The sequence below is a fragment of the Etheostoma spectabile genome, unplaced genomic scaffold (assembly GCF_008692095.1).
Source record: "Etheostoma spectabile isolate EspeVRDwgs_2016 unplaced genomic scaffold, UIUC_Espe_1.0 scaffold00018484, whole genome shotgun sequence".
Lineage (NCBI taxonomy): Eukaryota > Metazoa > Chordata > Actinopteri > Perciformes > Percidae > Etheostoma > Etheostoma spectabile.
The window spans coordinates 188,536-317,967 of NW_022604281.1; the positions used below are offsets into that span (position 1 = coordinate 188,536).

General features: G+C 41.7%; 40 non-coding genes across 40 annotated transcripts; 18 read left to right on the top strand and 22 right to left on the bottom strand.

Moving 5' to 3' along the window:
• Positions 1-11,023: 11,023 nt before the first annotated feature.
• On the bottom strand, positions 11,024-11,095 carry trnae-cuc (transfer RNA glutamic acid (anticodon CUC)). Its single transcript has one exon. It is a non-coding gene; the product is annotated as a tRNA-Glu (tRNA).
• A 4,950-nt stretch (positions 11,096-16,045) lies between these two features.
• Positions 16,046-16,119, bottom strand: trnan-guu (transfer RNA asparagine (anticodon GUU)). The gene has a single exon. It is a non-coding gene; the product is annotated as a tRNA-Asn (tRNA).
• A 382-nt stretch (positions 16,120-16,501) lies between these two features.
• trnav-cac (transfer RNA valine (anticodon CAC)) lies at positions 16,502-16,574 on the bottom strand. Its single transcript has one exon. It is a non-coding gene; the product is annotated as a tRNA-Val (tRNA).
• Positions 16,575-22,253: 5,679 nt separating this feature from the next.
• trnaa-agc (transfer RNA alanine (anticodon AGC)) lies at positions 22,254-22,326 on the bottom strand. The gene has a single exon. It is a non-coding gene; the product is annotated as a tRNA-Ala (tRNA).
• A 2,453-nt stretch (positions 22,327-24,779) lies between these two features.
• Positions 24,780-24,861, top strand: trnas-uga (transfer RNA serine (anticodon UGA)). The gene has a single exon. It is a non-coding gene; the product is annotated as a tRNA-Ser (tRNA).
• A 1,579-nt stretch (positions 24,862-26,440) lies between these two features.
• On the top strand, positions 26,441-26,512 carry trnac-gca (transfer RNA cysteine (anticodon GCA)). Its single transcript has one exon. It is a non-coding gene; the product is annotated as a tRNA-Cys (tRNA).
• A 4,256-nt stretch (positions 26,513-30,768) lies between these two features.
• trnaa-agc (transfer RNA alanine (anticodon AGC)) lies at positions 30,769-30,850 on the bottom strand. Its single transcript has one exon. It is a non-coding gene; the product is annotated as a tRNA-Ala (tRNA).
• An 825-nt stretch (positions 30,851-31,675) lies between these two features.
• Positions 31,676-31,747, bottom strand: trnat-cgu (transfer RNA threonine (anticodon CGU)). The gene has a single exon. It is a non-coding gene; the product is annotated as a tRNA-Thr (tRNA).
• A 6,019-nt stretch (positions 31,748-37,766) lies between these two features.
• On the bottom strand, positions 37,767-37,838 carry trnag-ucc (transfer RNA glycine (anticodon UCC)). Its single transcript has one exon. It is a non-coding gene; the product is annotated as a tRNA-Gly (tRNA).
• A 4,251-nt stretch (positions 37,839-42,089) lies between these two features.
• On the bottom strand, positions 42,090-42,161 carry trnaa-ugc (transfer RNA alanine (anticodon UGC)). The gene has a single exon. It is a non-coding gene; the product is annotated as a tRNA-Ala (tRNA).
• A 7,008-nt stretch (positions 42,162-49,169) lies between these two features.
• Positions 49,170-49,242, top strand: trnaa-agc (transfer RNA alanine (anticodon AGC)). Its single transcript has one exon. It is a non-coding gene; the product is annotated as a tRNA-Ala (tRNA).
• An 18,830-nt stretch (positions 49,243-68,072) lies between these two features.
• Positions 68,073-68,146, bottom strand: trnan-guu (transfer RNA asparagine (anticodon GUU)). Its single transcript has one exon. It is a non-coding gene; the product is annotated as a tRNA-Asn (tRNA).
• Positions 68,147-69,237: 1,091 nt separating this feature from the next.
• trnak-uuu (transfer RNA lysine (anticodon UUU)) lies at positions 69,238-69,310 on the bottom strand. The gene has a single exon. It is a non-coding gene; the product is annotated as a tRNA-Lys (tRNA).
• Positions 69,311-70,252: 942 nt separating this feature from the next.
• Positions 70,253-70,325, top strand: trnav-aac (transfer RNA valine (anticodon AAC)). The gene has a single exon. It is a non-coding gene; the product is annotated as a tRNA-Val (tRNA).
• Positions 70,326-72,263: 1,938 nt separating this feature from the next.
• On the bottom strand, positions 72,264-72,335 carry trnad-guc (transfer RNA aspartic acid (anticodon GUC)). Its single transcript has one exon. It is a non-coding gene; the product is annotated as a tRNA-Asp (tRNA).
• A 241-nt stretch (positions 72,336-72,576) lies between these two features.
• Positions 72,577-72,649, top strand: trnav-aac (transfer RNA valine (anticodon AAC)). Its single transcript has one exon. It is a non-coding gene; the product is annotated as a tRNA-Val (tRNA).
• A 1,938-nt stretch (positions 72,650-74,587) lies between these two features.
• trnad-guc (transfer RNA aspartic acid (anticodon GUC)) lies at positions 74,588-74,659 on the bottom strand. The gene has a single exon. It is a non-coding gene; the product is annotated as a tRNA-Asp (tRNA).
• A 241-nt stretch (positions 74,660-74,900) lies between these two features.
• On the top strand, positions 74,901-74,973 carry trnav-aac (transfer RNA valine (anticodon AAC)). Its single transcript has one exon. It is a non-coding gene; the product is annotated as a tRNA-Val (tRNA).
• Positions 74,974-76,911: 1,938 nt separating this feature from the next.
• Positions 76,912-76,983, bottom strand: trnad-guc (transfer RNA aspartic acid (anticodon GUC)). The gene has a single exon. It is a non-coding gene; the product is annotated as a tRNA-Asp (tRNA).
• Positions 76,984-77,224: 241 nt separating this feature from the next.
• Positions 77,225-77,297, top strand: trnav-aac (transfer RNA valine (anticodon AAC)). The gene has a single exon. It is a non-coding gene; the product is annotated as a tRNA-Val (tRNA).
• Positions 77,298-79,235: 1,938 nt separating this feature from the next.
• Positions 79,236-79,307, bottom strand: trnad-guc (transfer RNA aspartic acid (anticodon GUC)). The gene has a single exon. It is a non-coding gene; the product is annotated as a tRNA-Asp (tRNA).
• A 241-nt stretch (positions 79,308-79,548) lies between these two features.
• trnav-aac (transfer RNA valine (anticodon AAC)) lies at positions 79,549-79,621 on the top strand. The gene has a single exon. It is a non-coding gene; the product is annotated as a tRNA-Val (tRNA).
• A 1,938-nt stretch (positions 79,622-81,559) lies between these two features.
• Positions 81,560-81,631, bottom strand: trnad-guc (transfer RNA aspartic acid (anticodon GUC)). Its single transcript has one exon. It is a non-coding gene; the product is annotated as a tRNA-Asp (tRNA).
• A 241-nt stretch (positions 81,632-81,872) lies between these two features.
• trnav-aac (transfer RNA valine (anticodon AAC)) lies at positions 81,873-81,945 on the top strand. The gene has a single exon. It is a non-coding gene; the product is annotated as a tRNA-Val (tRNA).
• A 1,938-nt stretch (positions 81,946-83,883) lies between these two features.
• On the bottom strand, positions 83,884-83,955 carry trnad-guc (transfer RNA aspartic acid (anticodon GUC)). The gene has a single exon. It is a non-coding gene; the product is annotated as a tRNA-Asp (tRNA).
• Positions 83,956-84,196: 241 nt separating this feature from the next.
• Positions 84,197-84,269, top strand: trnav-aac (transfer RNA valine (anticodon AAC)). Its single transcript has one exon. It is a non-coding gene; the product is annotated as a tRNA-Val (tRNA).
• Positions 84,270-86,521: 2,252 nt separating this feature from the next.
• Positions 86,522-86,594, top strand: trnav-aac (transfer RNA valine (anticodon AAC)). Its single transcript has one exon. It is a non-coding gene; the product is annotated as a tRNA-Val (tRNA).
• Positions 86,595-89,283: 2,689 nt separating this feature from the next.
• On the top strand, positions 89,284-89,355 carry trnaw-cca (transfer RNA tryptophan (anticodon CCA)). The gene has a single exon. It is a non-coding gene; the product is annotated as a tRNA-Trp (tRNA).
• Positions 89,356-91,226: 1,871 nt separating this feature from the next.
• On the top strand, positions 91,227-91,298 carry trnae-uuc (transfer RNA glutamic acid (anticodon UUC)). The gene has a single exon. It is a non-coding gene; the product is annotated as a tRNA-Glu (tRNA).
• A 1,975-nt stretch (positions 91,299-93,273) lies between these two features.
• trnam-cau (transfer RNA methionine (anticodon CAU)) lies at positions 93,274-93,346 on the top strand. Its single transcript has one exon. It is a non-coding gene; the product is annotated as a tRNA-Met (tRNA).
• Positions 93,347-97,038: 3,692 nt separating this feature from the next.
• Positions 97,039-97,121, bottom strand: trnal-cag (transfer RNA leucine (anticodon CAG)). Its single transcript has one exon. It is a non-coding gene; the product is annotated as a tRNA-Leu (tRNA).
• Positions 97,122-98,610: 1,489 nt separating this feature from the next.
• Positions 98,611-98,693, bottom strand: trnal-cag (transfer RNA leucine (anticodon CAG)). The gene has a single exon. It is a non-coding gene; the product is annotated as a tRNA-Leu (tRNA).
• Positions 98,694-102,121: 3,428 nt separating this feature from the next.
• Positions 102,122-102,203, bottom strand: trnas-uga (transfer RNA serine (anticodon UGA)). Its single transcript has one exon. It is a non-coding gene; the product is annotated as a tRNA-Ser (tRNA).
• A 364-nt stretch (positions 102,204-102,567) lies between these two features.
• On the top strand, positions 102,568-102,639 carry trnaq-cug (transfer RNA glutamine (anticodon CUG)). Its single transcript has one exon. It is a non-coding gene; the product is annotated as a tRNA-Gln (tRNA).
• Positions 102,640-104,134: 1,495 nt separating this feature from the next.
• On the top strand, positions 104,135-104,206 carry trnaq-uug (transfer RNA glutamine (anticodon UUG)). The gene has a single exon. It is a non-coding gene; the product is annotated as a tRNA-Gln (tRNA).
• Positions 104,207-106,877: 2,671 nt separating this feature from the next.
• On the bottom strand, positions 106,878-106,949 carry trnaw-cca (transfer RNA tryptophan (anticodon CCA)). The gene has a single exon. It is a non-coding gene; the product is annotated as a tRNA-Trp (tRNA).
• An 8,552-nt stretch (positions 106,950-115,501) lies between these two features.
• Positions 115,502-115,573, top strand: trnaa-ugc (transfer RNA alanine (anticodon UGC)). Its single transcript has one exon. It is a non-coding gene; the product is annotated as a tRNA-Ala (tRNA).
• A 1,032-nt stretch (positions 115,574-116,605) lies between these two features.
• trnam-cau (transfer RNA methionine (anticodon CAU)) lies at positions 116,606-116,677 on the bottom strand. Its single transcript has one exon. It is a non-coding gene; the product is annotated as a tRNA-Met (tRNA).
• A 3,115-nt stretch (positions 116,678-119,792) lies between these two features.
• trnag-ucc (transfer RNA glycine (anticodon UCC)) lies at positions 119,793-119,864 on the top strand. The gene has a single exon. It is a non-coding gene; the product is annotated as a tRNA-Gly (tRNA).
• Positions 119,865-120,998: 1,134 nt separating this feature from the next.
• On the bottom strand, positions 120,999-121,072 carry trnan-guu (transfer RNA asparagine (anticodon GUU)). Its single transcript has one exon. It is a non-coding gene; the product is annotated as a tRNA-Asn (tRNA).
• Between the last annotated feature and the right edge of the window lie 8,360 nt (positions 121,073-129,432).

Below are 129,432 nucleotides of genomic sequence, written 5' to 3' on the forward strand. Positions count from 1 at the left end.
ACCTCAGTCATTGTATTATTTTCCCACAAATTCCCCCTTTTCGCACCTACTAGGTGCGAACACTTTTTACACTAACTGCAGTGCCTCAACGTCCTCCCCGTCCTCAGGCATGGTGAGTAATGGCAGCATCCCAGCGGAATAGGGAGGCGGCGCTTTTTCTTTGGACAAGGCAGTGGTGATGAGCCGGGATATCATGGTCCGCAGGCAGGGCACACAGCAACACCCACAGGTAACTAGAATAGCGAGAAAAACAGCAATAGATGTCAAACAAGCAGTGATAAGATTCTTCCATTTGCCAAAAAAGGTTGTCATCCACCCCTCCAATGGATTTGATACACCTGAGGCGTCATGCATCTCCTGGGAAAGGGCTCGAAGTTGGTTCAAAGCCCTGGTGACCTTCCCATCCGGGGCAGTGTTGTTAGGGATGACCGTACAGCACATCTCTCCGAACATGGAACAGACTCCTCCTTTTTCAGCCAACAGCATGTCCAGCGCCATCCTATTCTGGAGCGCCATGAGGGACGTTGGGGCCATCTGCTCGGCCAGGCCTTCGATGGCATCCCTAGTTGCATTGCTCAAGCGTAAAACATTATAATGCACAAAATTTATCCTATCTACATTTTTGCTGGGAGTGACGGGGAAGATGGCTGAAAGCAGTGGTATACTCTCAAATCCTGCGGCTATTTGATCTGCCAATTTGTATTCATTCGGGACACCCCTAGGAACTCCTATGCTGTCTATATAGGTTGGGGTTCCCGCCCATGGATCAAAAGCCGGGCCTTGCATACTACGGGCCCTGCGCCTTCTCTTTACGGTCAGTTGCACAGCCTTATGGTGGGTATAGTGGACTCTACTCCCCACCAAAGATATGGGCATAGCTAATCTAACCATAGCACAAACTCCTGACGTTTGATTTGGGAACTTTATCTGGGAGTACAACCTAAGACCACCACAATAGTAGAATAGTCCTATTCTAGCCACTGGGCCTAGGGCTGTTTTGTTTTGTACAGTTGTATTACACCAGTCTGGGGGTATATCACCTAGTTTGATTGTGGGCTTGCTTGATCCGGTGAGATTGAAACAGTGATATCTTGCACCCTCCCCCTTTATGGCGGTAAAATACCCTGGTTTTTCAAAGCCTGGGGGAAAGAGGGATGCTAGGGTAGTACAATTGCGGGAAGCTGTCTTAGAGTGTGTGAAGTTCAACATGCATGCATATCCTGCTGGGTCCTCATTAGGAAACAACGGGGCCGGGTTAGTGAACATGACTGGTCTAGCTGTGGCACAGGCCACGCACCCTTCCATGTGTTGTTCTTTGGCATTCTGTATTAGCCACCTGATCCATAAATTGTCCTGGCCTGCACCTGCTGATAACTCTAACACATCTTCCACCCTCATTTTAGAGAAGTCCTGCACTATTACGTCTTCCTCCTTCGGGGGGGGGGTTTACTGTAGTCTCTGCCATGTCAGTGTCATTCTGTGTGTGCGTGAGGGGATCCAAAATATTTATCTGCAGGGGGGTTATCTGGTCACTTCCTGCTATCCATACACCTATGGCTAACATCCACACATCCTGACCGTTCCTGCTCCCAATTGCTCTATTTACTGACAGGGTTATGGGATTTTTCGTGGGGTCTGAACTATAGTCCCGCTGTATAGATAATATCTCCCATTCATCTTGTTGTACCCACCAATCTCTTTTGTCTGTCAACCTCGCCCATGGTTTCCACCCTCCTGTTGTCCAACCCGCGTCATACCAGCTGTTACAGAGACTACCTTTCACCTGTCCGGAAGCGCTCCTTTCACAGTCCTCTACCTTTTGATAGTCGTCACAGATGTACACATCTGTGTTTTTTTGTAGAAACTATTATACCCCCCGCAGTCTATAGCCTGACACAAATCAAAGGTAAATGACGTGGTTGAGTCTCTCACATAGGGGAGAGTCAATCTGGCACCGCACCTTGGGGATGGGCCCTTAGTGTGTTGCTTCACTACTGCCCAAACTGCTCTTCTTTTCTCTCGTCTAGTTTCATTTCCTTTGTTACTGAGAGGTGGTTGGACACTACCGGGTGATTGTTCTTTGTGGTCTCGGTCCCCATACGCATGTTCCAACCCCAGAATTAATGCTGCAACTCCCACTACTACTACTACTGCTAGGACAACTGTTGTCTTTTTCCCAAACCCCATTGCCTTCCAAGTTATGGGTGTACTACGCGGGGGCTGTTCCCCGCCAAAACATCTCTTCCATCTATACATTTTGGATTGCTTTTCTAATTTCTGCCAATGGGCGGCTAGGAGGTGCGGCTGGGGCACAATGTGTCAGGTGGTGCCAAGGTGCTCCTTTTTTACCTTTAACCTGGACCGAGTGTGAAGTAACCTCCCTCACTTCATACGGCCCGGACCACCTGGGGTCAGTCCACTTCCTCTTGTGAACTTTGACCCTGACCCAGTCGCCTACCTTGACAGGTAGTGTTGCTTCCTCCTGCGGTTTCCTGTTCGCCAACTGGATCTGCGTAGAAAGGGCTGAAACCAGAGATGTTAGCTTTTTCATATAGTCTGTCATTTCTATTTGCTGAACATCTAACATTGGCATGTGGCCTCCATCTAGTGGAGGTCCTGGCATTTTTCTCCCTGTCATTATTTCGTGTGGGGTCAAATGTGTTTCTCGTCCTTCTGAGGACCTCATAGCCATGAGGGCCAATGGGAGCGCTTCTACCCATGTTAACTTGCTTCCTGCACATGCCTTGGCTATCTTAGCCTTCAATGTCTGGTTTGCTCTTTCCACCATTCCCTGTGACTGTGGATGATAAACTGATCCGAAGGCATGAGTGATTCCCAGGGCCTGTTCTACTTCTCTTAGTAGTTTGTTGTTAAAATGTGTGCCATTATCTGACCTTATTTGCCTGGGGACCCCATACCTCGGGATGAGTTCAGTTTTGAGCCATTTCACCACTGTTTTTGCGTCCTCTTTTCTGGTGGGAATGGCTTCTACCCACCTAGAGAACCTGTCTACCATCACCAGAAGATACCTTTTTCCCCCTACCACATTTTCTGCGCCCATATCAGTATAATCTATACTGATATCTTGAAAACAAGCTGTGGGGACTGGGTACGCTCCTTTTAGTGTGGTGTATGGTTTCTGAACATTATGCTCTCCACACACCCTGCATTCCTGACAAAAATGTGTCACCATGTCCCTCAAATTGGGGTGCCACCACAGCTCAGACAGATTCAGGAGAGTCTGTTTTCTTCCTTCATGTGTTGGTCTGTGTGCCTCAGGTAGCAACATTCTGCACATCTCGGCTGATGCTGCTATCTTTCCTTGATGAGACCTCCATATCCCATCTTTGTCTTTTGTGGCGCCGCTCCGCTGCCACTGATTCCATTCATAGGCTCCTGCCTTTTTCTGCATTTCTAGAATGTCTTTAGGCTCCAGTGCCATTGGTTGTGATTCTATCTCTTTCGATAGTACCATCTGTTTTGGGGAGTATCCTCCCGCTCTTTTGGCTGCAGAATCTGCTGCCTCGTTTCCTGCACTTACTCTTCCTTGCCCTGCGTCATGTCCTTTGCATTTCATTATGGACACCTTTAGTGGAGCGGCAATAGCCTCCACTAGCTCCATTATCTCCTTCTGATGTTTTATGGGCATTCCTGCAGAGGTGACGTATCCTCGCCTTTTCCACATGATCGCGTCCAAGTGTGCTGTTCCATGAGCATAAGCAGAGTCTGTAAAAATGTTCACTGTTCTTCCTTTGGCTAGCAGAAGGGCTGCGATCAGAGCTTTTATTTCTGCTTTCTGTGCTGACGCTGGTTGGTTTATTATTCCTGCTTCCAATGTCTGATGTGTTCCATCTGGGTGTTGTTGGACTACTGCATATGATGCTTTGTTAGTCCCATCCTTTGTTTTGTAGCAACATCCGTCTGTGTAGAGCCACATGTCAGCCGACATGTCTGGTACGTTTTCCAGATCTGACCTTATTCTGCTTTCTTGGGCTGCTTCTTCCTCGCAAACATGTGGCACTCCCTGTCTACTCATACTGTTGGCCATGTTTATTCCTTCTGATGAGTAGGTGATGTGCGGTTGGGTACAGGCAGTCTGCAGTTTTGTTCTCCTTGTGGCACTGTATGCAAATTCCATGCTGGCCAAAAAAGCTGTGACACCATGTGTGGTGTGGATTGTTATTGGATGGCACATTACAATATGTGCTGTTTTGTCAATGGATTTTGCCAGCGCCGCTACATAGCGGGCACAGGTTGTCTGTCCTTTTTCCACTGTATCCAGCCTTGATGAGTGGTACATCAGTACATGTCTGTCTCCCCCTTTTTTCTGAAATAAAATGGCATTGAGAAAGCCATTGTTTTCAGAAACATCCATATGAAATGGGAGTGAGTAGTCTGGGGAGGTGAGTGTCTCTGCCCTTGCTAGGGCACTTTTGAGGTCAGAGAAGGCGGCCTCGGCCTCTGTTGTCCATAGGAGGGGGGCGGTGAGACAGCGATGACCAGCAGCAGCCACCAGTTCCCTGAGCGATGTAGTTCTGTTGGTATAGTCAGGGATATGTGAGCGGCTGTATCCTGTGAGGCCCAGAAAAGACAGCATGTCTGCAACTGTGAGGGGAAGCGGGTGATGCAGAATAGCCTGTCTATGGCTGGGAGACACCCCAAGGCCTGCTGATGAAATTTGTCTGCCCAGAAAGAGGACTTGTCTCCTAGCAACTTGTACTTTGTCCCTTTTGACCTTGTAGCCTTTTGAGGCTAGGAATGTCAGCAGTGCCATTGTCTGTTCCACACAGGTGAGGGGATCTGTAGCAGCCAGCAGAAGGTCGTCCACATACTGTATGAGGACCACAGTTGTGGGGAGTTGCAGCTGCAGAAGATGAGATTTGAGGATCCTGTTGAACAGTCCAGGTGAGTCTCTGTATCCCTGTGGCAATCTGGAATACGTGTATTGTTGACCATTGAAAGTGAATGCAAAGTACTCCTGTGAGTCTTGGTGTAGGGGCACAGAGAAGAAAGCATTGGCCAGGTCAACCACTGTGAAGTGGGTGAAGGAGGGGTTAAGTGATGTCAAAGAGACATGTGGGTCTGGGACAGGATGCACAGCTGGGACAGTAATGTCATTAATGGGTCTGAAGTCCTGCACCATGCGCCATCCTTTTCCTCCAGCTTTGGGGACAGGTAAAATGGGAGTGTTCCAGGGAGAACGAGTGGGATATATGACACCAGCTTCTAAGAGTCCCTGAATGGTTGGAGCTATGCCTTGGACCTGGTCAGGGGTGAGTCTATACTGTGGTCTGTGAATGACTGTGTGGTGCTGCGGTCTGATTGTAACAGTCACAGGATGTGTTTCTAAGAGTCCAGTGTCATATGGGCCGGTGGTGAACAGATGCTGGGGAAGAGTTAGTAGGGCGGTAGCTGCGCTGGGATGGTCAGTGCAGGGGAGTCCATGTTCTCTGGGGAGTGGGAGAACTTCAGGCAATGTTTTCTCTGTTGTGTGAGGCCCTTTAAAGCACCACATGTCTTCAGCGTCAGTGTCAGCTTTTAGAAGGCCAGGTGTGGAGGTGGGGAGCCATTTAAATGTTAGTGCACGTTTTATCATAGGGCCCAGGGATCTGGCCTGCTGGCCAAATCCTACTGCGAGTGTGACATGCGGGGAAGAAGATTCCCAGAGTGTGTACCAGTCTTCAGAGGAGTGCGTTAAGACCACAGAAGCAGCCACCCCTTCTTTACCACAATATATGCCTCTGCATAAGAGAAGTGGGTGCTGTCCTTGCATGTTTGTCTCCCAGTCATCTTGATATGGGGTGTCCAGGTCGTCAGCTACATGTAGAGTACAGTGTACTTGTGGGAGTGGGGACATGTAGGGGTGCAGTCTGTATATGGCTGGTTTCAGGATGTTGAATGCATGTTGAATGGAGGGTGTGTCAGGGCCTGTGGGAAGCAGGCGTAACCAATATACATATTGGTGTAGTTCTGACACTGGGGTTGGTGTGAGGGAGAGAATGGTGACTGGGGAATCAGGAGTGGATACTGGAGGAACAGGAGTGACATGAATGCCATCCACATTCATCCATATGCACAGATTCAATTTACACATAAGATCTCTTCCTAATAAATTTACTGGGCATGCAGGGGAAAGCAAAAAAGAATGTGTGTGTGTTTGTGAGTTAAATTCGGTTAACAATGGCTGTGTGAAGTGCTGTAAGATAGGGGTCCCACTGACTCCCATAACTGACTGAGTTTGAGCTGAAGGAGGGAAGTAGGTGGAATTTAGACAGGAGAACGTTGCTCCTGTGTCTGCCAGCATTACATGTGGTTTACCTTGAATAGTGAGGGTAATGAGGGGTTCTGTGGTCAGACCAAAATGAAAATCAGTGGGAGGACACCTTCATTGTGGACCCTGTTGGTCATACCATTGCTGTTGTAGGGCCTGATTAGCGGGGGACAGTGGCCATGGCTCACCGGGGTATGGTTGGGGTGAGGGATTTCTCCCTGGCCCTCTAGGGGGCTGTGGTGGGGGCTCTTGGCATTCTCTTGCATAGTGGCCTTGCTGACCACAGTTGTAGCAAAGGAAGTAGGGCTGAGAGGTCCTTCCTCCAGGCCTGGACCTAGTCATTCCTCCTCCTCTCTGAAAACCTCGCCCTCTTCCTCTTGTGGGCCAATTTTGCTGGCTCGTGTTCGCTGGCCATGGTGGTTGTGGGGGTGGTGGCCAGGAAGCTTGTGCTCTCTGTAAGAGTTGAGTGACTGCTTCCAACACTGGGGCTTCTGACTGTTGGGGGTTCTGTGAGACTGTCATTTGTTTAGCTTTGCTGGGCTTGGGCTTGTTTAATTCTTCCAGTTGTTTCTTCAACAATTGAGTTTGTAGTCTTTTTAATTCATCTTCTTGTTGCTCTGCTCCTTTTTGGTGTTTTGACAGGAAATGACGCACATTCTCGCCCCATGTTGCATCGGTCATTGTTTGCAGGCCTACTACTCCTCCTAACTGTGTCTGAACTGCTGTGGGTAATCCCCCTAGTACCCCATGGCGGAACAGCGCCACTGTGGCGGCGGACTGGTCCCACTGTTCCCTCATAGCACGCTGCCAAATCTTTTTTGCTCTATCTGCATAGGCATCAAAATTTCGTTCACTTAGTCTTTTTAAATCATGCCATGCTGCATGATCCCCAACTGTGGGATACATGCGGTGCAGCTCAGCCCAAATGCCAGGGGTTACTGCTGATGCAGGCACTGATGCGGGAACAGTGGGTCCAGCTCCCCCTCTGGTGAGGGCAGCACTAGCTTCATCTGCTCCCATTACTCTACCCAATACTGCTCTGAGATCTCCCAAACACAGCTGCACTCCTGCTGTAAGACTATTGAAAGCTGTGAGGAAATGCTCAGCCCCTCCTGTCAGGGAGGGGAGTTTTGCACACAGAGCATCTAAGTCACCAAAACTGTAAGGGGTGTACATCAACAGTCCTCCTCCTCCTCCTACTGGGCGGAGTGGGCATTGTAGCCCCGCCTCTGGTGTGTGGCGCGTCTGCTCTTCCTCACTGAGCTCATTCACTGTTCGACGCAGCTGCTCTTGCTGCTCTTTTATCTCTCTGAACTCTTTGTTAAGTCTTTCCCTTATTCTAGTTGATCTTCGCAGCATAACTTCGTCAGGGTCCTCGTTGGTAAATTTACCTTTAAATGTGCCTGCTACAAAAACGTCTTGAGGACTTTGTGATCTAGATCTGGGCCTGCGTTTATGTCGTTTTTTAGTCATTTCCATAGAGCTAGAGCTTCTGTCTGTTTGCTCACTTTCCCTGCTGCTGTCTGACTGTTCGCTATCTTCCTTACTTCCTGAGTCTTGTGGGGTACTATGGTGAGGTGGACTGGGTCCTTTTACTGACATGTGAAAATGCTCTGGATTTTGTTGGCAAAAAGACGCTGAATATGGGGTACTAGCTTTGCTTGGGCCGGCTGGGACTGTGGCCGCTGGTTGTGGTGGAGCCGCTGCTGCTCCCCCTGACGCTGACTGTACCATTAAATTTAGATAACATTCTAAATCCTGTACGCGGCCCTCTAATGCCGGTATCAATGGGTCCTGTGGTACGTCTATTTGTAATGCATTTGGCTGTAAATGGGCAGTTACCACTGGGGCTTGGACTGTGGGTTTTGATGCCGTTGGACCTGTATACGGCGGCGGTGGAGCGGAAATTCTTAGGTTTCTTATGTCTGGATAAAAAGGGTTTGTTGGCGGGGGCGCCTCAGTGGGCAGCGGGGTTTTCTCTGCGCTAGCGGTTTTATTCTGTTCAGCTTCTGTCTCAGTTTTTGGTGAACTTTTGTCATCTTGTTTTGTCAATCCCAATTGTTTCTGTATTGCATTTGTCATTTTCAACCCCACCCCATATTTCTCTTTCTGCGCTTCATACTCCTTCTGCTTTGGTTTAGTCAATTTAAACCATTTTCTTTTCTTTTCCTCCTCTGCCTGCCTTTCCGCATACTCCAACTTACTTTTTTCATACTTCACTATTTCATTCACTTTCTCCGGGGACGGCGCCCCTTCTCCCTCAATCCATCCTCCTCTCTCCCATTCTTTCACAATCTCTTTTGCTACTTTCTCCTCTCCTTTATTGCCATACTTTTTCACTGCCCCTACTAACACTTTACCATAAGGGGTCGTCATTTTACAACAAATAAGCAGTGAGAAAAAATCCAACAAGCCAAACCACAACAAAAATCACACATGCAACAACAAACAACTTTTTCATTAAGACTCCATCTAGAGCCTTTTTATGTACATCTCTATAATCTTTACAACTTAAAAAGTGACCTCTCACTCCTTTGCACAAATACACTCGCGGTGGACTCGTAATATTACAATGACAATCTGTTAACTGCAATTCTTTTCAGGTTGTTCACACAGAACCAAGGGTGGCAATTCACAATCACTCATCTGAACTATCTGTCCTTAGCAGTCTCCTACCTCGTCAACCATCTGGACGTATTTTCCTCTGACTATTTGTCCCTTTTCCTCTCCTACCGCCACCCGTATTATTCAACAATTCTCTCACAACTCTCTAGTTGTTTTTCTCTGTTTAATCACATCACATGCCCCAACATTTCATCTGTTTATATCCCTTTAATTACAGCACATTCAATCAATACTTTTCGCTTAAAACAACACTTACGACAGTTGAAATGTGATCACATCAATTTAGTTTTCAGCCAATAACAGAATTTTGATTTTAAACAGGCTTCTGCTTACCTTTTTTGTTGAGAGCTCTCAGTGATCACACCAACGAATCGCAGTATCGCCGCTCAGTCCCCTTCACGGGCTGCGGGATGTCAGTCCGGTGGCTGAGCTGAACCGGACCGTGGACACAATGCCAAGGTCCAGTTGGATTCTCCTGTCCAATTACGTTATCACGTCAGGGTCACCAAATTTGTTGGAGAAATCCTTCTATAAACTGACAACTGACTCCATGATGAATTAACACAGCGTTTATTCTTGTGGTCAACAGATGAAATGCGTTTCCGGGCAGTTTACGTGCACGGACCTGATGGAAACTTGTCTAGTACAGAGGTTCCCCAAAAAGGCACTTTAACAATAGCGTGCTCAGGGTTATATTGGTTCCCCTTGTGGGGCCTGATTGGTCAGCTATACTGTTGCTGGGGCACACTCCCTGCTCTGCCTCTTCCCTCTTCCTTCTTGCCTGTCTATTATTTTCAGTTATCATTTACTTCACAAGACAGCTATGTTCACTCCCTTCTTAGTTTGTACGTCCTGTTCTCTGAGTTATCAGACCGTCCTCGAACTTCAGTGTCCTTGGCCTCACCATCTCCTCTTCTCGTGCTCACTGTAGCTTATCTGACTAAGATAGCCCTCCTGTTCTCTCCCTCCTAGCTGTACCCCAGCTGCAAAGCATAATGTATAATATGTCACACATACACACACTCTTATTTAGTCTTTGGTTAATTCAGTATATACTTTAAGCCAGCTTTTACGTGGCCGTTCCTGAGTGCCCTGTTCATCACCACCTCAGTCATTGTATTATTTTCCCACAGAACATACACAGACTTCTCACAAAATCACACTTGAATTCATATCTTGCTACTCGGTCAGAATCTTATTAACCTGGAGTCCCAGTCTCTGTCAATATAAATAGGCTATATGTTTATATATGTTTTAGGCCTATTGGCAGACGGCCATTTAAAATGTAGGCAATGGCATATAAAGAATAAAGAATAAAGAGTCTTTTCTCCATGTCCACTGTAGTTTCTCAGTGTGCTCTCTAGTAACATCTGTCTGGTCCAGGTAGCTTTGTCATTCATAAGGCTACTTTTACTTTTATATTTTAAGTATATTGCTAAGCCTGTACAGATGAAAGGAGAGATGAAATGTGTCAGTAATATAGGAGATTGTTGGCTGGAAGTATGGAGATACTAATATGCATTACTTAAAAGGAGAAAACTAAAAATATTCTATGGTCATGTAAGTATGTGTTTTCCAATAAAAAGATTGACTTGAGAATAATTACTTGGTCTATAAATGATGCTCAGAGGCCCCACATGGCCCTCACCTTGTTCGCAATGGGTCAGCGCAGTCGGCTGTTAACCGAAAGGATGGTGGTTCAAGTCCACCCAGGGACGTTTGTTGCTTAAATAATCTGGAGTAAGCTAACTCTAGGGTTTATCATTCTGCAGGTAAATATAGAGCAGCCCAAAGATAACCCAAGTGGCCTTACCTTTATCTGAAGGTACAGTTCTGAAAACCATGTACTGTACGTATTAATCTTTACGGTCATTGGTATGCAGGTCACGTGATGTAATACAAGCAAATACATGAGGCCAGACAGAGACAAAAAGTGAGAGAAAAGAAAAAGAGACTAGCTGTCTGGAGAATAATCAGCTGAGGTCGTGTGCGTCTTTGAGAACTGTAAGTCATATAACTGATGTTGTCAGTTCATTTAAACTAATGAGGAAGAATTTGACAAATCAAAATCAAGTCCAGGAACTTATTCTTTCAAACATCACACCTGAGTCTCTCAAGTCCTGATCATTCCCTGACCGGGAATTGAACCCGGGCCTCGGCGGTGAGAGCGCCGAATCCTAGCCACTAGACCATCAGGGAGTCACAGCTTTCAAATTTATCTTTGTAGATGTGAGTTTTCTTTTCACTTACTGGAATGACTCATATTGTTTTAGGCGAGGAGTGGCGCCTGGCTAGAGCTTCAGAAGGCAGGACATGACAGATTACACATCTGTCACATAGTCAGTTTGTAGTCTTAAATACCAAGTCTCTTGCTGTTCCTTGACTAGTCGGCCACCCCTGCTTTGCATCGCTCCCGGTATGTAGAAAAAAAATCTGTTATGCACCTTTGCATTGCACTAAAATGTCAAAATTTGGACCTGAATCCAACAATAACATTACTTGACACTCCCATACATTGGTTTTCAGTTAAAAATGTTGGTTAGGGGTTTAGTTACTGCTTGAATTGTTATTGAGATGGAGGCAGATGAAGTGTTTATGACCCATCAATGATGACAAAAGGACACATCCTCTGTCGAGGGTCTGCTTTAAAGGAAATGGTCCTCTTTAAAACGTTAAACTAATGAGGAAGAATTTGACAAATCAACCAAAAACTTACTCTTTTAAATCTGTATCTGTCAAGTCCTGACCATTCCCTGACCGGGAATTGAACCCCGGCCGCGGCGGTGAGGGCGCCAAATCCTAGCCATTAGACCATCAGGGAGTTACATCTATCAAATTTAATTTAACATATTGTTGGTTATATTGTTTTAGGCAAGAAATGGCGCATGGTTAGAGATTTAGAAGGCAGTGGTGCAAAATGCAAAACTGCCTGTTTCGATTTAATTACATGGTAATAATACAAAAACAGAGGTGTAGTGATTACTTGGAAATGCTTCCGGTAGTTTCTGAAATAAAAACCATGAATCAGTGGTGGAAAATGCAAAACTACCTGTTTCTATTTTATGACGTAGTAAGACAGAGGTGTAGTGATTACCTGGAAATGCTTCTGGTAGTTACTGTCAAACAACCATGAATCAGTGGTGGAAAATGCAAAACTGCCTGTTTCAATTTTATTACATGGTAATATTAGAATAACAGAGGTGCAGAGATTAGAGGTGCAGAGATTACCTGGAAATACTTACCATGAAATATGTCTTGTCCTTCACGTAGGTAACGCTGTGCAATCTGACCAGCAGCTAAACACCTTCCACCATCAAGCACTGGCGACCGGGATCCTTGTAACACGTTTATTTGAGTAACAAAGGGTGAAACTGGGAGAAAACACAATGACCAGTTACTTAGATAGTAATGAGTCATAGATATTAAACAAAGATAATTGTAAAAACAATATAACTACACAACAGGCTAGCAAAAATGTAAGATGAAATAAAGAAACACGTAATGTATTGTTATACTGTGTACGTAGTATAACCTATGTTGGGATTCTAAATAAACTAAGATATACTTACATGTGGCATTACCCAAGATAAAAGTGGCAAACTAGCTTACTGAAGTATATCGTCAGTTAGGGCTGAACAATTTTGTGTTTTAACATTGACATCGCGATGTGCGCATGCGCGAAAGTCACATTGCAGGACGTTACGATGTTGATGTTAATACTTTTTTGCTGCTTGATAGAAAAGTAACCTTTCACCGTTTCTCCTTTACATGATTATTACCATCCGACCGTTCCCCTTTAAGACAGGTAGCCATGTGGGCAACGTGTGTATGTGACGTTAGTCCGACGGGGTTTGGTATGGGAAGTGAGGCTCTCCGTGTGTAGTTGGGGTTTTATGTTCTCCTCAAATACAAACTAAACCCCCTGATTAATGCAACATAATCACAACGTCTCCCGGCCATCTCCCACCGCAGAAAGCTGCAACCAGTCAGGCTAAAGCTAATATAGTTAGCTTAAAGAAACAAGCAGAAAGGCGCTACCAGCCAGGCTAAAGCTAAAATAGTTAGCTTAAAGAAACAAGCAGAAAGCTGCTACCAGCCAGGCTAAAGCTAATATAGTTAGCCTAAAGAAACAAGCAGAAAGGCGCTACCAGCCAGGCTAAAGCTAATATAGTTAGCTTAAAGAAACATGCAGAAAGCTGCTACCAGCCAGGCTAAAGCTAAAATAATTAGCTTAAAGAAACAAGCAGAAAGCTGCTACCAGCCAGGCTAAAGCTAATACAACTAGCCCAAAGAAACAAGGGGTCCGTCTGTCCCAACTAACGTTACGGTTTGGAGCCGCGACACTGGAAACGTAACACTAATCTACTATAGAAGTCTGTGTCTGATCTACAGTGGGTACGGAAAGTATTCAGACCCCTTTAAATTTTTCACTCTTTGTTTCATTGCAGCCATTTTCCAAAAATCAAAAAAGTTCATTTTATTTCTCAGTAATGTACACTCAGCACCCCATCTTGGACAGAAAAAAACAGAAATGTAGAAATTTTTGCAAATTTATTAAAAAAGAAAAACTGAAATATCACATGGTCATAAGTATTCAGACCCTTTGCCGTGACCCTCATATGTAACTCAGGTGCTGTCTATTTCTTCTGATCATCCTTGAGATGGTTCTACACCTTCATTGGAGTCCAGCTGTGTTTGATTATACTGATTGGACTTGATTAGGAAAGCCACACACCTGTCTATATAAGACCTTACAGCTCACAGTGCATGTCAGAGCAAATGACAATCATGAGGTCAAAGGAACTGCCTGAAGAGCTCAGAGACAGAATTGTGGCAAGGCACAGATCTGGTCAAGGTTACAAAAAAATTTCTGCTGCACTTAAGGTTCCTAAGAGCACAGTGGCCTCCATAATCCTCAAATGGAAGACGTTTGGGACGACCAGAACCCTTCCTAGAGCTGGCCGTCCGGCCAAACTGAGCTATCGGGGGAGAAGAGCCTTGGTGAGAGAGGCAAAGAAGAACCCAATGGTCACTGTGGCTGAGCTCCAGAGATGCAGTCGGGAGATGGGAGAAAGTTGTAGTAAGTCAACCATCACTGCAGCAATCCACCAGTCGGGGCTTTATGGCAGAGTGGCCCGACGGAAGCCTCTCCTCAGTGCAAGACACATGAAAGCCCGCATGGAGTTTGCTAAAAAACACCTGAAGGACTCCAAGATGGTGATAAATAAAATCCTCTGGTCTGATGAGACCAAGATAGAACTTTTTGGCCTTAATTCTAAGCGGTATGTGTGGAGAAAACCAGGCACTGCTCATCACCTGTCCAATACAGTCTCAACAGTGAAGCATGGTGGTGGCAGCATCATGCTGTGGGGGTGTTTTTCAGCTGCAGGGACAGGACGACTGGTTGCAATCGAGGGAAAGATGAATGCGGCCAAGTACAGGGATATCCTGGACGAAAACCTTTTCCAGAGTGCTCTGGACCTCAGACTGGGCCGAAGGTTTACCTTCCAACAAGACAATGACCCTAAGCACACCGCTAAAATAACGAAGGAGTGGCTTCACAACAACTCCGTGGCTGTTCTTGAATGGCCCAGCCAGAGCCCTGACTTAAACCCAATTGAGCATCTCTGGAGAGACCTGAAAATGACTGTCCACCAACGTTTACCATCCAACCTGACAGAACTGGAGAGGATCTGCAAGGAGGAATGGCAGAGGATACCCAAATCCAGATGTGAAAAACTTGTTGCATCTTTCCCAAAACGACTCATGGCTGTATTAGATCAAAAGGGTGCTTCTACTAAATACTGAACAAAGGGTCTGAATACTTATGACCATGTGATATTTCAGTTTTTGTTTTTTAATAAATATGCAAAAATTTCTAAATTTCTGTTTTTTTCTGTCAAGATGGGTTGCTGAGTGTACATTACTGAGAAATAAAATGAACTTTTTTGATTTTTGGAAAAAGGCTGCAATGAAACAAAGAGTGAAAAATTTAAAGGGGTCTGAATACTTTCCGTACCCACTGTAACGTCATTTCCACTGACTGAACTGTTCTTGGAGACACAGAGTTTGTTTTTAGTGCGCTTGACGTGCAGGTCTGGTCAGTTTATCAAACTAACGAGTTGAGTCAAAACAGTTTGTCAAAATGGGAAAGGTCATGTTTTTTATTGCAAATTACAGTTCTAAAATTATTCTTTAAAATATGTCCATTTAACATTAAAAAACAATCATGAAACACATACTACTTAGATAGAACAAACCTGTTCAGGTGGCAATGAAATGATTCCAGAGACGTGGACCCTCTGGCACAGCGATACTTGGTCAGGACAACACCCCCCTTCTTGGTGGTACCCATCTCTGTATAAAGCTGCACACCAGGCAGGTCCTGGATGCACTTGACGTGTTGTTGCTGCACACGCCAGATGTGCTCCATGCGCACCTGGTCCAGCAGTGGCAACCCCATGAGGTCTTCCTGTTTGCCCCTCCCAGTTCCTGCCACTCAATGAGGCTGTTGGTGGCCTCCTCAACGCGTGTCCTCCTGAGACAGTACTGACTCAGCTCCTTCTTACTAATCTTTGCATCCACCACACGATCAGTCATGGCCCACCACAACAGAGAGAGGTCTCCTGCATCCCACTCAAATGTGCAGGCAGAGAGACAGCTCATGAAGGTGGGGTAGAGGGAATGAGCGTCAGTGGTACACTCGACAGCCAGCCTTCGCATGAAGTACCAGATGTCCAGCCGTATGTGGAGGTCTGGCCACTCTCCAAACCTTGTCTGCAGCTTGCTGGACCGCTCACCAACGCAGCAACCATAGTCCACATACAGCAGCAGTGGGGGTGCAATAGCTGACTGATGATGTATCAGTCATTTTGTTGGTGGTTTCTTGGTCACAGCAACAAGCTTGATCATTGACATACAGTTGCACGCTACGAATCACAAAACTGTCGGGTGGGGCCTTATGTATTTGCTTGTATTACATAAAGGGACTTGCATACCAATGGCTGCAAAGATTAATATGTACATGGTTTGCAGAATTGCATCTTCTGATAGACATAAGTTCACTTGGGTTATCTTTGGGCTGCTCTATGGTCTTCTGCAGAACAATAATCACAGAGTTAGCTCACTCCAGGTTATTTAAGCAACGAATGTCCCTGGGTGGACTTGAACCACCATCCTTTCGGATAACAGCCGACTGCGCTGACCTATTGCGCCACAGAGACTGTGCATGTCCAATATTTTATGAGCGTAAGCTCAATCTTTCAAGTATTTGCTTTATGGCTTTTTGAGGTTGAGCTGCACATGTATGCTTAATCAAAGAAGAAAGTCTTAAGCCTACTCTTACATGTGGAGATGGTGTCTGCCTCCTGAACCCAAACTGGAACCTGGTTCCACAGTAGAGGAGCTTGATAGCTGAACGCTCTGGCTCCCATTCTACTTTTGGAGACTCTAGGAACCACAAGGAACCCTGCATTCTGGGAGCGCAGTGCTCTGGTGGGGTAATAAGGTACTATGAGCTCTTTAAGATAAGATGGTGCCTGAACATGAAGAGCTTTGTAGGTGAGAAGAAGGATTTTAAATTAAAATAAAATGAACAAAGAAATGTGTTTCTGCCCTGTTTCGAACAGGGGACCTTTCGCGTGTGAGGCAAACATGATAACCATTACACTACAGAAACTCATGAACTTTATCTTTTGCATGTTTGTTGGGAAATGCACCATTCATATTTTACTGTAAATGTTTGAAATGCTTTTAGACATGTTAATTTTTGACACAAAGAGATTTTAAACTGGATTCAGTCACAGATTCTTTGTCATGAATTTGAGTGAGAGCAAATATGTAGTAAACTTAAATACATCTACATGTATTAACTGTGGCATAAAGGCTAGAATAGCGCCACCTATCAATTGATGTGCCAAAATTAGAACTTGCGCATTCCTCGTTAGTATAATGGACAGTATCTCCGCCTGTCACGTGGTAGCTCGTGGTTCGATTCCCCGACGGGGAGATTTTTCTACCAGCTTAGGCCTCGAGGAAGTCCCAGCAAATGCGTTGGACTGTTCATGAGGGGAAAGCGGGCCTTGGCTCAGGCTGTGTTCAGCATGGGAGTAGAACCCCTAACCCCTGTATGGGAATATTGTCAAGCCATGGAAAGAGCACAACTCCTGGACATGAACAACACGTCTCAAGGCGCAGCAGGAGGTGGAAGAAAGTCTGGGCACCTTAGAATTCCTCTTATGCTCTTTGCAGATGATGTGGTTCTGTTGACTTCATCAGGCAGTGATCTGAAGCGCCCACTGGGGCAGATTAAAGTCCAGTGCCAAGCAGTCGGGATCTGAAGCTCTAGCCAGGCGCCATTCCTCGCCTGAAACAATATGAGGCATTCCAGTAAGTGAAAAAGAAACTCACATCTACAAAGATAAATGTGACAGATGTGACTCCCTGATGGTCTAGTGGCTAGGATTCAGCGCTTTCACCGCAGCGGCCCACACTCAATACCCGGTCAGGGGATGGTCAGCACTCATACCCACCGTAACACCCATAAAGTGCTTGTTGTGCTGTCTGATAGTCTGAGGTATGAAAGAGAGAGCATACTTCTTAGTTTGTGTCCCAGGAGGTCTTAGTCTACCACTACGTTCTATAACCCTACCAGTCAGATTACCACAGGAGGTAATATCTTTTGCAGCTCTTTTAAAGACTCTACCATCTAAAAAAACGTGCATAGAAGGTTTCTAAGTAGACGCAAAAGGCAACGCTAGATTGGCTTAATTAGTGTGAAGATGAGTCCAAGGAGACAAAAGGTAACGTCTCTAAAAATAGAGTCGTGAAGGGTAGTGACACTGACGGTGATCACGAAAGGTTGCACTAACATTGACTAATTAGTGTGAAGGTAGTATCAAATTTATAGAATGAATTTTGTTACTTAATGTTTTTATTTTTAACTGTTTAGACTTGTGTTTTATCTGTTTGTTTTGTTAACTGATTTTGTGTAAAGCACTTTGAATTGCCCTGTTACTGAAATGTGCTATTCAAATAAAACCGCCTTGCCTTACCAAAATACCTGCTGAAGATTCCAGGTCCTCATACATGTAAAGCATGCGCTCTACCACTGAGCTACGTCCCCTGAAGATTTTCAGATTTTTTGACTGTTTTCTGAGAATAGACTTAGACTCATCTTTATTAATCCTTTTGGGATGACTCCCACAAGGATATTGAAATATCTCTGAATAAAAGAAGAAACTGTGGAAAAACGTAAGGTTAATGTGAATATGGCTTCAAACCTTTAAATGCATTTACGGTGGCTGGAAATCAAACCTGGGCAAAATGATTGCACTTCTATGGTATAAATCATAGTCGAAAAGTAACACATCTGTTGCCTTTCTGCTGGACAATACAACGTTCACTGCAAATCTTGTAGCACATCTGGGCATTGAGACTGAAAATAAATGCTCAGAGATGCATTGGTGGAGACAGGTGGCTTCTAGTACCTATAAGATAATACAAAATTGTTCATGAAGGCACATCTGCGATTTGGTATAATGTGAGGTGTCATTGCTATGCTACCCCCGTTATGGGATGCCTTTTGTTTTGGACGAAGAAGGATTTGGACCTTTGCCGGGATAACCCAATGGATTTCTAGTCCATCGCCTTAAACACACTGTGCATGAGTGAAGACAATGAAACCTGTACTATTTTTCTGTCTATGTTGTTTCTTCTTGCTGACATAGTGCCAAATGTTGTCTGGCTCACTGATGACTTGACTGAACCATTTAATTGTATAACTCAGTGTTAAAAATAAAAATAAAAAACAAACATGTTTTCTGCCCGGTTTCCAATCCGTGACCAGTTTCAGCGGAGTCTGATTTAAAGGAAACTATACTGTTTAAAAGTGTTGGGGTTCCAGCGTTAAACTAATGAGGAAGAATCTGACAAATCTAAATCAACCAAAAACAAGTCCAGGAACTTACTCTTTCAAGTGTTACGCCTGTATCTGTCAAGTCCTGACCATTCCCTGACCGAGAATTGAACCCAGGCCGCGGCGGTGAGAGCGCCGAATCCTAGCCACTAGACCATCAGGGAATCACATCAATCCAATTCATCTTTGTAGATGTGAGTTTCCTTGTGAAAATGTGAAAAGTGACGTGTAAAAAAATAAAGGCTTTAAAAATGTTGGGAAAAACCCACGAAGATTTAAGAAGGAAAATCAGAGGGAGAAGACGGGGACAGATCTGTGGGGGAAAACGGGGACAGATCTGTGGGAGAAGACGGGGACAGATCCGAGGGAGAAGACTGGGACAGATCCGCGGGAAAAGACGGGGACAGATCTGTGGGAGAAGACAGGGACAGATCAGAGGGAGAAGACGGGGACAGATCAGAGGGAAAAGACGGGGACATATCAGAGGGAAAAGACATAAGGGGGAGAAAACAGGGACAGATCTGTGGGAGAAGACAGGGACATATCGGGGACATATAAGGGGGAGAAAACGGGGACAGATCTGTGGGAGAAGACAGGGACATATCAGAGGGAGAAAACGGGGACAGATCTGTGGTAGAAGACGGGGACAGATCCGTGGGAAAATACGGGGACAGATCCGTGGGAGAAGACAAGGACAGATCCGTCTGGAGAAGACGGGGACAGATCAGAGGACCAACCCAACATCATGAAGACAGAGACAGATCCTTTTATTCGTCCTTATTTCTTGTTGGAGAACAGAAGAACTCGGCGGTGAGAGCACCGAATCCTAGCCACTAGACCATCAGGGAATCACATCTATCACGTTTATCTTTGTAGATGTGAGTTTCCTTGTGCAAATGTGAAAAGTGACGTGTAAAAAAAAAAAAGCTTTCCAAATTTTGGGAAAAACCCACGAAGATTTAAGAAGGAAAATCAGAGGGAGAAGACAAGGACAGATCGGTGGCAGAAGACGGGGACAGATCAGAGGGAGAAGATGGCGACAGATCAGAGGGAAAAGACGGGGACAGATTAGAGGGAAAAGACGGGGACATATCAGAGGGAGAAGACTGGGACAGATCCGTGGGAGAAGATGGGGACATATCAGAGGGAATAGACGGGGACATATCAGAGGGAGAAGACGGGGACATATCAGAGGGAAAAGACGGGGACATATAAGGGAGAGAAAACGGGGACAGATCTGTGGGAGAAGACGGGGACATATCAGAGGGAGAAAACTGGGACATATAAGATAAGATAATTTGTTTTTATTAGTCCCCAATGGGGAAATTACTGCACCACACTCTGTGTACACACTTTTTTGTTAGTACTCACACAAAGGCCTGAAATACACACACATGCACTATACATGGAGAGATGTCAGAGTGAGTGGGCTGCCAGCTGAACCAGCGCACTGAGCGGTACGGTGCCTTGCTCAAGGGCACCTGGCAGTGCCCAGGAGGTGAACTGGCATCTCTCCAGCCACCAATTCACGCTCCCAACTTTTTGGGTCCATACGGGGATTTGAACCAGTAACCCTCCGTTTCCCAACCCAACTCCCTATGGACTGAGCTACTGCCACCCAATCAGCCATATCAGAGGGAGAGGACGGGGACAGATCAGAGGGAGAAGACGGGGACAGATCAGAGGGAGGAGACAGGGACAGATCAGAGGGAGAATACGGGGACAGACCAAAGGACCAACACACGGAAACTTTGATTCCTAATAATTAAACAGAAATAATAAATCTGTCTGCCAGGAGAAGATGGGGACAGATCCGTCTGGGGAAGACGGGGACAGATCAGAGGACCAACCCAAAATCACGAAGACAGAGACAGATCCTTTTATTCGTCCTTATTTCTTGTTGGAGAACAGAATAACTCAGTTTTGTTTTTATTTTTCTGTTTGCGTCCGTTTTAAAACCCGAGCACCTTATTTAAGTTTTGTTGCATGAATATTTTATTTTGAAAGAGTGTAAAACCACTTCCTAATAAAAACAGGTTGTACTATCTGAGGTTTATTCATAAAGTGTGTGTGCGTGTGCGTGTGCGTGTGTGTGTGTGTCCAAAAAAACAATGATTCAGTTTGAAATATATTTTCATCCACAAATTAATTTTAGTCTTCAAAGCCTCGTAGTAACTCATAGTATAGTACAATATACCCTAGTATATAGTAAAATATTCAGAAAAAGTCATAGGATAGCGTGTCGAAAATTCATAAAAGTCATAGTTTAGTATGTCAAAAAATTCATAAAAGTCATAGTATAGTTCCTAAATTCCTAAAAAGTCATACTATAGTTTGTCGAAATATTTATAAAATGTCATAGTATATTATGTCAAAAATTCATAAAAAGTCATAAACAGTCATAGTATAGTATGTCAAAAATTCATTAAAAGTCAAAAAAATCATAAACAGTCACAGTATAGTAAGTCAAAATATTTATAAAAAGTCACAGTATAGTATTTCAAAAACTTCATGAAAGTCATAGTATAGTATGTCAAAAAATTCACAAAGTCATAGAATAACATGTCAACAAATTCATAAAAAGTCATAAAAAGTCATAAAAAGTTATAAAAAGTCATAGTATAACATGTTGAAAATTCATAAAAGTCATAGTTTAGTATGACAAAAAAATCATAAAAAGTCATAGTATAGTATGTCAAAAAATTCATAGTATAGTATGTATAAAAAAACATAAAAATTCATAAAAAGTCATAGTATAACATGTATAAAATTCATAAAAGTCATAATTAAGTGTGTCAAAAAATTCATAAAAAGTCAGTATAATATGTTGAAAATTCGTAAAAGTCATAGTTTAGTATGTCAAAATCTTCATAAAAGTCATAGTATAGTATGATGAAAAATGTATAAAAAGTCATAGTATGTTGAAATATTCATAAAAGTAATTGTTTAGTATGTCAAAAAAACACAAAAAGTCATACTGTAGTATGTTGAAATATTTATAAAAATTCATAGTATAGTTGTCAAAAAATTCATAAGTCATAGTATAGTATGTCAAGAAAATCATAAAACTCATAGTATACTATGTCAAAAATTCATAAAAAGTCATACTATGTCAAAAAATTCTTAAAAAGTCGTGAAAAGTCATAGTATGTTGAAATATTCATAAAAGTAATTGTTTAGTATGTCAAAAAAACACAAAACGTCATACTGTAGTATGTTGAAATATTTATAAAAATTCATAGTATAGTTGTCAAAAAACATAAAAAGTCATACTGTAGTATGTCGAAATATTTATAAAAATTCATAGTATAGTTGTCAAAAAATTCATAAAAAGTCATAGTATAGTATGTCGAAATATTCGTAAAAAGTCGTAGTATAGTATGTTGTAACAAGTCCAGATTTTTAGTTCTTGTTGTAAACCAAGAAGAATCTAAAGTCCTCTGGAGAATGCGGGCATTGATCCCGCTACCTCTCGCATGCTAAGCAAGCGCTCTACCATTTGAGCTAATTCCCCTTTTAAAAACTTGTCATAGTATAGTACGTCAAAAATTCATAAAAAGTCATGGTATAGTCTTTCAAAAAATTAACAAAAGTCATAGTATAGTATGACAAAAATTCATAAAAAGTCAAAAAAAAGCATAAACAGTCATAGTATAGTATTTCAAGAAATTCATAAAAGTCATATTATAATATGTCAAAAAATGCATAAAAAGTCATAAAAAGTCATAGTATAGTATGTCAAAAAATTCACAAAGTCATAGTATAGTATGTCAGAAAATGCATAAAAAGTCATAAAAAGTCATAGTATAGTATGTCAAAAAATTCATAAAAGTCATTGTATAGTATTTCAAAAAAATCATAAAAGTCATAGTATAGCATGACAAAAAAATCATAAAAAGTCATAGTATAGTATGTCAAAAATTTCATAAGTCATAGGATAGTATGTCGAAAAAATCATAAGTCTTAAAAAAAAAGTCATGGTATAACATGTATAACATTCATAAAAGTCATAGTTTAGTATGACAAAAAAATCATGAAAGTCATACATAAAGTCAAATATGTCAAAAATTTGTAAAAGTCATAGTATACTAAGACTAAATAGTCATAAAATGTCATAAAAAGTCATAGTACAGTATGTCGAAAAATTCATAAAAAGTCATAAAAAGTTAGAAAAATAAATGTTGGTTATGCCGAAATAATGTTGGTTGTCTGTTAAAGAATACCTTTCGTTGTCAGCAGGACTCAAACCTGCGCCGGGAGACCCCAATGGATTTCTGTACCATAACAATTCACTTCAATTCAATTCAATTTTATTTATAGTATCAATTCATAACAAGAGTTATCTCGAGACACTTTACAGATAGAGCAGGTCTAGACCACACTCCAAAATTTACAAGGACCCAACAGTTCTAGTAGTTTCCTCCAGAGCAAGCAACAGTGCGACAGTGGTGAGGAAAAACTTCCTTTTAGGCAGAAACCTGGGACAGACCCAGGCTCTTGGTAGGCGGTGTCTGACGGGTAGCAGTTCTTTGTAGTAGTTCAAGGCATAGCAGGGCACTGTGCGGCATTACAAGGCACAGCGGGACGTAGCTGGGAACCGCAGAGTGTAGCAGATGAACATGGAGCGGGACCATGGCGACAGCTGCTACCATGATTTTGGAGCCTCCCTGATCCGAGGGAACATGCTGGGGAAAAAGAACATAAGGACTCCGGGGAATGACTCCCCAGAGCTAGGTTGGTATATCACGTATTTCTGGGACATGGATGCACATAAATGAAAAGATAAAAAGCAAGAGGAGAGAGGAGCTAAGTGTATCAAGGAAGTCCCCAGCTGTCTAAAACTATTACAGCATAACTAAGAGAGACAGGGTAAAGAGAGGAGCCTGGTCGGGCTAGAACTCTCCCCAACCGGATCGGGCTGTTTTCAGGAGTTATTACGCTGCAAAAGCGAGCCAGAACCAGAGACGGACAACATGTGTCCCAACCATAGACTGTGGTCCCAAAAGTTGACATCAGCGCGGACAGCAGCGTGCAAACTGATTATCAGTGCAACAAAGTTACCAGTTGCCGAATTTTCCAGAGCACTAACATAGCACTGTTGCTTAGTTGGTTAAAGTGCCTGTCTAGTAAACCGGATATCCTGGGTTCAAATCCCTGCAGCTCCTTCTTGTTGCAGTCATTACCTCTGTTTGCATCCCATCATCATGTCTACCCAATCCCCATGCTACTCATTAAGCCCTGGTAGCAAATAAAAAAAAGGCATGTTACATTTACACAGAAACACTACATCAACACAGACTTAAGATGATACATAAAACACACATGAAATTCAGAGCAATGCAAGTTTAAGCTAGTTCATTCATCAGGTTTTGTGGTTCTGTTTATAGAAACTACATCCTGTTATAACGCGTGATCATACATGAATTTCCGAGATCCTGTGGGTCCTTGTGACTTCAGTGGCCCGTCAGGTGGGTGTTGATGGACTGCGGATCACAGAGCAGACACGAAGCGGAGTGGATCCGCAGTTGGTGGAAGTCAGGGGTAAGGCCTCCTGCACACTGCCTGTGTGGTGTGAGCATGGTATTTCTGTTGCGTGGCATTTTCTTGGTCTTTGCACACCAGAAACATTTCTGACATGGCGATGTTGCTGCTAGCCTTGTCTGTCCACATGTGTGTTTCTCATTGACATGTGATTCAATAACTTGTTAATTATTAATCTGGACTGGTTCGGAAATGAATTAGATCAACTAAAGGGGGTGGATTAACTACCCACATCACACCTGAAATACCCTCAAGATTTGAATGATCCTTTGGAACTGAAGTGCTTGGGAATCCCTATCAGTCATTCAGAACTGCCCAAGGTACTTGTGAGATAGGCTCTATCTTTGTCTGATTGATGGTACCAACTGTAATGGAGTCTGTCAGGCCTCAGGGGTTCTCCACTGTAAAAACAGGAAAAGTTTTACAGCTGTGATGGCCGAGTGGTTAAGGCGTTGGACTTGAAACCCAATGGGGTCTCCCTGCGAAGGTTCAAACCCTGCTCACAGTGATTTCAAACTACAGAATAAATAAGAATTCAGTGACATGAAGGGGAGGTTGATATTTTGAGAAATGACAGTTTATTGGCGGTGCAGATCCTTCCGAGTTGGCTCCCTCTTCTTAGATCCATGATGACACGGTGATTCTTCCTTCACCACGTCCCAAGGGAGGCCCCCCTCTGTTTGCATCCCATCATCATGTAGGCTTAAGACTTTCCTTTTTGATTAAGCTTATAATTAGGGCATAGAATTGAATATTGTTAGGGAGTGAGTAGTTGCAGCATACGCCTAACCCGGCCCACCTGCTTCTCGCCATAGTTGTCAGATCTATCTATCATATAATCAAGAATATTATAAAACTAGAGGGAGACTTGGCATACAGCCCAATTGGGTGGGGAGAGTTCTAGCCCGACCAGGCTCCTCTCTTTACCCTGTCTCTCTTAGTTATGCTGTAATAATTTTAGACAGCTGGGGATTTCCTTGAACACACTGAGCTCCTCTCTCCTCTATCTTTCTATTTTTCCATTTGTGTGCATCCATGTCCCAGAAATGCTTGTTACTAACCTAGCTCTGGGGAGTCACTCCCCGGTGTCCTTATGTTTTTTTTCCCCAGCATGTTTCCTCGGGTCAGGGAGGCTCCAAAATCATGGTAGCAGCTGTCGCCATGGTCCCACTACACGTTCTGCGATGCCATGTCCATCCTGCTACGTCCTGCTGTGCCTTGTAATGCTGCACAGTGCCCTGCTATGCCATGAACTACTACAAAGAACTGCTACAAACTATTTTTTCTATTTTTGTTATTTCCACATTCTAACTCCAACCGGCCCGTCAGACACCGCCTACCAAGAGCCTGGGTCTGACCGAGGTTTCTCCCTAAAAGGAAGTTTTTCCTCGCCACTGTTGCACTGTTCCTTGCTCTGTAGGAAACTACTAGAACTGTTGGGTCCTTGTAAATTCTGGAGTGTGGTCTAGACTTACTCTATCTGTAAAGTGTCTCGAGATAACTCTTGTTTTGAATTAATACTATAAATAAAATTGAATTGAATTGAGTTGAAAATGCATGTTCAAAACATATTCTATGATCAATACAATATACTGTCTATTGTATAAGGGCATACCTGACACATCTAAAATAATGAAGTTTTTGTAATGTCAACTGATGAGAGTGTTTTTTTTTGTCATTGTGTTATGATTGACTAAATGTTCCTGTTGGAAGAGAACGTGTGTTAGTGTTTGGAATAATTATTTGATTTTGAAACAAGTTTGCAGTGTTTTGTTAGACATAGTGTGTAGTGTTAGTGTATTATTGTATTGTGAAAAATAGTTTTGGAGTTTAGTTTACAATGTGTGATTTTGAGCATGAAATTAACTGTTTTGCCAGTTGTGTGTTTTGTGTGTGTTGGTGTGTTAAGAGTTTAGGAAACTTGTTAAATGTATTGAAAAATCTGTCATAGAAATTGTAAAAAACTGTAACTCCCTTTCATACAGTAGATGAGATTTGGATACTTTCTCAGACTGTGAAGGTAACCACATGGTGGAGGCCCAGCCATTGTTTTGCTGCACCATAAGCATATCCAACATAGAGTGTGTGGGGGTATAGCTCAGTGGTAGAGCATTTGACTGCAGATCAAGAGGTCCCCAGTTCAAATCTGGGTGCCTTTATGATTGCAGTTGATACTTGAAAAAAGCATGCATGTAACTAATGTTGCTTCTTTCCAGAAGCCCTTGTGCTTTCTCCCCTCTCAGATTTCCTTGGATTGTGGTGGCACCTGAGTAGTGGATGCAGCTGCTGCCGTGGTCCTGCTGGACGCCCTGCACTACTACTGCTACTATTATTAGTAATAGTTCTATTACCTTTACTGCTGCCATAATTACCACTGGTCATCTTTTCATTCCATTCTCTCTCTCTCTCTCTCTCTCTCTCTCTCTCTCTCTCACCCTCTCCCCCAACTGGTTGTGTCCGATGACTGCCCACCATGAGTCAGTTTTAGTCTGAGGTTTCTGCCTGTTAAAAAGAGATTTTTCCTCATACAGTGAGAAAAATAAGTATTTGAACACCCTGCTATTTTGCAAGTTCTCCCACTTCTCAAATAAATAGTTTAAAAACCATACATTGTGATTTCTGGATATTTCTTTTTAGATTATGTCCCTCACAGTGGACATGCACCTACAATGAGAATTTCAGACCCCTCCATGATTTCTAAGTTGGAGAACTTGCAAAATAGTAAGGTGTTCAAATACTTATTTTCCTCACTGTACTAGGTAGACAGTTATTATTACATTAGCATACCAGTGTATTTGGAGGGTGGCCTGAAGTTTGACATAAATGGCCGGCCAAACACCTTTAAGCTGCTGGTGTTGACACACTGGGTCACATGCCCGGCGTAGGTGAGTAGAGGCGATGGCCTACTGGTCACCGCTGCAGTCCCCTGATCCTGGTTCCACCTGTTCAGGCCTTCCAGGAGGTAAAGTTGAAAATTCAGCGCATTTGCACTGGTTCCTGACAAAACAATAAAATATTAATAGTCCATTAAAAAGGTCTAGCTTTCCAGTCTAATGATTTTTTTAATAAAAGACCATACTGAGTGTTTATGATATATTGTAAGGGACACACCAACCTGGAATGAACCTCTTCAGATGGCAACGAAATGATTCCAGAGACGTGGACCCTCTGGCACAGCGATACTTGGTCAGGACAACACCCCCCTTCTTGGTGGTACCCGTCTCTGTATAAAGCTGCACACCAGGCAGGTCCTGGACTTGATGTGGCGTTGCTGCGCTGACCTATTGCGCCACAGAGACTGCGCCTGTCTGATATTTTATGAGCGGGAGCTCAATCTTTTAAGCCACAAGCATTTGCTTTATGGCTTTTTGAGGTTAAGCTGCACGTGTATGCTTAATCAAAGAGGAAAGTCTTAAGTCTACTCTTACATGTGGAGATGGTGTCTGCCTCCTGAACCCAAACTGAAACCTGGTTCCACAGGAGAGGAGCTTGATAGCTGAACGCTCTAGCTCCCATTCTACTTTTGGAGGCTCTAGGAACCACAAGTAACCCTGCATTCTGGGGGCGCAGTGCTCTGGTGGGGTAGTAAGGTACTATGAGCTCTATAAGATAAGATGGTGCTTGAACATGAAGAGCTTTGCAGATGAGAAGAAGAATTTTAAATTCTAATCTGGATTTTACAGGAAGCCAGTGCAGAGAAGCTAAAACAGGAGAAATGTGATCTCTTTTCCTGGTTCCTGTCAGAACACGTGCTGCAGCCTTCTGGATCAGCTGAAGAGTCTTTATGGACTTTTTTGAGCAGCCTGACAATAAAGAATTGCAGTAATCCATCTTAAAGTAACAAATGCATGGACTAGTTTTTCGGCATCAATTTCAGACAGGATTTTCCTGAATTCCTGAATGTGATGACTACTGCACTATGGAAACTGCGGTAGGCCTTGCCGCGATTTCACGTCAGGAATATTTTTCCGTGTAGGTTATTTAGAGTTCAACTCAGCATAGTTTAAATGTGCAAAGTCAACATGAACAATGAAATTAGTTTCTGCCCTGTATCGAATGGGGGACCTTTCACGTGTGAGGCAAACCTGATAACCACTACACTACAGAAACTGATGAGAAATGGTGTTTTGCATGTTCGTGGGGAAATACACCATTCATATTTTACCATAAATGTTTAAAATGCTGTTAGACATGTTAATTTTTGACACCTAGAGATTTTAAACTGGATTCAGTCACAGATGCTTTGTCATGGACTTGAGTGATAGCGAATATGTAGTAAACCTAAATCTATCTACATGTATGTACTGTGGCATAAATGCTTGAATAGCGCCACCTATCGATTGAGGTGCCAAAAATAGAGCTTGGGAATTCCTCGTTAGTATAATGGACAGTATCTCCGCCTGTCACGCGGAAGATCGTGGTTCAATTCCCAAACGTTGAGATTTTTCTACCAGCTTAGGCCTCAAGGAAGTCCCAGAAAACGCGTTGGACTATTCATGAGGGGAAAGCGGGCCTTGACAAAGGCTGTGTTCCGCATGGGAGGAGAACTCCTGACCCTAAATGTGAGCATTGTCAAGCGGTGGAAAGAGCACAACTCCTGGTCATGAACAACATGTCTCAAGGCGCAGCAGGAGGTGGGAAAGTGTCAAGTCTCTTGTCACCTCAGAATTCCTTTTATGCTCTTTGCAGATGATGTGGTTCTGTTGGCTTCATCAGGCAGTGATCTACAGCGCCCACTGGGGCAGATTAAAGTCCAGTGCCAAGCTGTTGGGATGAAAGTCAGCCCCTCCAAGTCTCATACATTTACATACACCAATAAATTACAAAAATAAACTGTGAATTTAAGGGACAACTAGCATGTGTGAAACCACCTGTGGGAGTGGAACATGGATGTGTAGAGATGGGATTTCAAACAATGCACCTTTTGACATTTTGACATGTCACAGTAGGAAAAGCAAAGGTATAAATAAAAATTAATTATGGCTCAACTCAATTTACATTTTTACAGTAGACATAAGGCATTACAAAGTCAAGAAACTAGGTGCTGATTGTGAATGGCAAATGAAGCTTTGGTGAAGCACTGAACCACTTAGAGGAATTGGTTTGAAAATGGGTTCCTTACTAGAAGCCATATTTATGGTCTCAGGTTAATATAATTTAAATTATGCTACAGACTCTTGCTTCTTTGCTCTAATTACACATTCAACTTAACTTCATTTTTAACGTCACTTACACCGCAATATTGTTTCTCTTATCATGGCAACCGCACTTTAAAATTCCTTTTGTTTGACGGCATTTTACTTACTCAGTCTACCATATTTTCATTGTCTATTTCTTGCCTGTATTTCTTGCCTGTATTTCTTGCCTTGTATTTCTTGCCTTCCAAGCAGTTGATCTGGGTTAGATTCCCAGCCATCGCAGTAGCTTTCTTTGAGTGATGTTACTTGCTTCTTTTACAAGAAGTCAGCAGAAAGGTTACTTGCCCAACCTGGTTTGATAAAACATTAGATCTCTTTTGGCTACAGGATTATGGCCAGAATTGCTTGATTTGATATTGATCAATATAGAGATTATCACAATTATTTGTTTATTTTCTACTCCAAAGTGCTGGAAAGGAAGTTTTCAGCAATCATTGAACCTCAATAGGTTAACATGGAACAATCTCAGCAAGGTGACTAATGGATGATTCTAGTTACTTCACCAATTTCAGCCCAAATGATACAGCTTTAAGAAATCACATTGGTTGGCTTCCATCTATGTTATACATGCAAATGGCAGTGGTGGGATTTGAATCCACGCCTCCAGAGAGACTGGAGCCTTAATCCAGCGCCTTAGACCACTCGGCCACAATACCTACAAACATCAGCTCTTCACATTGTGACAAACTCAGGCACTGTAACTAATGGTATGCTTGTTAATGTTATTGGAAAAAAAAACCTTCGCAAGGAAAAAGCCAATAGCAACCACTGAGCTACATCCCCTGAAGATTTTCCGTTTTTTTTTTCTGAGATAGACTTAGACTTATCTTTATTAATCCTTTTGGGAAGACTCCCGCAAGGAAAATATCACTGAATAAAAGAAGAAACCTGGGTAAAACATGTAATGTTAATGTTGTATATGGCTTCAAAACCTGTAAATACAACTGTGGTGGCTGGAAGTCAAACCTGGGCAAAATGATTGCACTGCTACGGTATAAATCATAGTCAAAAAGTAACACATTTGTTGCCTTTCTGGTGGACAATACAACTGCAAATCTGGTAACAAAGACTGAAAACAAATGCTAAGAATTACATTGGTGGGGAATGGTGGCTTCCAGTACCAATGAGATAACACAATATTGTTCATGAAGGGACATCTGTGGTTTGGTATACTGTGATGTGTTTCGGGTTTGCTACAACTCTTAAAGAAAGTCTCTCGTTGTCGGCAGGATTCAAACCTGCGCAGGGAGACCCCAATGGATTGCTAGTCCATCAACTTAACCCCTTGGCCACGACAACCTGAAAAGCCAAAAGTTCAAAAACTTTCAATTGGTTAGTAGTAGTTACAAGACACGGGTGAAGTGCAAATCGAAGTGCACTGCCTGTGTCTGAGGATCCGCGTGGAGGCAGCTTGATTGGATGATATTCTCCCTTATTTGTACCATAACAGAGATCTAATGTTTTATCAAATCGGGTTTGGCAAGTAACCTTTCTGGTTACTTCTTGACAAATAAAGCAAGTAACCACACAACAAAAACTACTGCAACGGCAGGGAATCGGACCCAGGTCAACTGCTTGGAAGGCAGCTATGCTCACCACTATACCACCATCACTGGACAACACAATATTCACTGAAAATCTTGTAACACATCTGGGCATTGAGACGCAAAATGTGCTCTATCACTGAGCTGCAGCCCCTAAAGATTTTCAGATTCTCTTGACTTTTTGGTGAGATCACTGAATGAGAGAAGAAACCTGGGTGGAATATGTCATGTTAATGTTGTATATTGCTTCAAAACCTGGTGGTGGTTGGAAATCAAACCATGGCAAAATGTTTGCACTGCTATGGTATAAATCATAGTTAAAAACTGACATCACTAAAAGAAAGCAACTGCGATGGCTGAGACTCCAACATTGGTTAACTGCTTGGAAGGTAGCTACGCTGACAACTAAACCACCATCACTGGGCAACGTACTGCTCACTGCAAATCTTGCAACACATGTGGACATTAAGACTGACTTTTGCATTAATCACCATGAACACAAGGATATCGCCTTTTAATACTTTTCTCTTTCAGAATAATTTTTATCAAAGAATTTTTTAGACTGGATAATAACACTTGATGGAGATGCCAGGGATTGAACCCAGGGCCTCATACACACGAAGCATGCGCTCTACCACTGAGCTACATCCCCTGCTCAGGTCAACTGCTTGGAAGGCAGCTATGCTCACCACTATACCATCAACACTGGACAATGCAGCTTGTGTCCATTTTTACAGTTCATTGTCCGTCTGGATTTATTTGATAAAAAAAGCTTGTAAAACATCAACCCTGTGGTCTACAGTCAAGATATGAACATCATTTTTTTAGGACAAACTGGGTTATTAGAAGATTTGGGTTGCAGTGAGGTCACTTGCATGTTAAAAATGGTTGTAGGACCTTAAAGACAAATAAATAAAACGGAACATGAATCTCACAGACATGTATTGATATCACAGACAGAACAGTAAAACCTAAGCCATTTTCCTCTCTAAAACACTTCTCATATGTCTTGGGAGTCACACTGAGAATAAATAATCATTATAACTTATACAGTTGACAAAATACATACAATTTTTTTCAAAGAAAGTCCAGACACTTTTGCCCTCATGACATTTACTTATGCCATTTACTTATAACAATGACATATGTATTGATATTACACACACAGCAATGCTACACAAACATTTGTGTGTCTAAAACAGTTCTTCTATATGCAAAAATAAACATAATAAACAATATAACTCATATAAAGCACATACTATTTACAATTCTTCAAATAAGGCCCAAATATATCCCAAATCTCAAACCAGTGGGGCCATGTTCCTCTATAAAACGGTAGATATCTATTTTGTTCCACTATAGCATCTTATATCGCATACTAGACTAGTGTGACCATAGTGTGACTAGGAAGATTGATCTCTTTAGGACTCCATACTCATTGTGTGACGTTGTCTCCCATATATGGGCATATTACTTCCTTCTCTTCCGTAAACAGAGGGCAGACACGGAGCCCGAAGTGGCATAAATAAGCAAAAACGCGATGAATTATAGACATAAAGTGGATAAATCGTGGATGTGACGATATGGATTTAATGCTCAATGACCCCGAAAAAGGCACAGGTTCCAGGCTGGATAAAAATCACCTGTAGAGGCTAGAAAGACCCAGAAGAGACCTCCGTAAACGCTAACTTGTTAGCTTTTAGCTGCAATTTTTGGTAAGTCTATCATTTATGGTTATTAAATGATTAAACTATGAATCAGAGGTGCTGTTTTTGCTCGTGCACGAGTCTCTCGGGTTCAGAGGGTGAAGAATACAAACTGACTATGTGACAGATGTGTAATCTGTCATGTCCTGCCTTCTGAAGCTCTAGCCAGGAGCCATTCCTCGCCTAAAACAATATGAATCATTCCAGGAAATGAAAAGAAAACTCACATCTACAAAGATAAATTTGATAGATGTGGCTCCCTGATGGTCTAGTGGCTAGGATTTGGTGCTCTCACAGCTACGGTACGGGTTCAATTCTCGGTCAGGGAATGGTCAGGACTTGACAGATACACGTGTAATATTTGAAAGAGCAAGTTCTTAGACTTTCCTCATTAGTTTAACGCTAATGTAATGTTATTTTGGATTTAAGTCCAAATTTTGACATTTTAGTGCAATGCAAAGGTGCATAACAGATTGCTTTCTACTTACCTGGAGCGATGCAAAGCAGGGGTGGCCAACTAGTCAAGGAACAGCAAGAGACTTCGTATTTAAATGTACATGTTTTACAGTCTCTATTTTACTGTATTTATTTACTTGTATTGTAGTATATTTATTTTATTATGCTCCAGTTTTATGGGTGTTACGGCGGGTATGGGCCATGTAGTTTCCATTTTTATAGATGAAATAAACTTGACATGAAATTAAGTTTACTCTTCAGCAGGTGGAGACATTTCACTTCAGACACTTGCAGCAACAGATGCTTTGTCAAACATCAACTGACTTAATGCTTATTCCACTTATGACAAGGTAAAATCGTTTTTGCATTCTATCACCCCTTTAAGATCACTTTCCAAAAGATGATTTTTTCAATTCCTCTTTTTAGTCAACTTCAGCAAGACAGGTGCTTTAACCACTAAGCTACAGTGCCTCCTACAGGTTTGCCTGTCATGCAAGATTACAATGAGCTAGTGACCAGGGTTCCAACCATCCATCCATCTTTGTCAAGCAGCTCCAGCAGGGGACCCTAAACTTCCCTTTTCCGAGCAACTGGGGGATCCTGAGGCGTTCCCAGGCCAGGTTAGACATATAATCCCTCCACCTAGTCCTGGGTCTTCCCCGAGACCTCCTCCCAGCTGGACGTGCCTGGACCACCTCCCTAGGGAGGCCCCCAGGAGGCATCTAGACCTGGTCACCAGCTCATTTTTGTATTGCAGCACATCCAGCTGCTAGAGCTTCTCAACGATCTGGAAGAGCTCCATGTTGGAGGGAACAGTGGACGTCAGAAGGCATTGTTGTGGTCGTAGTTGTTGCTCCACAATTCATGTTAGGCCCTGAAGCGTCCTCCCCAGTCTGGTTCAAACGGTGTTAAAACAAAAAGGAATACATTACTTTGTTTGCGTTACTTTTGTAACACGTTACTCCCAATACTAACAGTCGGTATACTTTATGTTTAGCTTATTTAAGGTAAAAGAGAAATTAAGACTTAACATTTCACCTACTAATGGAGGTGCTGTGGCTTAGTTGGTTAAAGTTCCTGGGAAACCGCTGATCCTGGGTTCAATTCCCCATCATCATGTCCACCCAATCCCCCTGCTACCCATTAAAAGGATCACTTTGCATTCAGTCTTGTAATCACCATAAGAATTAGGTATCACTGAAATTTGAACATGTGCATTAGAACTGCTTGTTGAATGGTCTATCATGGCGGTTTTTCCACTGCGTGGTATCGACTCGACTCGACTCTACTCGCCTTTTGGGGTTTTCCATTATGAAAAAAAGTCCCTGGGACCTGCGACCAGGTACTTTTTTTAGTACTACCTCAGTCGAGGTTCCAAGCGAGCTAAGGCGATACCAAAAGGTGACGTGAAAACCTGGAGACTGCTGGTTGGTCGGATCACTGCGTTTTTAGCAAACAAGAGTGCAGAGTGTGTGTCCAGAACAAACGGGACATTTCAAAAAAAAAATCTAGCCAGACACCGACAGATTATCTACTCTCTGCACTATTCTCACTTTTCAACTGTTCACTATTAGGGGCTTTTAGGGGCTTTATGTCGTTTCCAATATTGTACACCGTTACTTTAAAAAAAACAAGAAAATAAATCAAAGAATTTTTTTTATTTTATTCTCTCTGTATCTCTTACTTACTCACTCACAGACACACAGACACACACGCTCACACATACCTGGTGTGAAAATAAAAAAGAACAAAAAAAAAAAATTTATCACACTGATCATAGAAAAATTTAAAGTTAAAAAAAGAAAGTTATAATGAGTATGAAAACTTTTTTTCATTACATTTTACTTAAAAATTGCAAACGCATTGTTGTATTTATTGTTGCAGAACTTTTTCTGTATATAGTTCGTTTGTTACCATGACAACACCACTGATCTGAAGCTCAATGCTGATGATCAATCAATTGCATGCTTAAAATAACATAATAATTTAAGCCCCGCCCATTTCAAGACAACCCGTCCCACTTCTGGGTTAAATTTGCCCACTTCCGGGATAGGCCCCGCCCAGTCCGAGTACAGATACGGATACAGATAATTCATGTGGTAAACCGATACAGATACAGATAATGCTGTACTCGCTTATCCCTAGTTGACAATAATGATGCTCACAAAACACTGTACTTGCAATTGCGTTTCATGTCCTCTTAAATACAAAGAACTGCTATGTTCAGACATTAGTTCCAAATGAAAACAGTTGTTGTCAGAAGTGGGATTTGAACCCACGCCTCCAGTGGAGACTGCGACCTGAACGCAGCGCCTTGGACCGCTCGGTCATCCTGACTGATCCAACAAATGCAGTAGGACCTGTCTCAAAAATTATAATTTAATATAGTAAATTAAAGATGTCATGATATAGTAGGTTCTCAGTCATCCATGTCATAGTTAACAAGGGAAGGTTTCTCAACTGTCGGTCCAAATATATGGGCGTTCATGGAGACATGGAAGAAAGTCACCAGGGTGGCAATGTGCTTGACAAAGGCAATACATTGCGCGGGATGTGAAGGCAATGTGCAATACAGACCAAATCCTATGGTGGGAATCAATATCCACTAATGTTTCTGTCAACAATGTCCACCTGAATCCAGAAATGTCCCTGCCAGATGGGAAATAGACTGACAATTGGGTCAACATTGTGCAATTATCTTCAAAATGTCCAACTGAGTCCACAGATATACCTGCCAGATGGGAAATAAACTGATAACTGTCTTTATGGTCTAAATATGTCAAATATTGCCGTACAATGCCCACATTGAGTCCAGATGTGTCCGTTTTGGTTCCTGATCCATGCTGTTACCCCAAAAGATCCCAACTAGGCCAAGGGCAACTGGACTTGGTAAAAGGTTCTCCGCAGAAGTTTTGTCTCTCATCCAAGAGACTTCTTTAGTTATTTTTTTACACAGAAAGGGGTGGACACAGTGCCCACTCCCCCACCCATATCTGATAATTGAAAGCTGTGGGGAAAGGGGGGTTCCAAAGCTAATAGACCATTCAACAAGCAATTCTGATGCACTATACTGGCCCATTCAGGATGAGCACTGTATACTCTGACTGCAGCAACACAAGTTCAAATTTCAGTGATACCTAATTTTTTATGGTGATTACATACATGTAATGTATGGTGATAAGCATACATGTGCAGCTCAACCTCAAAAAGCCATAAAGCAAATGTTTGTGGCTTAAAGATCGAGCTCTCGCTCATAAAATGTCTAACAAGCGAAGTCTCTGTGGCGCAATAGGTCAGCGCAGTCGGCTGTTAACCGAAAGGATGGTGGTTCCAGTCCACTCAGGGAAGTTTGTAGCCAACAAAGAAGTCAAAGGAGAAAAGAGTGAAAGGAGTGCCGGATCTGTTATTGTTTTTAGGGAGCAGATTTACAGCTATACACTTTGTGGCTCACACAGTGGCTAACCTTTGTTGCCATCAAAGATGCTATTTGGACCTCCAGAAACTTGCTGGTAAGAAAGCCCATGCAGACCCCCCCCCCCCGTGCCTGTGATCAGGATGGCTGCAGTATCTAAGTAGTATGTGTTTTATGATTGTACTTTTGTTTTTGAATGGTACATGAACATATTTTAAAGAGTGGTTTTATATCTGTGCTGCGAATTTTGGCAAACTGTTTTGATCACTTGAGGTATTTCAGTGTAGTCTTTGGTCTTGGACAGTTACCTTGCAATCTAAAACTGTATATCCTATTGTCTCTGGAACAATAGTTGGCAGTTGGAGGAGTAATGGCTCTTTACAGTGAATATGCAAAAGAAGATGTTCACAAGTTCAGCCCAGGAAAATGCTCAGCCCATATTCACACAGACCTAAACATACTCACTTAATGCTGGTTACAATATTCTAATCAACAATGCCAGAGAAAAATGAAAAAGTGTGATAATTTTTTTTAATAAAGTATTAGCATTTTTTAATAAAGTTATGGCTTTTTACTTGCAAAGGTTTTTTTTCCATAACAATAACAAGCATACCGTTAGTTACGGCCCCTGTGTCTGTCACGATGTGGAGTATTGGTACTTGCAGGTAGTGTGGCCGAGTGGTCTAAGGTGCTGGATTAAGGCTCACTCTCCACTCTCTGGAGGCGTGGGTTCAAATCCCACCACTGCCATTGGCATATATTACATAGCTGGAAGCCAACCAATGTGGTCTCTTACAGGTCTCTTTGGCCTGAACTGGGTGAAGTAACTAGAATCATCCATCAATCACCTTGCTGGGATTGTTCCTTGTTAACCTGAGGTTCAACCTGAAACCTTCCTTTCCAGCACTTTGGAGTAGAAAATCAACAAATAATTGTGATAATTAATCGTGATCTCCATATTGATCAAAGTAATTGTCGTTATCATTTTTGCCATAATCATGCAGCTCAAAGAGATTTTATCAAACCAGGTTGGGCAAGTAACCTTTCCGTTGACTTCTTGTAAAAAAAAGCAATTAACACAACTCAAAGAAAGCTACTGCGATGGCTGGGAATCGAACCCATGTCAACTGCTTGGAAGGCAGCTATGCTCACCACTATACCACCATCGCTGGACAATACACTGTTCACTTCAAATCTTGTAATACATCTGGGCATTGAGACTCAAAGTGTGCTCTATCACTGAGCTACAGCCCCTGATGAGTCAGAAATTCCCTCCAGGGGGTCCTGTGTTTCCACATTCACAAGAATGGGAAGTGCATAAGTATGTGCTAACTCCCTTCAATGGCTCAGTTGGTAGAACGGAGGACTGTAGACGCATAAAGCTGAAATCCTTAGGTCGGTGGTTCAAATCCGGCTTGAAGGGTCTTGTTTTTCCAAAGTTTCCTTTCGTGGATCAATAAAGTATTTCTGATTCTGATGTAGAGATGGACAGACAACCCAAAAGAATAATATTTCTTGCCGGGACATAACAAGAAACAAAAAAAAGAGTTGCGGTAGACAGAGTTAAGCCCTGACAAAATAGAGAACTACAGACAAAAGTTGTGGAATAGTGCCAAGTGTGACCAGAAGAATTGAAAAAAACAACCATTTACTTTAAGGTTTGTACTATAAAGTACAAAAGTGGATGTGGCCTATATGCTGGAATAGCGCCACCTATCGAATGATGTGCAAAATTTTAAACTTGGCCATTCCTCGTTAGTATAATGGACAGTATCTCCGCCTGTCACAATACTACAAGGACTCAAGGAAGTCCCGGAGAACGCGTTGGACTACTCATGAGGGGAAAGTGGCCCTTGGCTCAGCCTGTGTTCAGCGTGGGAGAAGAACTCTTGATCCTAAAAGGGAATATTGTCAAGCGATGGAAAGAGAACAACTCCTGGACATGAACAACACTTCTCAAGGCGCAGCAGTGTGTCAAGTCTGGGCACCTTAGAATTCCTTTTATTGTCTTTGCAGATAATGTGGTTCTGTTGGCCTTATCAGGCAGTGATCTACAGCGCCCACTGGGGTGACTCATGAGGGGAAAGCGGGCCTTGGCTCAGGCTGTGTTCAGCATGGGAGGAGAACACCTGACCCTAAATGGGAAGGCTAAGACCCTAAATCAGGCTTTCAGTACCTATGGGATAATACAATATTGTTCACGAAGGCACAACTGAGATTTTTTATAATGTGATATGTCATTGGTTTGCTACCAACGCTAAGGATGCCTTTCATTGTCGGCAAGATTTGGACCTTCGTGGGGAGACCCCAATGGATTTCTAGTCCAGTGCCTTAAACACTCGACCACGACAACTCAAAAAGTGGTGATAAACCAACTGCTTGGAAGGTAGCTATGCTCACTACTACACCACCATCACTAGACAATGTGATATTCACTGCAAATCTTGCAACCCATCTGGGCATTGAGACTGATTTTTGCATTAATTAACATAAATGCAAGGAGGTCACGACATCCCACAACACTGTGCTATACAAATTTGCACAAATCCTTTTCAACTGCTGAGTAAAGCAGGACATGGGTAAAGTGCACAGAGTTGTTAGACACTAGAGATGAGCCGGATACTCGGCAGAAACGAGTATCTGGTATGGATAAAGCACTTTTGCCAAATACAAGAATAATACGAGTAATACAAGTCCATATCTGTGCTCGGATTGTTAGAAAATCTGACTGACGTGTAGCTGACTGTGTCTGCGTTCTGTGATAGGCTAGTCACAGCACCCCTCCCCTACACTATTCTGTGATAGGCTAGTCACAGCACCCCTCCCCTACACTATTCTGTGATAGGCTAGTCACAGTACCCCTCCCCATCACACAAAAAGATTCCTTGTGTTGTCATGGAAATACTTTTCTAATCAGCAATAAATACAACAATTTCTGTTCAAACTGTATCTATTGCATGCTTAAAATAACATACTGGTTAAAGCCCCGCCGATTTCCAGACAACCCAACCCACTTCCGGGTTAAACCCTGTCCACTTCCGGGTTAGGCCCCAGTCCGAGTACAAATACAGATACAGATAATGCTGTACTCGCTCACTACCAGGTACTTTAAGATCAAAGGGTAAGATCTGTAAATGTCTCTGATAAATTGCAATTCTATTCTCCTACACAGTATTATATTTTTTATGTTAACAATACATTGCAGTTCTAGTGTTATTTGTGGTCGGTTCTGCTTTTATTTTGAAAAGCGCCATTTTCTTCTTCTTGTATTTTGTTTGACGCTACACTTCCGGTCATACTCTCTTTACAATGTGTTGCTCACGCATCGTCAGAGTGGTAAAAACTTGTAAGTTATTAATCATTCATCCGTTTGAATTTTGTAAAGAAAAGGTTTGCATTGTGATTTACTTTATTATTCTTGTTGTTCGCACATGGTATTTCTAAGAGCTCCAACTGTGAGAATGTGTCAAGCTAGAGAGCATGCAAGTTAATGGAGGGAAACTTGATGATTAGCGCCCTCGGAGAGCGGAATAAGGTACGATTAATATGTGAATATGATTAATATTTTAATTGTTTGTGAATCAACATTGAAACATTTTGTACTTGTGTTTTCTGTAGTTTTTACGGTGTTCATGATACAAATGGTGCCTGGTGCTCCTTAAGAAGAAGAATTAAAGTGACACCCGTTTGAAACTCTCTGCGTCTGAGTCCATAAATCCGAGGGGCCGCTACAAGATCTTCAATCTTCTGAGGTATGATCCCATCCGGAACCGTGCCATAACTGCAGTCTTAGGATTTCTGGATGGGGCCGTGGCTGCTGTTATGTGTATAGCTGTAAATCTGCTCCCCTTTCCCTCCTTTCTCCTTTGGCTTCTTTGTCACTCTTCTTTGCACTCGGTCCCTTGGACCCCCACAGGAAATAAAAAATTGCTCGTTCCAGGTGTAAAATCCCTTTTTTGAGTGGGATTCTTGTCAGTTGATCTGCGAGTTTATGTGAATGTTTTGCAAAATCTAAAGAAATACCCTCCAGGGGGTCCTGTGTTATCATATAAATATAAATGGAAAGTGCGTACATATGTATTAGGTCCCTTCGATAGCTCAGTTGGTAGAGCGGAGCCCTTGTTTTAAAACACCAGCCAATCACAAGCGTTACATGTGACTAATCAATGTGTGAGTAATCAGGAAGCTCACATAAAAGATAGTGGCAAGGAGCAACCACATCTACCAAATGTTTAACTTTACAACCCATGAGCTGTTGGTACCTTGGTGGCCGCGGGTTCCCAAACCTTCCCTCAAAATGTCAATCACACATCTTCCTGCCCCTGAGTATTAATGGTAGAGCAGAGTGGTGCAGCGGAAGCGTGCTGGGCCCATAACCCAGAAGTCGATGGATCGAAACCATCCTCTGCTAATTGTATCAGCATTACTTCTATTTCCTGTGTGTTAATGTTTAACGAAGCATCTGTTGCTGCATCTGTCTGAAGTGAAATGTCTCCACTTGCTGAAAAATAAACTTAATTGCATGTCAATTATATTTCATCCACGAATATGCAAACTACAGTGCTCATACCTGCTGTAACACCCATAAAAACTGTAGCGTAATACAATAAATAAACTACGTTTAAAGTGCTTGTAGTGCTATCTGATAGTCTGAGGTATAAAAGGGACACCGTTTAGTTTGTGTCAAATGCGCTCTACCACTGAACAACATCCCCTGAAGATTTTCAGATTTTTTTTACTTTTTTCCAAGATACTAAGACTTATCTTTATTAATCCTTTTGGGATGACTCACCGCGAAGAAATTGAAATATTACGGAATAAAAGAAGAAACCTGGGTAAAACATGTAATGGTATTGTTGTATATGGCTTCAAAACCTGTAAATGCAACTGCGGTGGCTGGAAATCAAACCTGGGCAAAATACTTGCACTGCTACGATATAAATCATAGTTTAAAAGTAAAACACCTGTTGCCTTTCTGCTGCTTTCTGCTCTGTTGATAAACTTTTCAATTGGTTAGTAGTAGTAACCAGACACGGGCAAAGTGCAAACCGTAGTGCGCTCCCTGTGTCTGTGGATCCTTGTGGAGGCAGCTTGATTGATTGATAAAGTCCCTTATTTGTACCATAAAAGAGATCTAATATTTTATCAAATCAGTGGGGCAAGTAACCTTTCTGGCTAATCTTGACAAATAAAGCAAGTAACCACACAATGAAAGCTACTGCGATGGCTGGGAATCAAACCCAGGTTAACTACTTGGAAGGTAGCTATGCTCACCACTATACCATCACTGGACAATGCAAATCTTGGCCAGTGAGACTGATTTTTGCATTAATTACCATGAACACAAGGAGATTGCCTTTAATACTTTTCTCTTTCAGAATAAGAGCTTTTTGCAGCTCTTTGACAGACTGGAGACTTGTTGGAGATGCCGGGGATTGAACCCGGGGCCTCATACATGCAAAGCATGCGCTCTACCACTGAGCTACATCCCCTGAATGTTTTTGGCTTTTTTTTTACTTTTTGTGAGATCATTGAAGAAGAGAAGACACCTGGGTGAAATATGTAATATTTATGTTGTATATGGTTTCAAAACATGGCGGTGGCTGAAAAGTGAGCCTTGGGAAAATGCTTGCACTGCTATGGTGTAAATCTAGTCGAAAAGTAACACATCTGTTGCCTTTCTGCTGGACAACACAACACTCACTGCAAATCTTGTAACACATCTGGGCATTGAGAAATGCACTGGTGGAGACGGGTGGCTTCCAGTAGCTATGAGATAACACAATATTGTTCATGAAGCCACAAACTATGTAGGGTGTTGTTTTAATGCCCCGGATCCCTAACAGGAAGTATACCTCCTTCAATGTTCAGTTAGTTTTCTGATCGGTTAAGATTTCTATGGGGACCCCTACCCGGGAAAAATGTTGAAGTAAACTATTGGCCACTTGTCTAGCCTTGGTGTTTCTGAGGGAGAAAGCCTCTGGGTAACATGTCACAAATCACAAATCACTACGATTCACTCCTACTCCTACACTCGAAATCACTCCTACTGTTAAGGAGTTTAGATCGGTGGTTCAACCACCTGAAAGTTGCTGTATTTCCAGTATCAGTTGTGTTTTTTTGTTTTTAAAACACCTGCCCCGTGTGAGGGTTGAACTCACGACCTTCAGATTATGAGACTGACGCCCTGCCTACTGCGCCAACGAGGCACTCTCAATGGTTGGGAAAATTTCGTAAAATTTGGTCTTCAATCTTAATAAAAACAATGTATGTGGAGACCTAAGCACTCCACATACTTTGCCAAACTTTGCGTAGGAATCGGCGTACGCCCGTCCTACGCCGGTTTTAGGTCGTATGCACGTCACATAAATGAGGGCCAATGTGAGCACAATAAAAAGTTCTTGAAGAAAGGTTTGTACTTGTGGACGTTCTAGTTTTTTTCCCAATTCTTCTGGTCACACTTGGCACTATTTCACATCTTTTGTCTGTAGTTCTCTATTCTGTCAGGGCTTAACTCTGTCTCCCCCGCCTCTTTTTTTTGTTTCTTGTTATGTCTTGGCAAGAAGTATTATGCTTTTGGGTCGTCTGTCCATCCGTCAGGCCAAAGAAACAGATACCAGCATGTAACTTTGCAAATCAGTGGCTCACCCTGGCCGCCATCAAAGATGCCATTTGGACTTCCAGAAACTTTCTGGTAAGAAAGCACATGCAGCTCCCATTCCCTCAAAACGTGAATCACAGATTTTCCAGCACCTGGACTTGATCAGACTGGGAATATGCCAAAGAGATGTTCACAAGTTCAGCCGAGGTAAATACTCGGCCCACATTCACACAGACCTAAAACTACTCATTTAATGCTGGTTACAATTTTCTAAAATAAACAATGTCAGAGAAAAATTGCAAAGAGTGAAGGGTGTTGATAACATTTTTTAACAAGGTATTGGCTCATTATTGCTTCAGTAGACTGCTTCAAGATTCTTCGAGGTAAGCAGGAAGCTCACATAAATGATAGTTGCAAGGTCTACCAAATGTTTAACTTTGCAACCCAAAAGCTGTTGGAACCTTGGTTGCCACTTTCCCTCAAAATGTAAATCCCAGAATTTTCCTTCCCCTGAGTATAGACAGCAGAGCAAAGTGGCGCAGCGGAAGCGTGCTTGGGTCGTAACCCAGAGGTTGATGGATCAAAACCATCCTCTGCTGATGCAGGTCCCTGGATGTTATACAGGCTAATACTTAAGACCCTGACAGATTGTAGCTGAATTTCCTTGATGGAAAATTGCTAGAACTCTGTGTTTCATGGCTTGTTGGTCTGTGGGTATGATTCTAGCGTTGGGTCCAGTAGATCGCTGATGAGACCACTTTGCATGAATTAAATAATCTGGTTTATTTGTTGAGTGTGATGGAAAAGAGTGTCATCGGCGTGGCAAATTCATCACGATTTTACTATCACTTTTTACTGACAAAATCAAGTCTGTGTTTTGGTAAAAATATTTTGTATCAAATGAGATCAGGAAACTGACTCATTCAGTGGAGCCGTGAAAAGACCCCATGACAATCTACCTGACCATAGTCTTTCAAGTCAGTGACAAATCCAAGCTGCATTTCCTTTTTCCCAAAATTCAAGTTCCAATGTTGGTGAAATGTTTTGCTTCTAAAGTAGTCTTTCGTCCAATGTAATCAGAAAGCTCAATCTGGCAGTGGAGCCATAAAAACACCAAACTACTTAACGTTTGCCTTTCTAGTCACTGACTGATCACACGTACTTGATGGAAAATTGGTAATTGCTAATTGCTGAAAGTGGTTTTACGTGGCTCGTTGGACTAGGGCAGGGGTCAGCAACCTTTACCACTCAAAGAGCCATTTGGACACGTTTCACACAGAAAAGAAAGCACTGGGAGCCACAAAACCCTTTTGAAATTTTAAATTAAATAACACTGTATATAACTTTTTTTTGCCTTTGTGCTATGTATAAACAAACTATACTGTGTTACAATTATGAAATCAATGAACAACTGCAGGGAAAATGAATTTCTGCATACAACAAAACATTTTTAACTCCAAAAAAAAGACGTTGTGTTGAACGTTAAATAAAACACTCAATGTCTATTTGAGTCCTTGTAGTAATGAAACAAAACACCGAACTTAAATTATCCACTGGCAGTAAACAAAAATGCCGTCCTCTCTCTGCGTGCCGTCATCCTTTTACCGGCGCCGTGCAGTCAGCCGTCAACCTGAACAATAAAATGTCTATTTCACTGAACAATGAAAAAATGTGAATATTTGCAAAATAATAGGCAATTAAAATACTGATCATACTTGGTCAATGTGATTTCTGCTCCTGAACCTCAGCGCACAGCATCTGCACATCGGGGCTGTACGCGGTCACCTTCATCTTCACACAGGACTGTAAGCTGTCATCTGTGAGGCGTGGGCGGTGTTTGTTTTTAATAAAGTTCATGTTGGAGAACACCTGCTCGCATACATATGTGGATCCAAAGATCGACAGGACTCCAAGTGCATACTTTTTCATGTTGACATAAATGTCGGGGATTGCATTCCAGGTTTCAAACACAAGTTGGTCTGGTTTGGGGAGGTTTTCAATATCACGCCATTTGTGATTCTGAGCAAGAACAGCCTTCTGACGTGAAACATCTTCAAGGTCCGCAGTCAAGCGCTTGAACTTAGACACCCACATTTCTTTGTCGGCTATGTCTGCCAGTTCCATCTCAAGATCAGGTGGACTCACCCCTGGAAATGCTGTCATATTCAACAAGGATAGATCGAGGCTTAGGGGAGTGACAGGGAAGGATAATGTGGGTTTTTCCTCTCTGAACTCACTGAATCGTTTCCCGAACGATGTTTGCATTGCGATGACTGCAGAATGTAAAAATTCTAAATTGATCATGTGAGCTTCTCTGAACTCTCTCAAACTGGGGAAGTGTGACAGTGTGCCTTTCTGTATATCTCTGGCAAGCACCGTCAACTTGCGCTCGAATGCCAAAACCTCCTCCAACATGTGCCGGGCTGTGCGTCCTTTACCCTGAAGAGCTGTGTTCAGGTGCGATGTCATGTCTACCAAGAAGTGAAGCTTTTCGAGCCACTCTGGCTGTTCTAGCTCAGGAAATGTGAGCCCTTTGCTGCCCAGGAAGGTTTTCACTTCCTCCAGACATGCCACAAAGCGTTTCAGCGCCTCGCCTGTGGGCAGCCACCGGACTTTGTTGTGCAGCAGGAGATCAGAATACGTGCTTTCCAGCTCGTCCAGTAACGAACGGAACTGACGGGGATTTACACCTTTCGCCATTATTTTGCTCACAATCTGAATGACAACATTCATGACTTCTGTGCATTCCGGAAGAAATGTTTGAGCACACAGTGCTTCTTGGTGCAGGAGGCAATGAAAAGTCAGCAACTTTCTGTCCAGCGACCTCTGCAGGAAAGCCACAAAGCCGTCATGCGCTCCAGTCATACTCTGTGCTCCGTCTGCACCACTGACACCAGGTGGGTGGTATTGATTCCTTTTGATCTTAAACAATTCAAGACAGCCTCACAAACGTCCTTCCCCCCCGTGTTTGGCCTTTTAGTGGTATCAAGTTTACATACCGGCAGAACAGCGCTATATCACCTTCGTCTTTAGATTCATCACAAGCAATTGATTGAATTGAAATTGAATTGAAATTGAGTAGGCCACAGCTGAATTGACGTCTTTAATTTGCTGTCTGGTGATGTCTTCTGCCATTTTTATGGTTCTGTCTTTGACAGTCTTTGCAGAGAGGGACATATCCCTGATTTTCTGCACAATTTCACTCTTGTTTTTAAAGTCCTTGAACAGTACATTCTGAAATCTTAATGAAAGATTCTTTTTCTATATTCTCCATCTGTAAACGGCTTCCCGTGCCTCACTAGTTCCTGAGCGGCAACAAAACTAGCATATGTACTTGAACTTCATCCACTTCTTGAAGTGATTTTTGCTCTGATCAGTCCTCTGTGTCAGTTCCAAAACAGCTTTTTTTCTCTCATCTCCAACCGGATATTTCTGAGCAAAGGCTGCGTGTTTATTCTGGAAATGTCTTGTGACATTTGACTTTTTGTTGTTAGCTAGTTTGTCATTACATTTTAGGCACACTGGTAAACCAGTCTCGTCAGCAGTGAAAGCAAATGAATCTGCCCACGTAGCATTGAACGTCCTGTTTTCATCACATTCTTTTCTTTTCTTTGAATTCTCCATAGTTGGCCTACCTGGGGTCAAAAAGTTTTTAAAAAAAACACTCACTGGCGGGTGTCGCACATTGTGACGTGTATTAAGAGCGACAACAACAACAACAAAATAATAATATTTAAATATTTAACTATTTTAGAAGTTACAAGATCGCCATAATCTTCCTAGAATTACATTTTGAACATGAACAAACTAAAATAAAATACATTTTAATTAAATACTCATTAATTATTTTCAAAAGCTGAGGAGGAGCATCAAAGAGCCGCATGCGGTTCCTGAGCCGCGGGTTGCCGACCCTTGGTCTATGGGTATGATTCTCCCTTAGGGTGCGATAGGTCCTGGATGAGACCACTTTGCATAGAAGTGGAAGCATGGATTGAATAATCTGGTTTATTTATTGAGTGTGATGGAAAAGAGTGTCATTGCCCCCGCAAATTCATCACGATTTTACTATCACTTTTTACTGACAAAATCAAGTGTGTGTTTTGGTAAAAAAAATTGTATCAAATGTTTCCTGTTGTCAAATGATATTGGAAAGCTGAATCGGGCAGTGGAGCCATGAAAAGACCCCATGCCAATCTACCTGACCATAGTCTTTCAAGTCAGTGACAAATCCAAGCTGCATTTCCTTTTTCAAGCTGCATTTCCTTTTTACCAATATTCAATTTCCAATTATGGCAAAAGTAGTCTGTCGTCCAATAGATGGTGGAAACTAGGCTTTTCTGCTGTCACTTCTGACCGAAAAATTCAAGTTCAAATGTTGGTAAAATGTTTTGCTTCTAAAGTAGTCTTTCGTCCAATATAATCAGAAAGCTCAATCTGGCCGTGGAGCCATAAAAACACTACATGCCAAACAAACTACTTAACGATTGCCTTTTGAGTCACTGACTGGTCATATTTACTTGATGGAAAATTGCTGATAGAATAATTTTATGTGTCTCGTTGGTCTAGGGCTATGATTCTCACTTTGAGTGTGAGAGGTCGCGGGTTCAACTCCCGGACGAGCCTTGAAGCAGGGCACTGTTCCAACCATAATCTGTACTTTAAAATCCAGTTTATGTTAAATTAACCCAGATTAGGAGCCAACACAATTGTAGTACAGCATGTTGGCAATTTTTCTTATCCTGCTTCAACTACATGCTACAAAAACAACTGAGAAAAAATATAAGGAACAAACAAGCAGGACATGACTCTCCTTGTTCATTGGTCTAGGTTTATGATTCTCGCTTATGGTGTGATAGGTCCTGGATGAGACTACTTTGCATAGAAGGGGAGGCATGGATTGAATAATCTTGTTTATTTATTGAATGTGATGGAAAAGAGAGTGTCATACGTGACGCAAATTCATCAAAATACTACTATCACTTCTTAGCTTTCCAGCCGCTGCATTTATCAATGCACGATCATTCTTACGCTCTGATTGGCGTGATACGAACGTTTCATGAATATCACGTAAAGCCTGTCGTAAGAGGATTTCTGGGCTCATATCTAGCCCACCTCTTTTTTTTGTTTCATGTTATGTCTTGGCAAGAAGTATTATGCTTTTGGGTCGTCCGTCCAGCTCTACATCAGAATCAGAAATTCTTGATTGATCCCTGAAGGGAAACTCTGGAAAAAAACTTCTCCTTCGAGCCAGATTCGAACCAGCGACCTAAGGATTTCAGCTACATGCCTCTACAGTCCTCCGTTCTACCAACTGAGCTATCGAAGGGAGCTAGGACGTACACACACACTTCCTATTCTTGTGAATGTGATAACACAGGACCCCCTGGAGGGACTTTCAGTGATAGAGAGCGTTTTCAGTCTCAATGCCCAGATGTATTACAAGATTTGAAGTAAACATTGTATTGCCAAGTGATGGTGGTATAGTGGTGAGCATAGCTGCCTTCCAAGCAGTTGACCTGGTTTCCATTCCCAGCCATCGCAGTAGCTTTATTTGAGCTGAGTTACTTTTTTTACAAGAAGTCAGCTGAAAGGTTACTTGCCCAACCTGGTTTGATAAAATCTCTTTTAGTAGCATGGTTATGGCCAAAATGATAATGACAAATACTTTGATCAATATGGAGATCACAATTACTTGTGGATTTTCTTCTCCAAAGTGCTGGAAAGGAAGTTTTCACCAATTGTTGAACCTCAGGTTAAAAAGGAACAATCCCAGCAAGGTATTTGTCATACTAAACTATGACTGTCATGATTTTTTGTCATACTATACTATAACTTTTATGAATTTGTTTACATACTATACTATGACTTTTTTCAACATTCTACGATATTTTTTGAAAAAGGGGAATTAGCTCAAATGGTAGAGCGCTTGCTTAGCATGCAAGAGGTAGCGGGATCAACGCCCGCATTCTCCAGAAGACTTTAGATTCTTCTTGTTTTACAACAAGAACTATAAATCTGGACTTTTTATGACATACTACACTACGACTTTTTATGAATATTTAGACATACTATACTATGACTTTTTATGACATTTTATGAATATTTTGTCATACTATACTATGGCTTATATGAATTTTTGACATATACTATAACTTTTTATGAATATTTCGACATCCTATACTATGAATTTTTTCAACATACTATGCTATGAATTTTTTTGACATACTATACTATGAATTTTTATGATTTTTTATGAATTTTTGACATACTATACTATAACTTTTTATGACTTTTTACGAATTTTCGACATACTATACTATAACTTTTTATGACTTTTTATGAATTTTTGACATACTATGGCTTTTTTTGAAAAGCGGAATTAGCTCAAATGTTAGAGCACTTGCTTAGCATGCGAGAGGTAGCGGGATCAACGCCCGCATTCTCCAGAGGACTTTAGATTCTTCTTGTTTTACAACAACAACTACAAATTTGGACTTTACGACATACTACACTTTACGACATACTACACTACGACTTTTTAGGAATATTTTTGACATACTATACTATAACTTTTTATGACTTTATGAATTTTTGACATACTATGGCTTTTTTTTAAAAGGGGAATTAGCTCAAATGGTCGAGCACTTGCTTAGCATGCGAGAGGTAGCGGGATCAATGCCTGCATTCTCCAGAGGAGGTTAGCTTCTTCTTGTTTTAAAACAAGAACTACAAATTTGGACTTTTTATGACATACTACACTATGACTTTCTATGAATATTTAGACATACTATACTATGACTTTTTATGACATTTTATGAATATTTTGTCATACTATACTATGGCTTATATGAATTTTTGACATATTATACTATAACTTTTTATGACTATTTCGACATCCTATACTATAAATTTTTTCAACATACTATGCTATGAATTTTTTTGACATACTATAATATGACTTTTTATGAATTTTTATGAATTTTTGACATACTATACTATGACTTTTTATGAATTTTTACGAATTTTCGACATACTATACTATAACTTTTTATGACTTTATGAATTTTTGACATACTATGGCTTTTTTTTAAAAGGGGAATTAGCTCAAATGGTCGAGCACTTGCTTAGCATAAGAGAGGTAGCGGGATCAACGCCCGCATTCTCCAGAGGACTTTAGATTCTTCTTGTTTCACAACAAGAACCATAAATTTGGACTTTACGACATACTACACTTTACGACATACTACACTACAACTTTTTAGGAATATTTTGACATACTATACAAAGACTTTTTATGACTTTCTATGAATTTTTTGACAACTATACTATACATTTAAAAACAATATTTTGACATACTACAGTATGACATTTTATGTTTTTTTCGACATACTAAACAATGACTTTATGAATATTTCAACATACTATGACTTTTTAAGACTTTTTAAGAATTCTTTGACATAGTATGACTTTTTATGAATTTTTGACAAAGTATACTATGACTTTTATGATTTTTTTGACATATTATACTATGACTTTTTATGAACTTTCATGAATTTTTGTCATACTATACTATGACTTTTATGAATTTTTTGACATACCATACTAAGAATTTTTTTGACATGCTATACCATGACTTTTCAAGAATTTTTGACATACTATACCATGACTCTTTCTGAAAAGGGGAATTAGCTCAAATGGTAGAGCGCTTGCTTAGCATGCGAGAGGTAGCATGTATGAGCGAGTACAGCATTATCTGTATCTGTATCTGTATCTGTTTACCACATGAATTATCTGTATCAGTATACGTACTCGGACTGGGCGGGGCCTAACCCGGAAGTGGTCAGATTTAACCCGGAAGTGGGTCGGGTTGGCTTTAACTGGTATGTTATTTTAAGCATGCAATTGATATGGGTTGATCACAAATTGTTATATTTATTGCTGATTAGAAAACTATTTCCATGACAGCATCAGCATTGAGCTTCAGATCAGTGGTGTTGTCATGGTAACAAACAAACTATATAGGCCTACAGTATATAACAAGTTTTGCAACAATAAATACAACAATGTGGTTGCAATTATTAAGTAAAATGTAATGAACAAGAGTTTTCATACTCAAAAATATAACTTTCTTTTTCTAACTTTTAATCTTTTTTTTTTTCACACCAGGTTTGTGTGAGTGTGTGTGTGTCTGTGAGTGAGTAAGAGATACAGAGAGAGAGAGAGACAGGGGGACGGGGGGGGGGGGGGGGTTGGAATGTGTTTGAGTGTGTATCTTAATTTGTAATATTATTTATTTATACCGCAACTGCCTTTTATTTTTTTTATAAAACACAGTAAGAAAGTTTCAGACACTCAAAAACACTGGTTAGAGCCAGCAGGCGGTATAAAAAAAAAAAAAAAAAAAAGACTGCAGAGATGCAACGCGAGTCCCATTCTACCAAGCACTATGTCTGAACAATCCCCACGGTTACCAGAAATCTCCTGGTTACTAGGTACTAGTTTGAACCGAAGTATAAAACAAACCTGAAGCTGAAGAAACCCTAAATGTTAACAGAAAAAGCCCCGCGGACCAGGAGGGGAGAGACGTTCACTTCTCCGTGTCCTGAGCGTGTGTGAGCAGGGCCGGGGGGTAGTGATGGCCAAATGAAGCTTCATGAACCAGTGTCTTTACTTTCTGAGCCCACTAGATGGCGCTCTCTTTTCAACAAAGGGTTGAGAATACACTGAATTGCAATGCCTTAGGTCTTTCTTTTAAAACCAAGAGCGCCATCTAGTGGGCTCAGAAAATAAAGACACTGGTTCATGAAGCTTCATTTGGCCATCACTACCGGGGGGACACAACAACAGGAGGAATCTTTGTGTGTAAGGAGGGGTGCTGGGACTAGCCTATCACAGAATAGTGTAGGGGAGGGGCGCTGGGACTAGCCTATCACAGAATAGTGTAGGGGAGGGGCGCTGGGACTAGCCTATCACAGAATAGTGTAGGGGAGGGACGCTGGGACTAGCCTATCACAGAATAGTGTAGGGGAGAGGCGCTGTGACTAGCACTTTGACTAGCCTATCACAGAACGGAGACACAGTCAGTGGAGACTTATTCAATCCAAGTACGGATATTGACTCGTATTACTCGTATTATACTTGTACTCGGCAAAAGTGCTTTATCCGTACCGGATACTCGTTTCAGCCGAGTATTCGGCTCATCCCTACCCAACAAGTAGCACTTACTGAATTCAACAGTCAAGTCAATACTAAAGTTAGGGTAATAGTACTAACTAGGGATGAGCGAGTACAGCATTATCTGTATCTGTATCTGTATCTGTTTACCACATGTATTATCTGTATCCGTATACGTACTCGGACTGGGCGGGGCCTAACCCGGAAGTGGTCAGATTTAACCCGGAAGTGGGTCGGGTTGTCTTGAAATGGGGGGGTTATCAGATATTAAAATAGTTATGGGTTGATCAGAAATTGTTATATTTATTGCTGATTAGAAAACTATTTCCATGACAGCATCAGCATTGAGTGTCATTGGATTTGTCATGGTAACAAACAAACTATATAGGCCTACAATATATAACAAGTTTTGCAACAATAAATACAACAATGTGCTTGCAATTATTATGTAAAATGTAATGAACAAGAGTTTTTATACTCAATAATATAACTTTATTTTTTAACTTTTAATTTTTCTATGATCAGTTTGATCATTTATTTATTTTTGGTTCTTTTTTATTTTCAAACTTTTTTTCACACTCACAGACACACACAGTAAAAGATACAGAGAGAGAGAGAGAGAGAAACAAAGAGAGAGAGAGAGAGAGACAGAGAAACAAAGAGAGACAGGGGGGTGGGGGGGGGGGGGTTGGAATGTGTTTGTGTGTGTAACTTAATTTGTAATATTATTCATTTAATCCTGCAACTGCCTTTTATTTTTTTTTTATAAAACACAGCAAGAAAGTTTCAGACACTCAAAAAAAATGGTTGGAGCCAGCAGGCGGTATAAAAAAAAAAAACTTTGACGGCAGAGATGCAACACGAGTCCCATTCTGCCGAGCACTATGTCTAAACAAACCCCATTACCAGAAGTCTCCTGGTTGCTAGGTACTAGTTCAAACCGAAGTATAAAACAAACCTGAAGCTTGAAGAAACCCTAAATGTTGACAGAAAAAGCCTGCGGACCTGAGAAGAGACGGAGTGAGCTGTTCACTTCTCCGTGTCCTGAGTGTGTGTGAGCGGAGTTGCACACAGCAACAGAAAACTTTGTTAGTAGGGAGGGGCGCTGGGACTAGCCTATCACAGAATAGTGTAGGGGAGGGGTGCTGGGACTAGCCTATCACAGAATAGTGTAGGGGAGGGGCGCTGGGACTAGCCTATCACAGAATAGTGTAAGGGAGAGGCGCTGTGTCTGGCACTGTGACTAGCCTATCACAGAACGGAGACACAGTCAGTGGAGACTTTCACTAAATCCGATAACGGATATTGACTCACATTACTCGGATAATACTTGTACTCGGCAAAAGTGCTTTATCCATACCGGATACTTGTTTCAGCCGAGTATTCGGCTCATCCCTAGTACTAACATTTTAGCATTGTTCAACCAGTAACCAGGAAGAATATCCTTTTAAACATTTCTTCATGGAGGAAATCCTGGACTTCAGAGGTCAGCAAAACTACCCCAACAAGTAGCACTTACTGCATACATGACTCAAGTCAGTGCTTGTGTTTGGGTAGTTCTGGTGCCAGATGATTTCAGTTTACTAGTGTTGGGAAGTAAATTGTGAAATAGACTGTCTCTGCATTTGTTCAGTGATATGTCTGATGATGAACTCACTACCAAGACAACCCCAAAGAGAAGCACTTATGAACACAATAATCATCAGTGTCTCCATTTGAGATGATCTGAATATGATTACAATGACATCCATCTTCAGTTAGTCTGTAGCATTGTCATGTTCAACTACCCCAACAAGTAGCACTTACTGAATTCAACAGTCAAGTCAATGCTAAAGTTAGAGTAATAGGAATGACTTAGAAAAAATGTCAGCATTGTTTAACCAGTAACCAAGGAGAATATCCCATTTAAACATTTCTTTGTGGAGGAAATCCTGGACTTTAGAGGTCAGCAAAACTACCCCAACAAGTAGCACTTACTGCATACATAACTCAAGTCAGTGCTTGTGTTTGGGTAGTTCTGGTGCCAGATGAATGCATTTTACTAGTGTTGGGAAGAATTGTGAATTGGCCTGTCTCTGCATTTGTTCAGAGATATGTCTGATGATGAACTCACTACAAAGACAACCCCAAAGAGAAGCACTTATAAACACAATAATCATCAGTGTCTCCATTTGAGGTGATCTAAATGTGATTACAATGACATCCATCTTCATTTACAGTCTGTAGCATTGTCATGTTCAACTGCCCCAACAAGTAGCACTTACTGAATTCAACAGTCAAGTCAATGCTAAAGGTAGAGTAATAAGAATGACTTACCAAAACAATCATTTACCCAGAGACACAATCTAGAATGAATTATATCACATTTTAGCATTGTCAAACTAGTAATACAACGTAAAATAGGTGTTACTGTTAAGTCTTTCGATAAAATACTGGGAATCAGTTGTCAGAAAAACAACCCCATAGATTAGCACTAACTAAAATCAATCCAATGCCAATGCTTGAGTTAGACCAACGTCAAAGTCTTACAGTAAGCAACCTTCTTTGCCCATGATCTTCTCCATAGTCCCAATGTTTCTTCTGGCATCTTCTGTGTTGTGGAAGTGGTTCCTTACACAGATGTGCCATCTTAAATACTGAATGCAGCCATTTTCACTCAACCACACCTTCTTTTTGATCAAGTTTCAGTGGTCTTGTCTATTGTAAGTAAGGAATGGCTTCATGAATAGACAACCATCATCCCAACGTATGCCATTAACAGTCTATGAGTGGTCAATTAGAGTCCAATAACTTTCTTTGGGGCAACTCCTTTTTCCTCCAGATAGAGCTCATTCAGCATTAGAAAGTACCAGTTAGTGCTGAATATCTATTCCAAAACCCCCATTCTTTTATTTATTTAGCTAGCGGTGGGACAACTGGTGAAATGTACTTGTTCTGCATGTGTTAGTGTCTGATGATGAACTCACTACCAAGACAACCCCAAAGAGAAGCACTTATGAACCCATTAATCATCAGTGTCTCCATTTGAGATGATCTGAATGTGATTACAATGACATCCATCTTCATTTACAGTCTGTAGCATTGTCATGTTCAACTGCCCCAACAAGTAGCACTTACTGAATTCAACAGTCAAGTCAATACTAAAGTTAGGGTAATAGTAATAACATTTTAACATTGTTCAACCATTAACCAGGAAGAATATCCTTTTAAACATTTCTTCATGGAGGAAATCCTGGACTTCAGAGGTCAGCAAAACTACCCCAACAAGTAGCACTTACTGCATACATGACTCAAGTCAGTGCTTGTGTTTGGGTAGTTTTGCTGTCTGATGATTTCATTTTACTAGTGTTGGGAAAAATTGTGAAATAGACTGTCTCTGCATTTGTTCAGTGATATGTCTGATGATGAACTCACTACCAAGACAACCCCAAAGAGAAGCACTTATGAACACAACAATCATCAGTGTCTCCATTTGAGATGATCTGAATATGATTACAATGACATCCATCTTCAGTTAGTCTGTAGCATTGTCATGTTCAACTGCCCCAACAAGTAGCACTTACTGAATTCAACAGTCAAGTCAATGCTAAAGTTAGAGTAATAGGAATGACTTAGAAAACATTTCAGCATTGTTCAACCAGTAAACAAGGAGAATATCCCTTTTAAACATTTCTTTATGGAGGAAATCCTGGACTTTAGAGGTCAGCAAAACTACCCCAACAAGTAGCACTTACTGCATACATGACTCAAGTCAGTGCTTGTGTTTGGGTAGTTCTGGTGCCAGATGAATGCATGTTACGAGTGTTGGGAAGTATTGTGAAATAGCCTGTCTCTGCATTTGTTCAGATATATGACAGGTGATGAACTCACTACCAAGACAACCCCAAAGAGAAGCACTTATGAACCCATTAATCAATGGTGTCTCCATTTGAGATGATCTGAATGTGATTACAATGACATCCATCTTCATTTACAGTCTGAAGCATTGTCATGTTCAACTGCCCCAACAAGTAGCACTTACTGAATTCAACAGTCAAGTCAATGCTAAAGTTAGAGTAATAAGAATGACTTACCAAAACAAGCATTTATCCAGAGACACAATCTAGAATGAATTATAACACATTTTAGCATTGTCCAACTAGTAATACATCGTAAAATAGCTGTTACTGTTAAGTCTTTAGATAAAATACTGGGAATAAGTTGTCAGAAAAACAACCCCATAGATTAGCACTAACTAAAATCAATCCAATGCCAAAACTCGAGTTAGACCAAAGTCAAAGTCTTACAGTAAGCAACCTTTGTTGCTCATGATCTTCTCCATAGTCCCGATGTTTCTTCTGGCATCTTCTCTGTAGTGACATAGAAGCAGTGGAAGTGGTTCCTTACACAGATTTGCCATCTTAAATACTGAATGCAGTCATTTCCACTCAACTCCACCTTCTTTTTGATCAAGTTTCAGTGGTGTTGTCTATTGTAAGGAAGGAATGGCTTCATGAATTGACAACCATCATCCCAATGTATGCCATTACCAGTCTATGAGTGGTCCAATAACTTTCTTTGGGGCAACTCCTTTTTCCTCCAGATAGAGCTCATTCAGCAATAGAAAGTACCACTTAGTGCTGAATATCTATTCCAAAACTCCCATTCTTTTATTTATTTAGCTAGCGGTGGGACAACTGGTGAAATGTACTTGTTCTGCATGTGTTAGTGTCTGGTGATGAACTCACTACCAAGACAACCCCAAAGAGAAGCACTTATGAACCCATTAATCATCAGTGTCTCCATTTGAGATGATCTGAAAGTGAAGACAATGACATCCATCTTCATTTACACTCTGTAGCATTGTCATGTTCAACTGCCCCAACAAGTAGCACTTACTGAATTCAACAGTCAAGTCAATACTAAAGTTAGGGTAATAGTACTAACATTTTAGCATTGTTCAACCAGTAACCAGGAAGAATATCCTTTTACAACTTTCTTCTTGGAGGAAATCCTGGACTTCAGAGGTCAGCAAAACTACCCCAACAAGTAGCACTTACTGCATACATAACTCAAGTCAGTGCTTGTGTTTGGGTAGTTCTGGTGCCAGATGAATGCATTTTACTAGTGTTGGGAAGAATTGTGAAATAGCCTGTCTCTGCATTTGTTCAGAGATATGTCTGATGATGAACTCACAACCAAGACAACCCCAAAGAGAAGCACTTATGAACACAATAATCATCAGTGTATCCATTTGAGGTGATCTGAATGTGATTACAATGACATCCATCTAAAGTTAGTATTTAGCATTGTCATTTTCAACTGCCCCAACAAGTAGCACTTACTGAATTCAACAGTCAAGTCAATACTAAAGTTAGGGTAATAGTAATAACATTTTAGCATTGTTCAACCAGTAACCAGGAAGAATATCCTTTTACAACTTTCTTCTTGGAGGCAATCCTAGAATTCAGAGGTCAGCAAAACTACCCCAACAAGTAGCACTTATTGCATACATGACTCAAGTCAGTGCTTGTGTTTGGGTAGTTTTTCTGTCAGATGATTTCATTTTACTAGTGTTGGGAAGAATTGTGAAATAGACTGTCTCTGCATTTTTTCAGTGATATGTCTGATGATGAACTCACAACCAAGACAACCCCAAAGAGAAGCACTTATGAACACAATAATCATCAGTGTCTCCATTTGAGGTGATCTGAATGTAATTACAATGACATCCATCTTCAGTTAGTCTGTAGCATTGTCATGTTCAACTACCCCAACAAGTAGCACTTACTGAATTAAACAGTCAAGTCAATGCTAAAGTTAGAGTAATAGGAATGACTTAGAAAAAATGTCAGCATTGTTTAACCAGTAACCAGGGAGAATATCCCTTTTAAACATTTATTTATGGAGGAAATCCTGGACTTCAGAGGTCAGCAAAACTACCCCAACAAGTAGCACTTACTGCATACACAACTCAAGTCAGTGCTTGTGTTTGGGTAGTTCTGGTGCCAGATAAATGCATGTTACGAGTGTTGGGAAGAATTGTGAAATAGCCTGTCTTTGCATTTTTTAAGAGATATGTCTGATGATGAGCTCACTACCAAGACAACCCCAAAGAGAAGCACTTATGAACACATTAATCATCAGTGTCTCCATTTGAGATGATCTGAATGTGATTACAATGACATCCATCTTCAGTTAGTCTGTAGCATTGTCATGTTCAACTACCCCAACATGTAGCACTTACTGAATTCAACAGTCAAGTCAATGCTAAAGTTAGGGTAATAGGAATGACTTACCAAAACAATCATTTACCCAGAGACACAATCTAGAATGAATTATAACAGATTTAAGCATTGTCCAACTAGTAATACAACGTAAAATAGCTGTTACTGTTAAGTCTTTAGATAAAATACTGGGAATCAGTTCTCAGAAAAACAACCCCATAGATTAGCACTAACTAAAATCAATCCAATGCCAATGCTTGAGTTAGACCAACGTCAAAGTCTTACAGTAAGCAACCTTCTTTGCTCATGATCTTCTCCATAGTCCCGGTGTTTCTTCTGGCATCTTCTGTGCTGTGGAAGTGGTTCCTTACACAGATGTGGCATCTTAAATACTGAATGCAGCCATTTCCACTCAACCCCACCTTCTTTTTGATCAAGTTTCAGTGGTCTTGTCTATTGTAAGTAATAAATGGCTTCATGAATAGACAACCATCATCCCAATGTATGCCATTAACAGTCTATGAGTGGTCAATTAGAGTCCAATAACTTTCTTTGGGGCAACTCCTTTTTCCTCCAGATAGAGCTCATTCAGCATTAGAAAGTACCAGTTAGTGCTGAATATCTATTCCAAAACTCCCATTCTTTTATTTATTTAGCTAGCGGTGGACAACAGCTGAAATGTACTTGCTCTGCATTTGTTAGTGTCTGATGATGAACTCACTACCAAAAGACAACCCCAAAGAGAAGCACTTATGAACCCATTAATCATCAGTGTCTCCATTTGAGATGATCTGAATGTGATTACAATGACATCCATCTTCAGTTAGTCTGTAGCATTGTCATGTTCAACTGCCCCAACAAGTAGCACTTACTGAATTCAACAGTCAAGTCAATGCTAAAGTTAGGGTAATAGGAATGACTTAGAAAACATTTCAGCATTGTTCAACCAGTAACCAAGGAGAATATCCCTTTTAAACATTTATTTATGGAGGAAATCCTGGACTTCAGAGGTCAGCAAAACTACCCCAACAAGTAGCACTTACTGCATACACAACTCAAGTCAGTGCTTGTGTTTGGGTAGTTCTGGTGCCAGATGAATGCATTTTACTAGTGTTGGGAAGAATTGTGAATTGGCCTGTCTCTGCATTTGTTCAGAGATATGTCTGATGATAAACTACCTACAAAGACAACCCAAAGAGAAGCACTTATGAACACAATAATCATCAGTGTCTCCATTTGAGGTGATCTGAATGTGATTACAATGACATTGATCTTCATTTACAGTCTGTAGCATTGTCATGTTCAACTGCCCCAACAAGTAGCACTTACTGAATTCAACAGTCAAGTCAATACTAAAGTTAGGGTAATAGTAATAACATTTTAGCATTGTCCAACCAGTAACCAGGAAGAATATCCTTTTAAAACTTTCTTCTTGGAGGAAATCCTGGACTTTAGAGGTCAGCAAAACTACCCCAACAAGTAGCACTTATTGCATACATGACTCAAGTCAGTGCTTGTGTTTGGGTAGTTTTGCTGTCAGATGATTTCATTTTACTAGTGTTGGGAAGAATTGCGAAATAGACTGTCTCTGCATTTGTTCAGTGATATATCTGATGATGAACTCACAACCAAGACAACCCCAAAGAGTAGCACTTATGAACACAACAATCATCAGTGTCTCCATTTGAGGTGATCTGAATGTGATTACAATGACATCCATCTTCAGTTAGTCTGTAGCATTGTCATGTTCAACTGCCCCAACAAGTAGCACTTACTGAATTCAACAGTAAAGTCAATGCTAAAGTTAGGGTTATAGGAATGACTTAGAAAACATTTCAGCATTGTTCAACCAGTAACCAGGGAGAATATCCCTTTTAAACATTTATTTATGGAGGAAATCCTGGACTTTAGAGGTCAGCAAAACTACCCCAACAAGTAGCACTTACTGCATACATAACTCAAGTCAGTGCTTGTGTTTGGGTAGTTCTGGTGCCAGATGAATGCATTTTACTAGTGTTGGGAAGAATTGTGAAATAGCCTGTCTCTGCATTTGTTCAGAGATATGTCTGATGATGAACTCACTACCAAGACAACCCCAAAGAGTAGCACTTATGAACACAATAATCATTAGTGTCTCCATTTGAGGTGATCTGAATGTAATTACAATGACATCCATCTTCAGTTAGTCTGTAGCATTGTCATGTTCAACTACCCCAACAAGTAGCACTTACTGAATTAAACAGTCAAGTCAATGCTAAAGTTAGAGTAATAGGAATGACTTAGAAAAAATGTCAGCATTGTTTAACCAGTAACCAGGGAGAATATCCCTTTTAAACATTTATTTATGGAGGAAATCCTGGACTTCAGAGGTCAGCAAAACTACCCCAACAAGTAGCACTTACTGCATACACAACTCAAGTCAGTGCTTGTGTTTGGGTAGTTCTGGTGCCAGATAAATGCATGTTACGAGTGTTGGGAAGAATTGTGAAATAGCCTGTCTTTGCATTTTTAAGAGATATGTCTGATGATGAGCTCACTACCAAGACAACCCCAAAGAGAAGCACTTATGAACACATTAATCATCAGTGTCTCCATTTGAGATGATCTGAATGTGATTACAATGACATCCATCTTCAGTTAGTCTGTAGCATTGTCATGTTCAACTACCCCAACATGTAGCACTTACTGAATTCAACAGTCAAGTCAATGCTAAAGTTAGGGTAATAGGAATGACTTACCAAAACAATCATTTACCCAGAGACACAATCTAGAATGAATTATAACAGATTTAAGCATTGTCCAACTAGTAATACAACGTAAAATAGCTGTTACTGTTAAGTCTTTAGATAAAATACTGGGAATCAGTTCTCAGAAAAACAACCCCATAGATTAGCACTAACTAAAATCAATCCAATGCCAATGCTTGAGTTAGACCAACGTCAAAGTCTTACAGTAAGCAACCTTCTTTGCTCATGATCTTCTCCATAGTCCCGATGTTTCTTCTGGCATCTTCTGTGCTGTGGAAGTGGTTCCTTACACAGATGTGGCATCTTAAATACTGAATGCAGCCATTTCCACTCAACCCCACCTTCTTTTTGATCAAGTTTCAGTGGTCTTGTCTATTGTAAGTAATAAATGGCTTCATGAATAGACAACCATCATCCCAATGTATGCCATTAACAGTCTATGAGTGGTCAATTAGAGTCCAATAACTTTCTTTGGGGCAACTCCTTTTTCCTCCAGATAGAGCTCATTCAGCATTAGAAAGTACCAGTTAGTGCTGAATATCTATTCCAAAACTCCCATTCTTTTATTTATTTAGCTAGCGGTGGACAACAGCTGAAATGTACTTGCTCTGCATTTGTTAGTGTCTGATGATGAACTCACTACCAAAAGACAACCCCAAAGAGAAGCATTTATGAACCAAATAATCATCAGTGTCTCCATTTGAGATGATCTGAATGTGATTACAATGACATCCATCTTCAGTTAGTCTGTAGCATTGTCATGTTCAACTGCCCCAACAAGTAGCACTTACTGAATTCAATAGTCAAGTCAATGCTAAAGGTAGAGTAATAAGAATGACTTACCAAACAATCATTTACCCAGAGACACAATCTAGAATGAATTATAACAGATTTTAGCATTGTCCAACTAGTAATACAACGTAAAATAGCTGTTACTGTTAAGTCTTTAGATAAAATACTGGGATTCAGTTTTCAGAAAAACAACCCCATAGATTAGCACTAACTAAAATCAATCCAATGCCAATGCTTGAGTTAGACCAATGTCAAAGTCTTACAGTAAGCAACCTTCTTTGCCCATGATCTTCTCCATAGTCCCAATGTTTCTTCTGGCATCTTCTGTGTTGTGGAAGTGGTTCCTTACACAGATGTGCCATCTTAAATACTGAATGAAGCCATTTTCACTCAACCCCACCTTCTTTTTGATCAAGTTTCAGTGGTCTTGTCTATTGTAAGTAAGGAATGGCTTCATGAATTGACAACCATCATCCCAATGTATGCCACTAACAGTCTATGAGTGGTCAATTAGAGTCCAATAACTTTCTTTGGGGCAACTCCTTTTTCCACCAGATAGAGCTCATTCAGTATTAGAAAGTACCAGTTAGTGCTAAGTATCTATTCCAAAACCCCCATTGTTTTATTTATTTAGCTAGCGGTGGGACAACTGGTGAAATGTACTTGCTCTGCATGTGTTTGTGTCTGATGATGAACTCACTACCAAGACAACCCCAAAGAGAAGCACTTATGACCTAAATAATCATCCGTGTCTCCATTTGAGATGATCTGAAAGTGATTACAATGACATCCATCTTCAGTTAGTCTGTAGCATTGTCATGTTCAACTGCCCCAACAATAGGGATGAGCGAGTACAGCATTATCTGTATCTGTATCTGTATCTGTTTACCATATGAATTATCTGTATCCGTATCCGTACTTGGACTGGGCGGGGCCTAACCCGGAAGTGGTCAGATTCAACCCGGAAGTAGGTCGGGTTGTCTTGAAATGGGCGGGGCTTTAACCGGTTTGTTATTTTAAGCATGCAATTGATATGGGTTGATCAGAAATTGTTATATTTTTTGCTGATTTTAAAACTATTTCCGTGACAGCATCAGCATTGAGCTTCAGACCAGTGGTGTTGTCATGGTAACAAACGAACTATATAGGCCCACAGTATATAACAAGTTTTGCAACAATAAATACAACAATGTGGTTGCAATTATAAAGTAAATTGTAATGAACAAGAGTTTTCATACTCAATAATATAACTTTCTTTTTTTAACTCTTAATCATTTTTTTGGGGGGGGTTCTTTTTCATTTTCACAGGTTTGTGTGAGTGTGTGTGTCTATGAGTGAGTAAGAGATACAGAGAGAGAGAGAGAGAGAGAGAGAGAGAGAGAGAGAGAGAGAGAGAGAGGGGGGGGTTTGAATGTGTTTGTGTGTTATCTATAATTATAATATTATTCATTTATACCGCAACTGCCTTTTATTTTTTTTAAAAACACAGCAAGAAAGTTTCAGACACTCAAAAAAACTGGTTAGAGCCAGCAGGCAGTTTAAAAAAAAAAAAAAAAAAAAACTCCGACGGCAGAGATGCATTCTACCAAGCACTATGTCTGAACAAACCCTACGTTTACCAGAAATCTCCTGGTTGCTAGGTACTAGTTTGAACCGAAGTATAAAACAAACCTGAAGCTGAAGAAACCCTAAATGTTAACAGAAAAGCGCGCGGACCTGAGAAGAGTGACGTTCACTTCTCCGTGTCCTGAGCGTGTGTGAGCAGGGCCGGTGGGACACAACAACAGGAGGAATCTTTGTGTGTAGGGTGGGACGCTGGGACTAGCCTATCACAGAATAGTGTAGGGGAGGGACGCTGGGACTAGCCTATCACAGAATAGTGTAGGGGAGGGGCGCTGGGACTAGCCTATCACAGAATAGTGTAGGGGAGAGGCGCTGTGACTAGCAGTTTGACTAGCCTATCACAGAATGGAGACACAGTCAGTGGAGACTTATTCAATCCGAGCACGGATATTGACTCGTATTACTCGTATTATACTTCTACTCGGCAAAAGTGCTTTATCCGTACCGGATACTCGTTTCAGCCGAGTATTCGGCTCATCCCTAATATACACATCAACTTTCTTTAAGATTTATGGATATACACATCAAATTACTTTTAGATTTATGCATATACACATCACCTTTCTTTTTGATTTATGCATATACACATCAACTTTCTTTTCATTATATAATCCCCATTCCTTCTATCATCATCAAAATTCATCTCATTCAGCCTCTCCGGGAACCATTACCTTATCGTGCTGGAGAGGTTTGTGTGTCCCTATGAACCTGAGGGCTGTGTTGTCTGGAGCTTTGTGCTCCTGGTAGGGTCTCCCATGGCAAAGTGGTCTCAGGGGAGGGGCCAGACAAAGAATGGTTCAAAAACCTATTGGTCCGGTGGAAGCCCGGGGACCCCGTCTGGAGCCAGGCCTAGACGGCGGGCTCGTAAGCGAGCACCTGGTGGCCGGGTTTGCCACGGAGCCCGGCCGGGCACAGTCCGAAAAAGCTACGTGGCACCTCTCCCTCCAGCCCATGGGCCCACCACCTGTGGGAGGAACCAATGGGGTCGGATGCGTTGCCGTAAGGGTGGCAGCGAAGGTCAGGGGCTTCGAAAGACCAGACCCGGGCGGCAGAGGCTGGCTCTGGGGACGTGGAATGTCACCTCTCTGTGGGGGAAGGAGCCGGAACTTGTGCGGGAGGTTGAGCGCTACCAGTTAGATCTGGTGGGGCTCACCTCTACGCACAGTCTCGGTTCTGGAACCGTACTCCTGGATAGGGGTTGGACTCTGTCCTACTCCGGAGTTGCCCATGGTGTGAGGCGCCGGGCGGGTGTGGGGATACTCACAAGCCCCCGGCTGAGCGCCGCTACGTTGGAGTTTACCCCGGTGGACGAGAGGGTCGCCTCCCTACACCTTCGGGTGATGGGGGGGAAAACTCTGACTGTTGTTTGTGCATTCCTGCATGCATGCCTTCTTGGAGACCTTGAATGGGGTCCTGTATGGGGCTCCAGTAGGGGACTCCATAGTTCTGCTGGGGGACTTCAACGCACACGTGGGTGATGATGGAGATACTTGGAGAGGCGTGATTGGGAGAAACGGCCTCCCTGATCTAAATTAGAGTGGTTGTCTGTTGTTGGACTTCTGTGCTAGTCATGGACTTTCTTAGGTGCCTCAAGGGGCGGTAACCCACGAACACCCTGGTGGACACCGGTGGTCAGGGAAGCCGTCCGACTGAAGAAGGAGTCTTTCCGGGATATGCTAACCCGGAGGACTCCGGAGGCAGTTGCAAGGTAACTTTCTTTTAGATCAATGCAAATACAAATCAACTTTCTTTTTAATTATTGCATGTACACAACTTCCTTTTAGATTAATGCATATACACATCAACTGCAACTAGACCTCTGCAAACATGCCTAAGATTCACCCTGAGACTAAAGTTTGGATTATCAAGAGGCTGAAGACCAGATCCACTGCTGATGTGGCAGACACCTTCAATGTGTCTCAGCGTCAAGTACAGAGGATTAAAAAAAACATTTGAAGACACTGGAGATGTTTTTGACAAGCCCAGGTCAGGCAGACCCCGCAAGACAACTGCTCGAGAGGACCGTTTGTTGGCTCGAAAATCCAAGGCCAGCCCGTTTTCCACTGCAGCAGAGCTCCACAAGACCTGGTCCCCGGAAGTCCCTGTGTCAACCAGAACAGTTTGTTGGATTCTGTCTCGAAATGGCCTCCTTGGTCGAATCAGTGCCCAGAAGCCAGCACTAAACAAAAGACAATTGAAAAACCGTGTGCTATTTGCCAAGGCCCACAGCCTGCTAAAAGGATGGACGCTGGAGAAGTGGAAGAAAGTGGATTTTTCAGATGAATCTTCTGTTGAATTACACCACAGTTGTCGCAAATATTGCAGGAGACCTACTGGAGCCCGCATGGATCCAAGACTCACCCAGAAAACAGTGAAGTTTGCTGGCGGAAAAATCATGGTCTGGGGTTACATCCAGTATGGGGGTGTGCGAGAGATCTGCAGGGTGAAAGGCAACATCAATAGTCTCAAATACCAAGAAATCTTAGCTACCTCTTATATTCCCAACCATAAAAGAGGCCAAATTCTCCAGCAGGATGGTGCTCCATCGCATACTTCCATCTCCACTTCAAAGTTCCTCAAGGCGAAGAAGATCAAGATATGATCCATCCAGATCATCTCTCACCAGTCATGAACATCATGGAGCATATGTGGGGTAGGATGAAAGAGGAAGCATGGAAGACCAAACCAAAGAATATTGATGAACTTTGGGAGGCATGCAAGACTGCTTTCCTAGCTATTCCTGATGACTTCATCAATACATTGTATGAATCCTTGCCAAACCGCATGGATGCAGTCCTTCAAGCTCATGGAAGTCATACAAGATATTAAATTTGAATCTCACAGCACCACTATTTAATTTGCTGACATATTTTAGTATTTGCAGTAAATTTGTTCAATTTCTGTATAGGCGACAAAACTTTTGTCTTGCCAAAATTTGACCTTTCTGTCTTGTTTAAATAATAAAGCTTGTTTCAGTGAAACTAATTTATTTCAGTGCATTGAACATCATTTGGGAGGGTTTTAGCTTTTCATATGAGCTATTTCTTACACCAACTGATTAATTAAAAGTCAGGTTAATAGCAGGTGTTTCTACAAAATAGATAAGCGACAAGACTTTTGTCAGGGACTGTATATAAACATATAGCCTATTTATATTGACAGAGACTGGGACTCCAGGTTAATAAGATTCTGACCGAGTAGCAAGATATGAATTCAAGTGTGATTTTGTGAGAAGTCTGTGTATGTTCCAATTTAATTAGATTACATTTTTTTTTAAATAATGGTAACTCCAGGGAAATTATTTGAAATTTAGTGAGGACTAGATTAGAACTGGATTTAAAGCTAATTGTGGTTTCCAACTTCGGCCCAGGTGTGTCTGTTAAAACACAGACGGAGACAACTTCTCTCTGTTGATTTATTACAATCAATCACCAGTATAAACATGGGGGGGGGGCAGCTCTGCTATGAATGTGTGTGTGGTAATAAATGAAATAAACAACATTGTAAAGGCTACCATACACAATGTATAGGAATCATATATGCTAGTAAATAATAACAATAAACCAACTACTAATTACATTATCTTAATGAGCAAGGATGTTCAACAATCGCCATTATATCGAATCAACAGCCAGGTGTAACCTAGCCAACAGTAGAAGAACGTAAACAAGGTAACTTTTAAATGTACCAGAACTACAGACCAATACAACAACAGGCTTACATGAACTGACAACATCAGTTCTATGACTTACAGTTCTCAAAGACACACACACGATCTCAACTGGTTATCCTCCAGACAGCTAGTCTCTTTTTCTTTTCTCTCACTTTTGTCTCCGTGTGCCGTGCGCGCCTGCTCGTGGTGTGAGGCGCGTGTCCGCGCTATTCTCCGACATGGACTCACAATCACACCTGATAGACAACCTTTAGTACAAAACTAAAGTAACAAGCCAATTTTGTAAAATGTAGGGAGTAGAAAGTACCGATATTGTGGTAAAATGTAAGGAGTAAAAGTAAAAATATCCGCAAAATCTACTTGAGTACAGTAATGAAGTGTTTGTACTTCGTTATTTTGTTAACGAAGTATTTGTACTTCGTTACTTCCCATCTCTGATGACTGTAAAGATAAATATGTACATGGTTTCCAGAACTGTATCTTCTGATAGACATAAGGCCACTTGGGTTATCTTTGGGCTGCTCTATGGTCTCCTGAAGAAGGATAAATCCCAGAGTTGGCTCACTCCAGATTATTTAAGCAACAAACGTCCCTGGGTGGACTTGAACCACCATCCTTTCGGTTAACAGCCGACTGCGCTGACCTATTGCGCCACAGAGACTGCATATGTCTGATGTTTTTTTTATTTCTGATTCTGATGTAGAGATGGACAAACGACTCAAAATCATAATACTTCTTGCCGTGACATAACAAGAAACAGTAAAAAAAAGAGGTCGGCGAGATAGAGTTCAAGACTCTTTTTTCAGGACACCCAAACTTTGTCGCTCAATATGGCAGGAATTCTATGCATCCAGGGCCAAATGTTTTACCATTTCATCCACTACGGGCCCCTAAGGAACTTAACATGTGTTGACAATAAAGATGCTCACAAAACGCTGCACTTGGAATTGCGTTTCTCATGCACATTCATGTCCTCTTAAATACAAAAAACTAAGTTATTTATTCCCCATATCAACTCTTAGACATTAGTTCCAAATGAAAATACTAGTTGTCAGAAGTGGGATTTGAACCCACGCCTCCAGTGGAGACTGCGACCTGAACGCAGCGCCTTGGACCGCTCGGCCATCCTGCCTGATCCAACAGATCTTCAGTAGGACCTGTCTCAAAAATGATTATATAGTAAATTAAATGACATGTCTGACGGGGCGCTACCTATACCATCCAAAGACTGAGACCAACCATTGCAATGTCTTTTGTTGCCTTGTTGGCGCAGTAGGCAGCGCGTCAGTCTCATAATCTGAAGGTCGTGAGCTCAACCCTCACACGGGGCAGGTGTTTTAAAAAATCTAAAAAACACTACTGCTGCTAAAAATACAGTGACAGGTGGTTGAACACAAGCACATGAATAATCTTTGGTTATTTCTGAGATTGATACAATGAAAGGAATTATTTAAGAGTGGTAGCAAACCAATGAAAAGGGTTATAGACCATAAATGGTATGTCCTTGGACATACTATCCAAGCAGGGAGATGAGTACAGAGATGTGGGTGCTAGCAAGATGGATGTAGGTTGCCCATTGTTCATTTAGACTTACCAACAACATTGTTATGATACAAACCTGCTTGAAAAACAGTCAAAATTCTTTTTAAAGACTTGCGGATGGAACACACATGATATGATAGTGTCTGAATTTGTCCATGTCCATACAAGCATGTCAAATGGACAACTCATCTAGCAGAACGTGCAACTCTACGCCTGAACAGGGACTTGAACCCTGGACCCTCAGATTAAAAGTCTGATGCTCTACCGACTGAGCTACACAGGCTTCAAAAGCAAGTGACTGTGAAATCAAGTGTCGACCTAAATGTAAAACTCGACCTGTTAACACATGAAATTGCTGTTGGTGTTGAGGCCTGAGGTCAGTTAGGAGTCAGTCAGTCGGTCAGTTAGTCAGTAAATCCTGACTGATAATTTAAATTTAGCAGCTGAACCAATCTGGAAAATAACATGAGATCAATACAGTTGCTCTTCCACCGTCTGCTGCGCCTTGTGAGGTGCTGTTCATGTCCAGTAGATATGCTTTTTCCATCGCTTGACAATATTCCCATTTAGGGTCAGGAGTTCTCCTCCCATGCTGAACACAGCCTGAGCCAAGGCACGCTTTCCCCCTCATGATTCACCCCAGTGGAAGCTGTAGATCAATGCCTGATAAAGCCAAATGAACCACATCGTCTGCAAAGAGCATAAATGGAATTCCAAGGTGGCTAGACTTGACACTCTTCAAACTCCTGCTTCGCCTTGTGACGTTTCGTTCATTCCATCGCTTGAAAATATTCCCATTTAGGGTCAGGAGTTCTCCTCCCATGCTGAACACAGCTTGAGCCAAGGTCCACTTTCCCGAGTAGTCCCACGCTTCCTCGAGGCCTTGTAGCATTGGTTAGCTGGTAGAAAAATCTCCCCGTCGGGGAATCGAACCCCGATCTTCCGCGTGATAGGCGGAGATACTGTCCAGTATACTAATGAGGAATGCCCAAGCCTAATATTTGGCACATCAAGAAATAGGTGGCGCTATTCCAACATTCAGACCACAGTCAATGCATGTAGAAATATTTAGGTTTACTACATATTTGCTATCATTCAAATCCATGACAAAGCATCTGTGACTGAATCTAGTTTAAAATCTCTATTTTGTAGCTTTTTGAACATTTGCAGTAAAAGAAAAATGGTGCATTTTCCCACAAATATGCAAAATAAATGCTTTTCGTCAGTTTCCGTAGTGTAGTGGTTATCACGTTCGCCTAACACGCGAAAGGTCCCCTGTTCGAAACAGGGCGGAAACACATTTCTTTGTTTGTATTGACTTTGCACAATCAAACTCTGCGAAGTTAAACTCTCCATAACCTTCACGGAAAAATCTCCCTGACGTGAAATCGTGGCCAGGCCTACCGAAGTTTCCCCAGTGCAGTAGTCATCACATTCAGAGATTCAGGAATATCCTGTCAAAAATTGATGCAGAAAAACTAGTCTACGCATTTGTTACTTCTAAGCTGGATTACTCCAGTTCTTTATTATCAGGTTGCTTAAAAGAGTCCATAAAGATTCTTCAGCTGATCCAGAATGCTGCAGCACGTGTTCTGATAGGAACCAGAAAAAGAGATCACATCTCTCCTGGTTTGGCTTCTCTGCATTGGCTTCCTGTAAAATCCAGAATAGAATTTAAAATCCTTCTTCTCACCTACAAAGCTCTTCATGTTCAAGCACCATCTTGTCTTAAAGAGCTCATTGTACCTTATTACCCCACCAGAGCACTGCGCTCCAAGAATGCAGGGTTCCTTGTTGTTCCTAAAATCTCCAAAAGAAGAATGGGAGCCAGAGTGTTCAGCTATCAAGCTCCTCACCAGGTTCCCGTTTGGGTTCAGGAGGCAGACACCATCTCCACATTTAAGAGTAGGCTTGAGACTTTCCTCTTTGATGAAGCTTAAAGGTAGTTCTGGCTCAGTTTTTCCTTGCCTCTTTCGCCTAGTGCTTGCTCTTGGTGGGAATTTTCCGGTTTCTGTAAATAACATCACAGAAGATGGTCTGGACCTGCTCTTTTATGAAAAGCCCAATGAGATAAGTGTTGTTGTGATTTGGCGCTATATAAATTAAATTGAATTGAATTAAATTACCTGAACCTCAACTTCCTAGCCTCATAGTTGATGTTTTACATTCTTGGATCCGTCTTAGGTTCCTGCTGTCTGCCTACGTTCCTGGATCCTGAAGTAGGCGATCATATCGTCACTGAAAACATATCTTTGATAGCAGGATCATTCTCAATCCTTTTGTAAAACCTTTGTCTTTCTTGGAGTATATCCACTATAATACATTCTTAAAAAATGTCATATCTTTTGCTATGGTTGGGCCTTGTATCCAAACTACTCTGACAGATGATAATAGTGTCGATTTAGCCTTGGGAAATAATTAGCAGCTGGTAGACAGATCTCCCCATCGGGAAATAAAACCCCAGTCTTCCGTGTGAGAGGCGGAGGCGACCATCCAAAGTTTCAGTAGTATTGTGGTTTTTGTGTTGGAACAAGTTGCACTGTTTGAAATAAGCTTTTGAGATACAAGAACGTCTTCACTTGGGACAGCAATTGACTCCCAACCCGATGGGAGAAATCCTGAGCTTTGAGATTTGGAGGGGCTGACTTTGATTACGAATGCTTGACACTGGACTTCAATCTGCCCCAGTGGGTGCTGTAGATCACTGTTTGATGAAGCCCACAGAACAACATAATCTGGAAAGAGCAGAAGAGGAATTATAAGGTGCCCAGACTTGACACTCTCCCACCTTCTGCTGCGCCTTGTGAGGTGCTGTTCATGTCCAGTAGATATGCTTTTTCCATCGCTTGACGATATTCCCATTTAGGGTCAGGAGTTCTCCTCCCATGCTGAACACAGCCTGAGCCAAGGCACGCTTTCCCCCTCATGATTCACCCCAGTGGAAGCTGTAGATCAATGCCTGATAAAGCCAAATGAACCACATAGTCTGCAAAGAGCATAAATGGAATTCCAAGGTGGCTAGACTTGACACTCTCCCAACTCCTGCGGCACCTTGTGACGTTTTGTTCACGTCCAGGAGTTGTGCTCTTTCAATCGCTTGAAAACATTCCCATTTAGGATCAGGAGTTCTCCTTCCATGCTGAACACAGCTTGAGCCAAGGCCCACTTTCCCGAGTAGTCCCACGCGTTCGCCGGGACTTCCTCGAGGCCTTGCATTGGTTAGCTGGTAGAAAAATCTCCCCGTCGGGGAATCGAACCCCGATCTTCCGCGTGACAGGCGGAGATACTGTCCATTATACTAACGAGGAATGCCCAAGCTTAATATTTGGCACATCAAGAAATAGGTGGCGCTATTCCAACATTCAGACCACAGTCAATGCATGTAGAAATATTTAGGTTTACTACATATTTGCTATCATTCAAATCCATGACAAAGCATCTGTGACTGAATCTAGTTTAAAATCTCTATTTTGTAGCTTTTTGAACATTTGCAGTAAAATAAAAATGGTGCATTTTCCCACAAATATGCAAAATAAATGAATTTCGTCAGTTTCCGTAGTGTAGTGGTTATCACGTTCGCCTAACACGCGAAAGGTCCCCTGTTCGAAACAGGGCGGAAACACATTTCTTTGTTTGTATTGACTTCGCACAATCAAACTCTGCGAAGTTAAACTCTCCATGACATTCACGGAAAAATCTCCCTGACGTGAAATCGTGGCCAGGCCTGCCGAAGTTTCCCCAGTGCAGTAGTCATCACATTCAGAGATTCAGGAGTATCCTGTCGAAAATTGATGCAGAAAAACTAGTCCACGCATTTGTTACTTCTAAGCTGGATTACTCCAGTTCTTTATTATCAGGTTGCTTAAAAGAGTCCATAAAGATTCTTCAGCTGATCCAGAATGCTGCAGCACGTGTTCTGATAGGAACCAGAAAAAGAGATCACATCTCTCCTGGTTTGGCTTCTCTGCATTGGCTTCCTGTAAAATCCAGAATAGAATTTAAAATCCTTCTTCTCACCTACAAAGCTCTTCATGTTCAAGCACCATCTTATCTTAAAGAGCTCATTGTACCTTATTACCCCACCAGAGCACTGCTCTCCCAGAATGCAGGGTTCCTTGTGGTTCCTAAAGTCTCCAAAAGTCGAATGGGAGCCAGAGTGTTCAGCTATCAAGCTCCTCACCGGGTTCCCGTTTGGGTTCAGGAGGCAGACACCATCTCCACATTTAAGAGTAGGCTTGAGACTTTCCTCTTTGATGAAGCTTATAGGTAGTTCTGGCTCAGTTTTTCCTTGCCTCTTTCGCCTAGTGCTTGCTCTTGGTGGGAATTTTCCGGTTTCTGTAAATAACATCACAGAAGATGGTCTGGACCTGCTCTTTTATGAAAAGCGCAATGAGATAAGTGTTGTTGTGATTTGGCGCTATATAAATAAAATTGAATTGAATTAAATTACCTGAACCTCAACTTCCTAGCCTCATAGTTGATGTTTTACATTCTTGGATCCGTCTTAGGTTCCTGCTGTCTGCCTACGTTCCTGGATCCTGAAGTAGGCGATCATATCGTCACTGAAAACATATCTTTGATAGCAGGATCATTCTCAATCCTTTTGTAAAACCTTTGTCTTTCTTGGAGTATATCCACTATAATACATTCTTAAAAAATGTCATATCTTTTGCTATGGTTGGGCCTTGTATCCAAACTACTCTGACAGATGATACTAGTGTCGATTTAGCCTTGGGAAATAATTAGCAGCTGGTAGACAGATCTCCCCATCGGGAAATAAAACCCCAGTCTTCCGTGTGAGAGGCGGAGGCGACCATCCAAAGTTTCAGTAGTATTGTGGTTTTTGTGTTGGAACAAGTTGCACTGTTTGAAATAAGCTTTTGAGATACAAGAACGTCTTCACTTGGGACAGCAATTGACTCCCAACCCGATGGGAGAAATCCTGAGCTTTGAGATTTGGAGGGGCTGACTTTGATTACGAATGCTTGACACTGGACTTCAATCTGCCCCAGTGGGTGCTGTAGATCACTGTTTGATGAAGCCCACAGAACAACATAATCTGGAAAGAGCAGAAGAGGAATTATAAGGTGCCCAGACTTGACACTCTCCCACCTTCTGCTGCGCCTTGTGAGGTGCTGTTCATGTCCAGTAGATATGCTTTTTCCATCGCTTGACGATATTCCCATTTAGGGTCAGGAGTTCTCCTCCCATGCTGAACACAGCCTGAGCCAAGGCACGCTTTCCCCCTCATGATTCACCCCAGTGGAAGCTGTAGATCAATGCCTGATAAAGCCAAATGAACCACATAGTCTGCAAAGAGCATAAATGGAATTCCAAGGTGGCTAGACTTGACACTCTCCCAACTCCTGCGGCACCTTGTGACGTTTTGTTCACGTCCAGGAGTTGTGCTCTTTCAATCGCTTGAAAACATTCCCATTTAGGATCAGGAGTTCTCCTTCCATGCTGAACACAGCTTGAGCCAAGGCCCACTTTCCCGAGTAGTCCCACGCGTTCGCCGGGACTTCCTCGAGGCCTTGCATTGGTTAGCTGGTAGAAAAATCTCCCCGTCGGGGAATCGAACCCCGATCTTCCGCGTGACAGGCGGAGATACTGTCCATTATACTAACGAGGAATGCCCAAGCTTAATATTTGGCACATCAAGAAATAGGTGGCGCTATTCCAACATTCAGACCACAGTCAATGCATGTAGAAATATTTAGGTTTACTACATATTTGCTATCATTCAAATCCATGACAAAGCATCTGTGACTGAATCTAGTTTAAAATCTCTATTTTGTAGCTTTTTGAACATTTGCAGTAAAATAAAAATGGTGCATTTTCCCACAAATATGCAAAATAAATGAATTTCGTCAGTTTCCGTAGTGTAGTGGTTATCACGTTCGCCTAACACGCGAAAGGTCCCCTGTTCGAAACAGGGCGGAAACACATTTCTTTGTTTGTATTGACTTCGCACAATCAAACTCTGCGAAGTTAAACTCTCCATGACATTCACGGAAAAATCTCCCTGACGTGAAATCGTGGCCAGGCCTGCCGAAGTTTCCCCAGTGCAGTAGTCATCACATTCAGAGATTCAGGAGTATCCTGTCGAAAATTGATGCAGAAAAACTAGTCCACGCATTTGTTACTTCTAAGCTGGATTACTCCAGTTCTTTATTATCAGGTTGCTTAAAAGAGTCCATAAAGATTCTTCAGCTGATCCAGAATGCTGCAGCACGTGTTCTGATAGGAACCAGAAAAAGAGATCACATCTCTCCTGGTTTGGCTTCTCTGCATTGGCTTCCTGTAAAATCCAGAATAGAATTTAAAATCCTTCTTCTCACCTACAAAGCTCTTCATGTTCAAGCACCATCTTATCTTAAAGAGCTCATTGTACCTTATTACCCCACCAGAGCACTGCTCTCCCAGAATGCAGGGTTCCTTGTGGTTCCTAAAGTCTCCAAAAGTAGAATGGGAGCCAGAGTGTTCAGCTATCAAGCTCCTCACCGGGTTCCCGTTTGGGTTCAGGAGGCAGACACCATCTCCACATTTAAGAGTAGGCTTGAGACTTTCCTCTTTGATGAAGCTTATAGGTAGTTCTGGCTCAGTTTTTCCTTGCCTCTTTCGCCTAGTGCTTGCTCTTGGTGGGAATTTTCCGGTTTCTGTAAATAACATCACAGAAGATGGTCTGGACCTGCTCTTTTATGAAAAGCGCAATGAGATAAGTGTTGTTGTGATTTGGCGCTATATAAATAAAATTGAATTGAATTAAATTACCTGAACCTCAACTTCCTAGCCTCATAGTTGATGTTTTACATTCTTGGATCCGTCTTAGGTTCCTGCTGTCTGCCTACGTTCCTGGATCCTGAAGTAGGTGATCATATCGTCACTGAAAACATATCTTTGATAGCAGGATCATTCTCAATCCTTTTGTAAAACCTTTGTCTTTCTTGGAGTATATCCACTATAATACATTCTTAAAAAATGTCATATCTTTTGCTATGGTTGGGCCTTGTATCCAAACTACTCTGACAGATGATAATAGTGTCGATTTAGCCTTGGGAAATAATTAGCAGCTGGTAGACAGATCTCCCCATCGGGAAATAAAACCCCAGTCTTCCGTGTGAGAGGCGGAGGCGACCATCCAAAGTTTCAGTAGTATTGTGGTTTTTGTGTTGGAACAAGTTGCACTGTTTGAAATAAGCTTTTGAGATACAAGAACGTCTTCACTTGGGACAGCAATTGACTCCCAACCCGATGGGAGAAATCCTGAGCTTTGAGATTTGGAGGGGCTGACTTTGATTACGAATGCTTGACACTGGACTTCAATCTGCCCCAGTGGGTGCTGTAGATCACTGTTTGATGAAGCCCACAGAACAACATAATCTGGAAAGAGCAGAAGAGGAATTATAAGGTGCCCAGACTTGACACTCTCCCACCTTCTGCTGCGCCTTGTGAGGTGCTGTTCATGTCCAGTAGATATGCTTTTTCCATCGCTTGACGATATTCCCATTTAGGGTCAGGAGTTCTCCTCCCATGCTGAACACAGCCTGAGCCAAGGCACGCTTTCCCCCTCATGATTCACCCCAGTGGAAGCTGTAGATCAATGCCTGATAAAGCCAAATGAACCACATAGTCTGCAAAGAGCATAAATGGAATTCCAAGGTGGCTAGACTTGACACTCTCCCAACTCCTGCGGCACCTTGTGACGTTTTGTTCACGTCCAGGAGTTGTGCTCTTTCAATCGCTTGAAAACATTCCCATTTAGGATCAGGAGTTCTCCTTCCATGCTGAACACAGCTTGAGCCAAGGCCCACTTTCCCGAGTAGTCCCACGCGTTCGCCGGGACTTCCTCGAGGCCTTGCATTGGTTAGCTGGTAGAAAAATCTCCCCGTCGGGGAATCGAACCCCGATCTTCCGCGTGACAGGCGGAGATACTGTCCATTATACTAACGAGGAATGCCCAAGCTTAATATTTGGCACATCAAGAAATAGGTGGCGCTATTCCAACATTCAGACCACAGTCAATGCATGTAGAAATATTTAGGTTTACTACATATTTGCTATCATTCAAATCCATGACAAAGCATCTGTGACTGAATCTAGTTTAAAATCTCTATTTTGTAGCTTTTTGAACATTTGCAGTAAAATAAAAATGGTGCATTTTCCCACAAATATGCAAAATAAATGAATTTCGTCAGTTTCCGTAGTGTAGTGGTTATCACGTTCGCCTAACACGCGAAAGGTCCCCTGTTCGAAACAGGGCGGAAACACATTTCTTTGTTTGTATTGACTTCGCACAATCAAACTCTGCGAAGTTAAACTCTCCATGACATTCACGGAAAAATCTCCCTGACGTGAAATCGTGGCCAGGCCTGCCGAAGTTTCCCCAGTGCAGTAGTCATCACATTCAGAGATTCAGGAGTATCCTGTCGAAAATTGATGCAGAAAAACTAGTCCACGCATTTGTTACTTCTAAGCTGGATTACTCCAGTTCTTTATTATCAGGTTGCTTAAAAGAGTCCATAAAGATTCTTCAGCTGATCCAGAATGCTGCAGCACGTGTTCTGATAGGAACCAGAAAAAGAGATCACATCTCTCCTGGTTTGGCTTCTCTGCATTGGCTTCCTGTAAAATCCAGAATAGAATTTAAAATCCTTCTTCTCACCTACAAAGCTCTTCATGTTCAAGCACCATCTTATCTTAAAGAGCTCATTGTACCTTATTACCCCACCAGAGCACTGCTCTCCCAGAATGCAGGGTTCCTTGTGGTTCCTAAAGTCTCCAAAAGTCGAATGGGAGCCAGAGTGTTCAGCTATCAAGCTCCTCACCGGGTTCCCGTTTGGGTTCAGGAGGCAGACACCATCTCCACATTTAAGAGTAGGCTTGAGACTTTCCTCTTTGATGAAGCTTATAGGTAGTTCTGGCTCAGTTTTTCCTTGCCTCTTTCGCCTAGTGCTTGCTCTTGGTGGGAATTTTCCGGTTTCTGTAAATAACATCACAGAAGATGGTCTGGACCTGCTCTTTTATGAAAAGCGCAATGAGATAAGTGTTGTTGTGATTTGGCGCTATATAAATAAAATTGAATTGAATTAAATTACCTGAACCTCAACTTCCTAGCCTCATAGTTGATGTTTTACATTCTTGGATCCGTCTTAGGTTCCTGCTGTCTGCCTACGTTCCTGGATCCTGAAGTAGGCGATCATATCGTCACTGAAAACATATCTTTGATAGCAGGATCATTCTCAATCCTTTTGTAAAACCTTTGTCTTTCTTGGAGTATATCCACTATAATACATTCTTAAAAAATGTCATATCTTTTGCTATGGTTGGGCCTTGTATCCAAACTACTCTGACAGATGATACTAGTGTCGATTTAGCCTTGGGAAATAATTAGCAGCTGGTAGACAGATCTCCCCATCGGGAAATAAAACCCCAGTCTTCCGTGTGAGAGGCGGAGGCGACCATCCAAAGTTTCAGTAGTATTGTGGTTTTTGTGTTGGAACAAGTTGCACTGTTTGAAATAAGCTTTTGAGATACAAGAACGTCTTCACTTGGGACAGCAATTGACTCCCAACCCGATGGGAGAAATCCTGAGCTTTGAGATTTGGAGGGGCTGACTTTGATTACGAATGCTTGACACTGGACTTCAATCTGCCCCAGTGGGTGCTGTAGATCACTGTTTGATGAAGCCCACAGAACAACATAATCTGGAAAGAGCAGAAGAGGAATTATAAGGTGCCCAGACTTGACACTCTCCCACCTTCTGCTGCGCCTTGTGAGGTGCTGTTCATGTCCAGTAGATATGCTTTTTCCATCGCTTGACGATATTCCCATTTAGGGTCAGGAGTTCTCCTCCCATGCTGAACACAGCCTGAGCCAAGGCACGCTTTCCCCCTCATGATTCACCCCAGTGGAAGCTGTAGATCAATGCCTGATAAAGCCAAATGAACCACATAGTCTGCAAAGAGCATAAATGGAATTCCAAGGTGGCTAGACTTGACACTCTCCCAACTCCTGCGGCACCTTGTGACGTTTTGTTCACGTCCAGGAGTTGTGCTCTTTCAATCGCTTGAAAACATTCCCATTTAGGATCAGGAGTTCTCCTTCCATGCTGAACACAGCTTGAGCCAAGGCCCACTTTCCCGAGTAGTCCCACGCGTTCGCCGGGACTTCCTCGAGGCCTTGCATTGGTTAGCTGGTAGAAAAATCTCCCCGTCGGGGAATCGAACCCCGATCTTCCGCGTGACAGGCGGAGATACTGTCCATTATACTAACGAGGAATGCCCAAGCTTAATATTTGGCACATCAAGAAATAGGTGGCGCTATTCCAACATTCAGACCACAGTCAATGCATGTAGAAATATTTAGGTTTACTACATATTTGCTATCATTCAAATCCATGACAAAGCATCTGTGACTGAATCTAGTTTAAAATCTCTATTTTGTAGCTTTTTGAACATTTGCAGTAAAATAAAAATGGTGCATTTTCCCACAAATATGCAAAATAAATGAATTTCGTCAGTTTCCGTAGTGTAGTGGTTATCACGTTCGCCTAACACGCGAAAGGTCCCCTGTTCGAAACAGGGCGGAAACACATTTCTTTGTTTGTATTGACTTCGCACAATCAAACTCTGCGAAGTTAAACTCTCCATGACATTCACGGAAAAATCTCCCTGACGTGAAATCGTGGCCAGGCCTGCCGAAGTTTCCCCAGTGCAGTAGTCATCACATTCAGAGATTCAGGAGTATCCTGTCGAAAATTGATGCAGAAAAACTAGTCCACGCATTTGTTACTTCTAAGCTGGATTACTCCAGTTCTTTATTATCAGGTTGCTTAAAAGAGTCCATAAAGATTCTTCAGCTGATCCAGAATGCTGCAGCACGTGTTCTGATAGGAACCAGAAAAAGAGATCACATCTCTCCTGGTTTGGCTTCTCTGCATTGGCTTCCTGTAAAATCCAGAATAGAATTTAAAATCCTTCTTCTCACCTACAAAGCTCTTCATGTTCAAGCACCATCTTATCTTAAAGAGCTCATTGTACCTTATTACCCCACCAGAGCACTGCTCTCCCAGAATGCAGGGTTCCTTGTGGTTCCTAAAGTCTCCAAAAGTAGAATGGGAGCCAGAGTGTTCAGCTATCAAGCTCCTCACCGGGTTCCCGTTTGGGTTCAGGAGGCAGACACCATCTCCACATTTAAGAGTAGGCTTGAGACTTTCCTCTTTGATGAAGCTTATAGGTAGTTCTGGCTCAGTTTTTCCTTGCCTCTTTCGCCTAGTGCTTGCTCTTGGTGGGAATTTTCCGGTTTCTGTAAATAACATCACAGAAGATGGTCTGGACCTGCTCTTTTATGAAAAGCGCAATGAGATAAGTGTTGTTGTGATTTGGCGCTATATAAATAAAATTGAATTGAATTAAATTACCTGAACCTCAACTTCCTAGCCTCATAGTTGATGTTTTACATTCTTGGATCCGTCTTAGGTTCCTGCTGTCTGCCTACGTTCCTGGATCCTGAAGTAGGCGATCATATCGTCACTGAAAACATATCTTTGATAGCAGGATCATTCTCAATCCTTTTGTAAAACCTTTGTCTTTCTTGGAGTATATCCACTATAATACATTCTTAAAAAATGTCATATCTTTTGCTATGGTTGGGCCTTGTATCCAAACTACTCTGACAGATGATAATAGTGTCGATTTAGCCTTGGGAAATAATTAGCAGCTGGTAGACAGATCTCCCCATCGGGAAATAAAACCCCAGTCTTCCGTGTGAGAGGCGGAGGCGACCATCCAAAGTTTCAGTAGTATTGTGGTTTTTGTGTTGGAACAAGTTGCACTGTTTGAAATAAGCTTTTGAGATACAAGAACGTCTTCACTTGGGACAGCAATTGACTCCCAACCCGATGGGAGAAATCCTGAGCTTTGAGATTTGGAGGGGCTGACTTTGATTACGAATGCTTGACACTGGACTTCAATCTGCCCCAGTGGGTGCTGTAGATCACTGTTTGATGAAGCCCACAGAACAACATAATCTGGAAAGAGCAGAAGAGGAATTATAAGGTGCCCAGACTTGACACTCTCCCACCTTCTGCTGCGCCTTGTGAGGTGCTGTTCATGTCCAGTAGATATGCTTTTTCCATCGCTTGACGATATTCCCATTTAGGGTCAGGAGTTCTCCTCCCATGCTGAACACAGCCTGAGCCAAGGCACGCTTTCCCCCTCATGATTCACCCCAGTGGAAGCTGTAGATCAATGCCTGATAAAGCCAAATGAACCACATAGTCTGCAAAGAGCATAAATGGAATTCCAAGGTGGCTAGACTTGACACTCTCCCAACTCCTGCGGCACCTTGTGACGTTTTGTTCACGTCCAGGAGTTGTGCTCTTTCAATCGCTTGAAAACATTCCCATTTAGGATCAGGAGTTCTCCTTCCATGCTGAACACAGCTTGAGCCAAGGCCCACTTTCCCGAGTAGTCCCACGCGTTCGCCGGGACTTCCTCGAGGCCTTGCATTGGTTAGCTGGTAGAAAAATCTCCCCGTCGGGGAATCGAACCCCGATCTTCCGCGTGACAGGCGGAGATACTGTCCATTATACTAACGAGGAATGCCCAAGCTTAATATTTGGCACATCAAGAAATAGGTGGCGCTATTCCAACATTCAGACCACAGTCAATGCATGTAGAAATATTTAGGTTTACTACATATTTGCTATCATTCAAATCCATGACAAAGCATCTGTGACTGAATCTAGTTTAAAATCTCTATTTTGTAGCTTTTTGAACATTTGCAGTAAAATAAAAATGGTGCATTTTCCCACAAATATGCAAAATAAATGAATTTCGTCAGTTTCCGTAGTGTAGTGGTTATCACGTTCGCCTAACACGCGAAAGGTCCCCTGTTCGAAACAGGGCGGAAACACATTTCTTTGTTTGTATTGACTTCGCACAATCAAACTCTGCGAAGTTAAACTCTCCATGACATTCACGGAAAAATCTCCCTGACGTGAAATCGTGGCCAGGCCTGCCGAAGTTTCCCCAGTGCAGTAGTCATCACATTCAGAGATTCAGGAGTATCCTGTCGAAAATTGATGCAGAAAAACTAGTCCACGCATTTGTTACTTCTAAGCTGGATTACTCCAGTTCTTTATTATCAGGTTGCTTAAAAGAGTCCATAAAGATTCTTCAGCTGATCCAGAATGCTGCAGCACGTGTTCTGATAGGAACCAGAAAAAGAGATCACATCTCTCCTGGTTTGGCTTCTCTGCATTGGCTTCCTGTAAAATCCAGAATAGAATTTAAAATCCTTCTTCTCACCTACAAAGCTCTTCATGTTCAAGCACCATCTTATCTTAAAGAGCTCATTGTACCTTATTACCCCACCAGAGCACTGCTCTCCCAGAATGCAGGGTTCCTTGTGGTTCCTAAAGTCTCCAAAAGTAGAATGGGAGCCAGAGTGTTCAGCTATCAAGCTCCTCACCGGGTTCCCGTTTGGGTTCAGGAGGCAGACACCATCTCCACATTTAAGAGTAGGCTTGAGACTTTCCTCTTTGATGAAGCTTATAGGTAGTTCTGGCTCAGTTTTTCCTTGCCTCTTTCGCCTAGTGCTTGCTCTTGGTGGGAATTTTCCGGTTTCTGTAAATAACATCACAGAAGATGGTCTGGACCTGCTCTTTTATGAAAAGCGCAATGAGATAAGTGTTGTTGTGATTTGGCGCTATATAAATAAAATTGAATTGAATTAAATTACCTGAACCTCAACTTCCTAGCCTCATAGTTGATGTTTTACATTCTTGGATCCGTCTTAGGTTCCTGCTGTCTGCCTACGTTCCTGGATCCTGAAGTAGGCGATCATATCGTCACTGAAAACATATCTTTGATAGCAGGATCATTCTCAATCCTTTTGTAAAACCTTTGTCTTTCTTGGAGTATATCCACTATAATACATTCTTAAAAAATGTCATATCTTTTGCTATGGTTGGGCCTTGTATCCAAACTACTCTGACAGATGATACTAGTGTCGATTTAGCCTTGGGAAATAATTAGCAGCTGGTAGACAGATCTCCCCATCGGGAAATAAAACCCCAGTCTTCCGTGTGAGAGGCGGAGGCGACCATCCAAAGTTTCAGTAGTATTGTGGTTTTTGTGTTGGAACAAGTTGCACTGTTTGAAATAAGCTTTTGAGATACAAGAACGTCTTCACTTGGGACAGCAATTGACTCCCAACCCGATGGGAGAAATCCTGAGCTTTGAGATTTGGAGGGGCTGACTTTGATTACGAATGCTTGACACTGGACTTCAATCTGCCCCAGTGGGTGCTGTAGATCACTGTTTGATGAAGCCCACAGAACAACATAATCTGGAAAGAGCAGAAGAGGAATTATAAGGTGCCCAGACTTGACACTCTCCCACCTTCTGCTGCGCCTTGTGAGGTGCTGTTCATGTCCAGTAGATATGCTTTTTCCATCGCTTGACGATATTCCCATTTAGGGTCAGGAGTTCTCCTCCCATGCTGAACACAGCCTGAGCCAAGGCACGCTTTCCCCCTCATGATTCACCCCAGTGGAAGCTGTAGATCAATGCCTGATAAAGCCAAATGAACCACATAGTCTGCAAAGAGCATAAATGGAATTCCAAGGTGGCTAGACTTGACACTCTCCCAACTCCTGCGGCACCTTGTGACGTTTTGTTCACGTCCAGGAGTTGTGCTCTTTCAATCGCTTGAAAACATTCCCATTTAGGATCAGGAGTTCTCCTTCCATGCTGAACACAGCTTGAGCCAAGGCCCACTTTCCCGAGTAGTCCCACGCGTTCGCCGGGACTTCCTCGAGGCCTTGCATTGGTTAGCTGGTAGAAAAATCTCCCCGTCGGGGAATCGAACCCCGATCTTCCGCGTGACAGGCGGAGATACTGTCCATTATACTAACGAGGAATGCCCAAGCTTAATATTTGGCACATCAAGAAATAGGTGGCGCTATTCCAACATTCAGACCACAGTCAATGCATGTAGAAATATTTAGGTTTACTACATATTTGCTATCATTCAAATCCATGACAAAGCATCTGTGACTGAATCTAGTTTAAAATCTCTATTTTGTAGCTTTTTGAACATTTGCAGTAAAATAAAAATGGTGCATTTTCCCACAAATATGCAAAATAAATGAATTTCGTCAGTTTCCGTAGTGTAGTGGTTATCACGTTCGCCTAACACGCGAAAGGTCCCCTGTTCGAAACAGGGCGGAAACACATTTCTTTGTTTGTATTGACTTCGCACAATCAAACTCTGCGAAGTTAAACTCTCCATGACATTCACGGAAAAATCTCCCTGACGTGAAATCGTGGCCAGGCCTGCCGAAGTTTCCCCAGTGCAGTAGTCATCACATTCAGAGATTCAGGAGTATCCTGTCGAAAATTGATGCAGAAAAACTAGTCCACGCATTTGTTACTTCTAAGCTGGATTACTCCAGTTCTTTATTATCAGGTTGCTTAAAAGAGTCCATAAAGATTCTTCAGCTGATCCAGAATGCTGCAGCACGTGTTCTGATAGGAACCAGAAAAAGAGATCACATCTCTCCTGGTTTGGCTTCTCTGCATTGGCTTCCTGTAAAATCCAGAATAGAATTTAAAATCCTTCTTCTCACCTACAAAGCTCTTCATGTTCAAGCACCATCTTATCTTAAAGAGCTCATTGTACCTTATTACCCCACCAGAGCACTGCTCTCCCAGAATGCAGGGTTCCTTGTGGTTCCTAAAGTCTCCAAAAGTAGAATGGGAGCCAGAGTGTTCAGCTATCAAGCTCCTCACCGGGTTCCCGTTTGGGTTCAGGAGGCAGACACCATCTCCACATTTAAGAGTAGGCTTGAGACTTTCCTCTTTGATGAAGCTTATAGGTAGTTCTGGCTCAGTTTTTCCTTGCCTCTTTCGCCTAGTGCTTGCTCTTGGTGGGAATTTTCCGGTTTCTGTAAATAACATCACAGAAGATGGTCTGGACCTGCTCTTTTATGAAAAGCGCAATGAGATAAGTGTTGTTGTGATTTGGCGCTATATAAATAAAATTGAATTGAATTAAATTACCTGAACCTCAACTTCCTAGCCTCATAGTTGATGTTTTACATTCTTGGATCCGTCTTAGGTTCCTGCTGTCTGCCTACGTTCCTGGATCCTGAAGTAGGCGATCATATCGTCACTGAAAACATATCTTTGATAGCAGGATCATTCTCAATCCTTTTGTAAAACCTTTGTCTTTCTTGGAGTATATCCACTATAATACATTCTTAAAAAATGTCATATCTTTTGCTATGGTTGGGCCTCGTATCCAAACTACTCTGGCAGATGATACTAGTGTCGATTTAGCCTTGGGAAATAATTAGCAGCTGGTAGACAGATCTCCCCATCGGGAAATAAAACCCCAGTCTTCCGTGTGAGAGGCGGAGGCGACCATCCAAAGTTTCAGTAGTATTGTGGTTTTTGTGTTGGAACAAGTTGCACTGTTTGAAATAAGCTTTTGAGATACAAGAACGTCTTCACTTGGGACAGCAATTGACTCCCAACCCGATGGGAGAAATCCTGAGCTTTGAGATTTGGAGGGGCTGACTTTGATTACGAATGCTTGACACTGGACTTCAATCTGCCCCAGTGGGTGCTGTAGATCACTGTTTGATGAAGCCCACAGAACAACATAATCTGGAAAGAGCAGAAGAGGAATTATAAGGTGCCCAGACTTGACACTCTCCCACCTTCTGCTGCGCCTTGTGAGGTGCTGTTCATGTCCAGTAGATATGCTTTTTCCATCGCTTGACGATATTCCCATTTAGGGTCAGGAGTTCTCCTCCCATGCTGAACACAGCCTGAGCCAAGGCACGCTTTCCCCCTCATGATTCACCCCAGTGGAAGCTGTAGATCAATGCCTGATAAAGCCAAATGAACCACATAGTCTGCAAAGAGCATAAATGGAATTCCAAGGTGGCTAGACTTGACACTCTCCCAACTCCTGCGGCACCTTGTGACGTTTTGTTCACGTCCAGGAGTTGTGCTCTTTCAATTGCTTGAAAACATTCCCATTTAGGATCAGGAGTTCTCCTTCCATGCTGAACACAGCTTGAGCCAAGGGCCCACTTTCCCGAGTAGTCCCACGCGTTCGCCGGGACTTCCTCGAGGCCTTGCATTGGTTAGCTGGTAGAAAAATCTCCCCGTCGGGGAATCGAACCCCGATCTTCCGCGTGACAGGCAGAGATACTGTCCATTATACTACCGAGGAATGCCCAAGCTTAATATTTGGCACATCAAGAAATAGGTGGCGCTATTCCAACATTCAGACCACAGTCAATGCATGTAGAAATATTTAGGTTTACTACATATTTGCTATCATTAAAATCCATGACAAAGCATCTGTGACTGAATCTAGTTTAAAATCTCTATTTTGTAGCTTTTTGAACATTTGCAGTAAAATAAAAATGGTGCATTTTCCCACAAATATGCAAAATAAATGAATTTCGTCAGTTTCCGTAGTGTAGTGGTTATCACGTTCGCCTAACACGCGAAAGGTCCCCTGTTCGAAACAGGGCGGAAACACATTTCTTTGTTTGTATTGACTTCGCACAATCAAACTCTGCGAAGTTAAACTCTCCATGACATTCACGGAAAAATCTCCCTGACGTGAAATCGTGGCCAGGCCTGCCGAAGTTTCCCCAGTGCAGTAGTCATCACATTCAGAGATTCAGGAGTATCCTGTCGAAAATTGATGCAGAAAAACTAGTCCACGCATTTGTTACTTCTAAGCTGGATTACTCCAGTTCTTTATTATCAGGTTGCTTAAAAGAGTCCATAAAGATTCTTCAGCTGATCCAGAATGCTGCAGCACGTGTTCTGATAGGAACCAGGAAAAGAGATCACATCTCTCCTGGTTTGGCTTCTCTGCATTGGCTTCCTGTAAAATCCAGAATAGAATTTAAAATCCTTCTTCTCACCTACAAAGCTCTTCATGTTCAAGCACCATCTTATCTTAATGAAAAAGAAAGTTGATGTGTATATGCATTAATATAAAAGAAAGTTGATGGTATATGGATTAATATCAATGAAAGGTGATGTGTTTATGCTTTAATATCAATGAAAGTTGATGTGTATATGCATTTATTAAAAAGAAAGTTGATGTCATAATGAATTTTGATGGAGACAAAAGGAATGGTGATGATATAATAAAAAGAAAGTTGATGTTTATATCCATTAATCTAAAAGAAAGTTGATGTGTTTATTAGGGATGATCCGAGTACTCGGCTGAAACGAGTATCCGGTACGGATAAAGCACTTTTGCCGAGTACAAGTATTATACGAGTAATATGAGTCAATATCCGAGCTCAGATTGATTAAAACTCCTCAACTGGCCGCGCAGCGTTCTGTGATAATCACAGCGCCCCCCCCCCCCCCCCCCCCCCCGCCTACAAACCCGCTCGGATCAATCACACACACACAGAACATGGAGAAATGCGCTCCCTCGGCCTCTCTCTCCGTCAGTCAATCGGGTCTGCGGATCTGTTCCGTTAACGTTTAGGGTTTCTTCAGCTTCAGGTTTGTTTTTAACTTCGGTTTGTAGTCCTTACATAGTAACCAGTAGATTTCTGGTGAACGTGGGGTTTGTAGTCCTTACATAGTAACCAGTAGATTTCTGGTGAACGTGGGGTTTGTAGTCCTTACATAGTAACCAGTAGATTTCTGGTGAACGTGGGGTTTGTAGTCCTTACATAGTAACCAGTAGATTTCTGGTGAACGTGGGTTTCAGACATGCTGCTTGTTTTAAATGCGACTCCAGTTGCGTCTCTGCCATCGGAGATATTCTTTTTTTTTAATCGTCAGCTGGCTTCATTAAAGTCAATGCAGATATGATAAACAGCATCTGCCCCTGCCCCCTCTCTCTCTTTCTCTCTCTCTCTGTGTCTCTCTCTTACTCACACACACACACACACACACACACACACACACACACACACACACACATATACCTGGTGTGGAAATAAAAAATAAAAAAGAACCCAAAACAAAAATCACACTGATCATAAAAAAATAAAAAGTTAAAAAAAGAAAGTTATATTGAGTATGAAAACTCTTTTTCATTACATTTTACTTCATAATTGCAACCGCATGTGTTGTATTCATTGTTGCAAAACGTTCTGTATATAGTTTGTTTGTTACCATGACAACACCATCAATCTGAAGCTCGATGCTGTCATGTAAATAGTTTTCATATCAGCAATAAATATAACAATTTTTGATCAACTCATATCAATTGCATGCTTAAATAAAGCCCCGTCCATTTCAAGACCACCCGACCCACTTCCGGGTTAAATCTGACTACTTCCGGTTTAGGCCCCGCCCAGTCCGAGTACGGATCCGGATACAGATAATTCATGTGGTAAACAGATACAGATACAGATACAGATAATGCTGTACTCGCTCATCCCTACACCTAACCATGTGTTCTGTATCATAGCTACATGTATGACCTTTGCAGCAAAAGAACTTGTGAAAATCAGTTTGGTATTCAGTGAGGTTGATTGGTTGTTTAGAGGCTAAAAACAGGTTTAAACTAACTGTCCCTGTTTAAGGCTGTTGGGTGCTAACTCTAACAGGAGGATAACACGGGGTAGACACCACCGATTGGTTTCATTTCTCTCTCCACTGACAGACCTCCTAATGTACAAACTACAGAGCTACGTGTTGAAATTGACTGGAATTCTCCTTTAAAGAAAAGTCCATCTGCTTTAAAAAGATGTCTTAATGCACCTCTCCATATTTCCTGACATTTACCGTCACAATCAGATATGTCACTGTAAAAAATAGAATGTTGGCAGATGTAGGGAGCTGCGTTGGGAACCGGAGGGTCGCAAGTTCAAGTCCCCATGCGGACCAAATTACGGAGTGTGGTTGGATGCCACTTCACATCCTGGGAACTGCCAGATACCCCCCCAACCGCTGGTCCAGCTGGTAGCCCACTCACTCTCACATCTCTCCATTAGTGCTTGAATAGATCCTGAGTGTAACAAAGTGTACACAGAGTGTGAATTGTAATTTCCCCACTTGGGGATCAATAAATATTATAGATTAAATTATATTAATCAAAAAGAAAGATGATGTGATGTTTGTATTACTCAAAAAGAACGTAGAGGCATATAACGTACAGGCATAAATGCATATGTGTATATGCCTCAAAAAGAACAGATATGCATTAATCAAAAGGAAAGTGGATGTGTACATGCATTAATTAGCAGACCTCGTGGCGCAATGGTAGCACGTCTGACTCCAGATCAGAAGGTTGCGTGTTCAAATCATGTCGGGGTCAAATCCCCTTACTGCAGTTCGCTCACGTGTGCATGAAAAGGTCCTGCGGGTGCATATTTCAGCGCTGTGTGTGTGATTAGTAACTGAGTGTAAATTGTAATTTCCCCACTGAAGTTCATTAAATTATTTTAATCAATAAGAAAGATGATGTGTATATGCATTACATGGTGTAGATGGAACATCGTAAGCACCTTTGATCTGCATTAAAGGATCAAAAGCATTCCTTTGATGTGCCAACATTCTATTTTTAACAGTGAGATATCTGATTGGTGGAACTCCCTGTTACCATGGAAATGTTCACTGCACCTGCAAACTCACCAACAGCCCTATTTCATGCTACTTTGAAAAATTCTATGCTTTTCAGAATTTACATTAACAAATTTTAAGTTTCTAAAATAAAAGTAACTGTTAAAGAGATTATAAAACATCTATTAAGTTGTTCAAATTCAGCTTCATTAAATTAACCCATTAAGTTTCCGCATAATGCATCAGTACTAATATCAAATTCTATTGTTGGTGCTTTCTGCATATTTTTCATCATTTAACACTTAGGTAAATATATGTATCAGATCCAACTCTGTATCTGAATATTAGGACTGGGATCTGGGTAAAAAATGATATACCCCCCCCCTCCTCCTCTCCTGGTTAGTAGATTTTAATCAAGTATATTTATCAATAAACAATGAAATGAAGAATACAAATGTTCCGATAAATGTGCTAGTTTACTGATATGTATATAAGCAGATTTTAAAAATTATCTGTGAAAAATCTTTCAATGAAAATGAAAATCATTATCTGTAATTACCAATGTGCCAACAAGTATCAAAGAATCAAATCAAAGTTGTTTATTAAACTTATTCAACACTGTCTGCTCGAGTTATCTTAGCTTGCTAGATGAAAATAAATAGACAGGGTTGTAACCTAGCAACACTTATTGTTTGTAAGACACCATTTTGTTTTTGATTACTCAATCTTAGGGACATCTCTCAGAGGAAAAAAAATGCTGCTAATATCCTGTCTCTGAAAATAACCTCAGGCCCCAGAGGGTTAACCGAAATACAAGTCAGGAATAACTAGAACTGCCAGCAGTTTTGACGGGTCCAAACCCCCCCCCCACCCCCATGCAAGTTGGCCCCAATGACCCGGGGAGCACACAAAAGTGGAACCAAACAAAACAATGGGGGGGGGGGGCAAATGTCAGGAAATATGGAGAGGTGCATTTAACAGTGGAAAGATGAACCAAGACGGCTTTTCATATAAATATTTTCTTTTTCTATTGACTATAGTTGTGTTTGTTATTAACAGAAATCAACCTGTCAACATTTCTATTCATCATAAAGTTCCGCCGTTAAGTTTTTCACCGCCAATTCAAAAAGAGCTGAACACGGAGGAGGATTCCTCCCTAACGGCCGCTCTGCTCTGCTCCGTGCCCCCGCTGTCCGGTAATAGTTAAAGCAGATAAAAACCTAAAGAACACTCAAAAGCTTCAAGATAAAACTTACTTAAGAAGCTTCTTCATTCACGTTCAAGAGAAGGCCTGTGAGACCTGTCAACTCCCGGTATGGGAAGCGGTATTTAACCGGTGAAGGTCTGCGGCAAGATCAGTAAGATCTGTGTCTTTGGTCCTTTATTAAATCAGAGCTGTAGTTACATACTTACCCTATGCCCTGATATGCATGTGTCAAAAACCATATAATGCTAATAACTAGACATGATATGCGTCTCTATAATTAAACATTATAAAACTATAACTAGACAGGGTGGCTGGGAAAACCTGAATCCTGACTGTCTTCGTTCACATTCAAGAGAAGCCCTGTTTCCAGCCAGACTATGAATTGATTCATGAAATCCCTGTTATTAATGTGGACTCAGTCCCATATGGTCTAGCGGTTAGGATTCCTGGTTTTCATCCAGCTGCCCCGGGTTCAACTCCCGGTATGGGAATTGGTATTTAGCCGGTGAAGGTCTGCAGAAAGATCTGTACGATGTCCAACATTGGTCCTAAATTAGAGCTGTAGTTACGTACCCAACACGGTTAGACTTTACTGTAATTTCTACAGTTACTTACCGTAAAATATGATAACTTTCTTTTCTGGTTCATTACTGTAATATGCATTGCATTGTCGCACTGTTGCTTGCTCTGGAGGAGACTACTAGAACTGTTGGGTCCTTGTAAATTCTGGAGTGTGGTCTATCTGTAAAGTGTCTTGAGATAACTCTTGTTATGAATTGATACTATAAATAAAAATTGAAATTGAATTATGGGTAGTAACATTTAATTAACATTTATTTACTGTATTTTTTGAATTTGCTGTAGTCTGCTGTAAAACAACAGCAGTAGTGCTACTGTAGGTGAATAAAATTGTTAGTTCATGTTATAGAAGCATAGAAATAAGATGGAAAAATAAAACATCTCTATAAAATTACACTATTTCATTTTATAGAAATATTTTACATTTTATTTATTATGCTTTTAGCAGTGAAGGTAATTTAAAAATGTGTCATGCTTTTCAGCAGTGTAAATAACTTATTGAGAGTTGTAGAGACAAACAACCTGGATGACGTGTAGTTTTCTAATGTTAAACTAAGATAAAACTGAAGTTATTGTTCTGGGGCCCAAGCACCTCCGTGACGCATTATCAAAAGAGATAGTTACTCTGGATGGCATCACCCTGGCCTCAAACACCACTGTGAGGAATCGTTTCACCTACGTAAATGTGCAAAATAAATATTTGTATAAATATTAAATGTATTATGTTCCAGTTTAATGGGTGTTACGACAGGTATCAGCAATGCAGTTTCCATTTTAAACTTGACATGCCATAAAGTTTACTCTTCAGCAGCCAGAGACAATTCACTCAAGACACTTGCAGCAACAGATGCTTTGCCTGACATCAACAAACTGGAAATAGACTTGATGCTGAAACAAAGCATAGGAATTAGCAGAAGATAGTTTTGATCCATCGACCTCTGGGTTATGGGCCCGGCACGGTTCCTCTGCGCCACTCTGCTGTTTATGTCCAGGGGAAGGAAAATTCTGAGATTCACATTTTGAGGGACAGTTTTCGGGTTGCAAAGTTAAACATTTGGTAGACCTTGCAACTATCATTTATGTGAGCTTCCTGCTTACCTCGAAGAATCTTGAAGGAGTCTACTGAAGCAATAATGAGCCAATACCTTGTTAAAAAAATGTTATCAACACCCTTCACTCTTTGCAATTTTGCTCTGACATTGTTTATTTTAGAAAATTGTAACCAGCATTAAATGAGTAGTTTTAGGTCTCTGTGAATGTGGGCCGAGTATTTACCTCGGCTGAACTTGTGAACATCTCTTTGGCATATTCCCAGTCTGATCAAGTCCAGGTGCTGGAAAATCTGTGATTCAGGTTTTGAGGGAATGGGATCTGCATGTGCTTTCTTACCAGAAAGTTTCTGGAGGTCCAAATGGCATCTTTGATGGCGGCCAGGGTGAGCCACTGATTTGCAAAGTTACATGCTGGTATCTGTTTCTTTGGCCTGACGGATGGACAGACGACCCAAAAGCATAATACTTCTTGCCAAGACATAACAAGAAACAAAAAAAGAGGCGGGGGGGACAGAGTTCAGCCCTGAAAGAATAGAGAACTACAGACAAAAGTTATGAAATAGTAACAAGTGTGACCAGAAGAATTGGAATAAAACTAGAACTTTAAAGTACAAACCTTTCTTCAAGAAATCTTTATTGTGCCCACATTGAACCTCATTTCTGAAACGTGCATACGACCTAAAACCGGCGTAGGACGGGCGTACGCCGATTCCTACGCAAAGTTCGGCAATGTATGTGGAGTACATAGGTCTCCACATACATTGCTTTTATTAAGATTGAAGACCAAATTGTTAGTTTTTACGAAATTTTCCCAACCATCGAAAGTGTTTTCGTAGCCTCGTTGGCACAGTAGGCAGCGCGTCAGTCTCATAATCTGAAGGTCGTGAGTTCAATCCTCACACGGGGCAGGTGTTTTAAAAACACAACTGATGCTGGAAATACACCGACCTTCAGGTGGTTGAATACTGGCAATACACATGAATGGAAGTTGTGATTCTGTGGTTATTTCTGCGATTGAGACAACAAAAAACTTTTTTTTTTTAAACGATATTTTTATTCAAGAAAGGTAACACTGTATAGGATGCATATAAATAGAATATCTTGAATTGGTTTAACATTACTTTGTCAATCAAATCCCATCCACCCACCCACAACAACCACTTACTGCCATTAAAATAATTAAGGATAATAATAATAACGATAATGAAAATAAGTACATAATAATGAGAAAAAAAAAAGAAAAAAAGGAGAAAGAAAAGGGGGGGGGGCACTCAACACTCTTACATTATACATGCCTGTAGCTACACATGGTTGAAAAAAGAAAAAAGAAAAAAACACATCAGGGCCCTGTTGTCTTACGGGAGAGTATTGAGCTTATCAAAATACAAAATCAACGGGTCCCATATTTTGTGAAATTTACTAATTGAACCTCTGGTAATTTTTTCTAATTTCAAGAAAAACAGTAGTTCACTGAGCCAGACAGACCCTTTAGGTGGATCAGGAGATTTCCACTGTAAAGCTATTCTTCTACGGGCTAACAAAGACGCAAAAGCAAAAGCAAAAGCATTCTTCTTATCAGTGGGCAACAAGATCTCATTAATCAAGACTCCAAAGATGGCCATGTCTCCAGAGGGTTTCACTTTGGTATCAAAAGCATCATTCAAAATGTTGCAGACATATGACCAAAAATCTCTTAGTTTAGAACAGGTCCAAAACATATGCGACATATCTGCTGGTGTAGAATTGCAGCGCTAACACCTATCTTGAATGTCAGAATAAATTCTTGATAGTTTGGATTTTGTGTAGTAAATTCTGTGAAAAACCTTGAACTGTATCAAGCTAAGACGGGCACAGGATGAAGTGCCATTTACTCTAGTCTGAGCGCAGTCCCAGACTGCATCAGTGACGTCCCTCCCTAACAAAAGGCAATCTTTAAGGGTGCTAGCACACCAATGACTCATCACAGTATAAAAAAACGCAGATGTGCCTTCATTAACAATGTTGTGTTATCTCATAGGTACAGGAAGCCACACGTTTCCATGAATGTATTTCTTAACATTTATTTTCAGTCTGAGTTACAAGATTTGCAGTGAACATTGTGTTGTCCAGCAGAAAGGCAACAGGTGTGTTACTTTTTGACTATGATTTATATTGTAGCAGTGCAATCATTTTACCCAGGTTTGACTTCCAGCCACCACAGTTTCATTTACAGGTTTTGAAGCCATATACAACATTAACATTACATGTTTTACCCAGGTTTCTTCTTTTATTCAGTGATATTTCAATTTCCTTGCGGGAGTCATCCCAAAAGGATTAATAAAGATAAGTCTATGTCTATCTCGAAAAAAGTAAAAAAATCCGAAATTCTTCAGGGGCTGGAGCTCAGTGGTAGAGCTCATGCTTTACATGTATGAGGACCTGGCATCTCCAGCAGGTATTATTGTAGAGTCTTTGAAAGAGCTGCAAAAGATATTACCTCCTGTGGTAATCTGACTGGTAGGGTTATAGAACGTAGTGGTAGACTAAGACCTCCTGTGACACAAACTAAGAGGTATGCTCTCTCTTTTATACCTCAGACTATCAGACAGCAAAACAAGCACTTTAAATGTAAATGTGCTGTATTTATAAGCACTTTTACATCTACAGGAAACATTCACCATTCACACACGTTCATACACTGAGGCCAGGGCTGCCGTACAAGGTGCCACCTGCTCATCTGATAAACATTCATACACATTCACACTCTGATGCGCAGCACCGGGGCCAGGTTTTTCTTTCTACATTCAGTGTTTTGCCCAAGGACACTTCGACAATGACTGCAGGGGCGGGGATCGAACCGCCAACCTTCCAATTGGCAGGCAACCGCTCTACCACTGAGCCACAGCCGCCCCGTATGATTTTTACAGTTTCTATTTTACCATATTTATTACTTTTTTCGAGATAGACATAGACTTATCTTTATTAATCCTTTTGGGATGACTCCCACAAGGAAATTGAAATATCACTGAATAAAAGAAGAAATCTGGGTAAAACATGTAATGTTAATGTTGTATATGGCTTCAAAACCTGTAAATGCAACTGCGATGGCTGGAAATCAAACCTGGGAAAAATTATTGCACTGCTATGGTATAAATCATAGTCGAAAAGTAACACATCTGTTGCCTTTCTGCTGGACAATACAACGCTCTCTGCAAACATGGTAACACAGACTGAAGCAATTCTGGGACATGGATGCATGCACACAAATGGAAAGATAAAGGAGAGAGGAGCTCAGTGTGTCAAAGGAAGTCCCCCGGCAGTCTAAAACTACTACAGTGTAATTAAGAAAGACAGAGTAAAGAGAGGAGCCTGGTTGGGCTAGAACTCTCCCCTGCTGGATTGAGCTGTACTGCACCGCCTTCCTCTAGTTTTATATTGTATTATGTTTACTCTTAAATGTGATGACGGTGTCTGCGTGAACTTAAGTACACAAGGTCAGACCAGACGTGAGAATTTTTGCAGCCTACGCTCACGTTCAAATTGATAAATGCCGAACTTTGGGTGGGAATCGGTGTACGCCCGTCCTACACCTGTTTTAGCACATTTCATGAATGAGGGCCCATGTCAACACAATAAAGATTTCTTGAAGAAAGGTTTGTCTTTTATAGTTCTAGTTTTTTTCCAATTCTTCTGGTCACACTTACTCTCTCTGGTTGCACTGTTTCACATCTTTTGACTGTAGTTCTCTATTCTGTCAGGGCTTAACTCTATCTCCCCCACCTCTTCTTTTATTCTTGTTATGTCTTGGCAAGAAGCAATATGCTTTTGGGTCATCCGTCCATCTCTACATCCGAATCAGAAATTCTTTATTGATCCGCAAACATAAAAACTGGATAAAAATTCTCCTTCGGGCCGGATTTGAACCAGCGACCTAAGGATTTGAATTTTATGCCTCTACAGTCCTCCGCTCGACCAACTGAGCTATCGAAGGGAGATAATGAATGCCTAAGCATTTCTTGATTTTTCTCTACAGAAAACAATTAAACTTTCACCGGAGACTAAACTTTGATTCAGTTTGCAGCCTTCAGTCTTTATTCTATATACAGAGTTTTAATTCCAGCCAAATTCCTCCCTTGCTGTAACAAGAAACTTCTACTACAGTTTGGCGTCACAGACAGGATTTCAAGGAGGAATCAGAAAGGGACTCCACCGGTGACTGATGAGGGCATGCATCCAGGGATCTGATGATCACCTGCCTCTAAACCTCGCCAAACATCTGTGAGAGAGAGAGGGTCAGAAAGCTCCCTTGATGAACTGCTGTAATTGTTGACAGCACCGTGAAAAGTAATGTTCTTGAGGAAAATCATGTTCTGGCAGTTTATTTTGACAAATCGACATCCACTACCCTCAAGTCATGCTGTCTTTCCAGTGATGTGATTGGTAAGTGGTTGGGCTGTATACAGGTTTTAATCATATCCATCGGTTTAAAGATACTCACAAAACGCTGTACTTGCAATCGCGTTTCTCGTGCACATTCATGTCCTCTTAAATACAAAGAACTGCTAAGTTCTTTACTCCCAACATCAACTCTCAGACATTAGTTCCAAATGAAAACAATTGTTGTCAGAAGTGGGATTTGAACCCACGCCTCCAGAGGAGACTGCGACCTGAACGCAGCGCCTTAGACCGCTCGGCCATCCTGACTGATCCAAAAAATTTTCAATAAGACCTGTTTAAAAGATTATGATTTAGTGAATTACACATGTCATGATATAGTAGTTTCTCAGTCATCCATGTCATAGTTAACAAGGGAAGGTTTCTCAACTGTCAGTCCAAATATATGGGCGTTCATGGAGACATGGAAGAAAGTCACCAGGGTGGCAATGTGCTTGACAATGGCAATACATTGCACGGGATGTGAAGACAATTTGCAATACAGGCTAAATCCTATGGTGGGAATCAAGATCTACCAATGTTTCTGTCAACAATGTCCACCTGAATCCAGAAATGTCCCTGCCAGATGGGAAATAGACTGACAATTGGGTCAACATTGTGCAATTATCTTCAAAATGTCCAACTGAGTCCACAGATATACCTTCCAGATGGGAAATAAACTGATAACTGTCTTTATGGTCTAAATATGTCAAATATTGCCGTACAATGTCCACATTGAGTCCAGATGTGTCCCTTTTGGTTCTTGATCTATGCTATTACCCCAAAAGTTCACAACTAGGCCGAGGGCAACTGGACTTGGTAAAATGTTCTCTGCAGATTTTTTGTCCCTTATACAAGAGACTTCTTTTGTTGTTGTTTTTACACAGAAAAGGGTTGGACACAGTGCCCACTCACCCACCCATATCTGACAATTGAAAGCTGTGGGGAAAGGGGGGTTCCAAACCTAATAGACCATCAACAAGCAATTCTGATGCACTATACTGGCCCATTCAGGATGAACACTGTATACTCTGACTGCAGCAACACAAGTTCAAATTTCAGTGATACCTAGTTTTTATGGTGATTACGAGACTGAATGCAAAGTGTGTATCCCCCATGTTTCTCAAAGCCTATCACTTCCAGTCAATACTGTCAAATTTGGAGCTCCTTCCAATTACATTAACGACCAGGTGACTCCTCAACATGACCCCACCAACGTACTGTTTACAGTCTAAATGACCAAGGACATTAAACCTGTTAGCTTACTTTAAACCAGATGTGAAAAGTTGAAAGGTTGATCTTTTTCACCTATACTGTGGCTTAAAAACAGGTTCCACTGAGATTTGAACTCAGATCACTAGAGTCACACTGCAGAGTGTTACCCATTACACCATTGAACCTTTAAAAGTGTTGCAAGGGTTTGCTAGGCAGTTTCTTTCATAATATCCACATGTGTGATATTAAAGGCACACAACAATCACAACAATTATTGGCCAACTTAAGTCAGTTAGTTAGCTAAGCGTTCAGAGGATGTGGGAAAAAGCAAGTCAAGAACAGGTTTTAAAGGACTTGCCACAGACAGTGAAGACAGCAGTAGATATGTCTACTGTGTACAAACACATGGTAACTTTACATCTGTTGACAATGAAGATGCCCACAAAACCCTGTAGTGGCCATTGAGTTTCTTGCGCACATTCATGTCCTCTTAAATACATAGAACTGCTTTATTCCCAATATCATGTCTCAGAAAAACAGTAGATGTCAGAAGTGGGATTTGAACCCACGCCTCCAGTGGAGACTGCGACCTGAACGCAGCACCTTGGACCGCTCGGCCATCCTGACTAATCCAACAATTACTTTGTAGGACCTGTCTCAAAAATTATAATGTAGTAAATTAAACATGTCATGATATAGTAGGTTCTCAGTCATCCATGTCATAGTTAACAAGGGAATGTTTCTCAACTGTCAGAAAGCCCCATTTTAAGGACACACAGCAGACCTACAATGAAATTGTAATTGAACTGCTTTGAAAATAGTAAGAACCTTCTTCATCACAAACCTGATGGTGCAGTACTTGATCTACATGGATCCACTTGCTGTCCCTCTGGCTGTTCCTCTCTCTGTCCCATTGATGTTTTCTTCCTCCTCACCCTCTTCTTCATCCTCCTCACCCTCTTCTTCATCTTCCTCACCCTCTGGAATATCCTTCTCTGTGTCAGAGCCCTCACTTTCATCACATGCCCTCTCTCCAAACTCCCAGAACTCCTCTGGCTCTCCCTCTTCCTGCTCTCCAGTACCTTGATTTGTTTCTCTCACTGCTGTTTTTCTCACTTTTTGTTCAATAGGGCACTATATCACTTCCTCGTTTCATGATAAATATTAAAAGAAGATAAAACGTAGGAGTATGCATTACATTTCCCTCCCTACTCAACCTGGGCATAAAGCCTGTTGATTACTTTACACAAACGTAGTTGTTTGTTATCGCAATGCAACAGCAAAGACGGATGAAGTTACCTGTTAACATACAGAGCTGCCAAAAGTACTCACTTCCCGTACTCAAGTAGAAGTAGAGAGAATTGTGTTAATAAATACTCTGGTAAAAGTATAAGTACTGATTTAACTTCTTAACTCAAGTAAAAAAGTAACAAAGTAAAGGCTTAGCAATTTACTTAAAGTATAAAAGTAAAAGTAGCCTTATCAATGACAAAGCTCCCTGGACCAGACAGATGTTACTAGAGAGCACACTGAGAAACTACAGTGGACATGGAGAAAAGACTCTTTATTCTTTATTCTTTATATGCCATTGGCTACATTTTAAAATGGCTGTCTGCCAATAGGCCTAAAACATATATAAACATATAGCCTATTTATATTGACAGAGACTGGGACTCCAGGTTAATAAGATTCTCACGCAAGTATCAAGATATGAATTCAGTTGTGATTTTGTGAGAATTTCGTGAATATTGCCATTCAATTAGATTCATGTTGGTATTGATGATGCAAAAATAATAACTAACTCCAGTGAAATTATTTAAAATTTATTGAGGACTAGATTAGGACTGGATTTAAAGCTGATTCTGGTTTCCAATTTGGCCCCAGGTGTGTCTGTTAAAACACAGACGGATACAACTTCTCTCTGTTGATGCTTCATTACAATCAAGCATCAGGATAAACATGGGGGGGGGGTAGCTCTGCTATGGCTGTGTGTGTGGTAAGAAAATAAATAAATAACAAGGAATCATATATGCTAGTAAATAATAACAATGAACCCACTATTAATTACATTATCTTAATGAGCAAGGGCATTTAACAATCGCCATTATATCGAATCAACAGCCAGGTGTAACCTAGGTAACAGGAGAAGAACACAGACAAGCTAACTTTTAAATGTACCAGATTTATAGACCAATACAACAACAGGCTTAAATGAACTGACAACATCAGTTATATGACTTACAGTTCTCAAAGACGCACACGATCTCAACTGGTTATCCTCTGGACAGCTAGTCTCTTTTTTTTTTTCTTTCACTTTTTTCTCCGTGTGGCGTGAGCGCCCGCTCGTGATGTGAGGCGGGTGTCCGCGCTATTCTCCGACATGGACTCACAATTACACCTGATAGACAACCTTTAGTACAAAACTAAAGTAACAAGCCAATTTTGTAAAATGTAAGGAGTAGAAAGTACCGATATTTGAGTAGAGTAGAGTCGCCCAAAAAATAAATAGTAAAGTAAAAACACCTGAAAATTCAACTGGAGTATAATGTAGTATTTGTGTTTTTTTACTTCCTATCTCTGATGACCGTAAAGATTAATATTTACATGGTTTGCAGAACTGTACCTTCTAATAGAGGTAAGGCCACTTGGGTTATCTTTGGGCTGCTCTATGATCTTCTGCAGAAGGATAAATCCCAGAGTTGGCTCACTCCAGATTATTTGAGCAACAAACGTCCCTGGGTGGACTTGGACCACCATCCTTTCAGTTAACAGCCGACTGCGCTGACCTATTGCGCCACAGAGACTGCGCCTGTCTGATGTTTTATGAATGGGAACTCGAGCTTTAAGCCACAAGCATTTGCTTTATGGCTTTTTGAGGTTGAGCTGCACATGTATGCTTATCAGGCTATTTTCCTGTTACTCAGAAATTGGGGAAGCTGACTCATGCTGAAATGTAGAAGCTGGACGTGCATTGCCTTTTTCTTACATGTCAATTGAAATCTGACTTTGAATTCAAATATTTGGCATCCAAGAAAGTTCTGGAACTGATGATGTATCAGTCGTTTTGCTGGTGGTTTCTTGGTCACAGCAACCAGCTTGATCATTGACATACAGTTGCCGCCACCTATCACTAAACTGTCGGGTGGGGCCTTACGTATTTGCTTGTATTACATCAAGTGACCTGCATACCAATGACTGCAAAGATCAATATGTACATGGCATGCAGAACTGTACCTTCTGATATAAGGCCACTTGGATTATCTTTGAGCTCATAGATCCTAGAGTTGGCTAACTCCAGGTTATTTAAGCAACAATCGTCTCTGGGTGGACTTGAACCACCATCCTTTCAGTTAACAGCCGACTGCGCTGACCTATTGCGCCACAGAGACTGCGCCTGGCTGATGTATTATGAGCGCCAACTTGATCTTTAAGCCACAAGCATTTGCTTCATGGCCTTTTGAGGTCGTGCTGCACATGTATGCTTATCAGGCTATTTTCCTGTTACTCAGAAATTGGAGAAGCTGCCTCTATGGTCTTCTGTAGAAGGATAAATCCCAGAGTTGGATCACTCCAGGGAGCTCGATCTTTAAGCCACAAGCATTTGCTTTATGTGAGCTTTGCTAACTGTGAGAAACTGTCACAAACGCAGATGCGAGGTGATGCAGCGGCGTCTAGAAGCTGAGGAGACAGGCTTAATTGCGGGTGGTGGAACATGTCTATGTCTGTGGATCCTCATGGAGGCAGCTTGATTGATTGTTATGTTCCCTTATTTGTGCGATATAACAGAGATCTAATGTTTTATCAAACCGGGTTGGGAGAGTAACATTTCTGGTTACTTCTTGACGAATAAAGCAAGTAACGTCACTCAAAGAAAGTTACTGGCTGGGAACCAAAGCCATATCAACTGCAAAACATCTGTGCATTGAGAATGAAAATAAATGCTCAGAGATGCATCAGCGGCTTCCAGTAACTATTTGATATTATAGTGTTATCCATGAAGGCACATCTGCCGTTTGTCATAATGAGATGTGTGACCACAATTAAACAGCGCCTCTCGTTGTTGGCAGGATTCGAACCTGCGAGGGGAGACCCCAATGGATTTCAAGTCCATCGCCTTAACCACTCGGCCACAACAAACTGAAAAGCAGTGCAATACTGATTTGCACTAATATTTACACTGACTCACGAAAAAAACACGAGTAAAATTAAAAAACACTGCATAAACTTTGCTACCGTGTGTTTATTTAAATATGGGTACACTTTACATGTAGGTGTATACTTTACTGCAAATTAAACTGAGATGTCAGGGTTTCAATCTCCACCTGTGAAAAGTGCTGCTTCTTAGCCGGATTACGTCTGGCCATGTCGTAAATAGTAGGGGCGAGGACTCAAAACCGAGAATATATTGGGGCGTGATATTTTAATTGTTGTGATTGTTGTGTGCCTTTAATATCACACATGTAGATATAATGAAAGAAACTGCCTAGCAAACTCTTTTGACGGTTCCATGGTGTAATGGTTAGCACTCTGGACTCTGAATCCAGCGATCTGAGTTCAAATCTCGGTGGAACCTGGTTTTAAGCCACAGCACAGGTGAAAACATTCAACCTTTCAACTTTCCACATCTAGTTTAAAGTAAGCTTATGTTGGTGGGGGCATGTTGAGGAGTCACCTGGTTGTTAATGTAATCAGAAGGAGCTCCAAACTTGACAGTATTGACTGGAAGTGATAGGCTTTGAGTTACATGGGGGATACACACTTTGTATTCAGTCTCATAATCACCATAAAAATAAGCTATCACTGAAATTTGAACTTGTGTTGCTGCAGTCAGAGTATACAGTGTTCATCCTGAATGGGCCAGTATAGTGCATCAGAACTGCTTGTTGAATGGTCTATTAGCTTTGGAACCCCCCTTTCCCCACAGCTTTCAATTGTCAGATATGGGTGGGGGAGTGGGCACTGTGTCAAACCCTTTCTGTGTAAAAAACTAAAGAAGTCTCTTGGATGAGAGACAAAACTTCTGCGGAGGACCTTTTACCAAGTCCAATGTCCCTTGGCCTAGTTGTGCACTTTTGGGGTAATAGCATGGATCAGGAACCAAAACGGACACATCTGGACTCATTGTGGGAATTGTACGGCAATATATGACACTTTTAGACCATGAAGACAGTTATCAGTTTATTTCCCATCTGGCAGGTTTATTCGTGGACTCAGTTGGACATTTTGAAGATAATTGCACAATGTTGACCCAATTGTCAGTCTATTTCCCATCTGGCAGGGACATTTCTGGATTCAGGTGGACATTGTGGACAGAAACATTGGTGGATCTTGATTCCCACCATAGGATTTGGCCTGTATTGCACATTCCCTTCACATCACGCGCAATGCCATGCCATTGTCAAGCACATTGCCACAATGGTGACTTTCTTCCATGTCTCCATGAACACCCATATATTTGGACTGACAGTTGAGAAACCTTCCCTTGTTAACTATGACATGGATGACTGAGAACCTACAATAGAGTGACATGTTTAATTCACTATCTTATAATTTTTTAAACAGGTCCTACTGAACATCTGTTGGATCAGTCAGGATGGCCGAGCGGTCCAAGGCGCTGCGTTCAGGTTGCAGTCCCCACTGGAGGCGTGGGTTAAAATCCCACTTCTGACAACCAGTGTTTTCATCTGGAACTAATGTCTGACACATGATATCGTGATTAAAGAATTTATCAGTTCTTTGTATGTAAGAGGACATGAATGTGCCCAAGAAACGCAATTGCAAGTGCAGCGTTTTGTGAGAATCTTTATTGTCAACAGATGTAAAGTTACCATGTGTTTGTACACAGTAGACATATCTACTGCTGTATTCACTGTCTGTGGCAAGTCCTTCAAAACCTGTTCTTGACTTGCCTTTTCCCACATCCTCTGAACGCTTAGCTAACTAAATGACTTAAGTTGGCAAGCAATTGTTGCTTTTTCATCTTCATTGTCACTGTTGTGTGCCTTCAATAGCATACATGTGGATATTATGAAAGAAACTTCCAGGCAAACCCTTGCAACACTTTTAAGGGTTCCATGGTGTAATGGTTAGCACTCTGGACTTTGACTCCAGCGATCTGAGTTCAAATCTCAGTGGAACCTGATTTTAAGTTGCATGTATGCATTGGCTTAAGTTAAGTGTAGTATTTTGTTTGTTTTGTAGTATCTTGTTTGTGTTGTAGTATCTATAGAGATTTGTGGTGTAGTATGGAACCATTGTCCTGTCTTTTATGTATTATGAAACTTATTGCCGCCGGTCTTGGCAGGACTCCCTGGAAGAAGAGTTACTGTAGCTCAATGGGATTGTTCCTGGTTAAATAAAGGTTAAATAAAAATAAAATGAATCTGTAATATGTCCAAACATTCCTCTCTTCATTACCGACATACTGGAAGTCGGCCATGTTTAATTGGATGCTCTCCAGTTATTGCTGTTTGGTAGATTGACATTATATTTTCCTACTTTGGGGACTTTTCATTTCATATTCTTTGTCTGACATTTTCTATTCCCTGTTTGTTTTTTCTGTGACTGCATGTGGTTTTAAATCTGTTGGAGTTTCTTCAGACTAAAGCAAAGACACTGATGATGTCATCCAAAAGAAACATAAAGGACAGCAACCTGTTTCCAGAGGACACTAAAGAATGACGGAGCAGCAGGAAACAGAGCAGCTCAAATAGCAAACAGCTGATTTATTCATCTGACTCGTAGGATAACGCCAATGATTGACTTGTTTTAAATGTCTGGGAATGTGGAACAGCTCCATGCTGACTACCTGAAATAAAACAAGGCCACATGCTGATTATTGGGGACTTGATTTGATGGATTTATTCTTCCTGTTGTGTCTCTGTTTAAACTCCTAATTTAAAGGTAAAGTCAGCATCCACTAAAGGTTGTGTTGTTGCTGCTGACAGACTCAGATTATTATTCTAAGTGTGTGACAACATTATGGGATGGATCCCTACAGAGATAGACCTTTTAGTTAAAGAGGAACATCCTTTGAGTTTGGATCCTTTAGTTTCCAACCAGTGGTGATTGTAGGAACAGTGGAAAGATGAACCAAGATGGCTTGTCATATTTTGTTTTTTTCTATTGACTATAGTTGTGTTTGTTATTAACAGAAATCAACCTGTCAACATTTCTATTCATCATAAAGTTCCAACGTTAAGATTTTTGCCGCCAGTTCAAAAGGGAGCTGAACACGGAGGAGGATTCCTCCCTAACGGCCGCTCTGCTCTGCTCCGTGCCCCTGCTGTCCGGTAATAGTTAAAGCAGATAAAAACCTAAAGAACACTCAAAAGCTTCAAGATAAAACTTACTTAAGAATAGGGTGACCACCTGCTAATAAGCCCAAGGGGGGACAAGTGGTATGTTTCCGAGGGACAATGTGGGACACTGCCTGGCGCAGCGGTGCCTACCCCCCCTCCCCCCCACGAGCAGACTCACTAATACTGGTTTACCCATTTCTAGCACATACCACCTTACATGGTATATTAATAATGCCCTATGCCCCTGAACATGTGTAACTGCTGATGTAAGCTCATGAATAGGCCAACCAATGTGTATTTTCTAAATAAAGATTAATATTTTGAACATTCATACAATTATAATATAATTGACAGATGCACTTCCACTTACGATTTACTTTAGCTATTTAATTTTATATTTCCTTACAATTTATTCACTTTAAATACATAATATAAAATTATAGGACTAACAGGAATTGTAGTTTCTCAACACCACAGGAACAGTTTAAACAAAAGAGTCTTCCCAGTCTTCCTTGTACCAACCTTTTCTTTTTAACTGAAGGTGGGGGGGCCTCAGACTGCTCAGACTCGGGCTCTTTCTCCATTTTTTGAATTGGAAAGCGCGTTCCTAAAAGTCCCTTCCCAGTGTCTGGTATGCACGTGCGTGCGCTGTCATGACAACGAATCAGAGGGATTTTAACTATTTGGCTGATTTACAGTCATATTCTGTACATTCTGGCTGATAGTGACGTTTAGAAGTCAGAGAGACTAAATCCGTTCAGATCACAGATCATCTCCAGTCTGTTGTTAATTAAAATCAGCATCAGATCTCATGTAGAACATTCTGAGAGCTACAATTAAAACTAGAGACTGTTCCAGCTGATATGTGGGTCTGATTATATTTTATTAAATCGGAATCGCACCACAGTGTTTTTGTCACCTCCTCTTCTGAAATTGGCTGGAAACTGTCCGACTTTACCTCAGCTTTTTGTCCCCCCCCCTACCGGCTGCTGCCGCCGGCTCTCGTCTACTTTACAGGCGCAGTTCATCCCGAACGAGTTGTTCGTTTGGCTGCCTCGGGCTCCAAGATAGAGCGACCAACTTTTTTTTTGAGCAAGCATTGATTATGCGTGACACGGTCTCAATTTGCGGGACGTATGAATTGGGCTTCAAACGCTGTGCGCGCACGCGTTAGCGGGACGGGTGGTCACCCTAGCCTGGACGCGGAGGGGTGTGTGTCTTCTCTCTGCTCTGACTGCAGGCTGTGCCTGCTGCGCGAGGCTACTGCTAACTGTGAGTGCTTTTGGACGGGAGAGGGGCTCACGGCAGCTCCCGTGGTTGAGCAGTCTTTTTCACCTCCCATCCTGTAGTCTACTCGCGCCCCCCCAGGAGAGAGGGGGGCGCGCCCCACCGGTTGAGAACCACTGGATTAAAATAACTTAATGATCCTCAGTGGGGAAATTACAATTTACACTCAGTTACTAATCACTCACAGGGCTGAAATACACACACAAACTGCACTAAGGACATTTGACCCCGACGTGATTTGAACACGCAACCTTCTGATCTGGAGTCAGACACGCTACCATTGCGCCACGAGGTCTGCTGATTAATACAAGTACACATCAACTTTCGTTTTGATTAATGCATATCTGTTCTTTTTAAGGCATATACACATATGCATATATGCCTATACGTTATATGCCTCTACGTTCTTTTTGAGTAATACATACACATAATCTTTCTTTTTGATTAATATAATTTCATCTATAATATTTATTGATCCCCAGTGGGGAAATTACAATTTACACTCTGTGTACACTTTTTCAGTAATCCCACACAGGCCTGAAATACACACACACACGCTCAGGATCTATTCAAGCACTAATGGAGAGATGTGAGAGTGAGTAGGCTACCAGCTGGACCAGCGCCTTGAGCGGTTGGGGGGGTACCTGGCAGTTACCAGGATGTGAAGTGGCATCCAACCACTCTGTAATTTGGTCCGCATGGGGACTTGAACTGGCGACCCTCCGGTTCCCAACGCAGCTCCCTACATGTGCCAACATTCTATTTTTTACAGTGACATATCTGATTGTAACGGCAAATGTCAGGAAATATGGAGAGGTGCATTAAGACATCTTTTTAAAGCAGATGGACTTTTCCTTAAAGGAGAATTCCAGTCAATTTCAACACGTAGCTCTGTAGTTTGTACATTAGGAGGTCTGTCAGTGGAGAGAGAAAAGAAACCAATCGGTGGTGTCTACCCCGTGTTATCCTCCTGCTAGAGTTAGCACCCAACAGCCTTAAACAGGGACAGTTAGTTTAAACTTGTTTTTAGCCTCTAAACAACCAATCAACCTCACTGAATACCAAACTGATTTTCACATGTTCTTTTGCTGCAAAGGTCATACATGTAGCTATGATACAGGACACATGGTTAGGTGTATTTTAATATTCATAGTGGGTAGTAATAGAATATTCTGATATGATATAAAGTCACTAGACGTCCGAGATCAAAACTGGGAACATAATCCCTGAAAATGGAGAAACACGGGGACATTTCCAGTTTGACTATCAATCTGATTAAAAACCTAATGTTGTGTCTTTAAAAACAGAACAGGAACAGAGGTAGTTTTATATGTGATGTAGGCTATGATTGGTATTATGCAAATCACACACTATAAATATGGTAGAGAAGCAGAAACAGATAGTGGCAGTAAAGTCAGATATTTTAATTTAAATTATAGAAACAAAATGATTATATTATAAGAGTCTACTTGAAGCTTTTTTTATTTGTCTCTCTCTCTCTCACTCATACACACACACACACACACACACACACACACACACAGACACACACTGTACTACCACGTTGTTCTGCATCCATCTCCTCCCAGCCCTTGACATTTAGCAGCCCCACTCCCAACACACACACACACACACACACACACACACACACTAGGGCGGCACGATATTGACAAAATGTGATATTGCAATATTGATTATGAAAACTGCAATATCAATATGTTTTCTGATATTTTTAAACGTGTAAAATTACAAAATAGATTCATAACAAATTAAACTATTTCTCTTACAACAAAAGGGTTATTTAAACTGACATATCAAAGTGGTCCAACACCCTGAGCGGTTTGGGGGTTCAGTGCCTTGCTTCAGAGCCCAGGAGATGAAGTGGCATCTCTCCAGCCACCAACCCACACTTTGGTCCACATGGGGACTTAAACCAGCAACCCTCTGGTTCCCAACCTAACTCCATACAGACTGATCCACTGCCCCCCTAAACATTTGATCCCAACATAATTTGAACACACAACTTTCTGATCTGGAGTCAGACACGCTACCGTTGTGCCACAAGGTCAACTGATCAATAAATATACACATCAACTTCCTTTTAGATTAATGCATAAACACATTAACTTTCTTTTAGATTAATGCATAAACACATTAACTTTCTTTTTAATTAATGTATATACACATCAACTTTTGTTTTGATAAATTTATAAACATCAACTTTTGTTTTGATAAATGCATATACACTAGGGATGAGCGAGTACAGCATTATCTGTATCTGTATCTGTTTACCACATGAATTATCTGTATCCGGATCCGTACTCGGACTGGGCGGGGCCTAAACCGGAAATGGTCAGATTTAACCCGGAAGTGGGTCGGGTTCTCTTGAAATGGGCGGGGCTTTAACCGGTATGTTATTTAAGCATGCAATTGATATAAGTTGATCAAAAATTGTTATATTTATTGCTGATTTGAAAACTATTTACATGACAGCATCGAGCTTCAGATCAATGGTGTTGTCATGGTAACAAACAAACTATATACAGAACGTTTTGCAACAATGAATACAACACATGGGTCGCAATTATGAAGTAAAATGTAATGAACAAGAGTTTTCATACTCAATATAACTTTCTTTTTAACTTTTTATTTTTGTATGATCAGTGTGATTTTTTTGTTTTTGGTTCTTTTTATTTTTTTTTGTTTTTTTTTATTTCCACACCAGGTGTGTGTGTGTGTGTGTGTGTGTGTGTGAGTAAGAGAGAGACACAGAGAGAGAGGGGGCAGGGGGGGGGGGCAGCTGACAGTAAAAAAAAAAAATCTCCGATGGCAGAGACGCAAAGGGACTTGCATTTAAACCAAGCAGCACGTCTGAAACCCACGTTCACCAGAAATCTACTGGTTACTATGTAAGGACTACAAACCCATGTTCACCAGAAATCTACTGGTTACTATGTAAGGACTACAAACCCCACGTTCACCAGAAATCTACTGGTTACTATGTAAGGACTACAAACCCCACGTTCACCAGAAATCTACTGGTTACTATGTAAGGACTACAAACCCCACGTTCACCAGAAATCTACTGGTTACTATGTAAAGACTACAAACCCCACGTTCACCAGAAATCTACTGGTTTCTATGTAAGGACTAAAAACCCCACGTTCACCAGAAATCTACTGGTTACTATGTAAGGACTACGAACCCCACGTTCACCAGAAATCTACTGGTTACTATGTAAGGACTACAAACCCCACGTTCACCAGAAATCTACTGGTTAGTAGGCTCGTTCGAGATGAACTGCGCCTCGCCTGTAAAGTGGACGAGAGCAGGCGGCAGCAGCGGGGGGCGGTGACAGAAAGCTGCGGTAAAGTCGGACAGTTTCCAGCCGATTCCAGCTCCTTCAGGCTGGACAGGAAGTGATGAAAACACTGTGGTGCGATTCCGATTTAATAAAATATAATCAGACCCACATATCAGCTTGTACACAGTCTCCAGTTGTTTTAATTATGACTAAGTAGCTGGCAAAGTGCTCTACATGCGATCTGTTGCTGATTTTAATGAACAACACACTGTAGATGATACATGATCTTATCAGATTAGTCTGTCTGACTTCTAAACGTCTCTATCAGCCACACAGCATGTGTTCTGGACAGAATAAGTCTTTAAATCAGACAAATAGTAATTAAAATCCCTCCGATTCAAAAACGATAAAAAGGTTTATATAAAACGTCATCATGTTGTAAACCAATCAGCTGTTAAATCAGCTGAGAAGCCGGCGTTTCCCAGCATGCTCTGGGTCCGCCTGGGTCCGCCTGGCTCTTGCAGTCGGTGAAAAGCAACTGCGCCGCCTGCGTCTCAGACCTGCGGCCGCCTTGCTCTCGTGAGATTTCCGTTGCCCACGTGTGCATGACGTCAGAGCAAGTCGGACACAAATCTAACCGGCATGCAACGGGCGCCGATCGCCGGTGATCGATTCTGCGCAGACCTGGCTCATCTCGAACGAGCCTACTATGTAAGGACTACAAACCCCACGTTCACCAGAAATCTACTGGTTACTATGTAAGGACTACAAACCCCACGTTCACCAGAAATCTACTGGTTACTATGTAAGGACTACAAACCCCACGTTCACCAGAAATCTACTGGTTACTATGTAAGGACTACAAACCCCACGTTCACCAGAAATCTACTGGTTACTATGTAAGGACTACAAACCCCACGTTCACCAGAAATCTACTGGTTACTATGTAAGGACTACAAACCGAAGTTAAAAACAAACCTGAAGCTGAAGAAACCCTAAACGTTAACGGAACAGATCCGCAGACCGAATTGACTGAGGGAGAGAGAGAGAGAGAGAGAGAGAGAGAGAGAGAGAGAGAGAGAGAGAGAGAGAGAGAGCGAGACAGAGCGCATTTCTCCATGTTCTGTGTGTGTGTGATTGATCCGAGCGGGTTTGTAGGCGGGGGGGGGGGGGGCGCTGTGATTATCACAGAACGCTGCGCGGCCAGTTGAGGAGTTTTATTCAATCCGAGCACGGATATTGACTCATATTACTCGGATAATACTTGTACTCGGCAAAAGTGCTTTATCCGTACCGGATACTCGTTTCAGCCGGATACTCGGATCACCCCTAGTGTACATGCAGTAATATAAAAGAAAGTTGATGTCATAATGAATTGTGTATACCTTCACAAAAGTGCTTGTTTTGCCACTGAGAGGCTCTGATTATTATTCTAAATTTTTGACAACTTTATGGAAAGGATTTTAAGGAGGTTGACCTTTTGGTTGAAGAGTAAGATTCTTTTTTAAACATAAAAAAATCCACGTAATTAAAATTGCTAAATCCATCAGACTCCATGTGAATAAACAGTAATTTTAGCATCGTAAAACACGCACTTCATTCAAAGTCGAAAGAAACTAAATAAAACTATGAAAAGCCGTTTTGGGTCGTCTTTTCACTTCTCCAACCATCACAACTCTAGTTTTGGTTTAATAAACTCCTAGTTACCGACCTACAGGTGAAAATATCTCTGCTCTAAACACGTTAAATTAATTTACACATTATAGTGTGATGTGTATATTCTCATAATGTATTACAATATATTTTGTTTTCATCCCTCAAAAATAAATAAAAATAAAATGATAAAGTCTTATAGACTGGAATTGTCTACAGTGTATGACATCACAGCATTCTATAACACATCAAAAGAACTACTGGCCAATCAGCTGTGAGTTCACAATGACCTCATCAGTGAGGTCACAAAACGTCCATAGAGGACCTTATAAGTACAAGCCATGTTGAGTCTTTAAGTTCAGGGTCCTGCTCGGGTAGCTGGAGGCCAGCGGCTTCGGCAGAGACTAGGCGCTGCGAAAGCAGTTGGTCTTTGGAGGCCTCGCTGCCAGAAGACTAGGACCAGATGCTGCTAAAGCAGTTGGTCTTTGAGGCCTCCTCGTCTGAATCCGCCGACCTCCAGTCAGCCAGAGCAGAGGGCCCGACCTGCTCCGCTGAGGAACAGATACCAGCTCTGGGGGCAGGGGCCAGGGACCAGGGTAAGTGGTTTAGAAAGGTATTAGGGATCATGAATGTGCTTCAGCAAAACTAAAAACAAGTCTGAAAAAAAAAGCCCATAGTGTCACACCACCTTGTGTGTGTGTGACCTCTCAGGTCATCTGGGACAGGTCTACTTTCTGTCCCCAGAGTCAGAACTAAACAGGGTGAAGCAGCTTTCAGTTTCTATGCTCCTCATATCTGGAATAAACTCCCAGAAACCTGTAGATCCGCTGCTACTCTCAGTTCTTTTAAATCAAGGCTGAAGACCTTTCTTTTTGATGCTGCCTTTCTTTAAATGACTGCTCATTTCTTTAAATTTCTTATGCTGCACTGTAACTTTTATTCTTGTGTTTTATATGTCCTAATGTTTCTATTTTGTTTTTAACTGTCTATTCATGTGTTTTATTGGTTTTAATGCTTATGATTTTTAACTGTTTGTACTTGTGTTTTATCTGTTTAACTGATTTTATGTAAAGCACTTTGAATTGCCCTGTTGCTGAAATGTGCTCTACAAATAAAGCTGCCTTGCGTGTGTGTGTACTAAACTATGACTTTTATGACATTTTATGAATTTTGTCATACTAAACTATGACTTTTATGAATTTTTGACATGTTATACTACAACTTTTTATGAATTTTTGACATACTATACTCTGACTTTTTTTGAATATTTGTCATATTATACTATGACTTTTTTGAATATTTGTCATATTATACTATGACTTTTTTTGAATATTTGTCATATTATACTATGACTTTTATGATTTTTTGACACGTTATAATATGACTTTTATGATTTTTTTGTCATACTAAACTATGACTTTCATGATTTTTTGTCATACTATACTATGACTTTTTATGAATTTTTCGACATACTATACTATGACTTTTAATGACATTTAATGAATTTTTGTCATACTATACTATGACTTTTATGAATTTTTTGACATACTACACTATGACTTTTATGATTTTTTTCAACATACTATGTCTCTTTTTGAAAAGGGGGAATTAGCTCAAATGGTAGAGCGCTTGCTCAGCATGCGAGAGGTAGCGGGATCAATGCCCGCATTCTCCAGAGGACTTCAGATTCTTCTTGCTTTACAACAAGCACTATAAATCTGGACTCGTTACTTATTAATATTGTTACTTGTTACTTGTTAATATTTCAACATATTATACTATGACTTTTTATGTTTTTGTCGACATACTATCCTATTACTTTTATGACTTTTTTGAGATACTATACTATGACTTTCATGATTTTTTGTCATACTAAACTACGACTTTTTACAGATATTTTGACATACTATACTATGCCTTTTTATGATTTTTTGTTATACTAAACTCTGACTTTTAATGACATTTTATGAATTTTTGTCATACTAAACTATGGCGTTTATGAGTTTTCGACATACTATACTATGACTTTTATGAATATTTTGACGTACTATACTATGAGTTACTACGAGGCTTTGAATTTAATTAATTTGTGGATGAAAATATATTTCAAACTGAATCATTGTTTTTTTTGACACACACACACTCAAGCACACGCACACAAACAAGCACACTCTGTTCTCCAACAAGAAATAAGGAAGAATAAAAGGATCTGTCTCTGTCTTCATGATATCAGGTTGGCAATAATGAGCCAATCCCTTATTAAAATTTTTATCAACACCCTTCACTCTTTGCAATTTTGCTCTGACATTGTTTATTTTAGAAAATTGTAACCAGCATTAATGAGTAGTTTTAGGTCTGTGTGAATGTGGGCCGAGTATTTACCTCGGCTGAACTTGTGAACATCTCTTTGGCATATTCCCAGTCTGATCAAGTCCAGGTGCTGGAAAATCTGTGATTTACGTTTTGAGGGAATGGGATCTGCATGTGCTTTCTTACCAGAAAGTTTCTGGAGGTCCAAATGGCATCTTTGATGGCGGCCATGGTGAGCCACTGATTTGCAAAGTTACATGCTGGTATCTGTTTCTTTGGCCTGACGGATGGACAGACGACACAAAAGCATAATACTTCTTGCCAAGACATAACAAGAAACAAAAAAAAGAGGTGGGGGAGATAGAGTTAAGCCCTGACAGAATAGAGAACTACAGACAAAAGATGTGAAATAGTACCAAGTGTTACCAGAAGAATTGGAAAAAAACTAGAACTTTAAAGTACAAACCTTTCTTCAAGAACTCTTTATTGTGGTCACATTGGCCCTCATTTCTGAAACGTGCATACGACCTAAAACCGGCGTAGGACGGGCGTACGCCGATTCCTACGCAAAGTTTGGCAAAGTATGTGGAGTACATAAGTCTCCACATACATTGTTTTTATTAAGATTGAAGACCAAATTTACGAAATTTTCCCAACCATCGTGCTTGTTGGCGCAGTAGGCAGCGCGTCAGTCTCATAATCTGAAGGTCGTGAGTTCAACCCTCACACGGGGCACGTGTTTCAAAAACAAAAAACACAACTGATACTGGAAATACAGTGACTTTCAGGTGGTTGAATACTGGCACAAGCACATGAATGGAAGTTGTGATTCTGTGGTTATTTCTGAGATTGAGACAAGGAAAGGCATTCTTGCATTCTTTAAGAGGGTGGGGAGGCGTCTACCTCAACTGGTTGGGGGTGAGAGAAAGAGACAGACAGAGAGAGAAGAGACATGGAGAATTGTAGCAGAGGGTGTCGAGCAGGGACATGGAGGCAGCAGGTGACTCTAACCACCGATCTAAACTCCTTAACAGTAGGAGTAGGGCAGGTCACCACTACATCGTAGTGATTTGTGATTATGCAACACGTTACCCAGAGGCTTTCCCCCTCAGAAACACCAAGGCTAGACAAGTGGCCAATAGTTTACTTCAACATTTTTCCCGGGTAGGGGTCCCCATAGAAATCTTAACCGATCAGAAAACTAACTCAACATTGAAGGAGATATACCCCCTGTTAGGGATCCGGGGCATTAAAACAACACCCTACATAGTTTGTGGCTTCATAAACAATATTGTATTATCTCATAGGTACTGGAAGCAACCCGTCTCCACCAGTGCATTTCTCAATGCCCAGATGTGTTACAAGATTGCAGTGAGTGTTGTATTGTCCAGCAGAAGGGCAACAGATGTGTTACCTTTCGACTAGATTTACACCATAGCAGTGCAAGCATTTTGCCAAGGCTCACTTTCCAGCCACCGCCATGTTTTGAAACCATATACAAAATATTACATATTTCACCCAGGTGTCTTCTCTTATTTAATGATCTCACAAAAAGTAAAAAAAAAAGCTAAAAACATTCAGGGGATGTAGCTCAGTGGTAGAGCGCATGCTTTGCATGTATGAGGCCCTGGATTCAATCCCTGGCATCTCCAACAAGTCTCCAGTCTGTCAAAGAGCTGCTTTTTTTAAATACTTTTCTTATTCTGAAAGAGAAAAGTATTAAAAGGCAATCTCCTTGTGTTCATGGTAATTAATGCAAAAATCAGTCTCAATGACCAAGATTTGCAGTGAGCAGTGCATTGTCTAGTGATGGTATAGTGGTGAGCATAGCTACCTTCCAAGTAGTTGACCTGGGTTAGATTCCCAGCCATCGCAGTAGTTTTCATTGTGTGGTTACTTGCTTTATTTGTCAAGATTAGCCAGAAAGGTTACTTGCCCCACTGATTTGATAAAATATTAGATCTCTTTTATGGTACAAATAAGGGACTTTATCAATCAATCAAGCTGCCTCCATGAGGATCCACAGACACAGGGAGTGCTCTGCGATTTGCACTTTGCCCGTGTCTGGTAACTACTACTAACCAATTGAAAAGTTTATCAACAGAGCAGAAAGCAGCAGAAAGGCAACAGGTGTGTTACTTTTCAACTATGATTTATACCGTAGCAGTGCAAGTATTTTCCCCAGGTTTGATTTCCAGCCATCGCAGTTGTATTTACAGTTTTGAAGCCATATACAACATTAACATTACATGTTTTACCCATGTTTCTTCTTTTATTCAGTGATATTTCAATTTCTTCGCGGTGAGTCAACCAGAAGGATTAATAAAGAAAAGTCTTAGTCTATCTTGGAAAAAAGTAAAAAAAATCTGAAAATCTTCAGGGGATGTTGTCCAGTGGTAGAGTGCATTTGACACAAACTAAACGGTGTCCCTTTTATACCTCAGACTATCAGATAGCACTACAAGCACTTTAAATGTAGTATATTTATTGTATTACGCTCCAGTTTTTATGGGTGTTACAGCAGGTATGAGCACTGTAGTTTGCATATTCGTGGATGAAATATAATTGACATGTAATTAAGTTTATTTTTCAGCAAGTGGAGACATTTCACTTCAGACAGATGCAGCAACAGATGCTTCGTTAAACATTAACACACAGGAAATAGAAAGTAATGCTGATACAATTAGCAGAGGATGGTTTCGATCCATCGACCTCTGGGTTATGGGCCCAGCACGCTTCCGCTGCGCCACTCTGCTCTACCGTTAGTACTCAGGGGCGGGAAGATGTGTGATTGACATTTTGAGGGAAGGTTTGGGAACCCACGGCCACCAAGGTACCAACAGCTCACGGGTTGTAAAGTTAAACATTTGGTAGATGTGGTTGCTCCTTGCCACTATCTTTTATGTGAGCTTCCTGATTACTCACACCTTGATTAGTCACATGTAACGCTTGTGATTGGCTGGTGTTTTAAAACAAGGGCTCCGCTCTACCAACTGAGCTATCGAAGGGACCTAATACATATGTACGCACTTTCCATTTATATTTATATGATAACACAGGACCCCCTGGAGGGTATTCTTTAGATTTTGCAAACATTCACATAAACTCGCAGATCAACTGACAAGAATCCCACCCAAAAAAGGGATTTTACACCTGGAACGAGCCATTTTTTATTTCCTGTGGGGGTCCAAGTGGGACCGAGTGCAAAGAAGAGTGACAAAGAAGCCAAAGGAGAAAGGAGGGAAAGGGGAGCAGATTTACAGCTATACACATAACAGCAGCCACGGCCCCATCCAGAAATCCTAAGACTGCAGTTATGGCACGGTTCTGGATGGGATCATACCTCAGAAGATTGAAGATCTTGTAGCGGCCCCTCGGATTTTTGGACTCAGACGCAGAGAGTTTCAAACGGGTGTCACTTTAATTCTTCTTCTTAAGGAGCACCAGGCACCATTTGTATCATGAACACCGTGAAAACTACAGAAAACACAAGTACAACATGTTTCAATGTTGATTCACAAACAATTAAAATATTAATCATATTCACATATTAATCGTACCTTATTCCGCTCTCCGAGGGCGCTAATCAACGAGTTTCCCTCCATTAACTTGCATGCTCTCTATCTTGACACATTCTCACAGTTGGAGCTCTTAGAAATACCATGTGCGAACAACAAGAATAATAAAGTAAATCACAATGCGAACCTTTTCTTTACAAAATTCAAACGGATGAATGATTAATAACTTACAAGTTTTTACCACTCTGACGATGCGTGAGCAACACATTGTGAAGAGAGTATGACCGGAAGTGTAGCGTCAAACAAAATACAAGCAGAAGAAAATGGCGCTTTTCAAAATAAAAGCAGAACCGACCACTAGAACTGCAATGTATTGTTAACATAAAAAATATAATACTGTGTAGGAGAATAGAATTGCAATTTATCAGAGACATTTACAGATCTTACCCTTTGATCTTAAAGTACCTGGAAGGGATGAGCGAGTACAGCATTGTCTGTATCTGTATTTGTACTCGGACTGGGGCCTAACCCGGAAGTGGACAGGGTTTAACCCGGAAGTGGGTTGGGTTGTCTGGAAATCGGCGGGGCTTTAACCAGTATGTTATTTTAAGCATGCAATAGATACGGGTTGAACAGAAATTGTTGTATTTATTGCTGATTAGAAAAGTATTTCCATGACAACACAAGGATCTTTTTGTGTGTAGGGGAGGGGTACTGTGACTAGCCTATCACAGAATAGTGTAGGGGAGGGGTGCTGTGACTAGCCTATCACAGAATAGTGTAGGGGAGGGGTGCTGTGACTAGCCTATCACAGAACGCAGACACAGTCAGCTACACGTCAGTCAGATTTTTTAACAATCCGAGCACAGATATGGACTCGTAGTACTCGTATTATTCTTGTATTTGGCAAAAGTGCTTTATCCGTACCGGATACTCGTTTCTGCCGAGTATCCGGCTCATCTCTAGTGTCTAACAACTCTGTGCACTTTACCCATGTCCTGCTTTACTCAGCAGTTGAAAAGGATTTGTGCAAATTTGTATAGCACAGTGTTGTGGGATGTCGTGACCTCCTTGCATTTATGTAATTAATGCAAAAATCAGTCTCAATGCCCAGATGGGTTGCAAGATTTGCAGTGAATATCACATTGTCTAGTGATGGTGGTGTAGTAGTGAGCATAGCTACCTTCCAAGCAGTTGGTTTATCACCACTTTTTGGGTTTTTGTGGTCGAGTATTTAAGGCACTGGACTAGAAATCCATTGGGGTCTCCCCACGAAGGTCCAAATCCTGCCGACAATGAAAGGCAACCTTAGCGTTGGTAGCAAACCAATGGCACATCACATCATAAAAAATCTCACTTGTGCCTTTGTGAACAATATTGTATTATCCCATAGGTACTGAAAGCCTGATTTAGGGTCTTAGCCATGCTGAACACAGCCTGAGCCAAGGCCCGCTTTCCTCTCATGAGTCACCCCAGAAGGCGCTGTGGATCAACAGAACACATTATCTGCAAAGACAATAAAAGGAATTCTAAGGTGCCCAGACTTGACACACTGCTGCGCCTTGAGACGTGTTGTTCATGTCCAGGAGATGTGCTCTTTCCATCGCTTGACAATATTCCCTTTTAGGATCAAGAGTTCTTCTCCCACGCTGAACACAGGCTGAGCCAAGGGCCACTTTCCCCTCATGAGTAGTCCAACGCGTTCTCCGGGACTACCTTGAGTCCTTGTAGTATTGTGACAGGCGGAGATACTGTCCATTATACTAACGAGGAATGGCCAAGTTTAAAATTTGGCACATCATTCGATAGGTGGCGCTATTCCAGCATTTAGGCCACATCCACTTTTGTACTTTATAGTACAAACCTTAAAGTAAATGGTTGTTTTTTTCAATTCTTCTGGTCACACTTGGCACTATTCCACAACTTTGTCTGTAGTTCTCTGTTTTGTCAGGGCTTAACTCTGTCTACCGCAACTCTTTTTTTTGTTTCTTGTTACCTCCCGGCAAGAAATATTATTCTTTTGGGTCGTCTGTCCATCTCTACATCAGAATCAGAAATACTTTATTGATCCCCTAAAGGAAACTTTGGAAAAAAACAGATCCTTCGAGCCGGATTTGAACCAGTAACCTAAGGATTTCAGCTTTATGCGTCTACAGTCCTCCGCTCTACCAACTGAGTTATCGAAGGGAGCTAGCACATATTTATGCACTTCCCATTCTTGTGAATGAGGAAACACAGGACCCCCTGGAGGGACTTTCTGACTCATCAGGGGCTGTAGCTCAGTGATAGAGCACACTTTGAGTCTCAATGCCCAGATGTAGTACAAGATTTGAAGTGAACAACGCATTGCCCAGCGATGGTGGTATAGTGGTGAGCATAGCTGCCTTCCAAGCAGTTGACCTGGGTTCGATTCCCAGCCATCGCAGTAACTGTTTTTGGGTTGTGGTACTTTCTTTTTTACAAGAAGTCAGCAGAAAGGTTACTTGCCCAACCTGGTTTGATAAAATCTCTTTGAGCTGCATGATTATGGCCAAAATGATAACGACAATTACTTTGATCAATATGGAGATCACGATTAATTATCACAATTATTTGTTGATTTTCTACTCCAAAGTGCTGGAAAGGAAGGTTTCACCAATCGTTCAACCTCAGGTTAACAAGGAACAATCTCAGCAAGGTGATTGATGGATGATTCTAGTTACTTCACCAAGTTCAGGCCAAATGACACAGCTGTAAGAGACCACATTGGTTACCTTCCAGCAATGTAACATTTGCAAATGGCAGTGGTGGGATTTGAACCCACGCCTCCAGCGCCTTAGACCACTCGGCCACACTACCTGCAAGTACCAACTCTCCACATCGTGACAGACACAGGGGCCGTAACTAACGGTATGCTTGTTAATGTTATGGAAAAAAACCTTTGCAAGTAAAAGCCATAACTTTATTAAAAATGCTAATACTTTATTAAAAAAAAATTATCACACTTTTTCATTTTTCTCTGGCATTGTTGATTATTAGAATATTGTAACCAGCATTAAGTGAGTAGGTTTAGGTCTGTGTGAATATGGGCTGAGCATTTACCTGGGCTAAATTGTGAACATCTTCTTTTGCATATTCACTGTAAAGAGCCATTACTCCTCCAACTGCCAACTATTGTTCCAGAGACAATAGGATATACAGTTTTAGATTGCAAGGTAACTGTCCAAGACCAAAGACTACACGGAAATACCTCAAGTGATCAAAACAGTTTGCCAAAATTCGCAGCACAGATATAAAACCACTCTTTAAAATATGTTCATGTACCATTCAAAAACAAAGTACAATCATAAAACACATACTACTTAGATACTGCAGCCATCCTGATCACATCCATGGGGGGATCTGCATGTGCTTTCTTACCAGCAAGTTTCTGGAGGTCCAAATAGCATCTTTGATGGCAACAAGGTTAGCCACTGTGTGAGCCACAAAGTGTATAGCTGTAAATCTGCTCCCTAAAAACAATAACAGGTCCGGCACTCCTTTCCCTCTTTTCTCCTTTGGCTTCTTTGTTAGCTACAAACGTCCCTGGGTGGACTTGAACCACCATCCTTTCGGTTAACAGCCGACTGCGCTGACCTATTGCGCCACAGAGACTGCGCTTGTTGGACATTTTATGAGCGGGAGCTCGATCTTTAAGCCACAAACATTTGCTTTATGGCTTTTTGAAGTTGAGCTGCACATGTATGCTTATCAGGCTATTTTCCTGTTACTCAGAATTGAGGAAGCTGACTCATGCGGAAATGTAGAAGCTGGACGTGCATTGTACTGTTCTTACATGTCACTTGGATTCTGACTTTGATTTCAAATATTGGCATTCAAGAAAATTCCGGAACTGATGATGTATCAGTCATTTTGCTGGTGTTTCTTGGTCACAGCAGCAAGCTTGATCATTGACATACAGTTGCACGCCACGTATCACAAAACTGTTGGGTGGGGCCTTATGTATTTGCTTGTATTACATCAAGTGACCTGCATACCAACCACCATCAGAGATGGCAAAAGTACTCACTGCCCGTACTCAAGTAGAAGTACATATAATTGTGTTAACAAATACTCTGGTAAAAGTAGAAGTACTGATTTAACTTCTTTACTCAAGTAAAAGTAACAAAGTACAGGCTTAGCAATTAACTTAAAAAGAGTAAGAAGACTCGCCCCAATGGTGCTATTAAAAGCCTCCTTCACCATTCTGGCTGGGACAATGTCTAAGGGACAGTTGGTAGGTTTCATGTGTTGTACAACCTCAACACAGGCTTAAATTCCTCAAACACAGCTGAGTGTGTAGGAGAAGCAGATAAAAAGACCTTAAAATTAGCACTGGTAATTTCCCAGATAGATGCTACTTTGTCAATAAAATAACCAAGACATTTCTCACATGTACTAATTGACACATCTGTTGGAGCAGAGGTGCATGGATTTATGACGGAGTTAATAGTATTAAATAACAATCTAGGTTCGTGGCAATTGCTAGCTATGACAGAAGAGAGATGCTGCATCTTCACCACCTTCACAGCATTCTGGTATGTGATAGACTGTCCCTTAATACACCCAGTGTCACATGTAGATTGTCTTTCCATCTTTGTTCAGCTTGTCTGCAGTGTTGCCTAAGGGCCCTTGTGGTGTCATTTAGCCAGGGGTCTGCCTTAGGTTTAACAGCTTTAGTCTGATAAGGGGCAATAGAGTCAGAGTATACAGTGCTCATCCTGAATGGGCCAGCATAGTGCATCAGAACTGCTTGTTGATGGTCTATTAGCTTTGGAACCCCCTTTCCCCACAGCTTTCAATTGTCAGATATGGGTGGGGTAGTGGGCACTGTGTCCAACCCTTTCTGTGTAAAAAAAACACTAAAGAAGTCTCTTGGATGAGAGACAAAACTTCTGCGGAGAACCTTTTACCAAGTCCAGTTGCCCTTGGCCTAGTTGTGAACTTTTGGGGTAACAGCATGGATCAGGAACCAAAACGGACACATCTGACTCAATGTGGACATTGTACGGAAATATTTGACACATTTAGACCACAAAGACAGTTATCAGTTTATTTCCCATCTGGCAGGTATATCTGTGGACTCAGTTGGACATTTTGAAGATAATTGCACAATGTTGATCCAATTGTCAGGTCTATTTCCCATCTGGCAGGGACATTTCTGGATTCAGGTGGACATTGTTGACAGAAACATTAGTGGATATGATTCCCACCATAGGATTTGGCCTGTATTGCACATTCCCTTCACATCCCGTGCAATGTATTGCCTTTGTCAAGCACATTGCCACCCTGGTGACTTTCTTTCATGTCTCCATGAACACCCATATATTTGGACTGACAGTTGAGTACCTTCCCTTTTTAACTATGACATGGATGACTGAGAACCTACTATATCATGACATCTTTAATTTACTATATTAAATTATAATTTTTGAGACAGGTCCTACTGCATTTGTTGGCTCAGTCAGGATGGCTGAGCGGTCCAGGCGCTGCATTCAGGTTGCAGTCTCCACTGGAGGCGTGGTTTCAAATCCCACTTCTGACAACAACTGTTTTCATTTGGAACTAATGTCTGAACTTAGCAGTTCTTTGTATTTAAGAGGACATGAAACGCAATTGCAAGTACACTGTTTTGTGCATCATTATTGTCAATAGGGATAAGCGAGTACAGCATTATCTGTATCTGTATCTGTTTACCACATGAATTATCTGTATCCGTATCTGTACTCGGACTGGGCGGGGCCAAACCCGGAAGTGGGCAAATTTAACCCAGAAGTGGGACGGGTTGTCTTGAAATGGGCGGGGCTTAAATTATTATGTTATTTTAAGCATGCAATTTATTGATCATCAGCATTGAGCTTCAGATCAGTGGTGTTGTCATGGTAAAAACGAACTATATACAGAAAAAGTTCTGCAACAATAAATACAACAATGCGGTTGCAATTTTTAAGTAAAATGTAATGAAAAGAGTTTTCATACTCATTATAACTTTCTTTTTTTAACTTTAAATTTTTCTATGATCAGTGTGATAATTTTTTTTTTTTTTTCTTTTTTTTTTTCACACCAGGTATGTGTGAGCGTGTCTGTCTGTGTGTCTGTGAGTGAGTAAGTAAGAGATACAGAGAGAATAAAATAAAAAAATTCTTTGATTTATTTTCTTGTTTTTTTTAAAGTAACGGTGTACAATATTGGAAACGACATAAAGCCCCTAAAAGCCCCTAATAGTGAACAGTTGAAAAGTGAGAATAGTGCAGAGAGTAGATAATCTTTTTTTCAATGTCCCGTTTGTTCTGGACACACACTCTGCACTCTTGTTTGCTAAAAACGCAGTCATAAGTGACGATTCTCTCCGACCAACCAGCGGTCTGCAGGTTTTCACGTCACCTTTTGGAATCGCCTCAGCTCGCTTGGAACCTCGACTGAGGTAGTACTAAAAAAAGTACCTGGTCGCAGGTCCCAGGGACTTTTTTTCATAATGGAAAACCCAAAAGGCGAGTAGAGTCGAGTCGATACCACGCAGTGGAAAAACCGCCATGATAGACCATTCAACAATCAGTTCTAATGCACATGTTCAAATTTCAGTGATCCCTAATTCTTATGGTGATTACAAGACTGAATGCAAAGCGATCCTTTTAACGGGTAGCAGAGGCATTGGGTGGACATGATGATGGGATGCAATCATAGGTAATCTCTGCAACAACAAGGTGTTGCTGAGATTTGAACCCAGGACCTCCTGTTACTAAACAGGCACGTTCACCAACTAAGCCACAGCACCTCCATTAGTAGGCGTAATGTTAAGTCTTAATTTCTCTTTACCTTAAATAAGATACATAAAGTATACTGACTGTTAGTATTGGGAGTAACGTGTTACAAAAGTAACGCAAATAAGTAGTATTGCTTTTCGCTTTAACACCGTTTGAACCAGACTGGGGAGGACGCTTCAGGGCCTAGCATGAATTGTTGAGCAACAACTACGACCACAACAATGCCTTCTGACGTCCACTGTTCCCTCCAATATGGAGCTCTTCCAGCTTGTTGAGAAGCTCTAGCAGCTGGATGTGCTGCAAAACAAAAATGAGCTGGTGTCCAGGTCTAGATGCCTCCTGGGGGCCTCCCTAGGGAGGTGGTCCAGGCACGTCCAGCTGGGAGTAGGTCTCGGGGAAGACCCAGGACTAGGTGGAGGGATTATATCTCTAACCTGGCCGGGAACGCCTCAGGATCCCCCAGTTGCTCGGAAAAGGGAAGTTTAGGGTCCCCTGCTGGAGCTGCTTGACAAAGATGGATGGATGGTTGGAACCCTGGTCACTAGCTCATTGTATTCTTGCATGACAGGCAAACCTCTAGGAGGCACTGTAGCTTAGTGGTTAAAGCACCTGTCTTGCTGAAGTTGACTAGAAAGAGGAATTAAAAAAATCATCTTTTGGAAAGTGATCTTAAAGGGGTGATGGAATGCAAAAACGATTTTACCTTGTCATATGTGAATAACGACAGTTCGATCACTCAACGGGCATGGCTGATGTTTCACTATAAGGAGTTTCCCTGTGAAGTTCGACACTCAGCCCCTGAGTATTAGTAGCCCATAACCCAGGGGTTGATGGATCGAAACCATCCTCTGCTATTTCCTATGCTTTGTATCAGCATTAAGTCTATTTCCAGTCTGTTGATGTTTAACAAAGCATCAGTTGCTGCAAGTGTCTGAAGTGAAATCTCCACCTGCTGAAGAGTAAACTTAATTTCATGTCAAGTTATTTCATCTATAAAAATGGAAACTACTTGGCCCATACCCGCCGTAACACCCATAAAACTGGAGCATAATAAATAAATATACTACAATACAAATAAATAAATACAGTAAAATAGAGACTGTAAAACATGTACATTTAAATACCAAGTCTCTTGCTGTTCCTTGACTAGTTGACCACCCCTGCTTTGCATCGCTCCAGGTATGTAGAAAAAAAATCTGTTATGCACCTTTGCATTGCACTAAAATGTCAAAATTTGGACTTAAATCCAAATAACATTACATTAGCGTTAAACTAATGAGGAAGAATTTGATAAATGTAAATCAACCAAAACCAATCCAGAACTTTCTCTTTCAATATCACACTTGAATCTGTCAAGTCCTGACCATTCCCTGACCGGGAATTGAACCCGTACCGCAGCGGTGAGAGCACCAAATCCTAGCCACTAGACCATCAGGGAGCCACATCTATCAAATTTATCTTAGTAGATGTGAGTTTCCTTTCACTTACTGGAATGACTCATATTGTTTTAGGCAAGGAATGGTGCCTGGCTAGAGCTTCAGAAGGCAGGACATGACAGATTACACATCTGTCACATAGTCAGTTTGTATTCTTAACCCTCTGAACCCAAGAGACTCGTGCACGAGCAAAAACAGCACCTCTGATTCATAGTTTAAGCATTAAAACATAAATGATAGACTTACCAAAAATTGCAGCTAAAAGCTAACAAGTTAGCGTTTACGGAGGTCTCTTCTGGGTCTTTCTAGCCTCTACAGGTGATTTTTATCCAGCCTGGAACCTGTGCCTTTTTCGGGGTCATTGAGCATTAAATCCATATCGTCACATCCACGTTTATCCACTTTATGTCTATAATTCATCGCGTTTTTGCTTAAATATGCCACTAGCTCCGGCTCCGTGTCTGCCTCTGTTTACGGAAGAGAAGGAAGTAGTATGCCCATATATGGGAGACAACGTCACACAAAGAGTATGGAGTCCTAAAGAGGTCAATCTTCCTAGTCACACTGTGGTCACACTAGTCTAGTATGCGATATAAGATGCTATAGCGGAACAAAATAGATATCTACCGTTTTATAGAGGAACATGGCCCCACTGGTTTGAGATTTGGGATATATTGGGCCTTATTTGAAGAATTGTAAATAGTATGTGCTTTATATGAGTTATATTGTTTATTATGTTTATTTTTGCATATAGAAGAACTGTTTTAGACACACAAATGTTTGTGTAGCATTGCTGTGTGTGTAATATCAATACATATGTCATTGTTATAAGTAAATGGCATAAGTAAATGTCATGAGGGCAAAAGCATCTGGACTTTCTTTGAAAAAATTTTGTATTTTGTCAACTGTATAAGTTATAATGATTATTCTTCTTCATCGTGACTCCCAAGACATATGAGAAGTGTTTTAGAGAGGAAAATGGCTTAGGTTTTACTGTTCTGTCTGTGATATCAATACATGTCTGTGAGATTCATGTTCCGTTTTATTTATTTGTCTTTAAGGTCCTACAACCATTTTAACATGCAGGTGACCTCACTGCAACCAAATCTTCTAATAACCAGTTTGTCCTAAAAAAATGATGTTCATATCTTGACTGTAGACCACAGGGTTGATGTTTTACAAGCTTTTTTTATCAAATAAATCCAGACGGACAATGAACTGTAAAAATGGACACAAGCTGCATTGTCAGTGATGGTGGTATAGTGGTGAGCATAGCTGCCTTCCAAGCAGTTAACCTGGGTCCGATTCCCTGCCGTTGCAGTAGTTTCATTGTGTGGTTACTTGCTTTATTTGTCAAGATAACCAGAAAGGTTACTTGCCAAACCCGATTTGATAAACATTAGATATCTGTTATGGTACAATTAAGGGAGCATGTCAATCAATCAAGCTACTCCACGAGGATCCACAGAAACAGGCAGTGCACTACGATTTGCACTTTGCCTTTGTTTGGTACTAATATACCAATTGAAAAGTTTATGAACATTTGTGCAAAGAGGTAAATGCTGCTTTTCAGGTTGTCGTGGCCGAGTGGTTAAGGCGATGGATGCAGGTTTGAGTCCTGCTGTCAACGAAAGGCTTTGTTTAAGAGACAACCAACATTATTTCGGCAAAACCGACATGTATTTTCTTGCTTTACAACTTTTTAGGAATATTTCAACATACTTTTAAGGAAGTGACTATGACTTTTTATGTTTTGTCGACATACTATACTATGACGTTTCATGAATTTTTACATACTATACTATGACTTTTATGAATTTTTGACATACTATACTATGACTTTTTATGAATTTTTGACATATTATACTATGACTTTTATGATTTTTTTGACATACTAGTATGACTTTCATGACCATAGGTGAGGGTAGGAATGAAAATTGCCCGGTAGATCGAGAGCTTTGCCTTCTGGCTCAGCTCTCTTTTCGTCACAACGGTGCGATAAACAGAATGTAATACCGCACCAGCTGCTCCGATTCTCCGACCAATCTCACGCTCCATGGTCCCCTCACTCGCGAACAAGACCCAAGTACTAAACTCCTTCACTTGAGGTAAGGACTCCATCCCTACCCGGAGAGAGCACTCCATCGGTTTCCTGCTGAGAACCATGGCCTCAGATTTAGAGGTGCTGATCCTCATCCAGCCGCTTCACACTCGGCTGCGAACCGATCCAGTGAGTGCTGAAGGTCACAGGCCGATGATGCCATCAGGACCACATCATCTGCAAAAAGCAGCGATGGGATCCCGAGAGCCCACCAACTGCAACCCCTCCCCGCCCCGACTACGCCTCGATATCCTGTCCTATATATTACAAACGGGATTGGTGACAAAGGCAGCCCTGGCGGAGGCCACCCCTCACCTGGAACGAGTCCGACTTACTGCCGAGAAACCGGACACAGCTCTCGCTTTGGTCATACAGAGATTGGATGGCCCTAAGAAGGGACCCCCTCACCCCATATTCCCGCAGCACCTCCCACAATTTCTCCCGGGGGACCCGGTCATACGCCTTCTCCAGATCCACAAAAACATGTAGACTGGTTGGCATACTCCCAGGCCCCTCCAGGATCCTTGCGAGAGTAAAGATCTGATCCGTTGTTCCACGGCCAGGACGGAATCCGCATTGTTCCTTTCAATCCGAGGTTCGACTATCGGCCGAACCCTCCTTTCCAGCACCTGGAGTAGACTTTACCAGGGAGGCTGAGAAGTGTGATACCCCTGTAGTTGGCACACACCCTCTGGTCCCCCTTTTTGAAGAGGGGAACCACCACCCCGGTCTGCCACTCCTTAGGCACCGTCCCAGACTTCCACGCAATGTTGAAGAGGCGTGTCAACCAAGACAGCCCCTCACACCCAGAGCTTTCAGCATTTCTGGACGGATCTCATCAATCCTGGGGCTTTGCCGCGTGGAGTTGTTTGACTACCACAGCGACTTCCGCCAGGGAAATTGACGACAATCCCCATCATCCTCCAGCTCTGCCTCCACCACAGAGGGCGTGGTCGCTGGATTTAGGAGTTCCTCAAAGTGCTCCTTCCACCGCTCTATTCCTCCCCATTTGAGGTCAACAAAGCCCATCCTTACTGTATACAGCTTGGATGATCCCTCGCTTCCCCTCCTGAGGTGGCGAACGGTTTTCCAGAAGCACCTTGGTGCCGACCGAAAGTCCTTCTCCATGTCTTCTCCGAACTTCTCCCACACCCGCTGCTTTGCCTCTGTCCGGCAGAGGCTTCAGCCCTTCGGGCCCGTCGTACCCTGCACTGCCTCCGGACTCCTCCGGGATAACATATCCCGGAAGACTCCTTCTTCAGTCGGACGGCTTCCCTGACCCCGGTGTCCACCAGGGTGTTCGTGGTTACCGCCCCTTGAGGCACCTAAGACCCTAAGACCACAGCTCGCTGCCGCAGCTTTAGCAATGGAAACTTTGAACATTGTCCACTCAGGTTCATGCCCCCAGCCTCCACAGGGATGCACGAAAAGCTCCGCCGGAGGTGCGAGTTGAAAGCCCGTCGGACAGGGGCCTCTTCCAGACGTTCCCAGTTTACCCGCCTACACGTTTGGGCTTACCAGGTCTGTCCAGAGTCTTCCCCCACCCCCTGACCCAACTCACACCAATGGTGATCAGTTGCAAGCTCTGCCCCTCTCTTCACCCGAGTTTCCAAAACATACGGCCTCAGATCAGATGAAACGATTATAAAATCGATCATTGACCTTTGGCCTAGG